We start from the raw sequence: 144179 nt of genomic DNA on the forward strand, positions 1-144179 counted from the left end.
GGTAATATGGATTGCAACCTATCCACCATGATCTTTGAAAATTATTTACAATCGGTGTTTAGTAATGTAATGGGGCGATAGGAATCCGTTAGCTGGAGGTCTCTACCAGGCTTAAGGAGTAAAGTGATATAGGCATCATTGAACCCAGGACAGATAGTACCCTGTCTGTGGATAGTTGTATACAACTCCACCAGAGCCACAGAAAGTTGTGGTTGTAATAATCATTAGAGAAACCATTGGGTCCAGGTGATTTGTCAGAATTTAAGCCTTTAATCACTCTGGTAACCTCTTCCAGTGTGATATCACCTTGTAGTGCCTCGCGTTGTGATAGGGATAATTTAGGTAAATTGACTTTATCTAGGATCTTATCTTGTAATGCTTTATTAATAGATTGGCGTCTTTGTTAATAGGGCATACGGAGTAGATCCCCTTATGGCTGTAATATATGTACGTGTACGCCAGGGTTAAGACATTGAAGATAATAGTTTCCCTGCCCTATTACCCCATTTGAAGTATTTATATCTAGAAAATTCAAGTTGACGCTTAGCCTGCAAGAGAAGGAAGCTGTCAAGTAACGGTTTTGCCTCCAAATAATCTGAAATGCGCCCTGTGGATTGTTCATGTACAGCTGTAAAGTTTCCCCTAAAGACTTGTGGAGAGACTGATAAGTGGCATCAGACTCCTTCCTGGAGATATAACCACTAATATGACCCCTCATTACTGCTTTAGAGGCATTCCAGAACAATGCTGGATCATCCCAATGTTCAAGATTGTCATCTTGATAATCCATCCAAGACCCTACCAAGAATTGTCTAAAGTCATTAGAGCTTCCCAAATAACTTGGGAATCGCCAGAGACGTTCAGATTGTGGGGGGTGCCACCTGTTCCAACATAATAGAAATATATTGTGTATATTGACCCTGTGAACCCATGCCAACAAATAGTCAATTCTCGACCATGTGTGATGAACTGAAAACAATGTAAAGGTCTTGTCCGTGGGATTAAATAATCGCCAGGGATCTGTTAAGTGGAGTGAATGTTTAAATGTCTGAATATGTTTCCATTAATTCAATCTATTTTCCCATACAGGGGGGGATTTATCCAATAAGGGATTGTCTACAGAATTGAAATTCCCTCCTACTATGAGAGTATAGTTATCCCTTTGTGCCAGAGTCTGATGCAATCTAAACAGGACATTTTTAATGTATATATTGGACACATTTACCAGAGTATATCTATGATTACAAATAACTACATCTAGTATCGGGAAACAGGCCTCAGGGTCAACAACTTTGTTTAGAACAGTAAACTGAACATTTTTTCCAAAAGCTATTTCTACTCCTCTAGCCTCTCTATGAAAGGATGCAGAGATACATTCTCCCAATCACGGGGCTCTTAAAGATGATCTATCCTCGTTATCCCAGTACATTTCCTGGAGGAAAATCAAGTCAGCTCTTAATTTTTTAAAGATGTGTGACCACTCTTTTACGTTTGACTACTGAGTTTAATCTACCCACATTCCAGGAGACCACCTTGAAGGAGGATGGACCTACATTGGTGCTAGTAAATGTTAAATTTGGTGCGGTCAACCTACCCCCTCAGTGTTGAAAGAGAAAAATCAGAGAATGACTGCATAACCTGCTGAACCTCCGTCCCAGTCAAAATCTCCACAAGAATCTCCAACACATTTTTGCACCTCTAGCTGCGAGAGAGAACAAATGCTTCTAAACAAAAGAACATAGTAAATAATCAAACAACATAAGTAAAACAAACATGTCAAATGCTTCTCCTTCTCTTTTCTAACTTTACGAAACCAATAAACATTTTTGTGAGATTCATTCTAATTGCATGAATCTCACCAGGTATTTATTTACAACTTTTTATGACTTAAAGGTCTATTTAGTGATCAGGTGACCATTCAGGCGATCGGACATTCAAAAAAATGAGCTTTAGCCTCGTTGGGATCTGTAAAAATCACAGTGTGGCCATTCTCTTCCACCCTCAGTTTAGAGATGGATACAGGAGAGCAAAACGGGTGTTGTGTGCTACTAAATGGCGGCATACGGGGGAAAATTCTTTTGCGCTTTTGAGCAACAGATGCTGAAAAATCTTGGAAGGTTAAGATTTTTTGGCCCTCTACCATCATTTGGGGTATTTTATGGAAGACTCCTAAAAAAAATTATTTTGCCCTGTAATCCAAAGATCTTGCAATGACAGGTCTTGGGCAGTTAGCCTTACCATGCCTCACCTGTCCCAATCTATGGGCACGTTCAATATGTATTGGAACCTCAGTGGTGGAGCGACCCAATGCAACAGGTAGCTTTGAACTCAGATATTCTGATAATTGGGCAGCACGGTGGCTTAGTGGTTAGCACTTCTGCCTCACAGCACTGGGGTCAAAAGTTAATTTCCCAACCATGGCCTTATCTGTGTGGAGTTTGTATGTTCTCCCTGTGTTTACGTGGGTTTCTTCTGGGTGCTCCGGTTTCCTCTCGCACTCCAAAAACATACAAGTAGGTTAATTGGTTGCTATCAAATTGATCCTAGTATGTGTGTGTGTGTGTTAGGGAATTTAGACTGTAAGCTCCAATGGGGCAGGGACTGGTGTGAGTGAGTTCTCTGTACAGCGCTGTGGAATAAGTGGCACTATATAAATAGCTGATGATGATGATGATGAATTGGGAGTTTTTGACTGATTCTGGGATTCCCACAAATTACAAGTTATTTCTTGGAGAGCCCGTGATTGAGATTCAATCAGTGTTTGATTAGTGTGGCTAGTGTCTTCGACATCACTCGTGTGTTGCTCTATGCAGGGCCGCCTAGAGGGGGGGGGCGGGTACTAATTACCCGGGCCCGGGTATGCCAGGGGGCCCGGCCCGGGCCCTCACTACCCATGATTTTTTTTGTTTTGTATTTCTTAATCTTTTTTTTTTCTTTTGCAGTTTTTTTTTGCGGCAGTGGGGGGGGTTGCGGGCGGGTTCGGGGCAGGGTAGTAAAAAAAAAAATAGATATACTCACCTGATCGCGACGCCGGTGTCCCTCCTCCTCCTCCTCCTTCCTCTCTGCTCTTTTTACACTGAATGTCAGGCGTGATGTCATCAAATCACGCCTGACATTCAGTGAGGAGCAGCGCAGAGGACCAAGAAACAAGACAGAATAGAAGAAAGAAGCTAATAGAAAGGTAAGTAAAAAAAGGGAATAAAGCAGAAAAGTACACTATGAGGAAAAAGGAGTAGGGAGAGAGGCACAGTACGGAAAAAGGGGCGGAGAGAAATGTAAATAGTATTAATTTATTGCTGCAGCTGTTTGTAGGGAAGGAAATAATTTTATTTATTAAATGTGAATACTAATATTTTAATGTTGGGGCTGGAGGAAGGCCTAATTATTAATCGTGGGTGGTATTGATATAACGCCGGGGCTGGCTGTAATTTTCTAAATGTACCCATTTTTTTTTTACAAATACGGCTCCCAACATTCCAGGATCCAGACAAGCCGCAACTAAATAAACCTGCAGTACAGGTGGTGAAAGTGAGAAGAACAGGTAGGAGAGAGCAGCAGAGTCTGTGAAATGTTGTAATTCTAGAGGGACAATCCCAATTTTTGGTGACTGTTCAATGGTGTACACAACAATGAAGGTTTTTTGTCTGTAGGAGGGTGGCCTGGCCATGCCCAATGATGCATAGCTACGCCCCCAATTGTATGAACACACTCATTAGCAATTTTGCATTCTCAACTACAAGGGGGCCCCATGAAGTTGTTGTACCGGGGCCCTGAATTCCTTTTGGCAGCCCTGGCTCTATGCCTGAGATCCTATTTGTGTCAGAGATGTACAGATCTGCCGTTACCGAAAATGTCCAGTAGGTGTCAGGCTTGAGCAATAAATGTTCGTCTGTAGGACGATTTTAAGCATCAATCCAGTGTCTATGCAAAAAACAAAATGCAAGTGAAAATTCAGCTGTGACATATTGCAGCAGTGAAACTATGACTTCTGTACAGTGGATGTCTCTTTGTAATCTAAGAAAAGCAGTATATAGCACAAGGCAAAGGATCCAGAGCAGCATGTAGTGAAGTCTCTTCTGCTGTAACGTCTCTTACAAAAACAATAAGGAGCAGAGTCGTCCAGATGAGGTCTGTCTATTGCTGCAGACCAAAGAGTCAATACTGCTCAAATCCTGTGCAGAATCTAGATGGGTGCAGAGAGAGAGCACCGTCAGAGTGGATTTCCGTTGCAAACTTCAGTCAGCGGTCCCTCAGATAAACTGAATTGCTTCAGCTATATAATATTGTGTGTGTCTGTGTGTGTATGTGTGGCCAGTATCTATTGCGTGTGTGTGTGTGTGTGTGTGTGTGTGTGGCCAGTAGCGTGCATACTTACCTACTCTCGGAAACTTGTTTCCGGGAGAGGGGGGGGCGGGGAGCGGCCAAACATGTCATTTTGGCCCCGCCCCGCAATAGAAATGATGTTTTGTGAGGGCGGGGCCAAAATGGCGCGATTCTCAGTGAATGGCGCCATTTATCAAGGGAATTCCGGGATGCGGGAGAAATGCCAGCTCTTGCAGGAGCCCGAGAGACTGACCTGAATTTCGGGAGTCTACCGGACCTTCCGGGAGAGTTGGCAAGTATGGTATTGTGTGTGAGAGGGGCCAGTATCTATTGTGTGTGTGTGTGTGTGTGTATGTGTGTATGAGCGGGCCAGTATATTAATATAATGTGTGAGGGAAGGGGGATCCTAATATAATATCGGAGGTTGGCTATTAATTTAATGGTGGAGTGCAGGTTGGGGGCTAATTATGGGTGCTATTTTATTTATGGGTGGGGGGGCAATTTAATAGTAAAGCCTATGAAGCTATGATGGGGTGGTTTGAGAGCAATTAATTGAATGTGGGCTGTTTGGGGAAAATTAGTTCTAGTTCTTAAATCTGATTATGAATGAGTTAATGCCTGGTATGGTTGTGGGAAATGGTTATATTATTAAACGTAAATACTATTTAATTTATTTCTGGGACTGTATTTTAGGGAGGGAAACAGGTTTATTTATTAAATGGGAATACTATTTAATGTTGAGGGAAATAGGTCTATTTATTAAATGTGTATGCTATTGATTTAATGTCAGGGCTAGTTGGAGGGAAGCAGAGCTATTTATCAAATGTGAATACTATTATTTTAATATCGGGCTGGAGGGAGGCTTTATTATAATATGTAAGTGTTATATTGATTTAACAGCGAGGCTGGTTGGAGTTTTCGAAATTTCATGTACCCATTTTTTTTTCCAAATAGGGCTCCCAACATTCCAGGATCCAGACAAGCAGCAACTGATCTAAAGACACCAGCAGCCACAGGTGGTGAAAGTGACAAAAACAGGTAGGAGAGAGCAGAACGGTCTGCCAACTGTCCTGAATTTGTTGGAGCAGTCCTGAATGTGGGTGACTGTCTCAATTAGTATTTGGGAGGTATGTCCCGCTTTATACTGTACTGCTCATGAAGGCAGAGCTGTGTGCAACTAACAGTAGTGCACACAGTTTTGCCTGTGTATTTATCTAAAATAATAACCATGTTACATCATAGGGGTACCCCCTGTCTAAAGTACCCCAGGCCCCCCAGACCTTTAATCCAGCTCTGGGCCAGGCTGTCAGATTGACACCTAGTGTTCTGCTTCTCCTCCCAGTACCACCCCTCATATTATCTGTTTTATGTTAAACCTAAATCAAATAACCCTATTAGCGTTTGGGCCCATGGCCACCTAGATGAACTTTTAGAACAGTTAGAGTAGAGATCTTCACCTTTAGCAGCAGCCTTTCCCGTAGAGCTTTATGTGCTCTAAGGTACTCAGATGCCCCCAGGTCTTAGGCTCAGAGTAGTAAAAGCTCATCAAAGATGGACGCAGTGCAGATGGAACCAGGGTTGATAGCCCAGGCTGGAACGGATGGTCAGAGGCAGGCCGAGGTCAGAGGTCTGTAGCGAAACAGCCCAGAAAACAAACCAACAGGTCGGTTTCACAGGCAAACAGCGAAGTGCAGACTACAAGCCAAAAGGTCAGGGTCACAGGCAAACAGTCGAGGTCCAAGATACAGGCAAAAGGTCACAATGGTATACAGGAATCCAACAGCAGGTCAGCCACAGTGCAGGACTGGAATGCTATAACTGGCAGGGAGGCAAGTCAATCAGGACCCTTGGCCATTAAGTACCCCCAGGGGCTGCTTAATAAATTAGTGCCTGATTAATTAGCCCAGGCTGTTCACTACCCTGCGCACGCGCCCGGCTGCTCAGCGTTGCCGGGACGCAACGCTGCTCAAAAAGGCTTCCCGACCATTGCCATGGAACCGTAAGTGATGTCCCGGCTGTTGCCATGACAACCGAAGGAGGAGACGAGCCGCGGATCACCGCAACTCGTGACAATTAGTATATAGTCCAAAGCAAAAACAAGCCCTTTTGCTGGCAAAAACATCAGGTTTTTAAAGCAAAAGGGCTTTTTGTATTTTGATAAATCAGCCCCTGTGTTCGGTAATCGGTACTGTAATAGAACATTATATAATCTATTGCTATAGTATGATTTATACCCCATTATAATCTGCGAGGTATGTAAAAAAACATAAGTGCTCTAGGTAGTAGTAACATATAAAATAAAATGCAATGTAAAGTGAGGTTTGTATTTTGTTGCATTATTTGATTTCATTATTTAAGATTTATCATTTATAGTTATAAAGTATCACTGGGTTAAGCAACACTAAAATAGCCTCTGTATATATTGATAAATATATATTGTACCGAAGACCACCCTTTACGGATGGGCCGCTGCTTATGGGCCAGTGCTATGTCCTTCCTAGCTCCACGGGCTAAAGTCTGCCAGGCTGCCCCTGTCTAGGAGCCATTCACGGTTTGTGGTCTTACACAAGGATAATGGCTAGATGTATCTTATATAGACAAATATAATTCAGTTTCCAAAATGCAACTTACAATCAATATAATTAGTGATCAACCCCATATTCATAAATAGCATGAAGGAGGGCAGCTCCTATGTCAAATAAAGCTGCCACGTAGAGAAGGTGAGGAAATCTGTTTCAGCTCAGCGGATACACTGGTCCTATGTTGTTTGGTATCTATAAATTCGTAAAATTATGTTGAATGTAATAATAATGAAATTGGTTCTGTGTGACACTCCACAGGAAAGTTAGAATGCATAGTAGAATTGGGTATTAAATCAAGGAAAATGCAAATTGTGATTGTAAACAGTGTCACAGACCACAACCCCTGGAGGAGGGGAAAGGTGTTAAAGTGTCTTTAAAAAAGCTGAGACCAGTTACAAGAAATTGTCAAGATTTTTGGGAGATCAATCATCGTTGATCAGCTGTCCATCAATTCCCTTGGCGCAGATTATGCCACTTGTCTGTAAGGCATACTCTGAATTTAAACTCTTTATTTTACATGTTTTGCTTATGTATGTCAATTGTTTATCAATTGTTTTTATAACCTGTAAGCATTGTGTTTTTTGTATATTAAATCTAAAATTTAATTATTGCTGTCCTTATTGCTCTAAATGAATTCACTGCCTATTTGGCTTGGCTGGGTTAACCCTTTAGATACCAGTGTGTGAAGTGTTAACTGTTTAGCTACCAGAGCACAGAGTGTGCAAAATTGGGTAATTAAGTCATAGTTTTGCTATGGGCCTTATACGTAGCTGGTGGCAGTTGCGGAGAGGTGTGTAAGTGGGTGTCTGTGTTGGGAAAGGGACCAGCCAGATCTGTAGCCTAAGGGAGAAGTGAATGTGAGGTTTAGGCTGGAACCCTGTGTGTTCCCTTACAGTAAGCTTCAAAGTCACGAATGCGCAGAATGTGGTTTGTGACTGGTAAATGTAGTTAGGAGAAGTTTCCTGACAAAATAGGGGTGATGTATTGTGTGACTGTTGGAATATATGATAAAATATTAAATCAGTGAGTGGCTAAAGGTGGCTATCCTTGACAGGGTATTAAAGTAATTCTATCATTTTCAAATAAGCATTGCCCAAGCGATTGTGTTGTGTTTCCAACGCACAAAGTAATTTATTTTAGCAGATGCAATAATTTAACAACTCAATACATGATTATTATTATTATTATTATTATTATTATTATTATCATTTATTTGTTAGGCGCCACAAGGTTTCCGCAGCGCCGCACATAGTACAAACAGTAGACTATACAGGGTATAACAGTACAGAACAATAAACAAAAGTACCAATACTTCAGAAACTCCAGGCAGGCAGATGCAATAGACACGGAGCAGAAGAACGGGTAAGGAGACAGGAGGGAAGAGGGCCCTGCTCAAGCGAGCTTACATCCTAAGGGAGGGTTAAACAGACCAGGCACAAGAGGAGCCAGTTGAGGGAATGGGAGAGAGGGGAGAATGAGTGGAGGAGATGGGGGATTATAATACAGTACAGCCAATACCAAAAGATAAATACATACCGCTGCGTTCGCATGCGCTAGCTGCGTTCCCACGGGTACCAGTGGACAGTATTTCACTCCAGAATACTGTGGTCAGAGAATAACTGAAGCCAGTAGGAGTAAAGCTATAATATATACACTCAGTGTTACAGAGAGAACAATGCAGATGACGTGGCTTGCTTCTATAGGTTCAGGCGGGTCCAGTGTAAACAGGTCATAGGCTAGTTCAAACAACCCCCACTAAGGCTGAGGGTCAACATTCCAGATGATTCTCCTGCCCAGAAACCAGTTTAAGCTAGTCTATTTACATATTATAGTCAGTATAACTTTAAGTATTTATTCCCTAACATCACTAACTAGAGTATGCAATGTGCGATCTCTTCGGGGAAAGAACCGGACAACTGCTGATGAATAGGGGATTAAAATGATATCAGACATGACACATTTCCTATAACCTGAACCTTAAATAACACTAAAGTGTTAATATATAAACTAATAATAAACTAAATACTATCTGCTCATAAATCACTGTGGATTGGAATCAATATAATTATGAAATATATAAATAACTAAATGTTGTAGTGCGAGTGTGTGTGGGCATATCTTACCGTGTGATCGCGCTATGCCACGTATAGCGTGGCATACTGAGTGCAATCGCACGATAAAACAATATTAACCAATATACTTTCATTCATCCAATTATACATAAATGCGCTATGATCATCTCCATTTGTCAGCACTTACAGGTTTATCTAGCTTGTGTGTGTGTTTTATTTTGGGGGGTTTGTTGTGGGAAGAGCTACAAACCGTTTCAAAACATTGCTAACAGAGTGATTTGGTTAAGACTACTGGTGGAGTGGATTCAATCTCCAGAGGGCAGTCATCAGGATTGGTGACAGATAAGCGTTTTTCATTTGGAATTTGGTACGCATATTACCACTAGGGTATCGGGTGAAAAGAAGTACTCACCATTATGTATTGATTGTATCGCACTATGATTGGTTCTTGGTTCCTACTGTGATATATAGTTTTGGACTTTAACACACTGTTGTTTGACACAGATTGACATCCACAAGTGTAACACCCTATATGTTCGGTACGTTTAAGCACAATCACTGGGTGCAAGGTGCAGGTTTAACAAAGGTAATACACTATTGCTGGTCTTTTCCATATGCTGTTATTCCTGATACATGTTTTGGGATTCTTGATGATGTCCTGAGTAAAGATATGAGGACTAAAATATGATACGCTCAACAAACAAGAAAATATCACACATAATATTTACCACCATATTTATAGGTTTTCTTTCCTATAATATTACACTATGAGGCGCCCTGTCTTCTCTTCTTTATACATTAATATTTATGGTTCAGGTCCTAAGAAATGTATGGTGTTTTGTCTTATATTAATCCACATTTTATCAGCAGAAATACTGTATCATTGAAGAAGCAATCGCACATATCGGTCGCTAGTTGTGATTAGGATAAGATTAATTATCAAAAGTACTCTGTTAATGGGTTGGCTTAAAACAGTATTTCATTTGGAAGACACCTATGCAGCTGTTAGGAGTGAGTTGTCTCCACATTTGGAAAGGCATCTTTTGAACTGACCTATGACCTGCATTATACTGAACTGACTTGACCCTTGAACCAATGAAGAAAGATCTTAGTGTTATCTTTACATACATTGTGACATCATTACTGGGTTTTTTTTCAATCCAACCTGCACATAAAAAGGCGCTGATCAAGCAACAGTCTCTTTACCAACACAAACTTCAGGATTGATGACTGTTCCGGGATGCAGTGTGCCTGCGTAACGTATCGGTTATACTTTATTGTGTTTTGTTATACTTTGCTATTAAAACTCTCTTCTGCATTGGAACCACATTAATCGCATCGGACAATCTTTATTCGTATGGCGGACATTACATTTTTTTCTTAATATTTGCCACATGAGTCATTGTAGATATTACATCATTATTCCTTCTTTATTTTAACTTAGGACTTTTGTGTCCCACATATATTATATTACACTTTCATGTTTTAAATTTAATATTCATATTTTAGTCTAATCCTCTATTTTCACTAAATCTCTGCATTTGTTTTTTGTTTGTTTTTTTAACAAACAACAGTATATACATGTGCTCAACATGATATAATAAATAACAAGTTTAGTATCTTGAGATGTTACATTGCATGCCATTGTAGAACAAATCAAGGGGAATCCTTTTTCAAGATATAATACTGAAAAGAGAGCTAAAAGAAAAGCGAGCTAGAGAAAAAGAATGTAGGAAATGATAAATAAGGGAACGTGTTCCTAAATATACTTGATTAAAAAAAAAAATCAAAAAGATTCAACCCAGGGAGGCATTGTTTTCATTAGGATCCAGTCATGTATTAAAACACTTTAACTGGAAGGGACGCCTTCAATTAAAATGACCCACGTCTCACATATATTGCAAAATATCAGATAAGAATTCTTTAGCAAACACGTGTTCCATTCAGTATATATGCCACCTTCTATTTAATACTGCTGATGAGTAGAATGTGTTAATGGCGGATAGCGTAAGTAACAGGGGAGAGGAAGCAAGAAGTATATCAACTCTCCCCAGATTCTGAAACTTGCTGCCTTGGTGTTCTCCTTATCTCCACCCTCAGCTTCACTTCCCATCTTGTGCTGTCTTGCTGTCCCCTCCTTTATAACCTTGCCAGAATATGCCCCTTTCTCACTGAGGACATTATCAAAACCCTTTTTCATTCTATCATTATCTCCTACCTGGGCAACTGCAATCTCATGCTATCTGGCCTCCCATCACTTATCTTTCCCCTCTTCAATCTGTCCTCAATGCCAGGGTGAGATTTATCTACATCACTATAGCCAACCTTCCACCACGTGATACTACACTCTCAGTTTTTTCTTGTCAGCTACAGTCCCATCTGCACACTGAGTATCACTAGCTCCTGTTGTTACAGCAATGCCCTCTCCCTCTAGAGCAGCGGTGGCCAACCCACATGCGGATCTTAGATCTTTGAAATATGGCTCCTGGCACAGGAGCATCACCAAAGCATAATGCTTTGGGCGCCAGCAGGAGAAGATCACAGAACATTTGGTCGTTCAACTGTCTGAGAACAGCCGAATCACTATGCACAACACAGGGAGATCAGAGTGTCACAGCCGATCACGAAAGGAGGAGGAGAGAATGTTGTGTGCTCTCCCTCCTCCCTCTCTATGGGATTTCATGGGTCAGTGTGAGAGGTAAGTAATGGTCCATGTGTGATCTGGGCAGCACGGTGGCTAAGTGGTTAGCACTTCTGCCTCACAGCACTGGGTTCATGAGTTCGATTCCGGACAATGGCCTTATCTGTGTGGAGTTTGTACTTTCAGGTGCTCCTGTTTCCTCCCACACTCCAAAAACATAGTAGTAGGTTAATTGGCTGCTATTAAATTGACCTTAATCTCTGTGTGTTAGGGAATTTAATCTGTAAACTCCAATGGGGCAGGGGTGGATGTGAGTGGGTTCTCTGTACAGCGTTGCAGAATTAGTGGTGCTATATAAATAGCTGATGATGATGATTCAGATGATTTGATGGCATGTTCGGAGGATTATTTGCATGTATGGAGAATGTGGATAGATCTGAAGGCATGTGGTGAGGCTGATTGGCATGTAAGGGGCATGTGGTGAGTCTGATTGGCATGTATGAGGAATCCAAAACAGAATTCACAGAGCAGCAACCTCTCCAACATCTGTCAGATGTGGAAGGAAATATTCTTTGCAACCTAGCTGGAATTAATACCGCTGGAATAGAAGTTTATAAGCATTCTCCTTGATTCTGACCAAATCAAGTGATCCAGTGAGGTTCTTCTCCAATTTCACCCCAGGTTGGTTCTTAAGCTGGGTACACACTGAAGAATTTTCCGACCGACGTGTTATCTCAAACGATTATACCTATGACTGAAGGTCCGATCAGTATGGCGATTCATGCATACACACTGACATGATTTACCTTCAGATCTGTGCTCTTCATCTGGTCCTTTATCTGGTCCTCTAGTCCGGAGAATGACAGCACAATATTCATTCATTCACTACTGTCACATTGTCACACTGTTTAAAACCCCCTTGTTACAGCTATCCACGTCCTAACAAATTTTGTTAGCATATGTGACTCTGAAACAAAATATTCTGTCTCAGAACGAACCAATGAATTATTCCTTCTACAGCACTCTCTACATTTATTCACTCTGACATTCAGTGCTAACATCGGCTGAAAAGAGCCCGACTCTGTAAACTCTATGGAGATCGTCAGCATGACTGCATACACACTGCATGATCGTTAGGTGATTGGTCGGAAAAAATTAAACGGTACGACCAAATGAAACAATGATCGGCACTTTGGGACGACTTTACATCATCGTGTCACTATACACACTCACACGATATCTAACCAAAAGGTCGGATGTCGGCTGATTTGTCCAATTATTGGACAAAATCCTGTATTGTGTACCCAGCTTAAGTAACTGTTCTAGGGGCCATAAGATGTAGATTTATAAGGGAAATTACACCTCGCCATGTGGCTTGTCTATAACACAAAGCCAAAGTCAAGAGTCTACTAGTTATAGTAGTGTAGTTTTCAAGCTCTAAATATTGATAAAAGTTGGTATTGTAAATATTTTTGAATATTGGGGAAAGGGAGAAGACTGCCAAAGTGTCACGAGCCATGGCAGGCTGCGGCTCATTTCCCCTTGCATCCCGGCTGTCAAGGTAACAGCTGGTACGTCACCTAGGCAACGGCTGGGAAGCTCTCAGTGTTAGCTCTGCATCCTGACAAAAGGGCAGCTGGGCGCAAGCATGCAATTAGCATAATTACTTTTATCCTCCTCAGGCAATAGGAGAAGTGCTGATCTAATTAATTAAGAAGCCCATGGTGGCTTATTATGCCTGTGTGTTTCTGACCTCTGATTGGTTACCTTCTGGATATAAGTCAGGGAGAGCTTAGCCTTCCTGCTGGTTATAGCGCTCTGTGTATAACACAAATTGCTGACTTGTTACCCTGTACCTCTGGATACTTGGCTATCTGTGACCTGATTTCCCTTTTGTGACCTTGGCTTGTTTTCTGGAACCTGCTTGTACTCCTGTGACCTCTTGACCTTTGCCTGTTTCCTGGATTTTTTTGTGTTTCCTATCTGCCCTGACCTTTGGCCTGTACCCTGCCCTCCCTGCTTGCCAGAGACCCATGACCTAGGCCTGTCCCCAGTTTCTGCCTCCAGTATTTTGTTTTTTCTACCATTATTCTGATAAGCTTCTACTACCTTAGAAGTCCTCGGGACATCCGAATACCTCAAAATGCTTTTTGTTCTATGGGAAAGGCGGCTGCTAAAGGTGAAGACCTCTTCTAGCCAGGATCTAAAAGCTTATCAAATAGCCACGGTCTTAACACAAAGAAGCTAAATAGTTTAAAAAGTGTACTCCATCAACCAAGGGCCAAAAAAGAGCAGTTGCTTCCCAACCTGGGAAAGAGGATTGCCCCCAAATGGGGTTTAACAGAGAGGAAGCAAACATGTAATTTATGAGCATAATCTGAAATAAACAGACAAAAATCAGTACAAATAATTTTTAATAGAAGGGAACGTTGATAGTTAATAAGCCACAGAAGCAAGGAAAGAGATGGCAAAGCAATATTCCCAGCCTCAATAGATAGCCAATAGAGGAGAAAAATGCCACTGGAAACATTAAGAAAGTTACAATGCTCAATAATATTTCGTAAAATTAAGTATACCAGGCCCTGCCCCATGATGCAGTCTATCTAACATATTCATCCTAATACTCTGATATTTTTGCCTAAATGAAAAGTTAAATGTAATGCTGAAGAAGCTTGAAAAGTCTGTGGAGGGACCCCTATAGGCAATGTCTTCATTCCAAGTGGCCAGTCATGATGGCTAATATTATGGACAAGAAAGTTGATGATATAGTTTCTGATAGTGTTTGGTAATGTACACACCTAAGTACTGAATTTTAATTCAAGGACCTTGTTTCAACAGGAGAGATGTTCAAGTCCAAAACTTAATTTTGTTCTGCATTGTTTTTATAACCTGAGATGGCATTGCATTGTCTTATTTCTCTAACTAGATTAGATAGAGAAGTGAGGCTAGTTAATATAAGGCTGGGTACACACTACAGGTTTTTCATTCAATTATCGAGCCAAACACCCGATAAACAACTGTTTGGCCCGATATCACATTAGTGTGTATACTAGCACGATGAACGGCAGTCATTCCAAAGTACCGATCTTTGTTTCATTTGATTGTTCAGCAGAACTATAAATCTTGTTACATCTGCCTTCTGATCCTACTGTGTGTATGCACTCACAACTGTCTGCCCAGAGGAACCTGCACACTGTCTGTGTTGTTAACTGTAGAGAGTGCTGTAGGAATAATTTGTCCGTTTGTTCTGAGACTAAGCTAGTGAAATTTATAAGGACATTGTAGAAAAGTCCAATATTATTTTCATGTGTTAATCAGTGTGACAGGAATGACCAACTACACTGCTCTTGGACCAGATAAAGAGCACAGATCTGAAGGTAAATTGTGTATTATCATCATCAGCTATTTATATAGAGCTACTAATTCTGCAGTATATAGTGTATACACATGAAGTCGTTTTGTAAAATCGTTAGTGATAACTAATTTGGTCGAAAATGTTTGTAGTGTGTACCCAGCCTAAGTAATATATCATCCACATAAAAAGCAATCTTTTGTTTAGAACAAACTAATACGATTCCTATGATGCTTGGGTTTTATTTGTTAGTAGCTTGATGACGACTAGATCAAAAATTAAAGGTGAAAGAGGACAACCCTGTTGAGAAAAGCTGGGTACACACTACAGTGTTTTCAGCCGATTATCAGGTCAATCGAACGATAAACGATTATTTGGGCCAATATTGCATTAGTGTGTGCGCTGCAACGATGAACGATTGTCATTCCAAAGCACATTGTTGTCACTCACCAGACTGTGAGTGCTTCTTCCCGTATGTTTAGGAACCGTGGCCGTCCACCATCCTGAGGGTCTGCGCATGCGCAGCCCTTTCAAAACCTTCAGTACCTGTTCCTTTAACTTAATTGGCTGATCAGGCAACACTCCCTATTTAAAGCACCTGCTGTTCATACCTCGTTGCCTGATCTTGGAGTCTCATTCCCCATGAGCCTCTGAAGGTGTTCCTGTGTTTCCTCGTGTATTCAGCGCTGCTGATTCCTGTGGTTTCCAGACCACTTCTACTCCTGTGGTTTCCAGACCACTTCAACTCTCCTGTGTTTCATCGTGACAGTATTAGCTGATTCCTATCCGCTGCCTCCGTGCACTACAGTCTTCAGACCACTTCAACTCCGCTGTGTTTCATCGTGACTGTTAGCTGATTCCTATCCGCTGCCTCCGTGCACTACAGTCTTCAGACCACTTCAACTCCGCTGTGTTTCATCGTGACTGTTAGCTGATTCCTATCCGCTGCCTCCGTGCACTACAGTCCTCAGACCACTTCAACCCTCCTGTGTTTCATCGTGACTGTTTGGCTGATTCCTATCTGCCGCCTCCGTGCGCTTCAGTCTTCAGCTCATCTCAACTCTCCCGTGTTTCCTCGAGACTGCTACAACTGATTCCTATCCGCTGCTCTCCGTGCTCAACAGTTCCAGCTCAGCTCTGCTCTCCCGTGTTTCATCGTGGCTGCACCTGCTGGTTGCTATCCGCTACCTCCGTGTACCTGCAGAGTCCTGCTGGCTGCTACTCCTCAGTTCTACTCGTGTCTACAGCAGCTGATCCGCTCTCCGTGCTTCTCAGTGTTCCTGCTGGTCTCTACTCGCCAGTCTGCATCGGATCTGCGCCTCAATGCTTTCATCTCGTCTAGACCATCGCTACTCTTCAGGGTCCTCCAGGAGTCCAGTTCTACATACTACTGCTTCCTGAGTATTTGTTCCCCTGCTGGTCTACCTACCTGTGCGCTGCACCTACTTGATTACCGCTTCACCCTCCAGGGACTTCGCATCCTGCCGGCCTCCAGCCGTTCAGGTATCTCTGCACTCCTGTCTGACAGCCTGCTCCTGAACCACGGTATGCATACTTCTCATTGACTGTGCTGGTGTATTGCATATCTTGCTGGACTGAGTTGTTCTCCTCTGGAGCTTACTATCCGCTGAGACTTTCGCCATCATTGACTGTGTTATCTTTTGCTCGGATAGTTTCTATGACTTTATATTACTGCAGTGCTGTTCAGTCATTACTATATTGTGCATGTCATTGTGGATCAAGTTCAAGGTGCCCGTGTATCCTCTGTATTGCAGTCTCTCCCCGTGCTCCTCCTCACATATATATTCAGTGGTACAACTTGCTAGAGGCAGACCACTGATCCCTGTTTCCTGTGTCACCTGTTCCAGTATCCTCTCACATAGCAGTGGTACAACTTGCTAACGCAGACCACTGACCCCCCGGATACCTCCACTTGGATTCCATTCCTTCACCCAGACAGCGGTACAACTTGCTAAACGCAGACCGCTGACTTTCATCACCTCCTCGTTTCTGTTGGACATTCCTCCTCACTAAAGCAGTGGTACAACTTGCTACCGCAGACCACTGACTACCCTCACGTGTCCTTTGTCCATTCAGTTCCTCGTGTATTACTACATATATATTACCAGTGCTGCTAGTCATAGACTTTCCTGAGCATCTCTATCATCTGCTGTCTCCTGTTCCGTGATCACCCCGCTACCAGAGTACCATATTACCACCTATACTGCTCTGGTAAGCTTATCACCTGGTGATCCCTGGGTAAAGACTCCTAGTGCCCGTGACAATTGTATAGTTTGATTTGATTTTGAAACCAAACTAAAAATGTCATTTAACAATGGAACGATCTCGTTCCAATCCTGCAGTGTGTATGCACTTACGACCGGCAGTTTCCATTGATCTCTATGGAGTGTGCAGTGTCATGATCTTTTCAGCTGATGGTTATGACAGATGAAGAGCACAGATCTGAAGGTAAATGTGTTTAGTGTGTAGTGTGTACACATGAATCAGCATGCTGATCAAGACTTTCTTTTTTCTAAATCATTGGTAAAATTGCTAAGGATATCGCATTGGGAGAAATTTTGTAGAGTGTATCCAGCCTAACATTGAAAATTTTTAAGGAATGAGATGAATAACCTTTACCTATAACAGGCGCAGAGGGATTAAGATTAAATCGAAATAGACCAAGTTCTCTGTGAAATCTATATGTGCTAAAGTTCTAAGCATCACAGAAAAGATGATCCAATCAAAAACTTTTTACATGTCAAGAACTATAACTAGTGACTGACATTTAGGGGTATATTTACTAAACTACGGGATTGAAAAAGTGGAGATGTTGCCTATAGCAACCAATCAGATTCTAGCTGTCATTTTAGTACATTTTACAAAATGATAGCTAGAATCTGATTGGTTGTTATAGGCAACATCTCCAGTCCTGTAGGCACAAAACAAAACCAACTTGATTTAGATTAATTAATGAAGGAAAAATTCAATTTAAACGAGTGCTGAAGATTTAACTAACAAATTTAATATCTACATTCAGTAAGTAAATTGGCTTATAGGTACCAGAATAATTGAGATCTCTAGCTCAGGATACTATATTTGCTCTAGTGGTTGCATAATCAAAGGGGATCCTTCTAACAGAGTGCTAAAGAGTTTTGTAATCTGAGGGGACAAATCTCAGGAAATTTTTATAATAAATGGCAGGAAGGCCATCAGGTTCTGGAGCTGATCATGAATTCACAAACTTAATAGCCTATGTTGTGATTTGGAGGTTCAGCATCAAGAAATCCTGCCGTGTCAGTTTGGGAGGCTATTAATATTCAAGAAAGAGTCGATTGTTTCTACTAGCTGTCACTACTAGCTAGGTAAGTTGTAAAGAAAAGAATAAGGGGCATATTTAAGAAATTAGGGTCCCTCTGTGCCCTCCGCATATTTATGAAAGGTGCACCGCAGCAGATATCGTGGAGCTGAAGCTGGCGTACATTATCATAATTGAAAAAATCCCATGCCGTCAGCTCTGTTCCAAAGAGCAGAGCTGGACAGCGCATGTGCGGAGGGATCACATGATCCCTCCCTGTCACTCACCACTCTGTCTCTGCAACGATAGCAGGGATCTTCGAACTGCACATGCGCAATTGAAGGATGAAGAGGAGCGAAGAACACCTGGAGGAGATCCTGAGACACCGCTTCCGAAGAGGGGGGTAAGTATGATTATTTTTTTTATCACAGAAACAGCAGTTTTTCGGAACTGCTGTTTCTGTGATCCGTTTTTAATAAATTTGAGAAATAGTTCAATCCTTATCCATGCGATAAGGATTGATAACTATTTTTCATTTTTGCCGATGATTGATAAATGTGCCCCTAAGACTCTTGAAATTCTGCTACTAATTGTCCTTTTAGGTTTGAGAATTTAGGAAAACAATTGTGGAGATGGACCCGCTCCGAGGACAGTGGCAGGTGGGGAGTTTGACTGGGGTGGTACACCTGTCAAACCATAATGCAGGTGTCCTAAGGTGAGCTCAGGGTGGACAGAAACCTCCCATGGAGCAGAAGGGCACATGGAGCAGTAGATGGACACATTTTCTATCGTTTAGATCTCCAGAGACTCTATGCAAGGCGCATGATGAATGGTCTCCGAAAAGTAGCTTTGTGGGCTTCTCACCAAGTATCCTCTGGAGAATTAAATGGAAAGTATACCTCAATAGCACATCCAATTTCTTGTGTTATGTATAAATTGCCAAATGTGTTAAGACAGAAGAGCCTGTCCCTCATTAGATGCATAGATATGAACAATAGTTACTGGAATTGACTGGCTGACTGGAGAGACCTGGTGACAATCAGGTACATAGTCTCTGGGTCCCCAAAGGAACACTAATAGGAAAATGGCAGTCTATTGTGAAGCCAAATTAGCAACACCATATGGGTTACAATCTACTCATGTGGAAAAGATTTGTGAAAACTTCTTACCTTTAAAGGAAGGATACATACCCATCAAATGCATTTCTTGTTAAAAAAAAAGAGACACAGTAGTCATAAAAATAAAGTCACTCTCCCACGTCTAACATCAGTACCAGCAGATAAAAGATAGTTTTCATAAAAGCATTTAGAGTGAATGCCAGTTCAAGAAGAAACAGACACACTTCGGAGCCAATAGACAAGTTAATAACATAACAGAATTAATAAACGTAACATTATAGTTCATGTCGACCACCAACTATATGCTTTTACCTATCAAGTAAATATGCTTTAACATATTTTATATATTTGCATAATGGGTGGGAAAAGAGAGGGATGGAGGACAAGGGTGTGTGGGAGACTGCCTCTGGAGGTCTACGACTGTATTGAAGTAGTTCTAGTCACTGACCTGCATGTGATTAGCTCCTGTAGCAATTAGAGAATAAAAGAAGGTAATATTGGCTGAGACCTTACACAAGTAGGTCTAAAAGTCTGAGCAAGGGATCATTTTTAGAGTTTGATCTGTTGTGAAGATACCATAAGTACCTGTAACGGAGTAGCTGGATCTTGATACTAATCTCGATTGACACTGGCTTACCAGAGGTGCGGAGTCTAACGAACTCCCCGGTGTTCAACAAGAACTGCCGCAAGGCGGAATGGGCTTAGCTGCCGGGAGCCCGCAGGTCATGGTCCTCTGGTCTGCCTCAAGATGTAGTATTAGCAGAAAGGGTGAGCAGGTAGGAAATGTAGTCAGACAGCCGGGACTGGTACACAATCGGGCAAACGCAGTACAGAATCAGCAGGCAGTTTCAGCTTGAGGGATTTCCAGGTTCGGTACACAGGCGGCAGAGGTACAAGACAGGAGACAGAACCACGTCAAACAAGCTGGGTCAGGAGCAACAATGTGGTTATGTGCCACTCTTAGAACACAGTTAAATATGGAACCACTGTTCCCTCTAATCCATGCACTCAGGAAATGAAAGAGTTAAAACTGTAAATGAGTGAGACTTCCATTACAGGACTAAATTAAGAATGTAATTTGCGCAATGGATTTTCCTTAAAACACAATCATACTATAATTACTAGTTTAGAGCAGTCAGTGTGGCACACCCAATCACATCATCTTTAATGAATCTTATATTAGCTAACTCGTGGATAAACATTTATTTAAGGAGGTGTACCATCTGTGTGTTAAGGGAATCCTAAACTACTATCTACCTATGTCGGGGGGAAGGGGGGCTGAATAACTTCCTCTAGTGACAACTGTGTTTATTTTTGTACTTATGTACCATTGTTTAAGGATGGATGTAAATATAAAGTATTATTTGAAAGTAATATGCCCATAAACACCATAAATATTGGTAGATCACCAGTAGCAAAACCCTAAAGAATTATTGACAAAATTGCATCCTTGTATCCCACTCTACGAACAGTCACTTTCTAGGAGACTGATTAACCAACTCTAAACATACATCAGGAGTAGGGTTTTGTTGAGTATCCCTTTACCAAAAGGCACTATCAAAAGTACCTTACTGTAGAACTAACTACCTTACTGTAGAACAGGCCGTCCTCTGATACAGCCAATCACATTTTGCCAAAGCCATGCCCCAACCCCATTAGACCAAAAAAATATACTATCCTACTAAAAGTGGGATTATTCAGTCGGTATGACTTCAGCTTTCCAGCTGCTCTTCAACACAGCACCTATCCGGCTTGAGTAGTCCAGAAATTAGCTCCCAAGATCCCCAGAGGCAGATGACACCATTGAGTGTAAATGCTATCTCTGAGAGTTTAAGATCAGTGCTCTCGCCTTTTCTGACAGGTTACTTACCACACCAGCAAGAGAGCAGCAGGACGAAGCTAAGCAAGTCTCTACATCTATAATTCCATTAAGAAAAGAGAAAGAAGGCTTGTTAATTCCTAAAATCAAATAGAACACGTTTAATTCCAAAAGAACATACATGACCATCATTGGAACTACCGTGACCTTCACAGGGCTTTTACAAATCACTTTTGTCCTTGGTGTAATTTCAGTTTGATAAGACTGTTTTATAGAAGGAAACTGGATTTCTATTATAAACTCATACTTTGCATTTTTTACTGTGAGCGGGTCCTCTGAAATGTCTTCCACCATGGGCCTAATTTAGAGTTTGAAGGGGGGGCAAACCCTGGCAGACATAAACTGCTTAAGTATGCTGGTGTTTAGACCTGTAGTGTGATAATAACCCCAAAGACACCATAAAAAATCCTTTATTTAAATAAAGACTCTTCCAACCCTTTATTCACCAATTTATTTGTCACCTAATTCATGCCAGATCCTCTTCTTTCTTCCAGCTTTGAATTCACAGGGATGAAAAAAACAAACCATATGGCCAACACTCAGCTGCTCCTTGCGTAGTAGTCCCAATGCAACTGTCAGGCCTGTCAGCAACTAACCAATACAGAGGTTTGTTAGTTGCGGCTAGATCCCACATGGAGGCTATCTGCAATAAACCTCACTGTATCATCGAGATTCATTAATGTATCAATGAGGCTCAAGTATTTTTTTATGTGGTACTACAGGTCCTAGTAATTGTAGTTGTAGTGCTTTTTATGTCATAGAACTCACCGAACTGAGTGCCAGCACCTTTTTTCAATGGATTTTTCAAGTTTTAAAAGTAACTTTTAAACATTTGATGTTTGGTACACGTGGATTTGAATCACCCTGTCGAGCGTAGCAGGTCGGCGGCAAAATCACTAAAACGGTGAATCCAGCTGCTTGTGTGTCGAGTCCGATGCATGCATACTTTGTCCGCGCTGGTTGTGATGGCACTGCTTGACTTGTCGCTGTTCAGCTTGTGATTGGTCATGTGGTCGTGCGCTGAGAGAGATTACTGCGGGCAGCGACCGTTATGTTTAATTACACAACTGACTTATGTGGGTGGTTGACTACGTGATGTGATTTCCGGCATCTTTTTTCTTACAAAAAAGCACTGGTTGTAGATGTGACCATCCCAGTCTGTCATTGTCTGATCATCTTGATCAGCAAATATCTTTGCTCCGGGGTTTGAGCACCTGCTACAGATACTGTCGTATCTGCGGCTGCTTCAACCTCACAATTATTATTATTATTATTATTATTATTATAAATTTTTATTTATAGGGCGCCACAAAGTATCCGTAGCGCCGTACAAGGACAAACAATGGCACAGTACAAGGTGAAACAGCACAGTACAAGTAACAGTAAGCACTATAACTCTGGGGGCTCAGGCACAGCATGAAAGAGAGGGAGGGAGGGGAAAAGTGAGTATAGGCAGGTAACTATGGCCCAAGAGGGTGGGCACGGATGACAGGTTGAGAGCAGAGCCGTAACGAGGCAGGTGCGGGCGGTGCCGTCGCCCAGGGCGCAAGCCCAAGGGGGCGCAGCAGCCGGCCGCTACCTGCCTCTATACATTCAGGTTTTTCCTTTCGCAGTGAAACGCATATGCGTTCCACTGACAGGAAATTCGGCATCTGGAACGCAAACTTGCGTTCCAAATGCCGAACTTCCTGTCCGTGGAAGGAAAAGGATAAAGATACACAATGTGCTGTAAGTTAGCGGGAGTGAGAGTGAGTGGGGACTGAGTGCACGGTGCCCTCCTGAGGTCACTGGTATTACTATGAGATGATCTGAAGAAGTTTGAGTCAGACACAGGGTGAGAATGGAGACGTTTTACCCATACTTCGGTGGCAAAGTGAGAAGTGAGTAAATCGGGAACTTACACCACAGACAGATGAATTATCAGTGTAACACAGAGGTCACATTCTCACCAGCCTGAAATGGGAGAGTATTCAGCCCATCAAGTGGTTTTCTATGTGCGAATTTGTAGCTAGAGACTCACAAGTGGCTGGAACAGGGGCTCCAGGTTTGTGAAAGGGACAATCCTGGTAACACTGCGTCCTGCATTCTTGCCCACTTTGTGCCACCTCCGATTTAGGAATAGAAACCATCACTTTTTCATTTTCCAGCTACCTCTTTACCCAATATTACTTTCTTTACAATGCTGCATCAGCTATTCTAGGACTTATAGTTCCACAACAGACAACGTACCACAAGTTAGATACCTATGCATTACATTCTCCATTACACTGCACCTCAACTGTCCCCTCTGTTTATTTCCCCCTAATTCTTCACCTCTCCTTATATAAGGCTATGCTCTCTCCCTCTCTCTCCTTGCAGCAAGTGGATTATATTCTATTAAATTACACAGAAAGCCTGGTTACTTGTCTAAACCTACAGTGCCATTACCTGATGTGTATTAATGGCAGGGTAATTCCTTCTGGTTTCAAGAGTTGATGGACACTTTACATAATATGCTGTCTTTCCCATACTGCTCTATCCTTTTACTTTTGCTTGTTTGCACACTGTTTTATCTGATTTTATTATATATGAGGTGCTGCATTACATTTATCCAGTGAGAGCGCCTGTGTCCTTCGCTGTTATCTTAATGATCCACCTGGGTTCAGGCCCATTTTCTTTATTACAAGGGTCCCTCATACAGCCAGCAATGTCTCTGATGTATAGACCTACAGTGCCGTAACTAGACACTTTAGTGCCCTGGCTGAGAACCGGTTGTTCATTTATTTGAATCCCACCACTGTGTATGTATATATATATATATATATATATATATATATATATATATATATATATATATATATATATATATATATACATACACACACACACATCATGCATTTGCAAATATGTGTAACGGAATTCTTTCAGTCAAGTGCTAGCCACACCCCCACATTAGGTTGCCCACACCCACTTGGCAAATGACACTCCCACTTAGATAGGGGGCGCCGGTGCCCTGTCTCGCCCAGGGCACTAAAATGTCTAGTTACGGCACTGGTTGAGAGTCACTGAGGGGAGCGGAGAGAAGCGAGAGGAGACAGAGGGCAGAGGGACTGAGAGGAGGTGAGCTAAGTAGCTGGAGAGCGCAGTTAAAAGTGATGGAAACAGAAGGTAGGAGAGCCCTGCTCAAAGGAGCGAACAATCTAAAGGGAGGGGAAGACAGACAGACACATGGATGAGACGGAGAGACGGGAGAAACGGAGACAGAGTCGAGGAAGGGGGAGAAGGGAAGAAGGGATGAGAAAGAGAGGTAGCCGACCGGTGGGAGTTTAGGCATCAGACTGGAAGGCTTTAAGGAAAAGGTGGGTTTTTAATGTTCGTTTGAAAGAGGACAGATTAGGGGAAGTTCTGATGGAGCGGGGGAGCTTGTTCCAATGGAGGGGAGCGGCGCGGGAGAAGTCTTGGATACGTGCGTGAGAGGAGGTAATCTACACAATTATGTGTAGAAGTCTTTATTGTACTCTGCCTCTGTTTGCACATCCTACCCTTCACTGTTCTTCTTCTCCAGGTTTAAGGAGTCACAAGTCAAGGGTAAGAAAAAACCTTAAAATCTGAAATGCAGGCTTACACATTTTTGGTGCACATGTGCAGTATTAAAATGTAAAATGTGTGTTTTATACTAAAAAAGTGGGCATGTGTCCAATTCAAAAAGAGCCTGATAATGTATAAAGTGACACTATATTTTCTCTTTCCTAAAACTATACTCGCAAAGAGAGAGTTTAAGTATATCAAGTAAATTGCTATGAATCCATTAAAATGGTAATCCACGTCAGTCTATTTTTATTTTTGAGCAAATTAGAGTGTATTTTATTCACAGTACCCACATTGGATCCATCCCTCTATTCTCCTTTTTGATGGATCATCTACACAGATGCTTTATGCAGCATTTTGCAATGACTTTAAGGTAAGGTTTTTATTTGTATAGATTTGTGCATTCCAAAGTGCTTCCCTCTATCACATCTGGACCACCCCTTAATTTTTCACGTAAAATATGGCTTGTTTGACATTTGTCTCATATAATTCATGACAATGAGGGAACATTGTCCTAGCCTTTATTCCAAGTGTCACAGTTTTTTTTATATGTATTTATATTCACTTATGCGTGCCTATTAATGTGTTTCTGCTCTAAATTTCAACAAGATGACGCATCAGGTATACAATTATCTATACTTATAATGTATAGTATTTGTATTGTGAATAATTGTCTTTAATAAGTAGTAAATTATATAGTCAAGGAAATACGAATAGAAAACAAGAACTGGATTCAGTTTACAGAATGTGATAAACTATAGTAAGCAGTTAATCAAAAAAATAGGAATATTTCCGACAACAAACCTTTAAAACCTGGTACTGTCTCTGTAAATTATTGACAGTTGTAAAAAGGCATCTTATTGAAAGTATTTGGCTAAGTTGCATTGATATCAAGGTAGTATTTGTGCAGTTCATTGTTATATTCTCTCCCATACAATGAAACCATTGTGTGCATCAGACAAGCAGGCTGAACAATAAGCTTTAATAAAGATAAGATACAAGATTCAATGACACAAAAATATATATACTAAGGGAATTACATTTAGAACAAGAGATGTTCTACTGTGTAGATAACCAGTACTGATTAACTGAGATATTGCTAGAGACATAAACTTCTAGAGACACATCTTCAGGACTTGGTACTGTACCTGGAAATTAGGGGTAGAGAATGTTCCCCAGCCAGTGTCACCTTGCACCAGCACCAAATGCCGGGTGTCATGTGATATTTCTAGAGTTGGAGGTTGAGACAGGAACAGTCTGTTACCCTTCCCCTAGTTACACAATCCAGTCCAGTCTGTTGCGTCACCACAAGGGTGGATCCTTTTTCTTGGCAGACAGCGTTAATAGATATTTAAGGGTACAGCCTTCCTTAGTGAGCCAAGTCACTAGTGGAAAGGACACTATGTCTAAATATATACCACTGTCCTAAATTCCCTAAAAGTAGGAACCAAGTTTATTTATAAGTGAGAGTTGTATCTGCATATTTTAAACACTGCAGTGTATAAAACATTACTGTTTCTCTGTGTGTATGTGATGGGTACACTTTACAACTGTAAATTGCAGGGATATTAAAAACCACTTAGCAGTGTTGTGAATATTGATCTTCTGTCATTTTACATTCTAAAGTAAATCTGCTTTCAAAGAAAACATAAACCATACTTGCCTACTCTCCCGGTATGCCCGGGAGACTCTCGAATTCTAGGTAGGTCTCCTGGACTCCAGAGAGAGCAGGTTATTCTTCCACATCTTGCCCACTTCCTAGTGGAAAAATGACGCTTTTCCGTCATTGTGTGTCAGGGGTGGGGCCAAAATGATACTATTTGTCACACCATGCCCTCTGTCCTCAAACCCCACCATCCCTAGAGGATCTCCTGGAGGCCAATTATGAAAACTTGGTAAGTATAACAAACTGCTAGTAAAGAGAGCTGTACAAGTTAAAATATATGTAAAAGTGCCTATCGCTCTAGTCACAGTGATTCCTTCGCAGAAACGATAAAAGGTTATGGATTTTAATTTTGCAATTGAGAGGTAAGACCACTAAATTGTTTTCTACAAATGTTTAGTAAGAGTAGCGATACCATATTGTGTAACATAAAAAGGTTAGCACAATGTGCCACACAAAGCTAAACATTTTTATGCAATGTCCCTTTGGATTTGCCACACCCGCAAGGTCAGCAGTCGCCCGACTCATTTTCTGTGAAGTATAATGATAATCACTCATCTAAAAATGTTTAACGAGTGATTTGGAGCAGCACTGTTATAACAAACACTGTTTAAATACAAATTATGTTGTATGGAGAACTGCACAGTACAATTATATTTTATTCTGTATATATGGAGCACTATGTAGTACAACTTCTCATTTTGTATATAGTGTGGAATATTTAGAGTCTGTTCTTGTTTTCTATGAAGCACCACTTTGCTTCTGTATGATGTATTTATTGGACTGTTATTATTATGCTTGTATAGATAACTACACATTATCATTTATTTTGTACTGCAGGGTGCTGGGTATAATTCTCAATACATTTTCTTATTCTGCTTAGCACCACTTCCCTTGTTCTGTATGTAAATGGTATTTGTCATTCTATATTTGGACAATCGCAGAGTACCACTTCTCTTGCTTGCTATATTGGTTGCAATTGCTACCTTTAAAAGGGAATATGGAAATAGGAACAGGGGGCCTGGTTCATTAAGGAATTTGTGCAAAAATTTGAGCAAGTTTTCTTACTTTCACTATACAAATAAGCTATCAAGTATTTGTGTGCTAAATGAAAAAATAGTCAGTATTTAACTTAAATGCAAAATAATAAACTAATTTGCATCCCAGCATTACAACATGATTTTGTCCAGAAAACAAGAAAATTTACTCAATTTCTTGTGTAAGTTCCTTAATGAATCAGGTCCAGGGAGACTCTAAGGACTGTAAGTGTAACATGAAGGTCATGTCCTGCTCCTTTAACAATACCAGGTCAGGGGGCGTGGTTATGTGACGTAATAATGCTATGACGCGCGGAGTGACGCTGCGTCTCTCTGTACTGCGGACGGAGCCGGCAGTGTAGTCACTTGGTCTCTGGCGGGTGCAGTGAACGGTTTCTCGGTATCATGAAGATCTACACATCGGAGCACGTGTTCGAGTGAGTAGAGGAGACACGACGGGGGGAGGGGGTCGCTCAGCCTATACATTGGGGGGTGAGGCCGGCCTCCGGTTATTAGGAAGCTCTAAGATCATTTTAGGCGATCAGCGGCCTTCCAGTCGTCTGACACTACATTACCCAGAATGCCAAGTGAGCCCTAGGCAACCCGATTGTCTACATGTGATGGGAAACTACAAGTACCTGGGGAGCTTGATGTTGCTTTAGACTGGCCTGTTATGCGATAAGTGCTGGTACTTGTAGTTCCATAACACATGGGGATTTCCTGGACCCCTGGAAACGCAGTGCAGCAGGGCCCTGATGCATTGTAATAATTGCAGGCAGCTCAATGATAGACATGCTGTATTATAAATATGTATGTGACTGCACTTTTATTTCATGCCTCAGGTTTGTAAATTATAACAATGGATCTTGCATGGAAGATAGTTAGATTTGCAGTATTATATATGCAATCATTTATAATAATTTGGGGAAAGTGTTATTTGCTTGTACTCTGTTTCCATATACAGTTTTTATAGCATGCCTGTCTGATCTCTTCTGTCCTATGTGACATGGGGACAGCAATAATAGTTTGCAGCCACCCCCTAACCAGGTTTGAAAGATTTGTCCCTGGAATTTGTCTATATGCATTAGTGTATTTTTCATTATTGACCAACTGCCATTCTTACCATCCATGCTATGTTTTTAGAATAGTTACTGTTAGATGTTGAGTTGTCTTGTATATTCTTTTAATGATTTAAAAAAAATGTATAGGGAAGTGGACAACGTATAATAGATCTGTGTTTAAATGAATTTCTTAGTATATTTAGTTATTAAATCTTGGGTGTATTAAAGATATTGTACAGGGGCTTTTGTATTTGTTGTATACCAAGTAGTGTAAGTTTTCTATAGATATCAAAAGTCCCCCAAGGAGTTACTTTACCATATTGATATACAAGGCTGCAGGTTATACATCTCCGTTAGACCCTGATATCCTTATAGTATACAAAGTAAGTTACATAGTTATGCTTTGGTTACCACTTATATTAGTTGTTGCTTACTGACCAGTTTAGTAATGATTACAATGTACCTACAGTCTGTCTATAACAATATAATTTACTGTAGTTTATCACAATATAAGCATTAGTCAAATTACAGGTCCTAGTGTTTGCTTTAGATACAAAATCAGTTCTGTATATGGAAAAAATCGTTAATTAAACATTATATCTATTAGAGGATATTTAAAGTGAAGTCATTTATTGATTTCTCCCATGATTGCAGTCCTATCATATCTTTGTCAGGCTTGTCAATCTCCTGTCCTAGTGTGCAATCTGTAGCAACCTCACACTTGTAATTGAGTGTAGACCACTGTTGAATTACAACTAACTTGTTTGTCACTGGTTATTTCAGCATCTGGATTCTGGACTTTGCCTTTCTGCTTGTAGTGAATTTAGCTTATACAAAATATACATGTTTGTTATTGTAATCTTGAAATATTGGAGACCTGCAGCAGGTAGTATGTTACACAATGGGGGAAAATGGGTAGGCCTCAAAAGGTGCTCTCTCCAGGGAAATGCTGTCCCTTGAAAAAAGTGAAGTTGCAAAAAATCTTCTCTGAAATAGTAATATTTTGTTCTGTTGCTCACTACGTAGGAAAGATTCCTGACTGCTCTTTCACTGGCATCTGTTTGAGAGAACACTGAGTGTATTTGGTGGTGTTGGGGGTGTAATGATGTAGTTAGTGCATTTTTTCACACGTCTACAGGGCTATGTAGAATCTCTAGGTTAGGATTTGTCACCTAAGTGTTGCATTATAGCACCCATCTAGGTAGTGGAAAGAGGAATATATTCAGACTGTTGTGTGCTGGCGAGGGGGTTTGGCTGTATGACTTCCTAGGGCCTCATGCTTTTTCCATTACAGAACTCCTCCTGTCTCTCCTTGTGACCTTTTCATAGAAGGACAGTATATTTCTATACATGTGTATTATCTCTTGCTGTAGACATGCAATCTTGCTACTCTGCGTGCACTTTTCCATGTCTCAGTGCTATGAAGGGATTTCCACATACCCCATGCAGTCCATATTATAAAAAATGTTTTCCTGAAGTATTTAATAGTTTTTAGTTCTTTGAGGATACATCCAATTTCTGGGATACTGTATAGGCTGCCCTTGTGGCCAAACAGGCTATATTGAGCGAAGGACTAAATAATGTAGAAATTGGGATCCAATCAGTGAAATCTAAGCAACTATGTTTTAAAGGATGAGGAATGATGTGCATCCATTTACAGCAATAGAAGCGACTCCCAACAGATAGGCACGAACAGTAATTTTGTAGATTACTTTGTAAACAGTCTCAAGGGATTTGTCCAGCCCTTGCTGTATTAAATATTCATAATTAGTGTGTGATGAGCAGGATATTTTAACAACTGCAAATATGTAAGACCTTAGTGTTACACGGACTTGGTGTCTCCACCCTGTACAGTAGAACAGACCTGCAAACCTAATAATTATCATAGACACTGACTACAATGTAGATTGAAAGTTCATAGAGGGTCAGATTTAATTTATTACGCCTTTACTATAAAAGTAAAGGTTTCATTTTATAGATAAAATTGACAAATGGTTTTCAGTAGGTGTAATCAAGTATAAGATCTTGGATCCATAGATTGTAAGCTTGCTAGCAGGGCCTTCTTATCTGTCTATAGTACCCAATATTTTTTTTTTACTGTGTTTGTTCCCAATTGTAAAGCGCTACGGAATTTGCTGGTGCTATATAAATAAATGTTGATGAGTTGCTTTGTTTGCTATGTTCCCTTTTAGATGTTGTAATACCTTGTGTATTTCATTTGTGCTTTATGTTGCAGTATCCTAAAAGGGCTGCACGCATGTGACTGAGATGACAGCTGTAACATATATATGTTTATTGTTATTAAACCGTTATTTTTATTTTTTCCCTCCTACATGATAGCCATCCATGGGAAACTGTCACAACAGCCGCCATGCAGAAGTACCCAAACCCTATGAATCCAAATGTGGTCGGAGTGGATGTACTGAACAGACATGTGAACTCAAGCGGGCAGTTGCACAGTGACCGTCTCCTGAGCACTGAGTGGGGGATGCCCAGTTTAGTAAAATCGGTAAGTTTCTGTTCCTTTGGGAACCGCTGCAGAGTTGAACCCTTCCACACACCATGTGACTGACCTTGACCTGTCACAGGTGATTGCATAGTCACACGTGTCAATTTACGGCATTGCAGTTTAAAGCAGTTTTACTATCTGAGTACTGAAAGGCCCCAGGAGAAATGTAAAAAGGGAGCTGAATGTGTGCTAGCCTGTTAGCAGCATATTACTGGCTAGTTACATATCTGTCTGATCTCTATACTTTTTTTTTTTGTTAGCTTATTGGGGCATCCAGAACAAAGACCTACATTCAGGAACATTCGGTGGTAGACCCTGTTGCAAAAACAATGGAACTCAAATCCAGTAATGTGAGTAAAAGTTTTGTCCTTGGTGTGTGTCTGTAAAATGTCCTTGATATGTAACTAGACTATACGTTCTCACAGTCTCTGGGAATACAAAGTCCACAATACAGTTTTATTGGCCTTTACCCCTGTATAGCACTGATTTACATTCTAACTGGGTTATAAGAAAATGGCATTTAAGTTGATTGATACGAAAAGTTACTAGTAATGATTGTGAAAACATAATGGCATTTTAGCAGTGACTATATTTTTTTATATATTAAACATACCAACCCTGCTGTTCTGGTTTGTTGTGACTGATACAAAATTTTAGGAATGTTCTTTATCTTCAGTAAGGGAACACAGGTTGTATTCCTACCCTCGAGGGCAGGGCACTGGGTAAAAAACAAATAACAATCCCTCTTCTCTACAGCCTTCTGCTCCTTCACATTTTCATTTTTCTTTGTTTTTATATTTTTCATTTTTTCCTCTCCGATGAGCTGCACATGGTTTTGTCATGTTTTTTTCTTTCCTCTGCTATCACCGGGGGCATGGCAGGGGTGGGGGGTATACCTGGTGTCTCCACTGTCTGTCCTCTCTCAAAGCATTATTCCCTTACTCCCCACCTCTTTGCCTGGCTGTCTAGAGTGAGGAGGGGATGTCGATGCTGCAACCACAGTAGCATCTCTGGTTCTCCCACCCACAACTTTCATACAGGCACCTGGTGATCAAGAAGCTTTTACAGATGTCCAGGTTTGCTGGAAGTGGGGTAGGCAAAGTGAGCAGAATGCCCCACATTTTAGTCTCGCATAGAAGGAGAGTGGCGGAGGCATGTGACTTTCCAAGATGGTGGTCGCAGTGAACCAAACAGTGAAGCGATGGCGAAAGTATTCAGATTGTCCCCTAAAGACACATGACATAAGTGGTGTATTCCTCCCTGTTTTGGATCTAAAAGGCATCACAGAATTTTACGGGAGTAGATGAAGATGGGGTCTCTCCCCTCGGGGATCAAATCAGAGAATAGAGGGGGATTCCTGGCTTCTCTGGGTATTGAAAGGATATTTGCAAATCCCCATTCAGGACCATCAACACTTTTTCTCTTGCCGTTTTTCAGGGGGTGCACTGCTAACTTCAAGTGCTCCCTTTTATTCTGTATTCATCTTGAAGAGTCCTAGCTATGGTCATGGCCTCCATGGTGTAGCACCAGCCTTCATGGATAGTTATTAGGCCATCCAAAATCTTGGGTTGACCAACTCTAATATGATTATCTGGTACTGCATAGTAGTAGGGGGCTATGGTCTCCATGTTGGAAGAGGTTCTGCTTGCACCCAACCACCCATGTGCTTGTGGAACAGGTCTTTTGACCACTGAAACTCCATCCACCTGTCACTAAGAGTGGGCACTTCCCTGATGTGAAGAGACCCATATAACCCAGCGGTGGATAGACCATGTTTAGCAGTTAGTTATCAGAGATGCCAGCTTTCAGGTATGAGGGGTGATGTACCTTCACCTTGGAATAGCATTTTTCTTTCCCTGTGTGGCTGGGTGTTAATCCTTAACAGCAAGTTGACCTGAAAAATCAGTAGTGCTCTTTCAGGCACCATGAAGGGTGAAACATTAATCCTACAATAGGCTGAGTGATTTGCTCTAGTCATTTTGGCAACCTAAATCTCGGGGGTGGAGAGTGGTCTCTTCATCCCCAAAGTCTTTTGGTACCTTGTGTATGTTTGGGGTTCACCTAAGATGGAGTTGCAGCTTATTCACAAACTTCCTCTCTAGGGCTCTATATCCTAAGATCCAGGGGTGCTATTTCACCATTTTCATTTCATCTACCTCTTTCTTTCTAACTTCTTCCCTCTCCTGAATTCTTCAGAAGGCCAGTTTGGAAAGGTTTAAGGCATAAAGTCATTGTCCCATATTAGCCTAAATGGTATTAGTATGCTCCCTATTTGGCTAGTACTTCTTTTCCAAACTCCCTAAAGAAGCTGGCTTTGTGGGTGTGGCTCTTACTATGATCCTTAACAGTAAGGGTTTCCCCAACTCTGATTCAGACAAGGCTCAGGACAAACTTTATTCGGCATCCACCACATGTTTGGAAAATTTTGTCTGCTCCTTTTTCTTCCAGTGCATTTGAAGCCTCAAGTGTTTTTTTCAGTTGACTATAGGTGCTATCTTATTATTCTCTAGATGCTTTGTGAGCCTTACAGTCATTCTGAAGGTCATCTGCGGTGCTCTGTTTAAAGCCCCTCCATTAGGTTCCCTTGTGCTTTCTCAGCTGGAAGATGTCTCCTTTCGATCAGTGCCTTAATTTCAAGCAAAGGTGGCTTCCGCTTCTTACTTCAATCTTGAATGGATGATGCTCTCCTTAAAGTATGTTACCCATACTTCAAACTCAGTTGATCTCACTGTATTTAGATTTCAACTAGGTGGTTGTTGGGGTATATGTGCTTTCCAGCCTTACTCTGCCCTTGATTCCACTTGACAGTTGCTGCACAAGGCTAAGGTTGACCAAGTCTGAGAGGAGGTGTTTTTGCCCAGTAGCCTGCTTCCCATGGGTATGCTAACATACTTTAAATTGTTTTTACATCTGACTGCACCAGTCATTTTTTACTTTGAGAATCTTTGAGAAAGTATTTATCTGTATCCATGAAATAACCGCTAAACATTCAAAAAGCAGACCTAACACATCTGTTTACAATTTGCAGGACAAACACTGACTTTTTGTTCCTTTTTTACAGATCACGTTCACCAATATGGTATCTGTAGATGAAAGGCTGGTCTACAAGCCACACCCTCTGGATGCCAACAAGTAAGTATGGAGGACTGTTCTGTTTTTAAATAAATTGTTTGGGGTGACTGCTTCTGGCTCAGAAGCTGTGTATGAGATACTTCATTCTAATGGCTATTTTAGGACACCTCCTGCAGAGCCAAAGTAACTGTACTTTTACAAGAAGTGTACAGATGAATTTTCCAATTTATGTGATGACTTTTTTTTACGTTTCTGAGGTTTAAATTGTTACTATTTCACAGAGCCAAAAAGCCAAAGTTCTAAATTATCTACTCAAACATGGAAGCTGTCATAGTATTAAATTCCACCTTGAAATATACCGATCACCTCCACAATAGAGGTAGCCGCTCTGTGGGCCGAACAAATATTCATGACCGTGTGCCCATCAATTTGATAGGGACTAGTGACATCGCAAATTTCCTTATGCCTTACTAGCAGGGCCGGATTAACCCGAGGTCTAACTGGTCTATAGCCCAGGGGCCTTGGGCATCCAGGGGGCCCTTCAAAGTCCGCAGCAGCATTATTGATCGGTCCGGGGGCGGGGGTGCCCCCAGCCCGATCAATGTTGCTGAGCACTGTCAGTCCAGTCCTCCGTCCCCGGCGCTCAGTACTCTGCTTACTGAGATCTCGCGAGTGAACTCTCGCGAGATCTCCTCAGTAAGGAGCTTACAGCGCGCCGGGGAAGGAGGACTGGACTGACAGGTAAGCGCTTTGGGGGGGCCCTCACGGGGGGCGGCGAGCGGCTCACAATGGGGGCCTCACGGGGAAATGGAGGCGCCCTTAGCCCAGGGGCCTCCATTCACTTAATCCGGCCCTGCTTACTAGTAGCCTATCCATTCAATAAGTACTAATGTCTAGTGTTTAGTCCGCTAAGTAGATGGCTACCTCCAATATTTTGCATGACTGGTATATTTTAAAAATGTTTCCTTTTCTAATGTCAAATCAAAATTGACTCTTGTGTTTCCAGAACTATTCTCACACAGGAAGCAATTATATCTGTAAAAGGTGTCAGCCTGAGCAGTTATTTAGAGGGAATGATGGCAAACACCATATCCAGCAATGCCAGCAAGGTAGGTTTGTGTCTCTGTATGTATCTGTATGTATATAGATGGATATATAGATCTATCTATCCCCCAGGGTACCTTCTAGTCTGTTTGTTGACTTATGTAATTGGAAGCGTTATTGTCTAAGCACAGGGGCACCTTAAACCAATGAATATGGCTAATGACCTAAATATCCTGTAACTAAACTGTATGTATATAAAGATCCCACTGTAACCGCTCTGGATAATGACCTGTCTTACTCCATGAACTATCGGTATACAGATCTAACACTGCAGAACATAATTCTGGCTAATGACATGCCTTCACTATCACTATCAGAAGTTTACAGCTACAGATGAAGCCTCAAATTCTGTTTTACCTGTCTTCCCCTAGATTGCCAAGTATATAGAGCACCAATAATTCAGCCATGATTTATTGATAGTGAATTGCCTTACTCCATAATTACACAATACAGGATTTGAAGTTCCACGCCAGAGCCAATGTCTAATACTTCACTTTAGAGTTACAGGAATGTTTGTCTCCTCTTTCTGCAGGGTCGGGATGCCATGGAATGGGTCATTGGTAAACTAAATGATGAACTAGAGGATCTGAAAGCAACGACGAGAGGAGGCATCAGAACGACCATGGCAGCTGCAGCCTTCGTAGAGAAATGATATTTACACACACACCATTCTCATTAGGTGCCTGTACTGGAAAGGCCACAGTGTCTCTCCGTTCACTTAATCTATTTATTCTTATTTAAGAATGTATCTATATTAAGTAGGTTTTTCAAATTGAAGCTTGAAGAGAAGCGGCAGCAATGTGGGAACAAGTATGATTTGGACCAGGTTGTAAGGTGACCGTTCAAAACTGTACAATGGCCTCTTCTGAACAGACCCATTTTGTAGTATTAATGAAGTTTTGAAAAGTTTCTGTGTTATCGTATCTTTATTGTCACTATTGGACCAACATCCATATTAAACCCTCATCTCTTGCTGTCTCATCCATATCACACACCTGCAGCCTTACCCATGGGTACAGTCTGCTCATTCTTATCTAACTTTAAAATGAAGGGTGTGGGACCATGGCACTCTGTAATGAGGTTACTAATTGGTTTGCTCTATTAATGTCCATTCAAGCTCCATGGAGCAATCATTGAAAGAATAAATCACTGTTACTAAAGTACACCCATCGTCTAACACTGCAGACAGTCATATTTTGGACCCATAACATTCAAAAAGACTATCAAGTGACAACACCCAGGCACTCTGCAGAGCTAGTGACATCACATTGTGTGCGTGTGATGTTTTGATTAAAGCGGTAGACTGCATGTAAATTTGAAATACTCTATGTAGTCCCGGACAGACTTTCTTTTATACAATATGGGGTTCTCACAATAGAACCTGTGAAAGCTGCTTACAGCTGTTTCTGGCTTGTATTTATTTTGTAGAGATGCGTATATGCAAATACCAATGTATGTGTCCTGTTTCCCATACTAAATGGCAATTTCTTAATGTACCAGAATTAAGTAATGTTATAAGAATGTCTCTGAACCCATGTGGAATAGTTATTTGGATAGCCAATGGAATGGGTGTATAGGGAAATCCTGAAATCTCAGTCTGTTGGCTATATTTGCAATTGTGAAAACTACTTGCAGTATGTTAAGTATGAAGCACAGTATCACAATTTTTGAGTTTTGGGGAGAAAAAAATATTTAGATGTATGGAAAAAGTGATAAATGGATTTGCAAGTAACAACGGACTGCAGGACTTATTATTTATGTCAGATCCGAGGTAACATCTCTGTACTATAAAGTAATTTAAAATGCACACCATACACTGTATATTAATATACTGTTTTACCCACACATTTCATTTATTTTAATTTGTAAAGACTAATAATTAGCACAGTCTTCTGAGGAAGGATTTACAAAATGGTGGTTCTCCGTCTGCCACTCACATAAAATACTTAGTTCTGGCAAACACATTAGAATAGGCTAACATTTAGGAAGGCCATATAGATGTACAGTATTTTAAGAAAAACAAAACCAGAAAATAACATGTAATGTGTTTGCTTGTTTGAGAAAAATGTAACAATGGCCTTGTGCAGATAAGGTTTACATGAAACGTTTTGTAAAACTAGCACTCCTAAGTTTATTTTTTATATTCACCTTACTGTTCTTGTAATGTATGGCATTTCGACAAGCAGATACCAGTAAAACTGGAAATGTAACCATTGTGTGTGTCTCTTTATTGGTGATGCGTTCTGTAGAGCAGATGAGTACCAGCTCTGGTGTTTGTTCTTGTGACTCAATGTGAAAGCGCCATAAAATGGCAAAAATGTAACACTTCTCCCATCTTCTACAGTAAATATCAAAACATCATATATCTACAAAATTGTATCCAAGTGATCCTGTAGCATGGCCTGAATTTCAAGTGCACTTGCCATAAACACAATGTGGATGCAGCCGTTTTGTGGGCTGAACCATTATTCAGCATATCGGTTCACTAGGAAATAGTGACATATTGTTACATTATTTACCTCACTGAAAGCTCTTGTACTCCATCTTTAATTTCATGGTCAGAAAGGGAAAGAGCAGCCATTCAGTTTGATTGAATGGTCTTACTATGTCTTATATCTCCTATGATGAAAGTATATTTAGTGCAACGATCCTCAATGTTATCAGGATATAGAGATGGATAGCTAGATATAGAAATAGATGTATATTTTTTTATATTTATATATTCCAATGCTGTGGGTATAGTGTCTCTTTAGAATTTTGCTAGATAAACTAGTAGTAAATGCATCATCGTCAACATTTATTTATATAGCGCCAGGAAATTCCATAGCACTTTACAATTGGATCTTACATGATATTCTGTAACCATGATGAAACTTGTTGCTAGTTCCTTGTGGGTCAAACAGTCTGGATAATAAAACCTCAAAGAACAATGAAGCACAAAGTACCTCATGACTATAATGTCGCCAGTTCCTAATGATTTGCTAGACTGCATGCTTACAGCTATTGGACTGGACCTAATGTAAACTGTGTACTGGATGTGAAGCACCAAACTTTCATCTTGCACCCATGGGAAAGGTGCATGTCTAATATCCACTGTCGGAAGACAGCACTGCAAGCTATAAGTGCACCTAGGCGTGCAGAGGAAGGTGGACAAATCTGAGGAAGTCTACTGTGCAAAAGTGTAAATGTCACATCAAAGTCCATTCTACCATTTTATAACAACCCATTTTAGATTCTCAAGTAGTACTCAGCGTAGTCTCCTTTATGGAATAAACTGATCATGGCAGGGGAGCATTATGGTACCTTTATTACATATAACAATTTGTGTTAGAAGTTTTGTTTTATATTGGGTAAAGTTAACTTAGGAATGTGCCACAGCACCTAAACATGCTCCTTTGTTATTTCAAATATCTTGCTCCATCATTTGTAAGAAACACGCTCACTCCACCCAACTCCTCCCAGCTGCTGGTGAAAACATTAGCTCTCTACAAATGCTACTATTTTGCTCTGTAAACCAATGTGCTTTGGTGAAAATTAAAGCACACTTTTGCAAATTGAGGTGCACTGCACACAGGATTTTGCACTTCGTAAACAAGACAACCTGTGACGATGGGCACAATTTAATCACTTTGCTACACTTTATGGAACATGATTGAGGAGATAATCTGAAGTGAATTCAAATGGCTGCTGCCCATTAAATAATCCTGGTAAAACAGTTTAATTATAGCATATCTACACAAGTCTATTACAACATATATTATCAAACTGTACATATACATTTTTAATACATATTTATCCGTGAGAAAATGTAGTAATCACAAATAAATTGTGTACCTGGCACACTATCTTAATGTACAAGATCTTGCTAAATTGTAAAGACAGTGTTGAACATAGCTGAAGATACTTTGAGGCCACAGAGCAGGTTGTTGTATGTATTTAGTTTCCAAAAAAGTATTCTTATGTTTTACAAGATTTTATCTGCACTATTACTATTGTACCTGCCTTTGAATGTAAGAAGCAGTTTTTAATGCCATATTTTTTTTTTTCTTTCTACAATTTCACACTCAAAAGGCAGCCTGTTGAGATACTTTGTATCATAGAATGTTCTATTATCTTAGTATATGTATTAGATGGCATTATGTCAGCTACCAGTCAGGAAAAGTTGAGAATGGAACTAATTTGGTTATCTAGCGTTTTTAGTTCCACTTCAGAAATTGTAGATCAATGGGCTTAGGAGGCTTAAAGCTTGTGGTCATTGGTTTTTATTCCGAGAAGGGCCCTATCTTTGTGTAGTTTGTATGTTCTCCCATGTTTGTGTGGGTTTCCTTCCACAATCCAAAACACATACTGGTCTTCGCACAATTGTTCTGAATGTTGAAATGAGATCAGTGTTTCATGGACTTCTAAACCACACCAACAGCTAATTTAAATAATACCTGAAGTGTTTGACACACACAGGGGTACAGTCATATAGCGTATTTATCCCAGTAATTGTATGTGTTAAACATACTTTGCTACATCCAGAGGACATAGATGAAGTGATGCTGGTATATGCATAAATGGGTAGACAATGTGAATGATATCCCCAATTCCTTTATTATGTTCCTGCCCACCTTTCAGCCAGGTAAGTGCCCTTGCAGAAAAATCTGCAATTGGCTCAAATTGGGTTTGCTTTCTTTTTATTATTTCTGCTATTTTATTTGCAGGTACATGTGCACCATTTTTATAAAAGTCCACCAATTTAGGGTTACCAGACCAACCAATTCAATGTGGACATATATAAATCAAACATGCTGAATGGCTGCACTGTAATTAGTCTAGATCAGTGGTTCTTAACAAGGGGGTCATATTTGCTTACTTTTCTTACCTCCCTCCAGGACATTCCAGAGGGGAGGGTGAGACAATGTGGTTTGCTTCATCACAGCCCAGCCTCCCATGGTATTTCAGCATTTTATAGGAGGATCCTGAATTTCAGGAGGACAACATGAAATTCAGGAGCCTCCTGGAAATTCCGGGAGAGTAGGCAAGTATGGTTAAACAAGATCCAGGGGATTCGGCTGGAAGACCAGGAGGACTCCACACAATTTGAGAGTCTCCAGGATATTTCGCGAGAGTAGGTAAGTATTGGTTAGGAATCACTGATAACTCTAGGTCGGTGATGAGCATCTTGATACACTTTGGTGGCGGCATGGGCAGCCCTCTAACCTTCAGAAGAGCAGCACATTACCCCTAATCTCAGTAATAGTTTAAAACAATACATTTATTCAAAGAAAGAGATACCTATATGTAATTAACATATCGGCAATCATTTTAAACAAGTGTTATAAGTTATAACAAATGTGACAATAAAGCAAGAAGGCGCTGAGGGCAATCACTTCTACAGATGCTAGTCTATTCCATATCAGAGACTGCTGTGCCTCGGCTGTCACTGCCACCTAGTGGATAAGTCCCGAATCTCACGTGACTGAAAAGCTCAGGGTAAATTAATGTTGGAGGGCGCTTTCCTATCAATAAAGTTGTTAAGACAAGAGCGCGAAAACCGGATATTGCGTCGGAAAGCAGATGATCCTTATGACGTTCCGCCTTGTGATTGGCTGGATGCTGATCGGCTTTCCTCTTCCGGCCGGTTTCTCCTCCTGACCTTCTGTCAGTTTCATCTCGGTCACTGAACGGATCCGGTGCGGCTGAACCATGGTTGCGTACTGGAGACAAGCCGGGCTCAGGTGAGACACCTCGGGTTATCCTCGCTGCCCAGATTGGGCGAGACCATCGGGGTGTGACGGGTGGGAAAGGGAGGCTTTATAGCGGCCTATCACAGGTTAGATGAGCACAGAGGGACAGCTCTTACTACCCCGGGGCTGACATGGGCAGGCTTCTCTCACCGTACTCAGCAGGGGCATGAGGACAGTATATTGCACCTATACATAATGCGTCTGTTAGTGTATAGGAGTTGTCTTATAGCTCTGCCATATTATAAATCCTATAGCTGATGGTTTTCATATGGTATAGTTTATTCCATAAGGATATGAGAAGTCTCACTGCATACAGTTTATGCAGTTATTATGTACTGGAGGTAATACATGTATTGGCTTCCCTTGTGTCTTATAATATATTGGTCTATAATCTGTTTTTCAGTTACATCCGTTACTCTCAGATCTGTGCCCAGGCAGTGAGAGCAGCGCTGAAACCACAGTTTAAAGTGGAGGCAGAAAAGGTTGCAGCTGCCAATGTGAAGGTCGTTAAAGCAAAAAAAGAGTGAGTAATACAAGAGGGCTGCAGTGTTCAAAAGCCCAGAAGTGTTTGGCTACCTAGGTCTATCTGTGTTGTCATTGCAGTGCTCTTAATGCGTTGTTGCCAACATTTTAAAACCATTTCTAAGGGCAAATTTTACTGAACTTGTGTGTCTAAACACAATACACCATGCACAAGGTCATAATGCTTACTTAGCGTACTTATTATATATATATATATATATATATATATATATATATATATATATATATGTATTTAAATACACCTTCAATATTTCTTTCTTGAATAATCTCCTTAATATTGGCTGGACAAACCTGTTTCCATGGTGACAGTGAAATGCACCTGTTGACTGGGTATGTCTTTTTTTTTTTCTGTACTCTGCCCTTCCTACAGATTTCCCACCGCTACGCTTGAAGCAAGCTCCCACATCTCCCTGCAGCCCCCCAGAAACCTTTAGAAAAGGTTTTATAACACTGTGCTATTACAGTGACAAAGCTGCATTTCTACTCTTATTGGAAAACCAAGTTACACCATAACAAGTGTTACCTTGTAGAAGCAGTTGTAATGGCACAGCAATGCCATGTCTGATGTGTTTTGGGTCTGCTATTAAGTGTCCTGCACAATGGATGAATTTTGCATAACCACATTGTCTAATGTGCAAATAACTACAAATCTTCAAGTACACTTGTGTAGAGGTCCCGATAAGATCACTTTCATATGTGGCCCTTTAAATGAGATTTCCCACTGAAATCTTTTGTGGCCCCGGGATCCCCTTAATTTATCTTTGATTTGGCTACTAGAGACTTACACTCCTGCAGAAGGATTCAGAATTTGTCCACACAGCTTTGATGCTAGCTTGACAATGCTATGTCAACAACCTTTGAATAACTATAGAGCACTAGCCACCAGTAGAGCTCTGCTGTATGCTGCCATATAAAGGTAAGGGTGCTGTTTTCATGGGAGGAAATCTATCTTTATTGCACAAGGATACTTATGTGTGGATTGAGTTCTTCCAATACTTGTGTGACCTGCTGCAGCATAACTCCGTTTTCCTCAGCAAAATCTGATCTGCGTTGCTTGTATTAATGATTTTCTTTTCTGTGTATTTACTTGGATAACCTCAGACTAGTCGGCTTATGTGTAACTACAAGTTCCAGTATGCATGTTTGCTAACAAAAATCATAACAAACTCAGCTTGGCAGTAATCACTCTGGGTGTAGTTCTGCTACAGCGGGCCAATTTACACTGTACATAGAACGCACATATAAAGTGGTGAATTTGGATGTGATCTGGCCGTTCAGCCACAATGACTGAGCAGCTTGGTCACTTCTGGTAGAACTTGGCCCTTCTAGTGTTGTCAGAAGATGACTGCATACATGGGCCTGTAGCTGTCATTTACTAAATTTCAGCTTAGCTATTCGACATGAACTACATAGCCCAGCATATTTGTTTTAGCACATAGCTGCAGAATCCCAGGCCAGCCAGCAGGTCAGTGTTTTGATCATTGGCTAGACTATAAGAGACTGGTTTACAGACTGGCAACCATTGATGCACAAGAAATCTTGTCTGCTGCTGTCTCTGGAGGTTTTGAACCATTCTATAGCACCACATGCACCCTGGGGAGGTGTAGTTTCCGAAAGTATGACATCTGACGCAAAATCTTGAATTATGCAATGTATTTAAGTCTGCAATTTGTTTTCCTTTACCATTGCATATAGAAGGTAATGATTAATGTTAATTCCTGCTTATTAACTATGTTACTACTCTTTCTTTCAGAGCCTGAACACTAGAAAATCGTATTTGGAAAGTGAGCCCACGTTAACTCATTGTTTCAGCAATATGTCTAAATCTGTCCTTGTTTTCTTTGTACATTAAACTATATGGCCATATACAAGTTTGTTTTATTTATACATTATTTTTTATTTAACTATATCCCCCTTGTACATGGAAGACATAGGGCCCTGTGCACTATATGTTGTGACCTAAAAAGAAAGCAGTCCCCCACTGCTCCCTCTGCCTGGGAGAAAGCATCAAATGATTTCCTCCTTAATTGGCAAATGTTGGCTCATGCTCCTTCCAAAAAGTTATTGGTTGCCTGTAGCATGTTAATAAAAAGGCATCCTTTATTATTGGAAGCAGATGGGTAAAGATATCTGTTACACATTACATCCTTGCTGGTCCGGGGTCAAGAGTGGTTTATCTGGGTATCTCGGAAGCTAATGACTCAATGTAGATGATTGGAAATGAAGATTTCCTCCTCACATGGAGGGTGGTATGCTATGATGGAGCAATTACAGCAATATGATAAAAATGGACACTAGAAAGCCACCACGTATCTGGAACAGTGTTCTTTTTTTGTACTGATGTCTTAGTGCTAGTATGCCTCTGCAAGGCACAGAACCAACATCAGTGCCAACAGGAGCCCACTTTAATATAGAGGATGACTATAGCAGCAATCAATGTATGTGTCTATAATCAACTACAACATTAAAACCACTGACAAGTGAAGTGAATAACATTATTATTATCTTGGTACAACCGCACCTCTCAAGGGGTGAGATATATTTGGCAGCAAATTCTTGAAGTTGATGTGTTGGGAACAGGAAAAATGGGCAAGTGTAAGAATCTGAGCAACTGACAAGGGTGACTTGTGATGGTTAGATGACTTGGGAGGAGCATCTCCAGACTGGCAGCTTTTGTTGGGTGTTCTCGCTACCGTAGCACAAATTGCTGAAAAAGTTAATGCTTTTGCTATGGTTGAAAGGTGTCAGAACACACAGTGCATGGCAGTTGGCTACATTGCCACAGATCAGTTAGAATGCCCATGCTGACCTATGTCCCTTGCCAAAAGTGCCTTCAATGGGTACGTGAGTATCAGTACTGGCCATTGAGCAATGGAAGAAGGTGGTCTGGTGATTCATGTTTTATTTTATATTATGTGATGTCTGGGTGCGTATGTTCACCTGGGGCAGATATGGCACCGGGATGCTCTCTGGGAAGAAGGCCGACAGAGGCAGTGTGATGCTCTGGGTAATATTCTGCTGGGAAACTTTGGGTCCTGGAATTCATGTGGGTGTTGCTTTGACACGTACCACCTACCTAAACATTGTTGCAGACCAAGTACATCTCTTCATGATAACTGTATTCCCTCACGGTAGGGGGCTCTTTCTTTGAGGAGCATGACAGAGTTCAAGGTGTTGACTTTGCCTCCAAAATCTCCAGGTCTCGATCTGATCAATCATTGGTGGGATGTGCTGGAAAAACAGGTTTGAGCTATGGAGGACTCACCTCGCGACTTATAGGACTTAAAGGATCTGCTGTTAACATTTTGGTGTCAGATACCATAGGACACCTTAAGGCAGGTGGTTTTAACGTGACTGGGGTGTATGTGTGTGTGTGTGTGTATATATGTATATATATATATCACACATCACACACACACTACTGTGCAGTTTTAGGCAGGTGTGGAAAACATGCTGTAAGCTAAAAATGCAAAAATAGAAGTGTTAAATCAAAATTGACTTGTGTTTCCAGAACTATTCTCACACAAGAAACAATTATATCTGTAAAAGGTGTCAGCCTGAGCAGTTATTTAGAGGGAATGATTGCAAACACCATATTCAGCAAGGTGTGTATATGTATTGCAAGACTGCAAAAGTTCTTGGCAGGTGTGTAAAAAAAAAAAAAATGCTACAAAAATAGAAGTGTTAATAGTTTTTTTTAATCAATTAGCAAAATGCAGTAAATTAAATCATCAATATGAAGTGTGACCACCCTTTTCCTTCGAAATAGCATCAATCCTTCTAGGTACACTTGCACACAGTTTTTGAACGAACTCGGCAGAGAGGTTGTTCCAAACATCTTGGAGAACTTACCACAGATTTTCTCTGGATGTAGGCTTGCTCTAATCCTTCTGTCTTTTCATGTAATCCCAGACAGAATCGATGGATGTTGATATCAGGGCTCTGTGGGGGCCATATCATCAATTCCAGGGCCCCTTGTTCTTCTTTACACTGAAGATAGTTCTTAATGAACTGGCTGTATCTTTGGGATCCTTGTCCTGCTGCAGAATACATTTGGAGCCAATCAGATTCCTCCCTGATGGTATTGCATGATGGATAAGTACCTGCCTGTATTTCTCAGCATTGAGGACACCATTATTCCTGACCAAATCCACAACTCCATTTGCTGAAATGCAGTCCCAAACTTGAAAAGAACCTCTACCATGCGTCACTCTTGCCTGCAGACACTCCTTATTGTACCGCTCTCCAGCCCTTCAGCAAACAAACTGCCGTCTAAAATAAAATATTAACACTGCTTGCATTTTTGCATTCATACTTTACAGCACTTTTTCCACAGCTACCTAAAACTATTGCACAGTATTGTGTGTGTGTGTGTGTGTGTGTGTGTGTGTATAATGTGGCAGCATGCACAAGGAATAATGTTGCCATGAAGCTTTGTACTTAGTCTGCAACAATGTTTAGAGAGGTGGTATGTGTCAAGGTAACATCCACATGATTACCAGGATCCAAGGTTTCCCATCAGCATCACACTGCCTCCACCAGCTTGTCTTCTTCCCATAGTGCATCCTGGTGCTATCTCTTCCCCAGGTACACGCATCTGGCTGTCCAGGCCACCTTCTTCAATTGCTTCAGTTCTGGATTCCCGTGCCCATTGTAGACGCTTTTGGTGGTGGACAAAGGTCAGCATGGGGTTCCCCCTAGCCTATCACACTGGCCAGAGCTGCAAGGTAGCTGGCAGAACGTTGGTACTGGAATGCTGGGTCCCAAGCTCAGAACAGCCGGATAACGGATTAGATTAGTTTAATCTGTAGGTCACAGGAATTGCCACAGGTAAATAGGCGTCAAAGCAGAATCTTGAAGCAGGGATGTTTTATTAGCTCAAGCAGTCCTAATAAGGACAGTTACACACGCCAGTTTATGGTACTAGCGATCTTTTCAAAAGTTACAGATGGTTTGATGATACTAGTACATGGTCAAACAGTGCACTTTGTATACAGATTTCTACAGATACCCTGGCAGGAGTTAATACAGCCTCCTGCCCCTCTAACCAATCCAGGTGTTTAATGCAGCTTGTCCATAAATCAGCCTGGAGAGGTTGAACACCTTTTTACATTGCTGCTAGAGCCACCACTATGATTGAGGTTTTCATTTGAATGTTTACCATCAGGATATAACATTTGTCTAATTTTGCTTTGAACGCAATTTAACTTGCAAAATTCACATTCATCTGTGATCACTTGCATAGGGAGTGTATCAGCAAGTATAATTACCTCCTCCTGTCTTTCAGGCTCTACAGACATTTTGGTTACTCAGTGATGAAAAGGTTTAATTAACATGAGATTACCTGGCTCCAGACTGTTGCAAAACCCAAACATGACATGCTGTCTCAGAAGCCAATACATTTCCACACATACCAATATAAAAAGATAAGTACATTTGTAATGATATACAGAGGTGCACTGCACTCTTAATTAAAATAAATATGTACAATAAGCTATTTCTAAAATGATCCAGCCACAAAATAAGTTATAAGTGATTCAGCCACAACGTCTATGTCCAAGCAGAAAGGACTAGATATATCTGGTTGATGGAGAATGGGTGCAGATGTAAAGGCGTGTTTGAGTGTGCAAAAGGCTTCAATGGCCGCAGCTGACCATGTCTTAGGGTTAGCAGTCTTCCGAGTTAAAGCAGTAATAGGTGCTACTACTGAGGAATAACCTTTAATGAATTGACGATAGTAGTTGGCGAACCCTAAAAAGCGGTCTATGGCCTTAAAACCTGTTGGTTGTGGCCATTTCTGGATAGCCTCTACCTTCTCAGGATCCATCTGCAGACCAGACCTGGAAACAATATACCCTAAGAAGGGTAGTTATTGTTTATGAAATACACACTTTTATCATTTACAGTAGAGATGCTGAGCGCAAAGTCGGGTTAATTGTTATGCCCCGTGTCTCCTGTGAGTTTTCATATCAGAGGAGTAGATTAAGATATCATTGAAATATACTACAACAAACTGGTATAAAACAGCTCAAAAGATTTTGCTTACAAAGTCTTGAAGACCGCAGGAGCATTGCATAATCCGAATGGCATTACAAGATATTCGCAATGCCTGTTCCTAGTATTGAATGCAGTCTTACACTCATCTCCCTTTTTAATGCAAATAAGATTGTAAGCACTCCGAAGATCTAACTTAGAAAAGGTGGAAGAACCGTTGATGCGATCCATTAACTCTAGAAAAGGGGTAGGAGATATCTATTTCTGACCGTGATGGCATTCAGGCCTCTGTAATCAATGCTGGGATGTAAAACGCCATCCTTTTTCTTTATGAAAAACCCCCCAGTTCCTGCAGGAGATGTGGATTTGTGAAAGAAACCTCTTCACACTTGGATGTAATCGGACATGACTTTAGTGTCACAAACTGTGAAGAAGTTACTAGCTGATATTAACGCAGCTGAGCAAGGATGCGTGGAGTCTAACGCACCCCCCTGGTGTTCACCAGGAACCCCCGCAAGGTGAGTTTGGGCTTCGCTGCAAGAGGGTGCGTAGGTCACGGTTCTTCGAGACAGTCACCAGCGTAGTAACAGAGTGTAGTCAATCAATCCGGGTCAGAACAAATTCGGGCAGCGAGGTACAAAAGGGAGATCCGCGGAATAGTCAGAGGCAGGCCAGGAATCAGGAAACCAGGACTAGCAGCAAGGTACAAAGCGTAATCCAAAAGGAAGGTCAGAGGAATAGTCGGGTCAAAACTGGAACAGGATCAGAATACTAACGAAGTGCTGGAGCTGGGTGAAACCAATACTCTGGCACCCTAATGGTCCCAGAGACTCCTATTTATCCCCCTAGATGAGCCCTGATAGGTGGGCGAGTAGCCGGCAGTCGAAGACGCTGACCACCGACCGTAAGCTGCATGGCTAGGCAATGGGACACAAGACTAACTGCGCATGTGCGCGGAGCAGCCGGAAAGAGTGCAAAGTGTCCCGTTGCCAATTGGGATATCACACCGCCTCTCGCATCTAATGTCTGTGCGAGACGGTGCCTGACATTTAGTTTCTGGTAAGGGCAGGGGGTACACATGGACCCGAGTAAGAGTCTGCCCAGGTAAGAGATGAATTGCACAGTCCCACTCCCAGTTGGGAGGTAATTCCTCTACTTTGTGTTTGCAGAAAACATCAGAGAAAGATATTTACTAAGGAGGTATACAAGGTTCCATGGATGTAGAAGACATTGGCACACGAGATGGAGGTTGAACCCTCTGTAAATACTGTGAATGACAGCAAAATCTCCAGGCTAATACTTGTGCAGAATGCCAATCTATAATGGGAGAATGCAATTGCAGCCAGGGAAGTCTCAGGACTGTGGGATTGATGGCCATAGGAATGATGTAGCAAGAGACACTCACTTTATACAGAGCTCCCACTTGTAGGGTTAGTGGGGCAGTGTGCTGATGAATTGTGCCTTGTGCAATATTACTGCCATCACTAGATGTCAAGAAGAGTGAAGTATCCAAAGAGAGACTGATAAGAGCCAGCTTAGTGACTAGGGAAGCCGAGATGAAATTGCTAGCTGTGCCTGAGTCCAGAAAGGCAGACAATGTGACTGACTCCCAAGAATAATACAAGGTCACTGGCATGGAAAAACTGACACAGACGGAGAGTTTACAAATGTACCTAACATGCTCTCTCTTGTACCAGTTAGGCTTTGGAGTTCCGAACATTTAGGACAGGATCCATGTAGGTGTCCAAGCTCTGCACAATATAGACAAAAGTTATTTTTGAACCTTCCTTCTCGTTCTTCTGGGGTAAGGTGAGAACGCACGAACTGCATAGGTTCTATAGTAGATGAAATATAAAAAAATAGGGAAGCGCTGATCCAACTGAAAAAATTGTTTTAAATATAAACAGTACGAAAGCCTTAATGGGCTTGCAAATGTACATAAACAAATCAGAGCTGACTAGAAACCCTTTTGCTAAGATAGTATTATCATCAATATCACTGATAGAGAGTAAATCACCGTAAAAGATCACTGTAGAGTAATTAGCAAATCAACTGGTATTCCAGTATTGATATAGCAGAAATATAGCACCTAATATTGTCAGTATATGAACATTGTAACCTTTTAACACACAGTGGTCCGGACCACATAAATAAAACAAAAAAAGCAGGTGTAAATAATAACCATGGTGATTCTACTAACAGAAATAAAGACACCCAAACTCTATTGGGGCTCCGTGATATAGTAGATTGCGATCTCACTGACAAATTTCCTCGCTTTTTGATATTATATGACACACATAAATGAATCCTATGATGAAACTGCCAGTTAGGAGACAAGTAATCATGCAGATGTAGTCAGCATGAATGCATATAATGAAGTGATTCCCAGCATGAAATAGAGGCATCCAGTAATCAAAGAACCGATACAGTCCAGAAAAATGGTCTAGCCAGTTTTAGCCTGCAGAGATCTGCAGCAAATATAAAGACTACTGGCTGGATTATTAGTGTATACAGTTCAACAGATAATTCCTATTGATTCAATATTTAAAGCATATTGCCAACCGTTCAGAGTAATGGAATATACACAGCCGTGCGTATTCAGTCCGAAAATATTCGTTAGAATGTTACTCAGTTGGCCAGTTAGAACATACAGAAAAAGTGGAAACACTTGAAAAAGTGAATAACTTAGCTTGTTGTAGGCACCGCCAATTCGTCCTTAATATGTGCTGGAATCAGAGGAAGGTATTTAAATGAGTCTATGTCACAAGGAAATTGCTCCGGACCATCGATCACACAGTACCCCGGGGTAAGGCAGGGCGGAGCTAGTCAGCTGATTTGAAAGCAACCAAACCTGACGCGTTTCTCCGTTCAGTACAGCTTCATCATAGGAATGGTAATCTCTTCAAAGGCATGAATATTTATAGCCAAAGCAAATGTCACATGACCGTAATTAGTATATCAAATCATGATCCAGATTGTTTCCTCCTAAGTGTAGCCATTTGAATCAAAGCTAAGGCATTACTATAAGGTATATCAGAGACCAGAAGTCCCATTCATTACATACATATTCAGAACTCTTTATTTAGACATATAATGATCTCGAATTAGACCAATAACAGCCATAGCAGTTCAAATATAGTAGATATATAAATAATTAGCTAAACGGTAAATATATAAAAAAAAGGTCTATGTACTTTTGGTTAGATTGAGAAATCTACCTTAGGGAGCAGCGGTCCTCTGTTTTCCAATATTAATTTATTTAGATCCTCTAGCGCTTGATATTATTTGCATTTTTTATTTACTATAATAGATGAAACTGTCTGAAAGTGGGGTGCCAACTTGACCGCAGAACAGCGATAGGATTCCTTCTCTTGAATGCTCTCTCTACAGTGGATGTCCACTCTATAGCAGAGCGTAATGAGATCATCCAGGGAAGACGGGAGCTCTCAGGAAGCCAGTTCTTCTTTAGCGCAGTCTGACAGCCCTTGCCAGAATGTTGTCACTGGAACTTCTTTATTCCACTGCAGTTCAGACGCTAATGTCTGGAACAGAAACACATACTGGCCCACTGTGTCAGAACCTTGATGCCGACAAAGAATTCCCGAGGGAGGCAGCCGAAGAGACACAACCAAGTTCATCAAAGAGTCTTTTAAAAGATTCCAAACAGGAGGTGTGTTTATACAGAAGCAGATCATTGAGCTCTCAGAGTGGGGAGGCCCAGAAAAGTGCTTGACCAGAGAGTAAGGATATAGTAAAGGCTACTTTCATTTTTTCGGAAGGGAAGTTCCCTGGAAGGAGTTCAAATTGTATAGCACACTGGTTCAGAAAGCCTCTGCAGTCCTTGGGATCCCCAGCATATTTAGGTGGTTCAGGAATATGAAGTTGGGATGGTGCCGCCATAACTGTAGGTGACTGTAAAGCAGTTGCTGGAAGCGCCTGAGTGCTCAGGATAGTCTGAAGTATATCCAGGTGGCAGGAGAAACCCTGTAGAAATTGCATCAGCTGATCCTGGTTAGCTGCTTGCTTTTCCACCCTGCTAACAAGGTGATGCAGAAGGTCCTGCGGAGATAAATTACCAGCAGAATCCATGGCCAGAGTATACTGTCACGATTCTAGTGGATATAGTGGATTCACTTTCGCCAACCTGAATTAGCGCTGGCAGTAACAGAGGCCCACAGTCTCCCGCAAGGAGGTTTGGGTTTTGCTGCTGGTGGGTCCGCTGGTCGCGGCCTCTGCACTGCCTCCAGGTGTGACAAGTTTGTATCAAAAGGGTCTGGTCAATGTAGCTGGGACTGGTACAGAAATGGGCTGCAGGGTGTCAAATCTGTGAATAGAAGGAGTGTCAGAACAAGTCGGGTTAACAACATTCAGAAATAAACAGTACCAAATGAAAGGCAGAGGAGAGGTCAGGAACAGTCTGGGTCACACTAGACAGGAATCAGTCACACTATGAATAGGAACGCTGGAGTAAAGGTTGGAGCCTAATACTCTGGTACAGACCTGTGCACAGAGCAGGTTTAAATAGCTGAGTTGATTAGCAGGGCAGGTCACAGGTCAGAACACATGACCACAGGTTCAGAGCTACGGAGGATTGTGGCACAGGGTTCTGCGTCTGGAGCAGAGGGAAGAGTAAGGTAGCGTGCCAGTCAGCGGGTCTGAAAAATAACAGCCAGACTCCAATGCGTGACATCTCATGGGCAAGATGGCACAAGCAAGGTCTCCAGTGGGAATTACTAAAAAAAGTCTGCTCACAGAACCCTGAATTGTTCAGGTAGTGACAAAGGCCAAAGTTAAAGATAAAATGAGTGTCACTTTTGGATCCAGAATGGATGTTACAACAAACGTCAATATTACAGTCACTTTCAGGGACAAGTAGCACAAGGCACTTGGTCAGAAAACATTTCATGTTGCAGTATGGAAGGCAATTCAGCACTTTCATCTTCATCTAAAAGTGAAGTATCTCAGAATATTTTCAGACAACATGATAGTGATAAATTGTTAGAAAAGTATCAGAATCCAGAACTTGATAGTGGACATAGCAAAGATCATGTCCTGGGCAAAGATAAACCTGAAGTCACTCTCAGCTTTGCATTTAGCAGTAAAACAGAATCTGTTAGCAGATTACCACAGATTACCAAAGCTGAGAACAGATTCATCCAGGAAAGAAAGATTTAGGCTTCCTCAAATGGACATCATGACCACAAGCAGAAATGCAAACGGTCCCAGGCTCTTCTCTTGTCACAGGACTCCAGAGTCAGAAGAAATAGATGCTCTGATGGTTTCATGGACATTTCATCTGGAGTATGTCGTGCCTCTGTATCCCCTCATTACTTGCATGCTAAAAAAGATCTGAAATGAAAAGGCAGAACTGATAGCAATTTTCCCATTTTTACCTCACTATCTGTGGTTCCCTGCAGCCTGTCAGATGGTCTAGGAACAGCCTTGGTCTCTGCCACTTCAATCAGATCTACTGCACTAAGGACCAGTTCTTCATCCAAATCCAGAGGTGCTAGCTTTGATGATATGGGGATTGAGTGGAAGCTTCTCAGGAAAAAGGGAATACTAGAAAAAGTAATCAACAAACTTACATACAAAGAAGAATTATTCAGCTATTTTGTACAGGATTTTGAAGAAATGTATTTCATTGCATTCAACAGATCCTTTATTTTCTCCAAGATGGCTTTATCCACACACAAGGTACGAATGTCTGCTTTGATTGTGTTCTGTTATCCTCAGATTTGATTAATCACTTCTTCTAGACAGTAAAGATGATTCTTCCATTAGATACTTTGAGGGTCCATAGGACTCTAATTTACCTCTAAACTTCTGCAAGAAGTTTCATTGAGATGGGTGACACAGAAAGTAATCTTACTGGTAGTATTTGTGTCTGCTCGCAGTGTTGGACAAAGAGCCTTTTTTCAGTTTCTATATAGATAAAATGGTGCTTGCAGCCAATCCAGAATTCCTACCTAAGGTTGTGTCTATGTTCCACATTAATGCCATCTTCCTGTCCACAAAGGATAAAAATGAAAGAAAATTGCATTCACTGGAATTGGTGTTCGCAATTTCCATATATCTGTCCAGATAAGAAGGATTCAGAAACCAAGAACAACTCTTTGTGGCTTCGACTGGGCCTCGGAAAGGATATGTTCCTTCTAAATAAGCCGTTTCCAGATGGATCAGGGAGGTTATTATACAGGTATAAAAGATTAATGGTTGTAAGGTGCCAGAGACCCTGAGTGCCCACTCAACATGAGGCAACATCTTGAAAAAGCAAAGCTCATGCTTCTGCAGTGGAGCTTTACAAAGCATATGGATGGTCATCTATTTATACTTTCACTAGTCGTTATTATCTGGATAGTCTACCTGCCTCTGATTCTCAGTTTGGAACACATGTTCTCAGTTTAGCCACTAAATGAATTGTTGATTTGCAGCATATGTGATTGGATTTGTTTTATTGGCCCTCCATAATGTATTGATTTGGTACAGGCCAGTGTTATGTCCACCATGGAGGATTGAAGAGAAAAAGTGCAAATTATGCTTACCGTTAATTCCTTTTTCTCAAAATATCCCATAGCAGCCCAATTTCCCACCCATGCTTGTAATGAGAAGCTACCTTATATTTCCTCCGGGGTGTGTTTTATATCCTATTTCTAGCTAAACCGGGAAGGGGACTTACCCAGTGTTATTGTTGCCATGAAGTATTTAGAGGAAAATGAATTAATGTTAAGCACAATCTGCACTATAGTTGGACAAAGGCCATATCAATATTTCAATAAATAGGGAGTGAATTAGTCCTGACCTTTTCTCTGGAATATTTAAACCCTTAACATTAGTAGAAATTATCTTTGACTTATCAATTTTAGAGCCCTTATTGAGCAATAGCTGTTGTGTGGTCTCTAATCTCAAAAGTCTGTGGCAGATTATGCGCAGTCAGAGGAGACCTGGAATGGGTGAATACGTTGGAGAACAAGGCGAAGGGTGGTGGGTGGAACAAGGTAACTGAAAAAAAACATGGGAGTAAAATATAAACCATAAGTATCCCCACCAGAGACATGCTGGATATAAAGGTCATCATATACAAATTTAAATGAGTGGATAAAATAAACAAGAGTAATCGATAAACCCATCGAAATAAAATAGCTTATAAAAGTAAACATAAGGATATGAATAAAGCTTCTCAAGTCTTTGAAATCTATGTACTGCACCATCTAAGAAAGACCTATATGTATATCCAAATAGTATAATAGCGTAAATTTTTATGTATTTTGGCCCCAAAGGTAAAGTTAAAATCATACATATTAAATGGGTGAACTCCTTATAATGTCTAGTTATAACCATCTAGACTTCATTTTACTCAAGATGAGAGATCTGAATATATTACTAGAATACTGTAGAGTGTCAATAAAAACAATGGGCTGGGGACATAAATGAATCTGTATAATTTATAAACTTAGGGAATCCAATGAAAGCAAATGACCACTAGGGGGTGTAAAGGTTATGCAATACACTAAGGCAGCGGTTCCCAAAGTGCGCACCATGGCTCCCAGGGGTGCTGCAGTGCTGTCACAGGGGTGTCGTGGCCAGGGGGGAAAAATAACTTACCAATCCAGCGGCGCCCAGGACCCAGTGTCCTCCTCCCTCCTCGATTCTCACTGAATGTCAGGGGTGATGTCATCACGTCCAACATATTCAGTGAGGAGCGGCAGGAGAGAGGAGTATGCTGGGTCCCGGGCGCCACTGGATTGGTAATAAGGCAGAAGAAATAGAAAAAGAAGGCCAAGTATGGTAAGTAAAGAAACGGAGAGGAAATGGTGATAGGAAACAGCAATGGAGGGGCAAAAGAATGAAGGAGAGCGCAGAGTGTGGGCATTAAGGGGCGCAGAGTGATGATTTTTGTACATGTTGTTGTTTTATTTTGTTTTATCTTATTTCTCTTATTGTTAGCTGTAAATTATTCTTTGACAGAAATATAATTGAAAAAATACAAATATTGTTTTCCCTTGGATTTATGTGTATTATTTTTGCAAACAACTTACAAAGTATTTCTGTCCTTACCTAAATACTTATTATGTTATTTTGACCCAACTACTTATAAAATGGGACTGCTCGGTAATTATTTTGGAGAGGTGCCTTGAAAAAATTCTTTAGACTCTAAGGGGGTTATTCAATTGTCGGCGGAAATGCCGAAAATCCCCCGGTCCGCGCACTATTACCGTTATTACGATAATAGTGCGCGGAAAAACCGTTACTACGGTAATTTTCTTGCTGGATTTCAGCTCGCAGCTGCCTGAGCCGCAAGCTGAAATCCAGCTAACTACTACCGTAATAACGGTAGTAGTTTTTACGCGCTGCAGAAACTGAACAATTGAATATGGCCCTAAGGGTGCCGCAAACTGAAAAAGTTTGGGAACTACTGCACCAAGGCCTTACAATTAGCTACCCCCCAAGAAAAGAGAAAAGGTAAAGTAGTAGGTAACAATATATAAAATAGAACAATAGAAATCAGCATATACGAAAACCCTCAAGTAGCAGTTGAGTCCTGAAGAGCCGGCATTGTTGGTATGGCTTTAAGGTATCTTAGGATTTCACTGTATTCTACATTCATGGTTGCATTTTAAAAGATCTCAAGGTTAGAGCAAAGAGATAAATCTGCAGGGCATCGTGGCATTATAGGTAGGTTGTTTGAAGCTGGTTATGGGCTAGAGCAGGTATGGAATTGGAGCAAGTTAGATTCAGCTGAAGGATCCTTTAATTTCCTTGTATACTTCTTATTAGTTCCCTTTTTATCTTTCCCCATGGATGGTTACGTATGTAGTGCATTGTTGTATATCTGGTTAGCAGCATGTGACAAGATGTCGGTAATCTATTAAGGTGCTTAGGAGTTAATGAGGCTTTTTTTTTTTTTTTTTTTTTTGAGGCATTCTGTCACCAAGCCTGTGGTGTACCAGCAGTAGGAAGAATATTAAGTAATATTAATGACCCCAGAGGTTCTCATGAAGATTACCACAGACCGGGGACACAGAATCCAAAAGATAGGATGATGTGCTGTCTAATTTGGGTTAGTAATTATGAGAATTGGTCTATGGGAACAGAATGTAGGCCTGACTTGCAGGCACTACCAATGTGATGGCTTCAAACTATGGTTCAGCTCACTGATGAACCACAATGATCTCTTGGAAACTGCTTGGGTATAAGTCCCTGGAGGATCACAGCAGTGCTGTGAGCCAGAATCATGGTGGCGAGTGGAATATTGCAGGGGTGATAACAGGTCAAATCTGGGGTCACACAGGCTGTGTATTTTCCCGATTCCAGCTGGTCATGCCACAATGCCAGTATCGGCTTTATACCACAGAAAGTGAATCCCAATGAAGAATAGGAGTTCAAGCACTATCATTTTAAGTATGCAAAGCTGAAGGGTATGGGCAGCAGATGTTTAATTTCACCTGAAGAGTAGGGCCTTTCAGGCATGGGCAGCACGGTTGGCGAAGTGATTAGCACTTCTGCCTCACAGCACTGGGGTCATGAGTTCAATTCCCGACCATGGCCTTATCTGTGTGGAGTTTGTATGTTCTACCTGTGTTTGCGTGCGTTTCCTCCGGGTGCTCCGGTTTCCTCCCACACTCCAAAAACATACTAGTAGGTTAATTGGCTGCTATCAAATTGACCCTAGTCTCTCTGTCTGAGTGTGTGTGTTTAGACTGTAAGCCCCAATGGGGCAGGGACTGAGTTCTCTGTACAGCGCTGCGGAATTAGTGGCGCTATATAAATAACTGGTGATGATAATGGTGATGGAATATCCATGCTGAGGTGTATAAGCAGTATTACCCGTGGCTCCAAATTTGAGGGTTAAATTTGCTGGGAAGAGCTTTCCCACACCTTGTCTGATTTTGACATGTGAGAAATCAATTCACAGACACTTGAAATAGCCTCAATGGGGATAAATTAAAGCAAGTTTACCGAGGGGCTCAGGAAAGACACGTCTCTCTCGATCTGATGCTTGACCTTGCCCCTGCAGCAACAATGTTAAAGAAAAAAAACTTGTTTTGGGTGAAGAACTTTTACAATAGTGATATGGGTGAACATTGTGGAGTCAATTGCATGAATATATGAAACATGGTTCAGACATTGATCTTGTGTTTTGTTTTCAGTGGTTGGAGGTATTGTCAGTTTTTGGACAGATAGTGTTAGGAACAAGCACCACTCTATGGAGCTTGTTTATAAATTGCAAATGTGCAGTCCCCATAGTAACTAGCCAGCATTCAACGTGATCAATCTAGTGTATTACATAATGAAAGCAAATACCGTATTAGTTGCTAATTATGTGCAATTCGTTTGTAAATAACCACTTACGAATGTGTAAAATCGGCTAATATTGTCCTTTATATTGTGGCCTTTTACCCACATGCTCCAACTATACACAGTAGGGGTCTTCAGGTACACTCATTAGGCCATATGTTGAGAATTGTCTTTAGTTGTATACAAATGAGTTACTTGATTTGACTACATTATTATTATTAATATTATTTATTTATACGGCGCCACAAGGTTTTCGCAGCGCCGAACACAGTACAAACAATGGACAGTACAGGGAATAACAGTACAGAACAATAAACAAGTAGTACCAAAACTTCAGAGGCTCCAGGCAAAGCAAATATAATAGAGTAGGAGCAGAAGAGAAGGTAGAGAGACAGGAGGGAGACATAAGAGCTTACATCCTAAAGGGAGGGGAAACAGACGGCCGACACAAAGGGAGTCAGAGGAGGGGATCAAGCGCACATCTCTACAGAGGAGGAGCCAGGAGATGGGAGCGAGCATGGAGAGAGGGTTAGGTGGAAGGCTGGTAGGCTTTAAGGAAGAGATGGGTTTTGAGTGCCCGTTTGAAGGAGCACAAGTTAGGGGACAAACGGATGGAGCGTGGAAGGTCATTCCAGTGCAGGGGGGCAGCTCGGGAGAAATCTTGAATTCTAGAGTGGGATGAGGTGATCAGAGTGGACGAGAGGCGACGGTCATTGGCCAAACGCAGGGACCGGGGGGGAGTGTGGATGGAGAGGAGATTAGAGATATAGGAGGCAGTAGAGTGGGAAAGGGCCTTGTAGGTGAGGGTAAGAAGTTTGAAAAGGATTGGGTAGGGGAAGGGGAGCCAGTGAAGGGCAAGGAAGAGAGGTGAGGCAGCAGAGGAGCGGAGAGAAAGGAAGATGAGCCTTGCAGCTGCATTGAGTATAGAATGAAGGGGGGCGAGGCGAGAGCGGGGGAGGCCGGTGAGGAGAAGGTTGCACTAGTCCAGCTGGGAGATGATAAGCGCGTGGATAATGGTTTTGGTTGCTTCTTTAGAAAGGAAGGGCCGGATGCGGGCGATATTGCGAAGTTGGAAGCGACAGGATTGGGCAAGAGATTGAATGTGGGGGGCAAAAGAGAGGGAGGAGTCGAGGGTGACGCCCAGAAAGCGGAGTCGGGGAACAGAGGAGATGGTGGAGTTGTTAACAGTTATGGAGAGATCCAGATGGGATGGGATGAGAATTAAGATGGAGGGAAAACAATGAGTTCAGTTTTAGCAATGTTAATTTTGAGAAAACATGAGGACATCCAAGAGGGGATGGCAGAGAGGCAGTCAGATACACGAGAGAGGAGGGGTGGGGGGAAGATCAGGAGAAGAGATGTAAAGTTTAATATCATCGGTGTATAGGTGATGCTGAAAGCCGAATGAGGTGATGAGAGCACCGAAGGAGGAAGTGTAAAGTGAGAAGAGTAGAGGGCCAAGAACAGAGCCCTGAGGGACTCCAACTGGGAGGGCAGAGGGGGAAGGAGGATGAACCGGAAATGGATACAGAAAAAGAACGGTTGGCGAGGTATGAGGTGAACCAAGTAAGGACAGAACCAGAGAGGCCGAGAGAGTGAAGGGTCTGCAAGAGGAGGTGGTGGTCTACGGTGTCAAAGGCTGCAGATAGGTTAAGGAGGATGAGCAGGGAGAAGATCATTAGTTACAGTGGTCAGGGCGATTTCAGTAGCGTCGAGGGGGTGGAAGCCAGATTGGAGGGGGTCAAGGAGGGAATAGTCAGAGAGGTGACGGGTGAGGCGATTGCAAACAATTCGCTCGAGAAGTTTGGAGGCGTAGGGGAGAAGAGAATTGGGGCGGTAATTAGCGAGTGAGGTGGGCTCAAGATTAGGTTTTTTGAGAATAGGAGAAATAAGGGCATGTTTGAAGGAGGAGGGGACAGTGCCCGTGGAGAGAGACAGGTTGAAGAGGTGAGTTAAGTAGTCACAGACAGTGGGGGAGAGGGAGCAAAGGAGGTGAGAGGGGATGGGATCCAGGTGGCATGTGGAAGGGGGAGAGGAAAGAATGAGGGAGTGTACTTATTTGCCCGAAGTAGGGTGGAAGGAGCACCAGGGTGGGAAGCGGGGGGGGGGGGGGGGGGGGTGGAGGAGCGGAGAGGGGGACAAGAGAGGAAAGGGAGGAGGAGATATTAAGGCGGGTGGCCTCAAATTTGGAGGAGAAAAAGGAGGCAAAATCAGTAGCAGACAGGGAGAGTGGTATAGGACGAGGGGGAGGGGTGAGGAGAGAGGTGAATGTGGCAAATGAGGCGGCGGGGATTAGAGGACTGGGAAGAAATGAGGGACTTAAAGAAAGATTGTTTAGCAAGGGAGAGGGCAGAGCAGTAGGAAGAGAGGATAAACTTGAAGTGAAGGAAGTCAGCCAGGGACTACATCAATAATAATAACAGCTGTGCCCTCAGAGAAATCCTTAAAGTGTGACCAGCTAGGTGGACATAAGCACCAGATTTCAGACACCTTGTTCTACACAGCAGATTTATCAATTGCATACAGCTGTGAAAAGGTTTTTTTTGTTCTTATGGCCTAACATTTGCCTCTGAAATAGCGAATGCTTCTTGTGTATGATGGCTGTAGAGTATACAGTATTTGTCATTAATAAAATACCAGATAAAAAGTACGGGACAAGAACTTACTGTATATCACTGGGGAAACGACTCCTTTACATGGCTTTTGTTTTAATGTCACTCATTATCATACAACCCAAACTGCTGTCTCACTGTGTGTTTCCTGTGTTACACAATGGCAATTATTAATATAACAGATAATACATATCCTTCAGCTATGTCCTGCCCATCATAACCTATATGTGCTCTTATACAAGCAAAGAAAATGTCTGCAAATACACTGCTCCCATGTTATTTAGAATAATGCAAAAAAAGTTTATTTTCCTGCGATCATTACATTTTCAATATCTATAAATAAGAATCATCATACTTTCTTGCTTGAAATAAAAAAGGCCAATTTATCCAGATCTGGAACCAACGGTATCACTACAATAGCTCAACCCCCAAAACCCCTCCACTAGCGAACTCTCAGACCTTCTGTGGTGGTAACCACATGTTCATCTCAATACCTAACTGCCAAAATAAAACAGTTCTCCTTATTGATATGTTTATTCACTCAGGTGCTTGTTGAATGCCACTGTGATCTCACTTTCGCTGCTATATTAACTATGTTTATTACCCTGTACATATACAGTCTTATGCTACAAGGTAACTATTACTGTAAATAATTTACTTTTGTAACTAACAATTTTCCTTTTGAACAATTATAGACGCTGCATGTTTTGCGGTACAGCACTGCTGCTGAGGAGAGGTTACAGTACTACAATAGCAAACTTATTGCTGAATGCCTGGTATGATACATTGCCATGTAACACAGCTTTTTAGGTTAAATTCAGATCTATTACATTGACTAAGACAAGTAGGTCCTCAGTGTCCATTAGCAGTAATGCCCCTGCCTTACCAGAGTGATAATGGGGAATCTAGGAAGGTGAGCAAGGCTGCCAAGAGGAATTCAGGGCCCCGCTACAACAACTTCATGGGGCCCCCCTTATGGTTGAGAATGTTAAAAATTTTTGTGGCAGCGCAAAATTTCTAATGCTTGTGTTCATAGAATTGGGGGCGTGGCTATGCATCATTGGGCATGGCCAGGCCACCCCTCCTACAGAAAAAACCTGCATTGTTGTGTACACCATTGAACGGTCACCAAAAATTGGCATTGGTCCACTAGAATCACAACATTTCACAGACTCTCCTGGTCTCTCCTACCTGTTCTTCTCACTTTCACCACCTGTGGTTGCAGGTTTCTTTAGTTGCTGCTTGTCTGGATCCTGGAATGTTGGGGGCCCTATTTGGGTAAAAAATGGCTACATTTAGAAAATTACAGCCAGCCCCGGTGTTAAATCAATACCACCCATGATTAATACTTAGGTCTTCCTCCTGCCCCAACATTAAAAAAATAATATTCACATTTAATAAATAAACCTATTTCCCACCCTACAAACAGCCCTAGCAATAAATTAAGTGTATTTACATTTCAGAAATACACCTATTTCTCACAACCATCACTGCCATTAAATAATTCATAGGCACATTTAATAAAGAGACCTCATTCTCCCCAAACTCACCCCCACATTCAGTAGCCCCCAAACCACCCCATCTTAAATTAATAGTCCACACTATTAAATTGCTCCACTATCACTCCACAAACAAAATTGCACCCATTAATTAGCCACCATCTACCTCACACTACATTGCCACAAGCCCCCTGTGCCATCACACACACACACACACACACACTGCCACAAGTCCCCTGTGCCATCACACACACATTACTGTGCCCCTTCATCAACACGTTGTGCCCCCTTATGATCACACTATGCCCTCCATGCTGCTTTTTCCCCTTCACCTGGCCCCCCGTCATCACACTGTGCCATGCTGCCCCCCCCTCTCCATCACTGTGCCATGCTGTCCGCCCCTCTCCATCACTGTGCCATCCTGCCCCCCCTTCATCACATGGTGCCTTTCTGCCGCCCCACCCTTTTTTTCCTCATAATGTGCCGTTCTCTCCCCCTTTTTCTTCATACTGTGCCGCTCCCCTTCCCTCCCCTTTTTCATCAAACTGTCCCTCTCACCCCCCTTTTCATCATACTGTACCTCTCTCCCCCCTTTTCCTCATACTGTGCCTCTCTCCCCCCTTTTCCTCATACTGTACCTCTCTCCCCCCTTTTTCCTCATACTGTGCCTCTCTCTCCCCCCCTTTTCCTCATACTGTGCCTCTATCCCCCCTTTTCCTCATACTGTGCCTCTCTCCCCCCTTTTCCTCATACTGTACCTCTCTCCCCCCCTTTTCCTCATACTGTGCCTCTATCCCCCCTTTTTCCTCATACTGTGCCTCTCTCACACCCCCTTTTCCTCACACTGTGCTTTTCGCTTTCCTCCCTTTTACTTACCTTTGTATTAGCTTCTTTCTTCTCTTCTCTTTTCTTGTATTCGCTCTTCTTTCTTGGTCCCCTCTGCCCTGCTCCGACTTGATGACGTCACGCCCGACATTCAGTGTAAACTGAATGAGAAATGAGGAGGGACGCCAGCACCGTGATCACGTGAGTATATGTATTTTTTTTATTTTTTTTTACTACCCTGCTTATTCACAAACATTCTATTATCTGTATGTTCTCCCTGTGTTTGCGTGGGTTTCCTCCGGGTGCTCCGGTTTCTTCCCACACTCCAAAAACATACTAGTAGGTTAATTGGCTGCTATCAAAATTGACCCTAGTCTCTCTCTGTCTGTCTGTGTCTGTGTGTATGTGTGTGTATGTTAGGGAATTTAGACTGTAAGCTCCAATGGGGCGGGGACTGATGTGAATGAGTTCTCTGTACAGCGCTGCAGAATCGGTGGCGCTATATAAATAAATGGTAATGATGATGATGATGATAAAATAAATGAAATAAAAACAAACATTGAATGCTTGAATTGTGAATGGGATATTAGTAATGTATAATTGTACATAAAACAAATGACACATTAGGCGTGTCTAGCTACACAGCTCCCCTTTTTGCCCAGGTTGGGCACTGCGTCTCCGACGATCAGCATAGTATATAATCAAGGGCAGGGAGCTGCATAATATGCAATTAGCATACTAACCTTGCCTACTAACTGCCCCTCTCCAGGGTATTTTATTTCTGTACCTTTTTATATTGAAGCTCAAAAATTATATTTTGACTTTTGTGAAAACAAAGTTGTATGTAAACCTGTTTCTTCAAAACTAAAGGGCATCTAATTGTAATAATTCACTGTAGTATTTGCATGGAGCAATTAGTCTTTTTCAAAATGGCCTGTTCCAGCTCTATCTGAACTTCCTGAGAAGCGCACCGGAGTTACACAGAGATCACATAAGGCAAATATGCCCTTCTGGCTCTTCTTTAAAGCACACACATCACCTATAGACAGAGGCAGGCAGTTGTGACAGGGATGGTTCCAAGTGAATTCAGAGGCTGCTGTCTCATAAATATTGGTTCAACCCATGAAACTGCTGCTTCCACTGGACCTTGTTTATGAAGTACACGTGACATACGTTGCTGAATGCCTTATGTTTGCACTGTTGCACCAGGATATTCCTCTCAGCACACTATAAGGCATATCTTCCAACACTGGTCCCCTCTGGAATCAGGGAATGGAGTGGTGCCATTCCATGTAGGGGTGTGTCACATCCTCCAGGAGAAGTGCCCCTTCAGAAGCACTAATCCTCCCCCCTCCTCGCCTAATAACAACCTTCAATTGCAGAGCACGCCCTGTTGGCCATGGCAAGCGATGACATACTTCCCCAACTTCCTGGAAACTAGAAAAGGGGCAACTACCAGGATGGCAGGACAGTCCTTTCAAATCGGGATTTTCCATCATAAATCAGAAGAATTGTCAGGTATGCTTTAAAGTGCTTGCCCACTTTCCATTTCAGGAGACACGCCTGCAAAGTAGAAGTTGGCCTGGGTGCGGAAAGTGCAATATTCTGAAGAGCACTGTAAGTGAGTGTAAATGTCACATCAAAGTCCAACGTTCTTCTGCTGTATGACTATGTATTTCAGTAAAATATAGCCTCATGTATGTCTCCAATTAATAATAATGATGGTGAGTGCACATCAGTACTATCATAATTACACATGGAAACTGTTTTTATTGCACTTTTTATTACAATGCTCAAAGCCCACCTAGACATGGGAATCACCCCCAAAGTGCAGCACTGAGCAGAAAAATGGGTCCTATTAAAATACGAGCAAAGTCCATTTGAGAAGTGGAAATGCCCTAAAAATGTGCCCTCTACACACTTTTATTTTATTACAATAATCTTCCTCCACAAAATTTGTTTCTGCAAAACAAGGTGCCTATGCCACACTTAGGTGTTGGGCAGAGTGAATGCATTCTTACTATCTCCTGCCTGTGCAAACTGCTGTTGTTCTGTAAACACGGTCATCTTGCTCTGTAAACCCAGACACCTCTGCGGAGATGGAACATGGTAGGTCTGTAGCTGCTTTTTGAACTGCAGGGTGGCAGCTTGTTGCTTCCTAAGAAACCTACATTATGTGTAGGCAAACTGTACTTTTTAATCAGATCAATATCAATAAGGCTGTCTTCACACTGGAGCATTTTCGTCCAACAATTGGGTAAATCAGCTGACATACGACCGTTCGGTCGGAAGTCGCGTTAGTGTGCATAGTGACATGATGGTCAAAAGTAGTTCCAAAGTGTCGATTGTCGGCTCATTTGGTTGGTTGAACTGTTTAATATTTACCGATCAATCCACCCAACGATCATGTAGTGTGTATAAGTTTCCAATCGATCCACGAGCAACTGCTGATAGTTCCTCAACCTGCGACTCCTTTGGGGGTGTGTGTATGTTAATTCCTGATGCTTGTACCAGTTTGCACATCACTCATTTGGTAATTAGGTGCTTCTAGCGGTAAAGCAATATCAAGTTTCTAATGCATTAATGCGTACAGCATATGTCTGCCATTTTAATTAGAAACCTTTGTCAGTGTAGTGTTATAAAAAAGGTTTTATTTATATGTGTATTGCTTGTGTCTGCCTCCTTAATTATAGCTATGTGTCACTTTATTGTACACTCAATACACATTAATAACAATGCAAAATATGTGTATTAAATTTGTCTGCCTGCATAATTATATAACTTTAGAATATGGGTTCTTTCATTCTCAGGAAATTCCTGAAGTCATCGGGTTGTTGTCCCGTACCTCCTGTAGCAGGGGCATATGAGAGTGAATTTCTCCTCTTGAACCACTCTTTGGTCCAACAAGATCTATTCTTTCCCTTCCGGTCTGTACTTGCAGTCTTCTTGCTACAGCGAGCAGAAAAAGAGCAGTTGCTTGTTGTTCTTCAACCGTATCCATATTAGTAAAGAAAATTTGTTTATGTGCGGTTGCGAACGAACGTACACTGTAAACGTAACGAATGTATGAAGAAAACGTGTCACCTTACTTTTTTATGAGGTTTGGGGTGGTTACTATTGAACATGCTCTGCCCTTTATTTCAATTTATTGGGGCTATCGTTACATGGACCTCATAAGTCCTTTCAGTGTGCACAAAATTCTAATCTTTGCTCACGACAATATGGCTGTGAAAAGTTGCTGCAGGGACGTTTGGTCTTTCGTTAATCCTCTAAAACATCACTAGTGTGTGCGTATTAATTGTCCGAGCGATTGGAATTCGGTCCAAGGTAAAGTCGTTGTAGATAAAATGTCGGTCGGACAATTCTTCAGTGTGTACCTAGACTTAAAATTACACTGTGAAAACTATCAGTACAGATCAAGAAATATGAAAGGATTGGAACAAGAAATATCATGAAGAGTCTTTACCAAATTCAACAGATCTACTCCTGGATTTGCAAAGACAGCTAATTGCAAATGAAATCCACAGGATAATATTTATACAGATGCCACTGTAACTCACAAGTGACCTGCCTCCTGTTTCCAGTGAAATCTTCTGCTGGATGGCCCAAGTCACTGAATAAATACGACAACAGGAAATCTGGGTTCCTGGCTGCCATTGGAGCCTTTCTAAGCAACTTGAGCTTGAAGCAGCACTGGTGAGTTTAGTTGGCCATTCGACTGTTTTCATCCTGCTGCCTGGCTGATATGATCATTTATTCAATACAATTCCCACAGAGGGACAAGAAGAAACGTGAATTTGACATGCACAGGACAATAAAATATTAATAAACACTTTATTAGTAAAATTTTAATAAGATTCCACAATTTCAGTTCCATAAACACATTGTTATTCAATTAAATAATATAGAGATAAGGTGAAAGAAGAGAAAAATTGGTGCTGCAAATTGCGTAATTTTGGCACTGCCCTATTTACTAAATACCACAATTGTGCCACACTACGGGTGGTGGAGGGGGTCAAAATTACGTGATTCCTGGGTGGGATCCAGAAGAAAGACTTGCTGTCCTGGGAGAACTACCCCGACAGAACAGGGGGGAGTTGGCAAATATGTACAATGTACCTCATGCCTCAGCGGTGTCACGAGTTCCTAGTGAATTGATTGGCTAACTATAGGTTGAGCCCACAAAATGGCTGTCTGCATTTGGCAAGAAAAGGACCAAGCACCAGGAAATCTCAGTGTAACTTAACCTAATTCAGCACACAATGGGGAACACTGGTGCACTTAGAAAAATAGATGTAACTTATAGCAGTCAGATGTTTTGCTCATTTTTTAAACCAGTGTCAGGTGACGTGATACGTTTCAGGGGCCTATAAACTTTTAAAGGGCTGCACACTACCCTTTATCTCAGTAATAAGTCAAAACAATACATTTAATCAAAGAAAGAAACACCTATGTGAAGTAACATGCCAGCAGGCATTTTAAACAAGGTCTACAAGCTAAAATAAACAAATCTTACAATAAAACAGGAAGGAGCTGGGAGCCACAGATGAAGGCTCAGAGGGCTGCATGTGGCGCTAGTGCTGCCTGTTGCCCATCACTGTTCTAAACTGTACTAGAGAAATCACAGTTATAATTTTATTGCTATGGTTTACAGCACTTTCTCCCTTTCATAAATGTCCACGGTCAAGAGGTTCAATTGTTGTTCAGACCAAACATCACAATGGGGGAAGAACTGTGATCTAAGTGACCTTGACTTTGTATGATTGCTGTTGCCAGACTGGTTGGTTTGAGTATTTCAGAACTGCTGAACTTCTGTGCTTTTCATGCACAACAATCTCTTGAATTACAGAGAATGGTGCGCAACACAAAAACATTCCAGTGAGCGTCAGTTCTGCGAGCGAAAATGCCTTATTTTAATATTTAGATCCCTTCTGCTTAATTATAATGAAGAAATGAAGGATTACACAATTGGTTTAGTGTGTGGCAGAATCTTTTGTAAAATTCATCTTTTGTAAAATCATTATAAAAATTATAATAATATAAATCATTTGCATATTAGACAATTCAAATAAACTGAGATATTACCATGTGGACTATGTTTTATAAGGGGAAAATATATAAGGATTCCTCAGTTATTGCAGCAGTAATGTCACAGAAAAGTCACTTGTGTTATGGCTGCAAGAACACCCAACACTGGAGGCTCTCCTCTACACATACACCTTTTCTACAGTCTCAGTGACATGTACTTCTTCAGTTTCTTCCACTACATCTTCAAAATAGTCCTCCATTTCTGCCGTGGCATCTTGGTACTGCTGGTATTCAGCAATCAGATCATGAATATTGCATTCTGCCTCAGTAAACTCCATCTCATCCATGCCCTCCCCTGTGTACCAGTGCAGGAAAGCTTTCCTGCGGTACATTGCTGAGAACTGCTCTGCAATGCGTCCGAAGATCTCCTGGATGGCTGTGTTGTTGCCTATAAATGTAGATGCAAACTTCAGGCCACGGGGTGGGATGTCACAAACTGCTACCTTGACATTGTTGGGAATCCATTCCACAAAGTAGGCACTGTTTTTGGACTGCACAGCCAACATCTGCTCTTCCACTTCTCTGGTGGACATCCGTCCACGGAATATGCCAGCCACTGTTAAGTAGCGGCCATGGTAAGGGTCACAAGCAGTCATCATGGTTTTGGACTCAAACATCTGCTGGGTGAGCTCAGGCACAGTGAGTGCATTATATTGCTGGCTCCTGCGAGATGTCAGAGGAGCAAATCCTGTCATGAAGAAGTGGAGACGAGGAAAGGGTACCATGTTGACTGATAGCTTCCTCAGGTCTGCATTTAGCTGTCCAGGGAAGCGTAAAGATGTGGTCACACCACTCATAGTCATGGACACCAAATGGTTGAGGTCACCGTATGTTGGGTTGGACAACTTCAGGGTGCGGAAGCAGATGTCATACAAAGCCTCATTGTCAATGCAGAATGTGTCATCTGAATTTTCTAACAGCTGGTGGATGGACAACATGGCATTGTAAGGTTCCACTACTGTGTCTGAGACCTTGGGGGAGGGCATAATGCTGAACGTGTTCATTATCCTGTCTGGATACTCCTCACGGATCTTGTTTAAAAGGAGTGTACCCATTCCAGAGCCTGTTCCTCCACCAAGAGAGTGCACCAGCTGAAAACCTTGAAGACAGTCGCAGCTTTCGCTCTCTGCTCTTACTACATCCATCACTGATTCAATCAGTTCTGCTCCTTCTGTATAGTGGCCTTTTGCCCAATTGTTGCCTGCTCCAGAATTGCCTATCACATTAGAACATATAAGATTAAGCTTTAAAATATTATAATATTAAAACATAAACAAAAACAGACCACTTTGCATGACTGCATTGAAAGTTGTAAGACACTAAACTTTTTCTGAATCTGCATCAGGTTATCTTTCTGTACATGCTATTGGTAAATGTAGAAGGTTTTGTAATTCTCCTCTTTATCTGTTCACGGTTATGTCCACATTGTCTGGTCCTGGCCATAACCTCTCTGCTGTTATGCCACTCCTCAGATCAGTGGTCGAAATGGGCCGCTATGTGCTGGTATGACATAGAGCCACTTCTCCCCAGTCATTAAATTGAGCCTGTAAAGAGAAATAGCAGTCCCAGCTGATTTAAGTAGCAGTCCATGGCAAATATGCCAGCAGCATGCCTGTGGGTTGGTTCTGCCAGGAGTGAGAAGAAAGACTGCAGATTCTCACTGCTGAGAACTGTTAACTACACGGATATGAGGAGCCAAGGGATAGTATGTTACTTCTGTGATACAATGTATCTATCTAATGGCAGTTTAGAGCAGACCAGAAATGCGATTGCTGTGAATGGGAGACAAAATACATTATTTCAGTGTATCAAGATGTCTCTGACACCAAAGTGAGATTTTAATGTAACACGACATGCTTGCAATGAAATTGTAGGAGAGTTTTGAATGGCAACAAGCAAGCAGAGCGTTAGAACTTGTGCAAAGATAGCAGTCTCTGTTCACACACTAAATGGTTCCTGTTATTTACATTATTCATGGTCACATAATCACAAATATGTGAACATGTGCACTGTTTTTAAATATTGTGCCATAGTCACGTGGTACAAATAGTATTTTTACCAAATGAACTAATAAAAATGTAAATTGTAATGCAGTGTTATATTGGACTCACAAGTGACTTAAAACAGAATACTGTTCTCCCCTTTCCTTGCACCTTATGTATTCTCTCAATAGACGTATACTATTTGTATCTCTTATAGTGATTTTATGGTAGGTCCACAGGATCCCTAAAAAACAATTCATAAACCATTCCTATAATTCTTACCAATATTGTGACAGATTTATCATCATAGTGAAAGCTAATGTCCTGTCTGATTCCATGTATATAATTTAATGTAGAGTCTGAGGTGCCATCTCTAGCATAAATATTATGTTTACAGAGTATTCATTCATGCCGTTCATTATTAAAATATTCAATCATATGTGGATATGCTAGATATGCGGTACAGACCAGTGCATCACATAAGTGTAACTGACATTTAGTTATTATATCTTGGCAACAGTAACAATTTGTGGTTGTTGAGTATTTCTAGTTTTCGCTATTTTGCAATCATTATTGCCTTAAGGGTTAATTTTCTCTGTTCAGATCATTATTAGTACATGACCACATTCTTAGTGGTAGGTAGATGACCAAGGCTTCTGAAAAGGTTCTGTGAGACAGCTACAATCTCCATCTGGTCTATTGTGGGTAAGAGGAAACAATACGAGCAGTGATAGAGAGGAGCAGGGGATAAACGGGGAGCAAGAGAAGCAGGTGGTAAGGTACAAGAGTGCTGGTGGAGAGGGAGAGATGGGGCTATCTGCACTGAAAGAGTATTATCACATGTGAATAAGATTGATAGGAAGGTTTGGGGAGGCAATAAGAGGATATGAAACAAGGACAAAACCAATGTCTTTGAGACAATGCAAGCTGGCTTAGCAATAGCTGTATAGAAGCTAGTTTAAGTCCTGCAATAGGAAAATTAATATGCATGTTTGTGTGTATAGTATATAAATATATGTATCAATGTTTCCATTAGACACATACAATTGAAAAATAGAAAGTGGGGTTAATATGCATTATACAAAAAATATTACCATGGATGAAACTGTCTGGGCGGAACAGAGGTCCAATTGTGCTGGAGCGCAAACTGTCCATGGTACCAGGTTCCAGATCCACAAGCACAGCTCTAGGAACATACTTATGGGCTATGGAAGTGAAAGAAAGCACAATATGTATACATATATACACATTCATTTCACGAGGAAGTAAAACATGAACAATATCAAACCTGTTTCTTCACTGAATGTAACGTAGCAGAAACTTACAATGAGCCTCATTGAAGTAGACGTTGATCCTCTCCAGCTGTAGTTCGGATTCTCCTTTGTAGCTTCCTCCATTATCAATCCCATGTTCATCAGTGATAACCTCCCAGAACTACAGTAAAATATAACAGCTATTGGTAAGGGATAAGAGATTCTACCGGTGTAAACCTTTACCACATATCTCAGTCACTGAAAAGTTATAGAAACATTTCTATGTCATATAATAAGTATTTAAGTAATGCAGGATAGGCTCCTATGAGTCCCAATTTTCAGATTGTTTAACAGTTTAAATCCTATACATTGGACAGCCTTGTCTCCTGGAATTCAGCAATCAGAGCACTTAAATGAACAGAGAAATGAGAACAGAAACATATTGTTTGGTCATATTCATTACCCTAAAAGAAGCTGGGGGTGACCTTAGGGACGTAGGAATGATCAGATGCTTGCTCTGCTTTTCTGCTTAAAATATGGAAACATCATTCAAATCGGTGGTAGTCAGCATATCGATGCTGACTACCCCGACACTACTTACCCCGACGTGGAGAGACCGAACAGCTCCTTCCCCGACCAGTGTGCAGAACGACTTCTGTGTATTGCGACTGGAAGTGATGGAGATCCCTTGAAGAAGGCGGCGCCAGCTGAAGACGTTACAGATAACCGTGATGCGGTCACTGGTGCTGTGTAATCATTACCCCCTTCACAGCACTGATGACCGCATTGCGGTTATCGGTGATGTCATCAGGGAACCGCCATTACTTCCAGTCACAATACACAGAAGTCGTCCTGCACGTTGCTCGGGAAGGAGCCCTTCAGTCTTTCCACGTCGGGGTAAGTAGTGTCGGAGTAATGAGTATCATTATTCTGTACCCAACCCATACAAATATCTGCTACACTTACGAACCTTTATAGTTAATGAAGAAATATTCAAAATAACTGGGTCCCTTAATAGGTAATATAATTTGACAGCTATAAGAGGCTTATTCAACTAAAATTGTAGCAGCTTATGTGACTGCTATGGACCAATATAACACAGGGTACACAGCACAGGGAGGAAAACTTGTGCTTCTGTTGGAAAACATATTGATTCGACAGGCAAAACAAAGATTTCAGCAGCTGCTAAGGACTGAACAAATGTATATACAATTTAGGCAGCCGTTTTAGATTGATAATTATGTAATTTGTACATTGGTGTAACTAGTTTTGCATGGATCAGTTCTTGGTGGGTGCTGTGCCTTTAGGAGTGGCTAGGGGTCGTTCACAACTTTACTATGGAGCGCAGTAATGTCTCTTTACACAGCTGATGAGGATGATGAAATCCCACCGACTCTGTGTTATTTACAGTTCTTGTTTCAGTTCCCTTCCCCACATACAGTTCAGGAAGAGAATGCGGTTTTCTGACAGCTTTCAGAATATAGTTAAAAAATAACACACTTGTTTAAGACTCATATCTTCATTTCCATTCACTAGACCATCCCAAATACCCCTTATCAGTCTTCCCCACAGCAGCTAGTAGCCACAGACACACCCTCATCTCCTAGAGCTATGGAAGGCCCCTGAGCGTTAATGGCAAAGTACTGTTAGACTTGTGTAGGATGGTCACATGACCAAATCAAAAGAAAATTAAGTATTGCAACAGGGCATTAGTCTACTGCCTGGCCGACCTATGTGAAATAATGTGACAAGTCTCAGTTTTTTTTTAGATAATGTAGGGCTTCCACTGTGTACCAGTAATGCAGTCCTGGCTTTTACTAATGGCTGTCTTTAAAGGATAATTCTACACAAAACTGAATTTTTAGTTTTGGGTAGAGTTCATAAAGTTAGACAATGATGCTGAGAATTATATACCTGGAATTTATTATTGCTCTCGAGGTCTGTGACGGTCCAGCGACACTCTCCTCGCTTATACTTTTGCTTGCCAGTTTCAAACAGGCAGCGTTGTTGTCAAAGCCACTCCTCCATTTATTTACCATTCATACAAATGGAAAATTCATGCACAAGGGGAGTTGACAACATGCTATCTGTTTGAAGAAACCTGGAGCGAGAACAGCATTCTTGAAATTTTATAGGCATCTTGGGATATTCGCAGGATCCAGAGGAACACCCGACCCTATCATCATCATCATCATCATCATCATCACCCGACCCTAGGTAACTTACATTTAGTTTAACTTAATGGACTGCACACACAAAAAAAAATAATCTACAATTCAGACTCCTGATGCATCTTCTTCATTAATAGTATTAGTGTTCACATGTTCCTGTAGCTCTTCCTGTGCATCCTGATCACAATAAGAAGCATTAGTGTGGGTTTCCTCCGGGTGCTCCAGTTTCCTCCCACACTCCAAAAACAAACACATACTAGTAGGGGGGGGGGGGGGGGTGTGCGTGTGCGCGTGTGTGTGTGTGTGTGTGTGTGTGTGTATAGACTGTAAGCTCCAATGGGGCAGGGACTGATGTGAATGATTTCTCTGTACAGCGCTGCGGAACTAGTGGCGCTATATAAATAAATGGTGATGATGATGATTAGTTGAGAATTACAGAGTGAATAAATGTAATGTCATGTGACGATCTAAGTTCTCCTTTTCTAAATCGCATGTGCCCGGGCAATGTGCCTGTGTAACCACTTCTTCTATTGTTTGAGGATTAGATGATTTAGTAATTGGACAACATGTTTTACTAAAACAGTCCAATCCACTACATCTTTTTAAGTACTGTTGTGCTGTAAGACCCCCAAAAATGGGTTGTATTATTAATTTGTGCAAGTTGTCATCACAAGGCTGTTGTAAACCTCTATTTTTGTATAAGTCACTGGTTTTCCTAAGAGTTATATTTATAAACAATGTAATCATTAATTGCAAACAACAGCAAAAACATTAAAATAAAATAGAATAACAATCTGAACCATAGGTTGAGAGTTTTACTCCTGGACATTCTGAGTTCTAGATGATAAAGACTTAGAACCACTGCTTTAGGGGTGCTAGGGGGAATAAACAGAGTTTCAGCAAGAATGTACTTCTAGGAATGGAGTTCCCTTGGGAAGAATTAAGGTTTACTTGACATGGTTGTTGTACAAAATATACCAATATGTCTATTAATTGCAATGATTTGCTGATCATTGAGAAATTAGTGAACTTGTAAATACAGAAAAAGAAAATGTGTACTCACTTAGATTTAACATGGTTTCTGTCCAGCTGTGTGTTCTATCTGCTACATACTTTTCTTCTATTACAAGTTTGTTTCATCCTCACAGACGTGCTCATGCATTCAAGCATTGCACAGAACCACTACACAGAAACCTAACACTTCCTAAGACTTGTGCAGTAAAAAAAAATATACACAATGCATTTTAAAAGACGAGGTGTACATTAGATCATTATGTACTAGTGGGCACTGTCTCTGGGAGTCCCAAGTTTCCAAGATATTGATATTTTTTTAATCCCTGAAAGTGTCCCCATTATGTCAAAGACTGATCAGCGTTGGTCAGTGATATACCTGTAAGACTAAAACAGCAGCTCCAAGCAACATGTTTTATGGGGGTGTGAAAATTAGCAAAAATGTAAATTAAATTAAAAAGAAAAAAAAAAAAAAGACACTTCTCTAGCGGACTTAAATATGATTATTGGGATAATATTTGTTTGTACTACTTAAATACATCTATCTATATTATAGTATGTATATGGCAGAAGCAGGCAACCTGTGGCTCACCTGCTGCTGTTGAACTGCAAATCAAATTGTGTCCTGACACTGAGGTTATGCTGCAACTTGTAGTTCCACCTAAACTGGAGAACCACAGTTTTCCAGAGTCTAGTATTTCAGGATTTAGGATGAGGCACATCCCTGACAAAACACAGAAAATAATCCACCATACACTTATTTCTTACTATGTATGATATATAATTTATTATTAATTGAAGGATGGCATTCAATTGCAACAGAGATGTAATTTAGTCATGCTGAAGGCTATATCATCCTGTGTCTGCATTGGGGCACCTGACCCTGGAAGTTAATGAGGGGTGTATTTAGAAAAGGGGTACAATTATTTTGAATACCACCTACCTTTGCTCCAATTTGGTTACCACATTGGCCTATCTGCAGATGGACAATTTCACGCATGCTGAGCTCAGCGTTGGACAGTTGTCACCTTACCGTGGATCAAAATAACAGTGACGCAGCTAAATTATCCCAGAGCTTTTATACTGGAGCTGACGTCACCAGTAGACTCTTTATCTCTCTACAACTGGGGCTGTTGTGTGACGGAAAAGAAAGAGGAGTTAAAATACAGCAATTTAGACTGTATATGGAAAATATATGGGAGAGGTCAGGAATGGCTGTTTATCTTATTTCAGGGGCCAGTATGCACCAATTAAGATGTTGATGCACTCTAGTTTATTAAGTATTAGTACTTTCTAAATTACAAGATAAACCTTGGAGATTTGTCTGAATGGTTTTGAAACAAGAGAATAAAACAACATCACTGTACAAATGTGGATTTACAACTGTTGCTGAACTATAACTCCCAGAATGCTGTCAACCACTGATTCTCATAATTAAACATTGTTCAAAAATATCAAAGTTTTAGATGTAGGCAAAATACCTAGTACAGTGAATATGAGACTTTCACAGACTGGTGAGTGTAATAGTTTTCTTACTCCGTTGCTGGACTTATCTTTCTGGGAAATGCTTAAATATTCACCCTCTCGCCACCAGATGGACTTGCAATGTAGAAAAGAGATTAGTCACAAACAGTACCTAATGGTTAAGCCACATCCCATAGCATTGTGCAGTAGCTGTCACTTCTGAGAATATAATTTACATGTTGCTCTATAGATTAATAATTTAGCCACCAAGTATTGAGGACATGACATAAGCATGTTGTGAGATTGTGAGATAGAATTCCACTTACCCCCCCCCCCCCCCCTTCATGGGATTCATGATAGTAGTTTTTTGACATTCGCCTTTTCAGTGAGGCGGTCACTAAGCACTTTACAGGCGCAGCAGAGACCCCTGTTCTTCCTTGAGTAAGTAGTCTAAACAGGAGCCCTAAGTCTGCCAGCAGGTGGAATTCTATCCCTTTCCAGCATCATGCTCTGAACATCCAGTGGGTAAAACTTTTTAAAGTACAGAGCCTACAAAAAAGATACTAAATTACATACTACCTCCATGGCATAGCTTCCGAAATTAGCATAAACTTTTACAATAATGCGCTACGTAATGTCCAGAGTAGGAACCAAGGATAGCAAATAAGGAAAGAGTGATTGGAATACAAAGCCAAGACAGAAGGGCAGCATTTCATTCTAACCCAATTTTTTTCTGATTTTTTACTGAATATCACACAAGGCTTCAGGCCTTCAAGTCTAATCCCCGAGTTCTTCACTGGGGTCTGTAATTTGGCCGAACAATTTGAGGGGTCTCATTTCTGGAATCTGAGCTGAATACTTTTTGGTCCCCAGATGTTTTAAACCCATGCATTTAGCAATGTGTATATTATTGTAAATGTAAAATAAATAAGGATTTCTAAGGACGTATGCCAACAGCAGGACTGTGTAGAACAAAGATAGGTAAACAATGTTAATTAGCATCTGGTCTGTGATCCAGGATGAGGGGGGAAGATTACTGTATTCTCTCTCACTGGGGGAGGGGTGCTCCTGAATGTCTGTTTCAGTGTGTGCTAGGAGTCTCCTCTAGAAATGTGAAGCTATACTGTGTTGAAGCTGTTATTTGGGAAATCAGATTAATGTACAGTATATTGTGTTTGAATCCTAAACTTAGATAATGCATTGTTCCCTGTGGCTAGAACTACCCCCTACTGCTACAACATTACAATGTAATGTATTTGTAATGTAAGCAAGGGGTTATGACTCCTGTTTGACTGAATGAAGAATCAGCATGCTACTGAAGGACTACAAGTGGCAGCAAGTCTAGGGTGAAACTGGTATGGTGTTGTCTCTATACCATTATGTGGTTTATGTGCCATTTGCTGTAGTGCGATTGTGTTTTAACCAATTCTGGCTTTGCCTTAATAAAATGAATGCATGCTTTTATCAGATATATGCCTGGAAAGTAGGGAGGTAGGAGCAAGGAAGCCCAGTAAACGCTAATTAGGTGTGGGCATCTTTACTGTGTAATCCTTGGTATAGCCTCTGCTGTTTGGCCACAGAAGATAGCCTGTGGGTGCCCAGTATATTGACAACCATCCATAGGCATTGCCGATACCTATTTTTGCTATTTTGGATTAAAATCAACCAGAATATCCTATTATAATTATATCCCAATGGTCTTGATGTTATACAGGACAAATACACATTTATCACATCTGGATCCCAAAACAGAATTGTACCGAATTCTGCCAGCAAGACTCCAAAAATCCCAATTGCAACACACAAACAATAGAAAAAAAACCTGATAAAGATCAGTTTATATCACTCTTAAATAAAGAATAAATAACAGAGGTTTCAGCATACAGTGTTTGAGGAAAGGATTACTCCTTGTATAAAGACATGCATAGAGCAGAGTTGTGCTGGGATCAATGCTAAGCAGCATCCTGTGTTCTCAAAGCACATTCTTTGTTAAAGAGGAATTGTAACAATGTGTGATGTGCTACTAAGAGCTCAGACTTCCTCCCCATCCGCGCTACCATGTGGTGCTATCACTTTAAGGGGAAAAAAAAAATGTGCTAGTGAGTCAGCATTAGGGGAAGTGTCTGCCGACTGTTTTTATACTGTTCCCTTCCTGCTCATCACATGAGATTCTCTCTGTACTCCACCATGTTCAGACAGTTCCTGCTGCTCGCCCTCCTCGCCTGGGTCAATGGGGGGCTCTACTTTCAGGAGGGTCAGCACTGCTACAAACCAGCAGTCGGGGGAAACTTTGGAGTGAAGTAGGTACCTCTGCCTATCCTACTATTACTATGTTGTGATAGGTACATCATAAATATGATTATACAGGGCTTTTTATATGTATCATAATTTATTTGATCATTATTTTGTACTGATAATGTTGCGTTAAATATTTCGTAAATATATTTAGAGCAGGCTTTTACAGCTACAAGGAATGACAAGACTATGCTGCACAGCCAGAGGCTGCCCACTCTTAGTTTAGAGAATAGGACTTTACAGCAAAGTCAAACTGTCTGAGAGTATAATAAGGGGGGATCTAAAAAGACATCATGTTGTGTTGACAAGATGAAAAACTTTACAAAACTCATTGAAAATCAGAATATGTATTTATTTATAGTGACCCCATACCTTTAACTTCAGAAAATCACCTCTGGTTTAATATATTTATGTATCTATAGCTGTATGTGAACAGTACATTTTGTTACAATGTATGTGGGTAACATACTGTACAAGGAATTAAGACTTTGCAAGCTCTACCCACATAGCTTTCAATGGAAAATTAAAAATGCAGCAGTAATAAATGTACATCTAATTTGTAATAATGGAAACTGATTAGAGCAGATTTAGCAAAGAAAGGGGTTTTGGTTAAAAATGTATGAAGGAAAAAGCTTGTAAACCACCTTAAAATCACATCTAAATAATATACAAAAATGCATGTAAAAGTGCTGTCTGTGCACATAACAAAAGCTTCTCATAGTACAAACAAGCAGAAAAGCCTTGACTAAGGTTTGCTTGTACACATTACTTATTAGAAGCTGCACCTTGAACACTTGCACTGTTCACAGAGAAACTTAATGATTAATGGTGTTTTGATCAGCTCTCTAGCTTGCCCCCCCCCCAAGACGTTGTAATGGTTTCCTAGCTAAGTTAGTGAAATTATAATTAAAGATAACATCCAATGCAAGAATGTGTGGTTTTATTCAAGTAATGATTTTATGAACAAAGCACCAATTTATCATCTGCAGTCTACATATATTCTATGGACTGTCTTTGTGCACAGATCTGTTGAATGATGCAAAGTTATCTCATAATGACATTTTATTTAGCACATATACATTTACTACTTTTAATTTCTGAACATTTCTAATATTATTAGAATAGTCAAACACTTCTCTGATCACTGTGTCCTCACTTAAAACCAGGCTTTTGGAATCTGTGGCTCTCCAACTGTTACAGACCGACAGTGCATGGAACTGAAGTTCCACCACAGCTGGAGCATACAGATTGCCATACCTTATATTTGCCAACTCTCTGTCTTGCGCCATGGCCCCGCCAACCAATGCGGCGAATCGAGTCATCATGCAGTGGGGGAAGTGGCCATGATGCAAATTGAGGCAAATCACTTTCATCAAATCCCTTTCCGCCCACTTCTGCGATTGGAGGGGCCTCAACAGCAGTTTGGCCTGTTTGTATCAGACCAACGGTATTAGTGTAGTGGAAACCAATATGAGGCCATCAGACGGCCCAGGCGAATATAGCATCAGACTTAAGTAAAAGTATTATATTTAATGTTAACATAGTAAACTCCACCAAATACTAGATTTTCATCTTATTGGTAAGAGATCCTCTTTGAGGATACTGTGGGGAACATTTATGAAAACGGACACAAAAAAACCCAAAGGTGTTGTAACCCATAGCATCTAGATTCTTAATGTTTCTAAAGCCATTTAGCAAATTAAACTAAACATCTGATTTGTTGCTGTGAGTTACAGTACCTTTTTCCAATGTTTTTTAAAAGCTGTGTCAGTATGTATAAAACAAAACTGAAACAATTCTAAAAGTTGTCCAGCCACAAATCACAAGACTGCATTGTGCAATTAACCCAGGAATTCCCCTGTTCAAAACTCTAATATGGACTCCCTGGCACCATTAAGTGGTATTTAGAAGCACTTTGAGCACTAGAAATTCTCTTTGCAAACATATGCAGCTAATTTCTGAAAAAGTTAGTGCTGCTTAAGAACTACTATAACCACTTATAAAGAGTCCTGCTTGCAGGAAAATGTTTCATCTTCATAGAATTTTGTTTATGCTGATTCGTCTATCAGAAAATAACTGTTTCTGGTTGTACCAGTTACACACTCCGCATTAGCTCACTGGGAGCTGCATGGATAATCTTGCACAAAATGGGCGTAACTGTGCTGAATATGCTGAGAGCAAAGAAAATTCTGTAGTAACAGCAGGGCTCAGGTCTACGCACTGGAGATGATTGTATCTCGTCCAACCATGACAAGTTTACTGAAATTAGCACAAGGAGTAAGACTCAATGGTAAGTATTACATATAATAAGCAGAAACATAGAAATTTGATAACAGTGGTTTAAAATGAAAAATAAGGACATTTGCAGGGACATATCCTTAAATCTTGGAACTATCTGGAAATTATAGACAGTTGGCAGCTATGCCAACTTGAGTTGAGGACTATAGAAAACCTGCGTTAACCATTAGACTGAAGCAGTGTAAGTACTTTGTGCAAATGGTTCATGTGTCATTTGGGCAAAAGTAAATTGAAACTTTATAGTTTCAAATTTTCAACTGACTGCTTGGAAAACATGTTTACGTGTACTGTATAATTATATAAATAGTCATGGCTGATAGACTAGGGCATTAGATCTAAAATACAACGTCATCTAATATGGAAAGGCATTTTGTGGTGTTTACAAATGTATATGTAAAAGTTCCACATTTTGAAATGAGTGAAGATTTGGAAACAAAAGGTTATTTACAAAAGGGTAAAGGAAAGAATCTTTACTACTTCCAGAAATGCACCCAAACTGTCCTCATTGCAGTAAAGCAGGGACTCCTCTCTGAAATTAGAACAGCCCTTGGACATCAGTCTGTGCTTTGTTTTGTGGGTCCCACTGGATATGTACATGGTGGAGAGAGTGAAAATGCCACTTTAGAGTCCATTCTACCATCACTTGGGTCCATCCCCTTCATTAACTTTAGTTATCCGACTAACAGTAGAGGATGACGGCTGATCGTGGGCACCTCCTGAGTATTTGCAAAGTCAAGTCCTTGTTTGGAGAAAAAATGCCCCACACACTAAACAGGTAATGTCCCCCTAAATAAGCCTTATCCACTTCTGGGATATTGGTCTACAACTGGGTGTATACATTCTACCTTCTATCTGCTTAGCTGCTCCTCTCAGAAGAAGAAAAGTTCTGCACCCCTGCAGCTGTGGTCATCTTGGCCCATAAATCCATGCGCAGATGGCCTGGCTGCTGGAGGCGACCGTTTTGAGCATTCATAAATTACATTTATTGTATTTATAATATAATCTTGTTATGTACTTGACTGTTATTGTCATCTGCAATTAGCAATTTTGAGCACTAAAGGTTTCCTGCAATCTCCTTCAATAAGATAACAGACAGGAAATCAGCTGTGCTTACGAAAAATGCCTGCTACATCATTACCAAACTCTGTTTCTTCAGTTAAAATAAACTACTGAGAATATATATATATATATATATATATATATATATATATATATATATATATATATATATATATATATATATTTATATATATATATATATTCATAATATAATATATTATATACACACAGATCAGCCACAACAGTAAAACCAGTGTCATAGGCACCCGAGGCTTATTGATGTGCGTAATGTTGTGGCATGTGAGTGTGATTAGTACCACTATGTAAAGCTAGACCTATTTTACATGCAATGTTGTAATGATACATTTTAATATTCTTCTACAGGAACTATCCACGGCCACATGAATACATCCCTGTAGGAACTCTGCCACAGTCCTGGGACTGGCGTAACGTGAATGGCACCAACTTTGTCAGTTCTACACGGAATCAGCACATCCCGCAGTACTGTGGCTCATGCTGGGCACATGGAAGTACCAGCGCTATGGCAGGTGAGTCCACTATAATCTGACATACAGCTCCTGGTGGCTACAGATCCAACAATAGGGCAATGTCATCATTCTAGGTAATCTGTCTTATGTTCTGGTAATATTGAGATCTATTTATCTTTAATACAAGTGCAGCTGTCACATACATCCAGTGGGAGCAACCATGATGTGAGGTGCACCAATATTCACGACAATGTAGCCCATCAGTCAGGTCACAGGTTCAATGATTGCCATGAATATGGTTTTCACTTAAAAATGGCTGTATCCACTGTGTGTGGCAAAATAGAACACTTTACAGAAAATAAAGACGCACAATACCTGTACCCGATTGATATATGTGCCTTACTTCAGCATATACATATTACCAAATAAGCATATTTAAGCTTCCATATCAGTCCGTGCGCTGTAAATAAGAAATCTCACATTCCGTCCAAAGTAGTGAAGTCTGCTTTGCTTTTATTTGCAAACACTATAGGCGAGATCAGTGTTGGAAGTGAGCTGGGCCCGGTGGTATGTCATACCACTGCTTCTCATACGGCTTTTATTGTAACACTCTAAAATTCCATTCACTTACATTTCCCATACTACCACTTTCTCAACAGAATGGAAATCAATAATCCTCAATTTTGTGTTCCTTTTCTTTTTGTACACAAAAGCTAATGCAGCCCACCGACACAAGTAAGTGACCCTGATAAAATCGTTTGAAATTGTCATTTCAAAGAGATATAATTAAGTACCACTCAGCCTCATCTCACCAGTATTCTATGCAGGGCCTAACATTCTACTGACCTATACAAACAGAGCATTTTGGTTACCCCAGACACAATTTAAAAAACATTTTGGTGATCTCTATTAAAGCAGCAACCCAATAAAAAAAAAGTATGAGTTTTTTTATTTTTAACATAAATCACTGTAGCAAGAAATAAGAGGCTTGGCAACAAACATTTTTCAGTGGTTTGTTTCTTCTGGCTGCAAAGTCACATTGCACATGATGTAGTGAGCAGAGAGGCTGAGTCTGCTCATGAACTATTAAATCGTCCCTCTCTGCCATCACATGACCACAGAGGCTTCCTACACAGTACGCAACACTGAGTGAGAAGTATGGGGAAAAACAAGAATGGGCGCTATGGTGTACTGCTGCCGTTACTGCTACACTGTAAACAGGAACTGGAAGTACACAGAGAGTAAAGACTGACTCAGAAGTCATATGACTTTCTCCACATGAAGGAGCTTGATTTACTGCTACATAAATGTCTTCCAGCTGAGAGTCTGTGAGTGTGACTGGCAGCCACACGTTTCTCCCCTCCAGAGAGATATAAATAATACATAGGAATAATGATTTGTAGGGGAACAGTCAAGATAAAGTCCTATCTATTTTCCAATTACTGTACAATGTCTTGTATGATAAATTAGAATGTACTGGAACCCTTATGGGTATTAATGTTTCTCTCCCCTCACAGATCGCATTAATATCAAGAGGAAAGGAGCATGGCCATCTGCATACCTGTCTGTTCAGAATGTGATTGACTGTGGGGAGGCGGGGTCCTGTGAGGGTGGGGACCACTCAGGAGTCTGGCAATACGCACACCAGCATGGAATCCCTGATGAGACCTGCAACAATTACCAGGCCAAGGACCAGGGTAAGAAAGCATTTAACAGAACCAGATAGGGGGTCAAACTGAGAAGTGTACTTGTTGCCTAGTAATGGCAGTCATGTTGTGGGCTGTATTGAAGAATGCAGTCTGACAAATCACTAGGAACCAGCGACATCACAGAGATGATATAAGGCCCCGGTTGCTAGTAAACGAATAGACTGTAGTCTCAGGAATAGTGATTTAGGGCATAAAAGGATGCTTACATGAAATGCTATATAAAAACAAAACAACTCTGACCAAATGCTGTACATATTCCAACAGGGGATACATGAAGCAGAAGTTGAAAGATAAAAATAGAACATACAAATAATAATAATAATAATAATAATAATAATAATAATAATAATAAAATATATTATTCAACACAAAGCTGCTCTCATTATTAAAAGAGAGTTTAGCAGCAATGCATAATATTCATGGGCTATGAAACAAAACAACACTTTCTCATATAAATAGAAGGCTGAAAACACATGAGAAAGCTAGAAAGAGAAAAACATATTTAGTAAAAGTTGCAGGAGGACATATACAAAATAAAGTCATCTGAAGGTAGAAATATTATTACTCATTTTTGTTTTTTGACTTTAGAATGCAACAAATTCAACCAGTGTGGTACCTGCGTCACATTCCATAAATGTTCATTTATCTCCAACTACACCCTCTGGAAAGTCAGCGATTTTGGACCGGTTAGTGGAAGGGAAAAAATGATGGCCGAGATCTACAAGAATGGACCAATCAGGTGACCATTGCTTAAATACAAATTAAAATCATGTGTACGGACCCTTCAAATAAACCACAGGGTTAATAGCTAAAACACATTATGTGAAAGTACTGTTACGTACATATTACATAAGAAAGTAAACTTTGTGTTAGCACAGATATACATCGTTAAAGTGCACCCACCACCTAAAAACACTGGATGGCAGCCATTTTGTGTGCTCAACCAAGATTCACTCAGTGTTTGTCTCAGTGATGCCACTAGTATAGAATATATGCTGCGCTCTCCATGTTACTTTTGCTCCCCTTCACTTACCTTTCTATTGCTTTCTTTCTTCTCATGGTTCCTCTCTGCAAATGTCGGGCGTGATGTCACGCCCAATAATCAGTGCGAAATAAGGAGGGCTCCGGACGCCGTTATCAGATATTGTTTTTCCTTGGTCCTGGTGGGGCCGCAACAAAATGTGTTTAACCCAGACGTGTCAAACTCGCGGCCCAGAGCATATAAAATAGATTGTTCCTCTAGTATAAGGCAACTGGGAAAGGTTCTCAAAATATTTTGTTGCATTCTTTTTTTTAGGTACCAGTAAAGTCCTAATAAAATGCAAAATTGAGGTTGCTGGTATCTGAAACACTCCAGAGATTTAAAAGTCTGTAAATCAGAGAAGACTGGGAGTGTGAAACTTGCTGCATCAATAATTGTTTGCTCTATCCACACCCCACGGGAACTAGATATTGCGGAAAAATGGAATTAGAGGAAAAATATCCTCAGGGATTTTATAGTTTTTTTGTCAAAGTGCAAGAAAAAAATGCAAAATATGGTATTGGATCTCGACTTGCAGAGTCTGTCTGCAGGCTTCAACCACAATACATATTAAGTTAGGTGGGGATGAAACAATACTTTCTCTAAGCTTATCTAGTTCGTAGATGATTTATGCATATGTAGTGAGTCAATTGGAATCACATCCTCTCTAGCCAAGATACAGGGGGGTATTCAATTGTCGGCGTAAACGCTGCAAATCTCGCGGACCGCGCACTATTACCGTTATTACGGTAATAGTGCGCTGAAAAACCGTTACTACGGTAATTTTGTCGCTGGATTTCAGCTCGCGGCTCAGGGAGCTGCGAGCTGAAATACAGCTATTACCGTAATAACGGTAATAGTTTTAACGCGCCGCGGAAACCCGACAATTGAATACGCCCCATAGTGTCATTAGACCACTTCCTGAGTCTTTTTTTCCATTTAGAATTGTACAGTGTCAGGTGAAATTTAACTCATGTGTAAAACTATGACAGTGTCACCGAAATTTGAAGTTAGTCTCCAAAAGTTTCTAAACCAGTTTAAAAATAGAAATATTGAGAGCCATGAATTTTGAATCAGTCTTAAAATCAGCGACCAAGAGAAAGTACTCTGAATAGGGATTAGGTGGAGAAGTCATTAAACGTGTTACAAACATCTCCACCTAAAGAATTTATCATTTTTAAAAACGTATCAATGATGGTCAAAGTTACAGTGAATTGTGAATTATATACTACCTTTTATGATTGATGAATACTTTTAGTGAGGTAATCGGGAGATTAAAAAAACAAAACAAAAAGGTTATTTAAAAGGCCTGTAAACAGCACATCCCAATAATAATGATGAAAGAACCCCTTTTTAACGATGGGCATACGTTTTAATTTTCGAAGTAAATAAAAATATATTTTAACAAACTGTACACAAATACATTGGTAAAATATAAAAGGTAATGTGTTGCGAGTTCTTCATATATGTTAGAACACATGTAATAGCTGAATGATTTGTTGTATAATCCACTCTATATGCTATAAGGAGACAGAACATACCATAGACATTTATAATCCAGAAGAACAGCATGATGATGTCCTTGTTGTGTTTTACAGCTGTGGGATAATGGCTACGGAAAAACTGGACGCTTATACTGGAGGGCTGTATTCAGAGTACCAGCCAAGTCCAATGGTGAATCACATTGTCTCGGTGGCTGGGTGGGGCCTGGATGAAAACGGAGTGGAGTACTGGGTAGTTCGTAACTCCTGGGGAGAGCCTTGGGTGAGAAACTTTCCTTATTCACAGACACTTGGGGGTAAATGTATCAAGGTGAGAGTTTTCTGGCGGGTTTGAAAAGTGGAGATGTTGCCTATAGCAACCAATCATATTCTAGCTATCATTTTGTAGAACGTACTAAATAAATGATAGCTAGAATCTGATTGGTTTTTCAAACCCGCCGGAAAACTCTCAGCTTGATACATTTACCCCTTGGTGTTCAATCTTTGATATACTGCCATGAAGTCAAGTTACAGGCTGGTTAATGCTGACACTATACAAGGTTGCTGTATGACCTGTTCTGTATTTATTTTAGACCCTAAACAAGTGTTTACTATTAGATTCTGCAAAAAATTCACACACTAAAATTTACACACACTATTCAGGACATAATGTGTTAACATATTTTGCTCCCTAAACATGAAAAGAGAAATAAAAAGGCAAAACAAAAATTATAGGTTCCCTTTACCCAAAAATTTGAATAATCACAGCGTCTGAAACTCCCCATGGATGAAGAAAATAATCAACTCCAAATGCCAATTACGTAGCAGGCTCTGTTGTCAGTGGACCGCAGGTAGAGTTTAGCATTTTTTTTTTTTTCATTAGATACTTGTTTCTGTACTGTGCACCCTCACCAAAGGGATGTCTTTGTGACTGTAGGTAGATTTCTTTGCATTCTGTAGACTTGCATCCCCTTACATATGCAGAACAGGTGGATCAGCATAAGTTGAGTACAGCAAGAGGGTGTGCACATAATTAGATATGGACGTCTCTTCAGATGCGAGGTGTATTAGTTGCAGATACTGAAGGGCTGATACAAATGGTACAGGCACTATCTAGCTGCTTCTGACTGGCTGCTTGCGCGCTGATCCCTCCGGCTGATGGTACTTAATTCATTAGCGTTGCTGCTATATTAGAGCAAGTACAGGGCCTCCTTTCACATGACTTATTCGCTGTTTCTATTTCAATTACCGCAGGAAAGACTGCTATTTTTATTTTATTTTTTTTAAAAAAGGGTACACAACAAATATGGTGTGCTTGTATTCCATTACATTTTATATGGAAAATGCAACTTACATTTAATAGGAGTGAAGACATTCTCTGTTGTGCTATATGACACTTAATTACATTGTTATATTGTAGGGTAGCGTGATTTTTGCATTTACTACCAACACTGTTACACCTAATACCATAGACGTGTGGTGTAAGTATACACAATAATAAGCTTGACATACACCTAGCACTAATACTGTTTTTGAGTTTGATGCATCTTGAGATATGTTAGGCTCAACATATACATGTAGCTTTGTTGTTGTTTTTTCCGTGAACATTCAGTGCACAAATGTGTTCAACTCTAGATGAGGCCCCAATGAGTACATGATACTGGCCACTGTGGAGACATTATCTTACGCACAATATAATCAAATTTATGGAGGCTTTTTACTTTACAAATATGATAGAATGGGGTTCCCCAGTGGGTAGTGCACTGGCAGGATTCTAAAGAGGGTGCAGTGCTGGTTCCCCTCATTGGGAACAGCCAGCCCCCTTCTCTGACACTTATTCCTCCAGGGTTCAGGTGCCTGGGCTCTTAGTGCTGCCTTCTCCCATTTCCAGAAATGGGGAGCAGGGAGGCAGCCCAACGGTGCTGGAACCCACTGGATCCCCTCTGGACTGACAGCAAGTAGGGAACCTCTGGCACCACAGTGCGCCAGTTCCAGTGATAATAAAAATTTCCTGCATTTGTCCAGTGAGTAAACATTTAGACAGATATTTTTCTATTTTATAACATGTGCACGCCAAAATTTAAACCATTTTCACATAGACGACACTGTACCAGACATTTCATTTATAGATTTAACGCACAAGGTGCCATAGTATTTAAATGAAGATATGTCCCACAGGATGTACGGGGGGGGGGTCCTGGCCCCAGCTATCCTGCGATAGATACTTTGAATTCTCCATGTCTGTCTTACACACGTTTCTCATCTCTCTGCAGGGGGAGAAGGGCTGGCTCCGCATTGTGACGAGCACATACAAAGGAGGGAAAGGAGCGGACTATAACCTCGCCATTGAGCAGGACTGTGCTTATGGGGATGTAATACTGCCTTGATGCAAGTTTTCACAAAATACACAATCTTTCCATGAGGATAATAAAGAACCTGCGGAGCTGCAACCACCACTATGCCAAGGAACGAATCATATGTAAATATCTTTAACGGTCACAAGCTGCTATAAGTTACATATTCAACTTTCAAAGCCTTATGGGAGAAATAGAAATGTAAATTACAAAATCCAATCAGTCAGATCAGTGCCATGTATAATGTTTGGTCGAGTAGCCAAAGCCTGGAGTATGCTGCCTATGACATACATATGTCCCGTTGTATCTTTCGTGAACAATTACCACAAGCCTCAATGACTAACAGAGATGGGACAGGCACGCACAGGCACAGCAGATTCTTAAATAGATTTATGTAGCAGTATCTTTCACATGAAGATCTTTCTGTGGACCTGGCATTCTTATGGAGCACTGAATTTAATACCCTGTATAATAGGCAACAAGCTGGTCATGAGCTCAGAAGGGTTCATTACTAAGATGAGGCCAGTTCTGGGATTCAGTTGCCACATGTGGGAAGACATAAGTTTATTCTTTCATAGCCAAGAAAACAGTGTACTCTCTAGCAGAGCAGAAGTAAAGCACAAAGCACTAGCATTATTGAGATTATGCCTCTTTCTAATAAAATCCTGATATGTGTATGTATTGATTTTTAAATTGTCACAGTGTGGTGTGAATAAAAATAACATAAATAGCTGGGAAGCTTGTCCTGACATGGTCTACTGTCCAGCACATGCAACATAAAGACGGTGTAATACAAAAACCATACCACGCCATACCTGTCAAGTACAGTCAACAAGGAGCTACACATGTCCAGCACACACAACGCACAGAGCCTTACCTGCTAAATACATGACAAACAGATCCACTTCTGTCCAGTGCACACAACATACAGTTATATATGTGACGTGCAACAAGTACAGAGCCTCTTGGATCCAGCAGACAGAACATTCAGAGTTGTATGTACAAAAAAAAAAGAAAGAAAAAAAAAAAAAAAAAGCACAAAGCCACTTGTGTCCAACATACACAACCCGATGATTGTGTCCAACATAAGCAGCCTAAGGAAAGACACACATACAAACGCAACAACTTCCAACTCACTCAAGACACACAGGCTCATCTACTGAGCATACTCTATCCAGATAGTAAATTTGTGAAATACATGAAACATACAGGGTCAGCCAAGTAGAAGCTATATAGAACCATGTCTACCTAGAACATTCAAAACACAAATAAAATATCTTGTCGTAAAGAGATACAATCAGCTATTTTTAAAATAACATTTTGTATTTGTTTGCAAAAGACAAATATTTAAAATAAATCAGACTAAAAAGTACAAATCAAAAAGCAAGATGTTTATATACACAATTTCTAACAGGGTAAAATATCCCACAGACGAGAAGATGCCTCTCACTTGGGGTCCAGGATATCGCTCCTTTCACCAGCCGCTCAGTTTATCATAATGAATTTGGATTTGCAGTGAGCTTAAACAGAAAAGTTAAATTAATATTAAAACTAGTATCCATACCACAAATAATCAAATGCTAATTTCAGAAATAAAAAAAAAAAGTGTTGCTTCAAATAAGAATTAAGTCTATTAATAGTGCCATGACAATTTAAATAAAAAGCTTTAAGACACCCCCTAGTGTTGAAAATGATATTCCACATTATTGGGAAAACACAACTGACAGACATTTCCAGTTTCTTACTATTCTTAAATTCTTTGTTCTCCTAATAAAAAATATATCTAAAAAATTTGAGACATCCAGGATTTAACCAACAGATGCCAACACCCTAATATAATGTTATTACAGGTCCTAATTTGTGGTCTTTACCAACACTTGTGAGATTCACTAGGAACCAGGGACATCACTGAGAATGCAGCCTATACATCCACTAGGAACAGGCACCATCACTGATACTCATAGTGCTTTGATCACACTTCCCAACGAGTTGATAGGCAGCATTCTCAAGAGTACTTCAATATGGCTGCTTCCACTGTACATAGACGACTTTGCATTTTAAAGTTATCCCAGGTAACAAAACAGAAATCAAACTGGCGTTGGTGTTTGGTGGTTTCCTACCTATAAACTCTGTCACAGGATCATGTTCTCCTTCAGTTTTAATGGTGCCAGCTATGCTTTCGTTCTCTAGGATGGGGAGGAAGAGTTGCACAAAGTCTGAGGTGTAGGGTGGAGCAATGACATCCAAGACCTGGTTAGAGAATTGAGGTTGCAAAAATGGTGATCAAAATGTAAGAGACAGGGAATGGATTGTGAAATACATGATTAGAACCCACCTCTGTAACAAAGTATCGTATGAGCGAGATGTCTGTGTCTAGTTTCTCCAAGCACTTGCGGATATAAGTGACAACGGGCAGAACATAACCTCGACTCAACAGATGAACCATTCTGTCCAGTAAAGTCTTCTTCAGCTCCAGCTAAATTAGAAGGAAGCACAGGAGGACTTTTCAGGGAGACGAAAGAATTAAGAAATTACCCATTTACCAATGGGATCTGAGAAAACACAACAGAGGTTTCTATCTAGAGAAAACTGGGCAAGTTCTTGGGTGAACCCCCCTCCAAAAAGAGTTTTGCTCTGTAGTTATCCACAGGTAAAAAAAAAAAAAAAAATTCAATTGATGTATACAGATTCATTTTAACACATACAGAAGCACAGACTGACACATAAGGGAACATTTACTTTGGCACAAACCCTTTAATAAGACCACTATAAAACACACGCAAAAGACAGGGATTACAACTGTATACACAGTGTTCAACTGCCCACCTCGCTATTCTCTAGTTGAGAGTACTCATCAACTCATTCATTAACTGTACTGAGTCCAAGCTTGCAACCCGAGTCTTACAGATATTACCATGAATACATGCCAGTGTTGGAGGTAACACAGGAGAGCAAGAAAGAGAAGGAGATAAGGGTATTGGTGTGATGGTATAGGAATAGTGCTATGCTGTCAGGGGAGATACACAACACTGCAAAACTTTACTGCTTCTAGTTTTACTATAGTCAGTTGTGCAAAACATCCTTATCTATTGCGTGTTCTGACATGAGCACATTACATAATCAGACTATTATTATTAGTTGCTCTGCTTGTGCTGTCTGCAATCCCTCTACCTGCTCCCACTGCTCATTGATGTTACATCCAGTCCCATTTCCTTATCACACGGAGCGTTGGTGTCCTTATTCCACTAGTGTAATCACTGCAATGCAAACAGTCCCCTCTTTGTACATCTCCACCTAATTCAGTACCAAGTCTCGTACTTACTCCATGAGAAAGTGACAAGTGTTTAAGTCTATACCTAACATGCGCATACTGTGCAGTTTGGAAAAATGTGTATAGATACTGATCCACAAGTGTTACTGTCTGGGACTTTTTCTTGTTTCATTTTAATTTTTAAACCAAAATTAGTTCTAAGTTATATAATTTATATGAAAAAAAAACAGAAAGTATAAGAGAATACATCATTTCCTACGGTCTAACAAAACTATAATAAAAGAAAACAGACATATATAAAAACATTTCACTGGGAGCTTGTGCTGTGAAATGATCAGAGAACTGTTTGGTGACCTATCCTATATACAAGTGACATTTACATGTGCAATTTCATGCCAAATACCACCACTCAGTGTGAGTATCAGTAACTACCCAAAACTAAAACTAGTAACCTAACCAATTTGTCACTAATATAATCATTTAAATTAATTTTAGTAATGACAGCCTATAAATTGTTTCCCTTCAGTCTGGAAGTGGCAAAGGAACTACTTGGTCAGAGCACACTGCAGTCCCCCTCCTATTCCATGTGCTGCGTGACCTCACTGTGAGCAGGTCATGAGATGCACAAGTAGGATGCTCCCCTTTGTATTATGATATAAAGCAGAACAAAAGGCAGACCTGTGGCATAGAGCTGGGGGCTGTAGGTGAAGGCCTGCAGGGCCACCGGTTGCCGAGTTTAATAATAAAGTAACTAAGATAATATTTTTCCAAGCCTGAGCTAATTACTAAGTCATTATAATGGGAACCTGCTATAAAAAAGCACAAGTGAATAGTTAAAAACATTCTTGATATGTTTAACATGGCATAACCCAGAGCAGATATTAGGTTTTGGTATAGTTAGAAAAACTGAACTATAAAATATGACCGCTTAGATAAACATATCTAATAGGTTAGATAAAGAAACATGTTGGATACGGCACCTGTCCAATGTACACCTACCTGCTCCATAACATCCAGCTGTGAGTGTTCAGTTTCAAAGAGTTTAATAAGCAGCTGCAGGACCTGCGGGTGTAGAAGCTGGTGACAAGTACTGATCTGCAACAACAGGGTAGAAATTAGTGATGAATTCAGAAAAAAAACAATCGAAAATAATTTTCCATGGACACACATACTGGCTACTTGCTATACAATTTAAGAGAGTTGTCCAAGCCGTATATATATCGCTTCAACGAAGCACTTAAGACGGACCAAACCCACCAGCACCTAGTCTGTATAAGAGCTGTCTCAGGTGCAGAGGGAACGCCTGGAAATGGTAGGAGCCCTCTTTCTATTGGCTATGCATGACAACACCTTTAAATAAAAGGATTATTGAATTAAAGTTCAGCAAAATAAAAAATGTCGCTGTACAGGACAACAGCATGAGGAAACCTCATTCAAGAGAAGGTGGATAGGACTAAATGTCAGTATAACCCACATCTATAACAACCAGAAAAAGAATGCAGGTATTAGCAAAGGAAATTCTGTGATGTCATCATAGGGAGTCACATGGACATGACAGAGATGAGCACAGGAAGCCAATCTATTAGATTCAGTGTAAAATGAATGTTACCTATTAGTAATGGGAACAGAAAAACCTATAACGACCATTATGTGATCTCGCCTGGTGAAATAAAAACTCACTTTTACTTTAAAATTAGATTAATCTATTGTACAACTTCTACCAAATGGTAATATGCAGTATTCTGGGGACTGGTGTATTAAACTTTGTTTAATAAAGAAGCTTTTTGCATGCATGCCTAGTGGAATTCTTGGACAAACTATTATGATATTTAACATAGTCCTGTATATTTTGGCTTTAAAATGAAATATTTCTGGAACATACAAGTGTTCCTTGGTCACAAACACTTTGCATCGCAAGGTTACCTCATCCAGCAAGGCCAAGTGTACAGGTGTGTGATCTGTCTGTAGCTGGAAATAACGGGGCTCTGATACTGTCCAATCTACCCACTTTAAAACACCCATCGCCACAACTGGGAACCTAGTGGAGAAACATAAAAGAGATTATCAAACATCTTCTCACCACTCTCCTCCCGTCAAATGGCAGCAACATTACCACTCACCTGATACATTGATACAATGTGCTGAGTTCTGCAACAAGTTCTGATGCTCCCTTGTTTTCATTACAGCACAGGTTATGGACGGTCTCCACTGCTTTGGATGTAGATTTCAGTTCATCCTTGTTAATATTCACTCTCTTATTCTGCAATAATACACAACAATCAGATGACTGGAGCAAAGAAACAACTGAAAGGTGACCCCGAGATTGACTTCTCTTTTTTATTATGTTTATACAGCATGTATAGCACAGTGCGATGACAAAAATTTTAATTAACTTTCCTGGTCACTAATGGAGGTTTTCACTTAATGTAATCTAATGCGACAACCAAGGGTTAATCAGAATCTTGTGTTGTAAAATGTTATTTTATCCTTTAACACTTCTTACAATTTCATAATGTCGCATCTCCTCTAAGGAGGACATTGACATATAGTCTCCGCCCAGAACGGCTTCCATTAAACTGTACATTTACAAACCAGTAAAAATAAAAAACAACTGAGCACTAAAGTAAATAAATAAAAATGTGAACTGCCTCTCCTCATTCCAACAGTATCACACCACCTGTAGCTGTACAAAATGCTAGTCACCAATGACTACTTTAATACTGGTGGCTGAAAATGCATCTGCCTTGCAGTATCCATACACACTTTCTGCACTACCAGCTACAATTCTGATTCCTCTCTTGTATGTATCAATTGTTGCCAATACTTCAAGCTTGTTTGGGTAAGGCCACCTTTACCTTCTGTTTCATGTCATGTGGACGACAGTTGGAGTAAGCTGTACCCTGGCTCAGATCCTAGCCCAAGCTCCCACTTTTCCTTATTCTCACAAATATAACGTTTGGATATTTCTAGATACTGTTTGTAAATGTCACATCGGCGCTGACGATCAACTTCTTAAGGGAAAACAAGCCTGTTATGGGATCAACAGAACTACCATCTCGGTACAGCTGTGGGACCCACAGAGCTCAACTGTGATTGCTGTTTCAACATATGTTCAGCTACTCACTGAGCTCAGTTGTGATCGCTGTTACCATCTCTGTTTGGCTGCTGGATCCTCCACACCCAACTGTCAGCATCTTCCTGGACCTCATTGTGCCAGAGTGGCAGAAACTGCCTAGTCCATTAACCCTAGCCAGGGGGCGGTAAAGTATCTTTCACCTCTTTCATTGCCCCACACAATTTGGATCAATTGTTCCTTCCCACTCTCTCATTACCTACCTAATACACATTCATTCACATCTCTCTATCATGCACCTACTCAATTTAGTGTCTCCTATTTACTGTCATCATACTTCTCTCCAAACCCCTTTTCTTTCTCCATCATCCTATTCCTCCCTTGCCGAATATAATTTCGGCTTCACTATTTCCCTCCTCACGTCTGTATACAAGAAATGTTTTGTCTCCTGCACCCACCACACTGCCCAGCCTACATAAACAGAAATAAACCTTACACCCACAAATCCTCCTCGCATGTCCTCTTTCTCACCCTGTTCCTTCTCATGGCTGTTGGTGATCTCTCGCCTAACCCCGGGCCCCGTACAATCCCCATAATCTGCTCATGCTCCAACCCAAACCTTTCCATCCATCCCGAACGTCCAATCATGCCAACCTTATCCACATATCTCCACTATCCTCTCTTCCCTTCTCCTGTGCACTATAGAACACCAAATAGGTTTGTAACTCGCTTACATCCATCCATGATCTATTCATTTCTAAATCCCTCAACCTCCTTGCCATTACAGAAACTTGGCTCGCCTCCTCTCACAGTATATCCCCTGCAGCTCTCTCCTATGGGGGGCTCTCCCTCAGCCACACTCCCAGAGCTGGAAACAGACAAGGTGGTGGAGTAGGCATTTTACTCTCTCCAAGCTACACCTTGAAAGTCATACCCACTTAACCCTCCCTCTCATTTTCTTCCTTTGGAGTCCACACTATCAGTCTACTTTATCCTCTCCACCTTCGTGCTGCTGTCATTTATCGCACCCCAGGGCAAGTTTCCCAATTCCTTGACAACTTTGCTGCCTGGCTCACTTATTTCCCATCCTTTGACCTGCCTACACTTATACGAGGCAACATTCCCATTGATAATCCCACTGTCTCCTCTGCCAATAAAAGTCTTTCACTTACTTCCTCCTTTGGTCTCTCCCAATGGACCTCATCTCCCACCCACTGTGATGGGCACTCCCTTGACTTCTCCAGCTACTGCTCCATCTCTAGTTTCTCCAATTTAGCCTCACCACTATCCAACCACATCCTCCTTTCCTTCAGCATCACCTTACTTCATGCCCTTCCCTCTGCATCCAAATACACACGAACACAACGAAACCCAAGTACTCTTAACCCAATCCACTTCTCATTTTCACCAAAACAACTAATTTCTCCAATGACTGCATTGTCCTATCCTAATTAGACTGCCATTTACTTCAGCACTAGAAATTGCAGCTCCAGCTACTACATATAGTCTCTGACGATCCAAACCCCAGCGATGGCACAACAAACAGACCTGCTAACTGCAAAAGTGCTCCTGCACTGCAGAGCGCCACTGGAGGAAACCTCGTTCCTATCCCGATGTCCTCCTTTCATCTTACAGCACTGCCCTTTCAATTGCCAAACAATCATTCTCCAAATCTCTAATATCCATCCAAGTCTTCTAACTCACGTTGCCTCTTTGCCACCTTCAACTCACTTCTCTGCCCATGATTTTGCCACCTATTTCAAAGACAAAATTTACATCATTCGACAAGATATTTCCTCATGACAAATTCCACTCGCTCTACCCACCTTTACCTACACTCTCCAATTTACCCTTAATTCATTCACTCCAGTAACTGAAGACGAAGTCTCTGCACTCATTTTATCATCTCACCCTACCACCTGTCCACTCGTCCTTATTCCCTCCCAACTTCTACGCTCCCTCTCCTCCACTACATGCCCACCTCTAAGTCACCTCTTCAACCGGTCTCTCTCCACTGGCACATTTCCATCCCCCTTTAAACATGCGCTCATCTCATCTATTCTAAAGAAACCATCTCTCGATCCAGCCTCTCTCGCCAACTACCACTCCATTTCACTCCTCCTCTTTGCCTCCAAATTACTTGAGCGATTAGTGTACAAACGCCTGTCTCACTTTCTCTCCTCTCATTCCATTGTCGACTCTCTGCAATCAGGCTTCCGCTCCCAACATTCCACTGAAACTGCTCCCACAAATGTGATCAAGGATCTACTTAGTGCAAAGTCTAATGGTAATTTCTCCATACTCATTCTCCTAGACCTTTCTGCTGCTTTTGATGCTCTCTTCTCCTACGCACCCTTCACTCCATTGGCTTTCGTGACAGTGCTTTCCTGGTTCACTTTCTACCCATCAAAGCGCTCCTTTAGTGTTTCTACCTCTGGCACATCCTCCCCTCCACTCCCACTCTCTGTTTGGGTCCCAGAAGGCTCTGTTCTTGGCCCTTTACTTATTTCATTGCATACCTCTTCTCTTGGGGCACTAATTCGCTCAGTTGGCCTCCAATGCCACCACTACGCTGATGACACCCATATCTATATCTCGTGCAACCAACTGTCTTTCTGCTATCTCCACATGGATGTCCCAACGCTACCTAAAGCTGAACATGTACAAAACAGAGCTTATTATCTTCCCTCCTGCCAGAGTCACCACCTGCCCTCAAATCTCCCTCACTGTCAATAGCAGCACAATTTCCTCAGTCTCTCCCAAGCCCGCTGCCTCACTTTACTCCACCCTCTGCTTTATTCCTCAAATCCAGACTCTCTCCCAGTCCTGTCGACTCCACATTAAAAACATTGCCAGAATACGCCCTTTTCTTACTCAAAATGCTACCAAAACTCTTATCCATTCTCTCATCATCTCCCGTCTTGACACCGCACTCTTAGATCTACCTCTGACCTCGCCTTGTCTCGGCTGGTAACCACCTCTCGTTCCCACCTACAAGACTTCTCCCATGCTGCTCCCCACATATGGAATTCCCTATCACGCTTAATCAGACTTGCCCACAGCATTCAAATCTTTAAAAGCTCTTTAAAAACACATATCTTTTTTTTTTTTTTTTAGAAGTGACCTTATCCTCGATAACACTATTCACACTAATGCACCCTCACAACTATCCCAATCTCCACTCTAAGCCACACCAGCTCCTCTTGTTTCAGCTGTGCCCTCTTTCATTTAGAATGTAAGTTCTCTAATGAGCAGGGTCCTCCATACTCTTTGATTTCATGTCTGCATTTATTTTGTCTACCTTGTATGTCCCTGTTATATGTATGTACTAGTTTCCCTACTGTACGGCGCTGCCGAGCACTGTGGTGCCTCACAAATCTACGACAATAATAATAATAATTGCACATCATTTCTTTACATTACAATCCCCTCAACATACAGTGCTACGTAACATGTTGCCTTTCTATAAATTGAGGATATTAATAATAATCTATTCCGGACAGAATAGATCATGCAAATACATCACCATAAGAGAGTGGACTAGTGCACCAAGTGAAACATAAATAATATATATATATATATATATATATATATATATATATATATATATATATATATATATGAGATGAGCGGGCTCGGATATCTGAAATCCGAGCCCACCCGGATCCGAGACAGATCCGGGTATTCCCGCCAATTGCAAAAATGAAACCGAGGCTCCGAGTCATAATCCCGCTGTCGGATCTTGCGATACTCGGATCCTATAAATTCCCCGCTAGCCGCCGCCATCTTCACTCGGGAATTGATCAGGGTAGAGGGAGGTTGTGTTAGGTGGTCCTCTGTCCTGCAATATCTCGTGCTGTGCTGTGGAAATAACAATGCCCTTAGAAGGACACAGCACAGCACAGCACAAAAAAATGTAAAAAAAGTTATAAAAAAAAATAAAAATTATAAAAAAAAAAGAAATTAAAAAAAAAATATCCAAAAACAATCCTGCAGTATAAGTCCATTGGTACTGCAATATTACAAAGTTCACTGATTCTGCAGAATAGACTGGGAATTAGTGGAAATGATTGTTATTGAATGTTATTGAGGTTAAGAATAGCGTAGGAGTGAAAATAAACCAAAAAAATTGATTTTAACACTTATGTTTTTTTCAAACTAAATCCGAACCAAAACCTCAAGCAAATCTGAATCCAAAACACGACACCAAAAGTGGCCGGTGCACATCCCTAAACCAGCGCCGTACACAGTACAAACAGTAGTACAAAACAGGGTGACAAAGTACAGCACAATAAACACAAAGTACCAATGCTTCAGGAACTCCAGGGAGACACATGGAGTAAAGGCAGAGCAGAAGAACCGGTATGGAGACAGGAGGGGAGGGGGGGCCCTGCTCATAAGAGCTTACATCCTAAGGGAGAGTTAAGCAAAAACAGGCACGAAAGGGAGCCAGTGAAGCCAGGGGAGAGAGGGAGAACGAGAAGAGTGGATGAGGGGTTAGGTGGATGGTTGGTAGGCTTTAAGGAACAGGTGGGTTTTAAATGCCCGTTTGAAGGAGCCCAGGTTGGGAGAGAGACGGATGGAACGAGGGAGGTCGTTCCAGTGCAGGGGGACAGCTTGGGAGAAGTCCTGGATTCTAGAGTGGGAAGAGGTGATCAGAATGGAAAAGAGGTGACGGTCATTGGCTGTGCACAGGGAGCGGGCCGGAGTGTGAATGGAGAGGAGGTTAGAGATATAAGGGGCAGTAGACTGGGAGAGAGCTTTGTAATTGGTGGTGAGGAGTTTGAAAAGGATCCTGTAGGGGAAAGGGAGCCAGTGTAGGACATGGTAGAGAGGGGAGGTTGAGGAGGAGCGGCGTGAGATCCTCCACTCCCTCCCCGTCCTCTCCATTGTGAGGTCAAGTTGTAAGTTAAATGTCTAGAAGTTGTTTTTTCTGGACCAACACAGCTAGAATTAGAGAAGATTGAACTTGTGTAAACCTCACTATGTACATTATGTGTGATGTAATAATTTCCCATAACAGGCAACTTTAGAGCAGCAGGCACAAAACAACGTAACATGGGCCGGTCCCTATACTACATTAAACAGAGTTGCATAACTATTTTTTAAAGGGTACAGGAGGCATTTAATAAACTAAAGTTTAAAGTAAGATCTTTTCAAGATTTCAAAACAGCAAATATTTTTGATATAGCTACAATTGTCTAATAAAGAATTTATATCAGAGATAAAGACATAAGAATAATATCACATGTGATGCTTTACCATTTCAAGTTCATACCCAATAACCTTTTTCTACTGTTGTGTTAGAAAGCTTTTGATATGAAAACAATTCCTTGCTTCGGAAATTCCTAAAATTTTGGATCACAGAAAGTCCATGTAAATGCACTCCTTCACTCCATTGTGTACGTCACCTTCATGGTTAGTCCATATATGTCCAATCACATAAGATTACCAATGTGTCTTCTCAGTAACCATCTGAATCTCTGGGGAGTCTTCAATAGGAGACTTTTTAAATTTCTGGTTCCTGAATCTGTCCCTATGGATCGTCTTTTTCATCCTTATCAGTAGTATTAGGGAGACCAAGGCAGAGGGAATGAAGATCAGAGCAGACAGCAAGATGACTGTGTTTAAATTTAAAGGAGAGCCTTTCCAAAGTGACTGTTAATTTCATCTGAGGCACTTTTCCATGGACATCTGGTGGGTTCCTCACTACACAAGACCGTGTGCCATTATCTGTGAGTCTCAGGTCCTCCAACAAAATGGAGGCATCTCCACGATCAATAGCCCCCTCCCACTTTACACGATCCTTGGTCTATGGGGAGAACCCCGGGGACACCCATTACCAGCACTAAGACCCGAGTCCATAGTCCTCTCCTCCAGGACAGATCCATACTCCGGATTACCCCCCTCTCTGTCTACAGCAGTCTAACAGGTGAAACTAGTGAGTTACCGGAAGTGATGCACTGTGCTGTCAGCCGATACAACAGGCATGAGTGTCTGTACAGGTGATTCATAGGAATGGATGTATATAATATATATATATATATATATATATATATATATATATATATATATATATATATATATATATATATATATATATATATATATATATATATATTATACACACACACACACACACACATATATTATACACACACTCAAAAAGAACAGTGCCCCTGTGGCCAAATTGTCATGAGATACAAAATAATCCTTTTCTGTATGGACAAACCAACCTTTACTTGATTATACCACCAGTCCCTGTGTTTCTTTCCCCATGGGTCAATGTGTTACCTGATAACTAGGAAACATAGTCACATAGCAATCCATCCAGCCTTCTTCAGAGGAGTAGAATAGACACTGTGATGAGCGCAATTATAGAATACTGGACAGACTGAATCCTTCCACACTACAAGCTCACAGTGCTAAACATTGCTTCATGTAACAGGAGGGATGAGTCCCCCACCTCATCCAACATTAAACATGGAGGGATTAATGTGGTGCACAGGACATAAACATAGTGTGTGTCCAAACCAGTCCCTTTAAACAAATAATTGAGTCCCTTTAGTAGAAAGTAACAATAAAGCCAACTACTGAATTGTAATCCTCAATGATTTGCTGATCCATGAGAGTCATCCATGCATGGCAGGGGTGAATTTATCTATATAGTATGAATAGGTCATGTCATGTTTGATATCGAACCAGCATGCTTGTAAATGTTCAGTGAATTTACTGACATGGAAAGTCAAGCTCCTACAAGATCTCAGAAACGACTAGCATTAAAGAACCATGACTTATTCCCCAAGCCAGTTTTTTTTCATAAAGTTGGCTTTTAAATCCCCTTTGCTTACTACAGCAAAGTACATTATTCCACCAATGTGACTAACAAGCCAATAGCAGGACATACTGCACCTTTTTCCAAGTCTCCACCACACTGGATGCATAGGCCAAGATGTGGATGTACTTGTGTTTATGGTCTTGGTTTATCTTGGCTCCTGGTTTAAAGAGTGACTGCATGAAAAGGTCCAAAAAAGCAGGAACACGGATCTAGGTAGAGAGCAAAGATTAAGCAATGTTGTCAAGTATACGTAGCAGTAAACAGGTATGTAGCCAGGTAATGTAAAAAATACATTAGTTATAGAATAGATTTAGCAGTGAGTTCTAAAACAGATTAAAAGGGACAATCAAAATATAAAAATATGCCCCCTAATCTATGCTTAAACATAGATTTAGGAAGTATACCATCACTACTTTTTTGTATTTCTAACATTTTTAACATTAATTATATTTATCGTCTGGAATTATTATGGATCCAGAATTTATGACTTTGTTCAAAGCACAGAAATAACTGTATTCTTCAGGCAGTTTGCTAGTGGAGGGAGGATATGTATATAAAAAAAGCCAAATACACCTTCCTCCATATATGGTAGGACTGCTGACTCATATCTAGATTTTGGGATGACGTCTTGATTACCTATATTGCCTAAGGATTATTTATAAGTGTTACTTTGTTAACCTGTTAGAGAGGTTGCCACATCATCTGATAAGCTTATCAATCACATATACAACGCAATTAAACTCCAGGCAGCCAGCGTTTGGAAGACAGAGCCTTGCAGCCTTCTAGAACTGCTGTTATTAACAGAACCTGGCACACTGCCTCCATGGAATGTCATGAGCCCCCTCTGTGACACTGTTTCTGCCTTTCATAAAGTGTGGGGCCCCTGGTGTGTGTACAATGGCGGTAGTCTGGCATCCCCTAACTCCCTTGTTGTTTTCTGCTTACTCCCCAATTTTGGGCTCTTTCTCACTCTGTCGTACTGCCCTTCACTTTTGCCCCCGATGTTGCTGTGTCTGCTCTCCCCCTTTTACTCCTTCATTTACCCAACACCCCCCCCTCATACTTAAAACTATTTTGGTGACCCCCTAACTGGGGGCACACCTTCCTAGTACTAGTTCCTACCCTCCACCCACCCCTGGTCCTCTCCCTCCTAACCCAAAAAAACGGGCAGCCTCTCTCCCTCTCATATGTTCCCGACACTACACGGTTTCACTATTTTAGTTCTCTGTACTGCACCATTATAGGACAACGCTAGGACACAGGCAAGTCGTACACACCACGGGCCTCCAATACGCTCACTTTCCTTTTTGCTGTAATTGCCTTGTCCCTGCCACTTCCTTGTTCTTTTGTTAAACACATTTAACGTATTTCATGACCTGTATTGTCATTGCTTTTACAAATAAAAAGTAAGACAAACAAACAAAATCAAAACACATTTAAAATGCGTTTTTTTTTTCTTCAAATTTTACCTTCCTCCCAGCCCTCTAAGTACTTCAATGATGTCCCTCCTGAAACACCAGACATCTGTTGAATGTTGTGGGGTTTTGGTTCTACTAGTGGGGACCGCTACTGAACAGATTCTGGATCCGATGAAGGGCTAGAAATTGCTGACTTCTGGAGCCAGCTGTCATTCCTCCCTGAAGCTACCCAGCACAGGAACCTCACCAATAGCAAGTACTGGAAACCTGCAGCGCAGAGCAAACTGTACGGATTCTAAATGATTTACTGTGCAGGAAGTGTGTGTGACGGGAAGTTTTAGAAACTAAAGATGAAAAAACCTCTAACAAAAAGCATCCTCTATAAGACCTTAAAACTAAAGTCACTTCTTGTGCATATATCTTCAATGAAATTGGACCCTATTACGATAATGGTACATCAAATACAATGTTACATCTCTTTTTTTTTTTTTAAACCATAATAAAATGGTTATAATCTACATGGATAAAAAGACAAGAAGGTGAAAGATGGGGTAGTGAACTTCCCTTGCTAGTAGTGACGTACTTAAGGTTTAAAAAGAGAATTCAATCAAGAGATGCATTTACATTCTAAAAACAACCTCAATATATAATGTTGCTGGCAGATTCCTGGCACAAACAAGATGTGCAAGAACATTATTGACATGTGTTAAAGCAAGATTATTATTAATATTGACATAACTGAGTGCTGGTGAGGAAGAGTACATTCTAACAAACATTCAAAAGTGGCACAAAAGGTCATACAAGATATCCAGCAGTCCACACCACAGATATATCTCACCAGCTCCACGGGAGGAGAGTCCATACTTGTAAACATCTTATACAGCACAGTAATGTCTGCTGGGTTCAATGCTCCTTTGGACAACATTGCACCAAGTGCCTGACACGCCCGAGGGTAGGATGCAGCAGTACCCAATGCAAGAGTTATTTGACTGGCATCATGGCCCCTAAAAAACACAATATAATGATTTAATATATGTAATATTTCCTTCTTGTGCTATTTGGAATGATTTATGTATTGGCCTCAAATGATCAGGTAGTTTAGATGTACTGTCAGGGACCTGCACACTGATGATGCCCATATGATGTGTGAGCTGGCATAGCCACTGGAGCTGAACAAATCAGTCACCGATTCGGCAAAGTTCATATTAGGTAAAATTCCCCTGATCAGTTTGGGGTTTTTGCTGCACAGCCAAATGGCAAAGCCTTGCATGAGTGCTTTACTTCCTGGATTAACAATGCTCCAATACATTGAGCATGGATAATAATCTGGTTATTTATCTTGCCCAATTAAACTGGATCCAATAGGATCAGCTTTTGATTAGGTATGGAGACCACACATACATGTTTAATAAACACATATCTCATTTACACACAGTACATATGGGTATAAAAGGTTCCAGTAGTTACATGGCCTATCTAAAGCATATACTGAATGATTTTGTTATTGCATTTCCATAATTAAAGAACACTGGATGAAAATCTCTGATCTTATATTTCCCATTGGATGTCCCTCTCTGTAATCATCTGCTCATGTCCCAGAATGAACCAGCACCTTCACTGGAATCACACCTAAAGCCCTGGTGCTGCAAGGCTGAAATGCTAACCACAGTTTATTTCCATTCTCCATTGACATACGATATACATACAACCAGGAGTATAAAAATCTTTTTCCACAACCAACTGTGTAGAAAGGATGGTCTTGTCCATAGCAAATAAAAACCAGATGTTTGCTTTTATGTTTTAAACTGTAATAGAAAAATGATAGTCTATTTGGATGCTAAGAACAAAAGCATGTTTCCTACACAGATACATGCAGAACAGTAGACATATATGCCCCTACATTATATAACAATAGCTCTATCAGGTAAGGATGAGTTGGACTGAGCATATTAGCTTTACACCAAGTCTATTAAGGCTTTGAGAAGTTAATGAACTAACTGATCATCCTTACTTTTCATGAGCGTATCTTTGCACTTCCTGTGCAATCCTGCGCATGGCGGATCCTCCCTGCTCCTCCTGCGCCAATATAGACATAATCGCTTGAGCAAACAAGTATGTGTGTTCCCCATGGCAGACCATTTTCTGCAAAGAGAGAAAACAGCGTAACCTGTGGTTTATCTGCTGATGTGGAACAACAAGGCCAAAATATGGCCAGGCTTTTGGCTGCAGCACATGCCGAGACTTGTAGCTTCACAACTGGTGAGAAATAGGTAGTTCAATTCGGATTTAGAAAGTACAGCAAAGATAGGGTGAGACAATAAAAAGGAGTTGGAGTTTGAACATAGAGAAATGAAAAACCAAAGAGCTCCCACACATACAGCAAACTCTGGCAGGTTTTTTTCAAGGTTCTCCTCTCCTCCATCCAGTATGGTGGCCAGGGAGGTACGGAGCACCCTGGAGAACACTTCTAGCTGCTGACAAGCTGTGGAGACACTGGTGATTTCTCCTTGATATCCGGCATCGGAAATCAGCTAGAAGATAAAAAACAATCAGTGATTAAACCTCTTTAAGCATTCTTGTATTGCACTCTTATTTTGTCACTACAACTGATTGAAGTCCTCTCATCCTCTAAGCTTGCAGATAGCTCACCTTTACAGTGAAGTTCAACATCAGGCAGTCTGGATGAGCCTCCGCAAGCTTATAAAAAAGATCTCTCCATGTGGTGTGCGCAATCATCTGCTCCAGCCAGGCCGGAGTCTGTAAACCAAAATAAGTGTATACTCCATTGTGAGCTGCTCAAGAAATTGCACCTTCCCAAAACAAGTGTTCAATAGATTGCTGGAGTGGGACTATTGGCACTCAAAGCAAGACATGACCATATTAATTATTAGTGTGGAAGGTCGAACAGACAATTGAAAAATAGAATTTTGGTATTAAAAGTATCAAATTTAAATATAGCCCCCCTCCCCCACCTTCCCAAATCTACGCAGTAGGAATTTCTACCCGCCAGAGGGGATCCATGACAAAATCTGACCTCGACAAAGTATGGAGTGCAATGGAGTGTGCAATTGAGACAGCGCTCCCATTAACTCTTGCCAAACCTTTATATCAACAACATAATGGAATACTATAAAGAACTATAGCCACACCAAAGAGGTGATTTTGGTGTTGTTCAATCAGGACTTACCCATGGCACAGAAAATGGGATGGCCTTTAATGTTATCCCGAATGTCAGCGTTTATTCTCTAGAGCGCATTTAGGAGAGATTGGAAGTAAAAATGGTCATTACCTCTCCTTCCTCTGTAAAGATGGAATCTGCTTTTCGTGGGTCAAAGTGTTTAATCAGCAAGCTTTTCAGGTGGTTTTCCACAGTCTCCTGTACTTGAACAGGTTCCACGCCTGAAATAAATTAAACTTCTGATGCAGACATAGAGGAATTTTTGGAACATGCATTACTGGAAGTGTAAAAGCTACAAATAACGATACCAGTGATCATGCGACAACAGAGGCGTTATGACATAACTATTAGTCACATGCACAGAACACCAACGTGGCAATGAATAGCAAAATTGATAACTCATTAGGACCAAAACAAATTTACATAAAAATAAAGCTTAAACATATGAAAAAGGAAATCCATATAAAAATAAATGAAATTCATATGCAAACACAATTTTTTTTTATAAAACAGCATAAAAATATCAGAACCAAATACATAAGAAACATGAAAATGTCTCATTTAAACTCCTACTGTGACGTATAGTCATTAATTATTGATTAACTTGGCCATCCAGTTTTCTGATTTCTGTATTGTTTTGCCCATGTTGGGAAGACTGGATGCTTCAAAACTAACCATAAAGCATTATACATTGAACATTGAATGTAACTTTGCAGAAAAACTCTCAATTGTCATCCTTTGCCTCCCTTGAAATTAGATTTTTGTCTTTCTCCAGTGGCTAGAAAAAGTTAAATGTTTTACAATCAGAGGCTCCCTGGACACTTGGACAAGGGGTCCCAGGGGGTTACTTGAGAAATATTTTCATGTTTCCATTAATGTTTTTTGTGCTGTTATTTATGATTTCATTTTTTTAACGTGTCAGATTGTTTGCATATAAACTTGTACTTTTTCATGCTCAAATGTTAAAGAACCAAAACCACATAAAATGAATCAAATGTGCCTTTCATTGACACATATATGTCAATGTTACGATCATGTAATTAGGTGGTGTGTCATAATGCACTTGTTACACAAAACACCACAATATACGCGCAATGATCAGAGTATACTCTATGCAAATCGCTTAAAATTGGATGCTCCATTCTGCTCTTATACTATCCCTCCCCTCAATCCTCATGTTAGTTCATTTCATGTTGGCTCAGCCCCAACATAGGGTCATAAGCATTTGATAAGCTGTAATGTAACCTCAAGTACCTGAATGGATAAGCCATTCTGCCAACAAATTCACAGTCTGTGCCACAGCAGTGTAGCTCTCTGACAGAAGCTGAATAACATTCTCTGGAGATCCTCCTGCCTGGAAATACCTGCAGCCATTAAATACAGAGGTTATCATATTTACAAAGAGCAGTTCAACACAGAAAGACAAATGGTTGAAATGAAGTATTAAAGGTTCATTAAAATATACGTCAATATAGTACGATATTGACTTTGCATATTTGCTGACTATTATACTCCGCACTATTCCACAGGTGGTGCTTAGGAGCTTACAGTTTTGATAAGATTATGCTTTCAAACAGTGTTTGTCTAATTATTTGCATTTCCGTGTGTGTGTGTGTGCGTTTGTGTAAGATATTTAGTTGCAACACAATCTGGTATATAAAAATTAGTTGCTAAAATGTACTTGAGTAGTTCTAACCTCTTTAAGGTGTTAAATATAGCAGGTTCCATAATATAGTCGCGACTAGACAATTTCTGCAGACACTCCTGTTGTACTTCGGCATCATCCTCTGCTTCCCCATACTCTTCATCCTGTTATAACACAAGCCACACAAAAACAACCAAGAAAACAGGCCCATCAGTATTTTGTTTCCCTTTGTCCTGTATTTTAATAGTATTTTGTTTGCTTTGTTTTGAATTTTAAGAATTAAAAACATATGAAAAGGATGTACTTAATTAAATGTAATGATATAGCGTACACAAAGCCTTATTTCCACCCAGTAAAACTTTTAACCAATTAAATTTTAAAAGGAGAAAAGAGCACTAGATCTTTCTTTTAAGGATGCACACAGACACAATTAACAAATGGACAAAAGCCATTGATGACATGAGCAGACAGGGGGTTGTGTGGGGTCCTACCTGGGGAAAATAAAAATGAACTTATAATTTAGAGAACGATATAATTTAACCCTTTCAAACATTACTAGTATTAACACTCAAATATCTCAGCCATAGACTCAATATGCCATAGGCTTATCTGGGGCAATAAGAAACCTCAAAATAGTTCTTATCTGACTCCAACAAACCAAATCTAATGCTGGGATAAATACAGCTGTACAATCAGGCAGTGCATTTGAGATACCTTAGGGACTTTGAAGCAAAGTTTTCTCCATGAAATAAACCTACTAGCATTCCTCCATTTACATGACCAAGACTTACCTAGACACATGCTTGATAATCCCTTCTAAAATCCACAAGCTGGCTATGACATATGTTGAGACATTGCTATAAACAACCCGTATGTCTATATACATCTCCCCTATTGGGAAACCCAGGTTTTCCGGATGGCGTGGTAGACAATTCTTTTGGTCAATTCCTAAATAGACTACAAATAAAAAAAACCTCTGATGTTTGCTGAAGCATGTTGCAAATATGAAGCAATCGAACCCTTTAATCTGGTTTTTGTACCACTCCATCACTACACTAGTAGTGTAGCAAAGATGCTTTCACAGCACGATTGGCCCAACCAACAAGGTGACCTCAATCCACTATACCTTCCTGGAATAATTTGATTATGCAAAATGGAAATCAGGAATGATAAAGTGACTACAACATTCAATTGATACCCTACTGCATGCCACAGCAGAATCTATCAGAATCCTTCCAACGGTGACATATGTGGAAATGTTCCTAGATGTTTCCCGTAGGACTTGCTTGTCTGTTTATCGATGTTACATAAAAAGGACTGGCATTCATGCTTGAAATGTGGCTTTCCTAGGCTGGATCTTACCAACTGCCTGTGGGAATGTTCACCAATCAAACAATTCTGGACTCTAATAACTATTTGGTAAACAACCTCCCCTTGACCCTGGGGAATGGGCAATTCCAGGAATCTTTACATTAAAAGGCAGCAGTTTAAGCAGTGGCAAGAAAAAGTGTGCTCCAGACATGGGTCTAGAATACCCACCTTCTATTTCCATGTTTCAGGAAAAGCTTTTCCACATATCTTGCATGGATTGCATAGAAACTTAATTGAAGAAAGAAAACATACGCAAAGGTTTTTCTTTAAACCTGAAAGCTGTATTGAGATTATTTTGGTACCAGTTAAGTCACAGATCTGGAAGTCATACTATCTGGTATAAAAACCATTTATGTCCTCAAGAACCTTCAATTCATCTTTGAATCATGTAGGGAGATTTTTGGGATGGCTCACGTGTATCCCATCAACGATAATACAGCTTGTTAATGTGATATACCTACTACTATTGAGATGTCTTTCATGCACTGATTCTCCAAGATAATGTTTGTATTATGTATTACACCCTACATTTATAAAGCACACTTTAATAAATAAGTCGTTTAAAAAAAAAAAAGAGTAAAAAAAAAAAGGCCCATGTGTCACCCAATAAAATGCATAAAACCTTGTCAAGTCGGCTAAATACAAGTAGGTTTTATGTAAGGGACCACTCTATCTTGATTTCTGCTGTTGGATTGTTGGTCCAAACTGAAAAACTAAAGCTGGGTACACACTACACAGTTTTCATCCAATAATCGGCTCAATCAGCCGACATACGACCGCTCGTTCAAAAGTCGGGTCAGTGTGTGCAGTGACACGATGGTCGAAAGTCTGCCCAAATGGACGATTGTCGCCTCATTTGGTTGGTCGTACCGTTTAATATTTTTGTTCCAATCTCGTTTTCGTTGTGTAGTGTGTATAAACTTCCGACCGATCCACAACAATGAGTACGAAATTAGTCATTGCTCACGACAACATGGCTGTAAAAAGTCGCTAAAGGGACGTCCGCTCTTACCTTTATCGTCCTAAACAAGGCTAGTGTGTATGCAGTCCATGGACCGAGCAATCGGAACATCGATCGGCATAAAAAGTTGGTGGAAAATTCTGTAGTGTGTACCCAGCTTAAAGCTACTTATTCAAATTGGTGAAAACTGCTCCTGTGCCCATTGTTTAGATGCCCAAAACAACGCTGAGCGAGGCTAAATACAAGTGGGTTGTATGTATCTCTGCAATACTCTGCTATGAAATCAGTGATCCAACTTAATGTACTCATTAACAAATAAAGAATTCTGAATAAACTGGCGTATGAATTAATGAAGCAAATAACCTCAGTCTCGTCATTTCCGAGGATGTTCTAAATACTTTATTAAGTCCCGCTATGCAGACAGCTCCAGTCCAGGAGAAACTTGTAATATCTCTAACTGGCCATGACATCTCTGTCCCAGCTGCACTAGACCTGTCTCCCCATTAGCTGCAGCCACATCGTGTGAGAGCCGGCACCGCTCGCCTATACGGACCCCAACCATCGCACTCACCCCTCCTCTTTCCTCCCAGTCTCCAACAATGCCCCCACCGCCGGATCCCCCTATGAAGAACTCGGGATCCATCCTCCCGACATTCGGGGTCCCCCGCCTTCCTCTGTAGACTGTCCGCAGCTTCCTGGCGCAACTAGATGACGTTATCACTCAGCGGAAACAGAAATACTAGCGCATGATAAATGTGTCTGCTAGTGAGACCAGACCCGGCCATTTTTTTGAAGACCACAAGTCTGTAAGGTTCATACGGTGTAGACCCGTTATAGCAGACAACTGGAAATTTCAAGCAATAGAGGGTCTCAGTCAGCCGCGGAGCCCCAGGATAATCATTCTTTGCCAGTGCTAGATTTATTTATTTTGGATGCCCAATGCAGTACATCAGTTAGGAAACCAAATCCCTCTTGTAATGTTAGCTATAGGAGTATAAAGTCTGATTTCAAGTGAAATAAATATTGTGAGTGAAGAGTCTCCATCGGCAGAATGTATGTGCCAGCTGCTCCCTGATGCTGGGCTGTAATGACCACTACTCTGTGTAATCAGTCAGGATGAAAGGAGTCAGACTCTGTAAGCTGCCTTCATGTAAACTCCTCCATATGATAATGGGTGGGCAGGCAGGACATGAAGAAAGGGTGTTGGATAAATAAAAATGTAAAAAAAAAAAAAAAAAGTACTGCATCCAAAGTTAAAAATAGTTTCATTAAAAAAACCACTTTATTCTGAGCAGTACTGATTATATTATACGTAGTAGTCATGTCGTGAGGACTTCCCTTCAATGTGTGACAGATGTGGCCCTTCTGTTGTCGTGCTCTCAATGGTACATAGCCTATTAGCCTTGATCTCTCATATACTAGTTTACAGCACAATGCACACACTGAGCCTTTACGGCTATGCGTTGTTTTGCAAGTTGTAATACTCCAATGATTGGAGGCATGCTGGGAATTGTAGTACAAAATAGTAGTTTTCAAGCATAACCAATATTTAGGAGGAGGTTATAAAGCTTTTAAAAGAAATGTTGACTACTGATCAAGAGTACATTTGGAATTTAAACTTTTCTACTAAACTTTCTGGATTAATAGACTTAAAATTAATAGAGAAGGGGTATAATTAGATGCATAAGCACCTGTATATAATATCTGTATAAACTGTATGTTCTTATATTACCACTGGAGTTCATCAGGAAATGTTGGGTATTGTAAGAAATAATACAACTCCCCTACTGTAATTTATTACAAATATTCAGAGTCACTCAGATTTTTCTGACATGTATGCTAATTAATATCCATCAATCTGATTGTCTTTTTCTGCAATTATGCAAATAGCATGCAACGGCGTGGAGGAACTCAATTAACCATAACACGTGCAAACACTTATACGCACATTTACACAAACACATACACTTGTAATTAGTTCACCTTACTAATAGTTCCAAAACATAGTTATTTATAATGGTAGAGTTTATAGTTAAATATTATAATGTTACATACACTTTAGTGAGATCTAAGGTCCAGGATACAGGAAACATATCATGTCTAGTATTATTCTACTCCCCTATTTATCCTCAGACGTCCGGTTCAATCACCTAAGAGATTGCACCTTGCGTATGCAAGATATGGATTATTGGGAATAAATGACCAGAATGGTATTGTGTGTAATGCAAATAGACCAGTTTGAACCAGATTAGTATGCAGCTGTTGGAGAGCTGACCCCCAACCTTGGAGGGCATCGTTTGAACTGGCCAATGACCTGCATTTCACTGGACTGTCCTGAAACCTGAACCTATGGAGACACGCCAAATCATCTCTATTGTTTTTACTGTATCACTAACTGTATATAAGCAGGAGCTCTGGGGCCAGCAGACACTCTTCTCCACCACAGACTTCAGGACTGAATGACTGTATGCTGGATCCAGGGCGCCTGCATATGTAATCAGCTGTACTTATTTTATTGCATTGTTACTCTGCTGCTTTTTGCTATTAATTCACATTGTGAGTTGGAACCACACTATTTGAATCTTCATTGGATAGCGACTAGACTTACATAATATATATATTATATATTTTACAGTAGTGAATTCATTATCTCATAAACAGCTGGTACAATGATTATTTTTCTAAATTATCTTATGCCATGTGCAAACTGACAGATCACCGATTAGCATCCATGATTTAAACCATGACAGTAATGCAAGTCCAAATGTAATCCAGTAGAAATAGCCCAAGTTATAGTAATAATAATAATTATATATTTATGTATATTAAAAAAAGCATTTCTTAATGAATACGATCTATACAGAACAAAAAAACAAAAATGAACTACAGATTTTTCCATTGTGACTCTGGGTGACACAGGTATAAATATATCATAGTCTTATTAAACTGCTAGGATCATAATACATTTACACTCTACGCAGTAATGAAAACCATTCCAAGAACACGGGGAAAAAGCCGCTGGGCCACAGCCACCACGAGCGCTAAGATCCTGACTCTGGAGCAGGAGCCAACCCGCCCACCCCAGGTACCCTGTACACATAACTGCTCTTTTTAGAGCTTGGCAGCAAAAACGCTAAACTACCACAGATACACACTATAGCAACCACCACTTAGTTATATATTGTTTGCCTTAACTCCCCACATATCCTCCCCTCATCCACCTCCATACTATACTTAGAACACACATATCTCCCTTTAAAAAGGGAATACATCCAAATTTATAAAAAGCTTGCACTACCCCCTCACCCTCCAATAACACAACATACTACTCCAGAGAAGCAAGCCAATAATTAGCAGATTACTGCAAAAGCTCTCACCCTAGAGGCTTAAACCGGGCACCGTAATCCCACTGCCCGGCCCCCCCCGAGAGTCTTATACTCTACATACCCATATAGTCGCCCCAGTATACACGACGAAAGAGCTATAAACAAACTGCAACAGGAGCTATAAACATCTCCCACTCTAAAAGAGCCACAAAACGGCCGATATCGTGTATACTGTCTCGCCTCTCTCCCTTCCCCCCCCCCCCCCCCTCTCTCTCTCCCTCCCTATCTTATCTCCCCACAGGTCGCGCCACGGAAAAAACAGAGAAACAACCAACAAGAACCGGAACTGGAACATCCGGAACATCCGTCAAGGCAGCACCAACCCTCACTAAAACGAAACAAAGCGCAGACGTCCCAGGTAAGCCCTCCCAAAAGGGTCCCTACCACCCACTCCAAAGTATCAGACACTGTTCTGCTTTGTATAAAACAGACTTCACATCAGCTAATTCAGCCCTGGGGGTATATTTCCTAAACGGCAGGTTTCAAAAAGTGGAGATGTTGCCTAATAGCAACCAATCAGATTCTAGCTTTCACTTATTTAGTGCATTCTACAAAATGACAGCTATAATCTGATTGGTTGCTATAGGCAACATCTCCACTTTTTCAAACCCGCAGTTTAGTAAATATACACCCTGGTGTTATAATGGAAAAATAAGTGACTGTCCGCTATACTATTTTACTCATTCCTCTAAAATTCATATGAAACAAGGACAAAGCATTTTAATTATCATGGAGTTTCTTTGTCCTCACCCAGTACATCCTAAAACTGCCTATAATCATAATGCCAGAAGTACTATTTCCGACTTCCATTGTAAATACATGTATTATTTTATAGGATTGTGTGCACTGCCATCAGGGCTGCCAAGAAGAATTCAGGGCCCGGGTACAACAAATTCATGGGGCCCCCCTCATAGTGAAGTAAGCCCCAAAATTTTTTTGCGCCGCCTTACGGCGGCGCAAAAAGGATTACGTATATGGTCATATATTCAGGGGCGTGGCTAGCCAAACGGCAGTGCAAACATTTTGGGAGGTGCGGTCATGCATTTGGGGGCGTGGCAAACGTGCCATTGGGGCGTGGCTAACATAAAAACCACTAGGCTCTCAATTCGCTGGAGCGTCACATATGTTTAAGCACTCCTGACTTTCAGGACATCTACCACCACAGGGTAGTATACAAACAATGCAGTGTGTACACAAACAGTTCAGTCTTGGCCTACACCTTACATTGGACACAACATTCACCAAAAATTGGTATTGTCCCTACTAGAATCACAACATTTCACACACTGTGCTGCTCTCTCCTACCTGTTCTTCTCACTTTCTCCACCTGTGGCTGCTGCTTTCTTTAGTTGTGGCTTGTCCGGATCCAGAAATGTTGAAGGACCTATTTTGAAAAAAAAATGGCTACATTTAGAAAATTACAGCCAGCCCCAGCGTTAAATCAATAGCACCCACGATTAATAATTAGGCCTTCCTCCAGCTCCAATATTACAATAATGTGCCCCTTCATCATCGCCATGCCTTATGATCACACTGTGCCCTCCATGCTGTTTTTGCCCCCTTCATCTGGCTCCCCTTCATCAGACTATACTATGCTGCTCCCCCCCTTTTTCAATCCCACTGTGCCATGCCTCCCCCCCCCCTTTGTAACCCCACTGTGTCATGCTGCCCACCATTTTTTAACCCCACTGTGCCATGCTGACCCCTGTTTATTAACCCCACTGTGCCATACTGCCCCGTTTTTTAACCCATCTGTGCCCCTCTCATTTTTTCACCCCCTCTGTCATGCTGCTTTCCCATTTTTTAACCCCTCTGTGCTCCCCCCTCAATTTTTAACCCCTCTGACATGCTGCTTTCCCATTTTTTAACCCATCTGTGCCCCTCTCATTTTTTAACCCCTCTGACATGCTGCTTCCCCGTTTTTAACCCCTCTGACATGCTGCTTTCCCGTTTTTTAACCCCTCTGTGCTCCCCCTAATTTTTTAACCCCTCTGACATGCTGCTTCCCCGTTTTTAACTCCTCTGACATGCTGCTTCCCCGTTTTTTAACCCCTCTGTGCCCCCCCTTATTTTTTAACCCCTCTGTCATGCTGCCCCCCCGTTTTTTAACCCCTTTGTGCTCCCCCTCATTTTTTAACCCCTCTGTCATGCTGCCCCCCCCCGCCCCCGTTTTTTAACCCCTCTGTGCCCCCCTCGTTTTCCTCCCTTCACTTACCTTTTCTCCTCTCTTGGTCTTCTCTGCTGCTCTGTGCTCCATTGCTCCAGACTGACTGAATGCTGGGCATGACATGATGACATCACACCCAGCATTCAGACAGTCTGAATAGAGCACAGAGCAGCAGAGAGGAGGGATGCCGGCTCCGCGATCAGGTGAGTATGTTTTGTTTTTTTTTTAAACTAGCCTGCTCCCCCCACCAACGACCAGGTTATTTAAACAAAACAAAAAATCCACACTAAAAAGTAGCATCATAAAACAAATATAACAATGTATTTTAATTAAGCGGTTTATTTCATTCAAAATCAGTTATATTTAAGTGTAGGGTGGTGGCACACTGGCAATTTCCCATCTTTAGATGAGCGCTTATCACCATTTATATCATTTTTTTAATCTCACCTTTACAAGGAGCACTTAATGACAGGGTCTGCTAAAATATAATAATAGGCTTTTCTTATTATGTGTTTTGCATATTTGGACACTTGTTTTATAGCATTGTGGACATACTCCCCATTCTTCCATATAAATGAATTCCTTTGATTTCAATATGGAGTGGAATGCACATGCGTGACATCACGCATGCGTTGTCACAAGTTGTATTCCGCACTTCATTTCATATAGATGTGTGCTTGACCCCATTTGTCCCATACCAGTCACACTGGTATGGCAGGAACATCACATCACGCCTCTGTGCTGTTACATGCTCAGGCTGGCTACATATTGATTACCAACATGTCTGATGATTTCCAACCAGTGTGGCAGAAGACATTTTCGTACAAAAAAAACATAAAAAAGCAAAAAACAAAACAAAACTAGCCTACTAGTGGAGTTGGTTGAGCCGAACTAGATTACAAAAAAGATTTATAGTAAATTACTAAGATTACACGAATAGCATTATTCGACAATTGAGGAATCAAGATGAACAATTAACATATTTTGCTAATACAACTATATTACGTATTTAATAAAAAAAACACACAAATTATCCATACACAAAATTGAAACGCCAACTCCTTTTTTTTTTTTAAAACTATAATGCACACATGAACTCTATATAGGATCTAATTATAAGTTACTACAAACTTTGCAAGATTACATTATATATATTGGTTGGAGTGGGGGTTTATATGGTGGTATGCCATACTAATACAAGCGCAAGGATCTGAGCAACTTTGACAAGGGCCAAATTGTGATGGCTAGATGACCAGGTCAGAGCATCTCCAAAACGGCAGATCTTGTGGGGTGTTCCCAGTATGCAGTGGTTAGTACCTACCAAAAGTGCTCCAAGGAAGGAAACCCGGTATACCGGCAACAGGGTCATGGGTGTCTAAAGTTTATTGATACACGTGGGGACCGAAGGCTAGTCTGTTTGTTCCAATCCAACAGAAGAGCTTCTGTAGCCCAAATTACTGAAAAAGTTAATGCTGGCTATGATAGAAAGGTTATAGAGTTAGGACCACCCGATTAGCAGAATCGCTGTGGCATAACGGGTCTTTTATCATGCATTTGCAAATGTGCGTAACTAGGAATTCTGCATTTTTATGTACAAGTAGCAGCTGTTACTGGATAAGAGCCGTGTGCAGGGGGATTTTTTTCTGTATTTACTCCTTTCAAGATAACCCACACTTTCAAGCACCTGCTCTTAACCAATTAAATTAATTGAGCAACTTTGCTTTCCGTTTTGAATGATAGAAAGGTGTCAGAACACAGTGCATGACAGCATACTGCGCATGGGACAGTGACCCCTCTACACCACCAATGGGCACTTGAGAGTCAGCAATGGAAGAGGGTGGCCTGGTCTGACGAATCATTTTCTTTTACATCATATCGACGGCCAGATCCATATGCGTCATGTACCTTGGAGAAAAGATGGCACCAGGATACACTATGGGAAGAAGGCAAGCCGACAGAGGCAGTGTGATGCTCTGGACAATGTTTTGCTGGGAAACCTTGGATCCTTGTATTCATGTGGATGTTACTGTGACACGTACCACCTACCTAAACATTGTTGTAGACCCCTTCATGGCAAAAGTATTCCCGGATGGCAGTGACCTTTCAGCAAAATAATGCGCCATGCCACACTGAAAACATTGGAATGGTTTGAGGAACATGACAAATAGTTCAAGATGTTAACCTAGCATCCAAATGCCACAAATCTCAATGCGATCAAGCATCTGTGGGATTTGCTAGAAAGACAAGCGAGAGCCATGGAGGCCCCACCTCGCTCCTTTCAGAACTTAAAGGACCTGCTGCTAATATCTTGATGCCAGATACCACAGGACACCTTCAGAGGTCTTGTGGAGGTCATGTGGCGACGGGTCAGAGCTTTTTTTTTTTTTTCTTGCATCAAAAGGGGACCTACACCCCATTAGGTAGGTGGCTTTAATGTTCGTGTTGATCAGTATATTTGTTTATATATATCTATCTCTCTCACAATCGCCAGTGACTGTTTCCACATTACAAGACAGGATCCGATAACAGTGGCTTATGGATCAGAGCTGCCTTACATTGTGGCGCTTAACCTCCTCAATGGACATTAAGCTGTGGACCGGCACTGTAACAGTGATTCTAATATGGAAGGAGATACGATGTGTGAGAGAAGAGAGTGAAAATTGCACTCATTAAGTTTACCAATGTGTTGTTTTTATCCTTTTGAAGAAGTGGGCACTTCTTCATGTTTTGTACACATTAAACATACAGCAGTTTTCTTCTTGATTATACAAGTTCTCTTCCAATACAACTACACATCAGGGGGGGGGGGGTGTGTGCGTGTGCGTGTGTGTGTGTGATCTGTCTATCCTTATAACTGTCACATATAAATGTAAACATTTCCAAACATTGCAGTACTAATATTGAGCTAAAAAGTAACATCTCACTGCTTATTGACTCAATATGAGTTTTCTTAATTTGGCGACACCGAGTTATCACACAACAACCTTAATACAATTAAGAAGTGGGGGCTGCTGTCTGATTACAGCAACTGCAAATTCTGTATTGGAAACCAAGTAAACTTTGTTCCCTGTCAATGGGAAAAGACAGGACACGTTTATAATGATGTCACCTTTGGAGAACTACCACTTCAAAAACACACCTCCCGTCCTGCAACCTAAAAAGGGAAAAATACGGCTTTTTTTTTTTATTAGCACTTATTAGACGATGTGTTCAAAATACAGTAACACTGTGGAATGGAGCAGAATTATTTTAGTCAGAAACAGTTAACTGTTAATTAGAATAGGCAATGATTTCCTTGTTGAATGCCACTTCTTGTATGGCACTGACCCAGACATATTGTTGTCCTATAGTTTGTGCATTAGTTTAAATCCACATTCATTCAGCATAGGAGTCTAGCAGTGACTCTACAAAACATGATTTGTTAGTGGTGCATGGGGCAGCTGAGGAGAACATGTGCTGTACCGCCTTCATAGAGAAAGATCCATCCGAATAGACAGGCTGGGATATCCACATGTCAACCATCACCAGAAATAGTATTCTGTTACATTTCCAAAGAACAGCTGGGTCAGACTTGTTTTAGAAGACCAGTTGTGGACTAGAGACCCTCAGTATTCTGTAGGTATTAAGCTTGTTGTGCGCCAAAACCCTTATAGGTCAACACCAGTGTTTACTTTCTAGGCACCCTCTCCAATCAGCTAATCAATTTATGAGTTATAATATTGGAGACAAGCTAGGCTTAATTTCTCAAATTATAGCAGTTTGAAGCATTCTTTTCTTTAAAAAAAAAAACAAAAAAAAAAAAAAACAACTTATCAATTTAGTTGTGCTGCAAGTTAATATGGACAGATTATGAATATTGCAGGGATATTAAGGTATTTAGACTGTGCACCAAAATGGCCAGTTCACCCTCTTGGCACAGTGTTGGAGTCACAAGTTCAATTTCCCATCAGGGACCTATCTGTGTAGTTTGTGTGTTATCCCTTTTTGCATGGGTTTATTGCCACCCTACAAAAACAAACTTGTAGATTGGCTGTTGACTAAAATGGACCCTAGATTGTGGTTTTAGAACTGTAAGCTCCTATGGGGCAGGCCCTGCTGTAAATAATATTCCCTGTACAGCACTGAACAGAGTGATAGTATATAATGAATAATGCTAATATAAATAATTAATTTGCATGTTAAATCATTACATAGGATGTAATGGGCCCAGTCCTCTGTACCTCAACACCTTAAAAAAAACCAAAAACATGTCCTTCCCTATATATCAGGCAACATATTAGGCATTAGTTACTTTGACTTTTGGGTGATGCTCTTCTTGTGAGGACAAATTAAATGTCAAGATCTCTTTATAATGTGTCGCATCCCTTGATCTTATAGTAGAGAATACACCTACTAGATGCCAACCTTGCTGTAATGCCAATGTTTTAAGTTGGGAGCCTGAAGAGGGAACTTCAATTATACACCTGTGCTGATGTCCAATAAACAAACATTCTGTTAGTGAGAAATAAGGAGAGAGCCACAGCTTTATAGAAACATGTGGAGTCTTCAGAAATGAGGTTTTTCCAAACCCAAAAAAAGGTAAGAAAATAATGTGTTAGGGAAAAGAAAATATAAATAAACGCATTTGTTGAATGAAGCTATTTGAGACTAATAAAATAAAAAGTTGCCTGTAGGAGAAATGCATACTACTAGATCCTGCTTCTAAACAGAGTACCTTATGCACTGAGGGGTTACCAATACAGCAGTGGTTTCCAAACCATGCACAGGCACACCCCCCAACAACCTACATCACAATAGATTAAAGGCAGATGTATAAATTAGGAATGTTGCTCATAACTGGAGCTGTGGACACACAGGAGCTGATGCACAGTGAGTACACCAGTTTCTGTTATGCATCTGGCACTTTTTTTTTTCCCCCTGGGCATGCATGATATACATGTACCTATACCCATGCAGATTTACAGGAGTCACACCTGCTTGCATCTGTAGAGGCACTATGGGGAAGGAGGGGGAATTTTAAATGTAGGTAAGGACATGTTCACTTAATTACAAACAGATGCATATATGCCTGTCTAAGCCATATTATTTGCAGGTATTCAAGAGCAGGTGCAATAATATGTCCACGATTTGGGGCGCATATTGTGGTCAACTCTGTATCAGCCCCATAGTACAAAGTGAAGAGACATCTATCATAAGTTTACTTCCAAAATAAGACTGCATATAATGGGCAGAAGGGGAGGGGGGGGGCACTTTCAAGTGAACCCACCAGCTACACAGTGAAGGCAGCCATTTTGTGCGCTAAAGCAATAGTCATGAAAAAGTAGTCTAACAGTTCACTACAGACTAAAGCCATCTACAAGGCACCAGCTCTTAGTAAACTGATCAGTTCAAAGACTATTCATCCAGCACACAAAAAATAAAGTTGCCATTGTGATGTGTGTGTGTGTGTGTGTGTGTGTGTGGTGTGTGTGTGTGTGTGTGGGCATCCCGTGCCCATTAAACTGGTGTCTGTGGTAAAGAAACTACTTCAAATAATTCTGGTTGTCTGGTAATATTGTATAAAGTCTTTTAAAAGGATAAAGAGGACTAGCACTTATTTGTAGCAAAATTTGGTTTATGTAGAAACAAGCCAGGTTCTTGCATTTGGAGAGAGGTTTAAATGAGTTCAAGCTAAAAGTTAAAAGCACGATGAAGCCACAGTGGGTCACATCATGAAGACCCACTTTTAAAGTGGTTAAATTTGCAACATTTGTACATTTTGTATTTTTTTTTCTTTTTTTTTACTAAACAGCTTTTTCCTTTTTGTAAACCAGGAAGAAAAAAAAATAACTAGTACTACAGATCGATTTGCCCCATGTTGAGGGAACACACAGGAAGGAAAAGGGGTTAGGAGGCAAAGGTGACATTGCTGTACAGAGTAATTGGACATACTTACATCTTAGCTCATTGTACAGGGCACAGCCAAAATCAAGGCACAAAGATCTTCTACAAGTTATTTTTTTTTTTCAATAAAGTTGTACAAAATAATACATTTTACATTCTGTACAAAGAATAATCCAGCAGTAAAATAAAAACAAAAAACCATGAAAAAAAAGTGAGGGGTGTTGTACAGAAGGAAAGGGAGTGATCATGTTTGTGAGGACAGAGGTCTAACATTCTGCTCAGGATTGAAGAATTAAAGATCACACAAGATCGTTTAAGGACAAAGAGGGAAGGGGGAAAAAAATGCATGACTAACAGAGCACAAATGTCCAGGATTTTTTTGGGAAATAAATACATTGATATGTTGAAATTCATATCCAAGTATTTATTTTTTTTTCTCTAAAAATAAAAAAAAAAGGAAAATAATGGCACCCTTGTCAAAGGCATAAAATCTCTTGCCGATGCCCTCCCAGCGATGCCAGGGAGCCTCCCAGCTCCGTAATATGAAGCCACAATATTACAGTCAAGAGTCAAGTGTCCTTTTTCAGTCGGAGGTCAGCAATGCAGTGTAGGGATACAAAGTTGATATAATGGGTGAGGGTCAAAGGATAAAATTAGGGCATTATTATTAAGGGGAGGAAATAATCAGTACAGTCTCCATCCCATTGCACAGTCCCTCTTCCAGATGCATGTGTATACATTACATGAAGTCAAAATCCTCCACACACACTGCATTTAACGTTGGCATTTTGAGGAGGAGGGTAGTTCAGTCAAGGGTACATTTGGTGCCAGCCCGTGCTGTTTCAGGGCAGAGGGGGTGAAGGGCAGCAAGCTAACAGTTCCACAATTGTCTAGCAGCAAGGAAACAAGCAAAACAGGTGCAAGCTGGAGAGGGAGAATGCACACAGTTTTCCATCCCTTGATGGGTGTATTGTTTCACCACCCCCTTTTACAGATTTATTTTTGTGTAGAATCTTTGTAGTTTCATTTCTTTTTCAATTGAATTACGAGTCCAGGGAGGAGAAAAAAAAAAATATATAATTGAGAATCTCTCCATCACAACAGTTCGTACTGACGGAGGTGCATCCTTTGGATAATGTCCCGACAATCATTAAAAACCCTGCGAATATTTTCCGTATCCACTGCACACGTGAAGTGAGGGTAACAGTAGTGCCGCCCGTCCCCGCTTGCTGTACTGATTCTCTGCAGGAGAGAGAAAGACAGGTCATTACACATAACTAGCATGCCCTCATGGTTGTCATGAAGAGGTTAAAACAAGATATTGAATCAGTGTGGGAAGGTATATTGAAACTCCACAGAAGCAGTCTGCCATGTGATCTTAGCAAGCTGACTTCAAACTATACTTCACTGGGATTTGAGAGGGCCCCTGTAGTGTTTAAGTGTTGCCTACAAAGTGGGGGCAGCAATTTTACATGCTGAGTTTATGCTGTACTTTGACATGTTTCTGGAGACTTGCATGTTAGATTGAAGGGGAGCGGTGCAAAATCTGTCCTATGAAAAAATATTGCAATATTTGTTTCTTAAGTAGCGATTTAGGATCAAAAGTTCCCTACAATATTTAAATGTTTAATAGTGTTACAAAGTTTGGTGCAAAAACATCTTGTAGTGATGTAAGCCAGCACACATTCCAAGTTTAGGAGCGTAATATAACACACACATTTGTGAATATTTAGAGATGGCATATCATATTGAATTACCAGACATTGTAGAGACCAAGCGGCTCTTAAAAAAAAATGACCTTCAATCCTAAAAAAAATACATGTTGCCTTACATTATAGCTATAGTTAACATTCATAGGTTTATATATACATATTTAAGGAACTTGAGAACATAGGTGAACATCAAGCGGGACACCAAACTTCCTGTCTGTATACCAATTAAGGAAGACCCATCATCTACATACAAGAGAGCCATCTGTTTTTGTGGACTGAACCAAAATACCTAGCCTAGGAACCAGTGACATTGGTCAGGAATTTCCTAATAAGGCCTAATGTGCCTTCGTGAAGTAGTGGTTTCTAATTAATACACAGACTACATGCTTCTGTAAAATAGCTGCCCCCACTTTGAAGGGAACACTTAAATGTCACAGGCCTCTCTAAACACAGTGAGCAATAGCCTGCAATCAGGACTAGAAAAATGTCAGACTTGGGTTGATTTAAAATGGGCAAACCTTATATGTCTTGGTATATGCTCATTTTTGTTAGCACCTTAGAATAACGTCATCCTTCTGTTTATAAATGCCTATAAAATAAACTAAATTGTTAGTTGGTATCCTCTATACGCGAGAGCAGTAGGTGTAATTTACCCAAGGTTTGAATACAGTAATACAACATACCTGAGCAAATTCTTAATGTGAGAAAAATCTTTGGCTAAAAAAGACGAACAAATATTGGGGGTGGATTTTAAAACAGCCATCATTCTAAAGAACTCGTACTTTCGCAAGAGTGTGATACACTGATGCAAATTATGGCACACAATCTGATGTGGCAGAGGTAAGAAAAGATTATTTCCAATGTTTAGTCTTAGAAAAGTAAGTTTTTTCTTTAAAAAAAAAAAATAAAAAAAAAAACATACATACTTTGGGGAGACTACTTCTGATATACTTGGGAATGCACATAACCCGTATATACTTTTGACGGACGTCTAAAAATTATTATATACACACACACTGTATACAAAACACATGGAATACTTACAAGAAACTCATCTCTAATAAAATACTTGGCCCTTGTGACTCTGGGGTCCTCCCCAGCTTCTGGAATTGCTGGGGGGAAGAAAAAGGAGAAATGGAGACATTTTAGAGTTATTTACACAAGTGCAGTGCAAAAATACACATTTTATGTTCATAGGCTAAAATGGCAGCCTTTGTTGGGGTTGCGACATTTTGCACACTGACAGAAGCTGGATAGATTGGGGAGTGCCTTGTGTGCAAGAGTTTCTCTATTTTGTACTGCAGTGGGACATTTGTTTTTTTTTTATAAATAAATGTTAGTCAAATGAGGTGGAGAAGGCACAGTTAGGACGACTACTAAATCAGGCTAAAACAAGCAGTTATTTAGGACTGAACCCCCACCCCCCTCCAAACAAAATGACAACCAAGAAGTTTCAGGCGGTCGCCTAAAAATGAAAATAGGTTTGACTTTGTGACGCGTGTACGGTTTCACCATATGTATCTCTTGAAGTCTCTGCAAATGTAGGTGTAATCTCTTATGGAAGTGCGTTCAAAGACTGAAGTAGTTACTATAAGATGCATATGCACAAAAAGAAGCACAGCAGATCCACATTTTTAAAGTTCCTAAATGACCATTAATGTGTATTAATGTTGCCAACGTATTTATTCAATACACATGTCTAGGAGAAAATTTTCCAACTTATCTGCTGCCACTCAAAATAAAACCTGTAGAAAATGCTAAAAACACCTACCATCATCTGGGGTGGTATAACGAGCAAACTCTGGAAAGTAGTCCTCTATTTTAGATTTTCCAGCCAAAACTTTCTCGGCAAGTAGATCTTGTTTATTCAAGAAGAGAATGACTGAAATGGTCCGTAGCCACCTGTTTATTGAAATTGGATGGTAAATATTAAGATCTCATCTATCTTAAGGGCAATCATCATCTACACACAATGGATCTTTTTGTGGTGTAAACTAGTATTGATAAGAGAATTATAGATCCACTCAGTAAGAACCACTAACTTGAGGAGCACTGTATAAAGGTTGCAACACTGGCAAAAAATCATGCCTCAAATTCACTGAAAGATAAGAAACTTATGAGTTTAGTTTTCCAATTTTATTTTATGTCTAAAAATGTGATGTACCTATTGTTCCAGATGCTCTTGAAGAGGTTTAGTGCTTCCTGGAGTCTGTTAGTCTGATTGTCCTCCCGAATCACCATATTATAGCTGCTGCTAGCAACCACAAATATAATCGCAGTCACATCTGAAACACAAAAAGGCAACTTCAAAGCATGAAGAAAAACAAAAAACCTACACACAAACACCAAAACCATTTACAAGCACCAGACTACAATAGCTTTAATAACCCTTCAGAGGATCAAGGAACCCCATTTATAAAGAACACCCATCTACTTGTGCTTATTTTATAGTCTAAAACAGGGTCAACAACCCACCTCTTATTCGGAAGAAGCAAACAAGTGAGGTGTTATAGGAATCCACAGTTTAATACTTCTGTATATTTGATTAGATTCCCCACAAGAAAGCCCTTTAACATCTGTAGCAAAAAATGATTGAATGACGCAACAGCAAGGTATTACTTTCCTTATATATCTGTACATACCATTACCCCTTCAAACTCTGATGCACACCTTGCAACATCTCTATGTATCCACACCAGTGCTGAGACTGCCAGCCAGCCCAAAACTAAAACAGTAAGACTCCATTGCCAACTTCAGACATCAGGATTTTAAATAAAATCCCAACACACCAACTACTGCTTGGAAAAAAGAACCACAATGCCTCACACAAGTCAGTAAAAACTCGGGAGATCTGAAATGAGCTTCTTTAAAAAAAAGTTTTAGAGAACTGGTAGGAACATTTGTCACAGCCTCATATATAAATCCATCTGCTTGGTAAAATGGCACTATGCAATATTCCCGCCTTTTGTATGGATGAAGGGACAAGGATAGAAGTACAGCATTTCCCATTCTGCCTTGGTAAAGTGCTTGTATCCATTGTAGACATCAATGATATTCCTTTGACTGAAATAATTTGGTGGTCTTTAGTAATGCGATTTTGAAGCCTTCTACAAGTATAAACTTGATTAAGATGAAAACATTTTTTTTAAAACAAACTCAATCCTTAGGGACAACTTTCAAAGAAATCTTCAATGTGAAATAAAGTCTGTAGCTATTTTTTATCCTGTAAAGCAAAATTGAATATTTTAATTCTCTCATCAGGCTTGGGAAAAGGACATGTCTGTTAAGAGGAAGCTGATCAGAGCACACCTTGTCTTATCTATGACAAACAAAGATGGCCAAGAAGGACTCTGCATCAACTAGGCTAACGTACCCTTTAAACCAGTGGTTCCCAAATTGTGTTCCATGGCTCCCTGGGGTGCCTTGGCCAGGGACGTTTGTAAGCAAGGCAGGGGACTTCTTGATAAATATTTTGGCTTAGGGGTGCCTTGAAAAAATTATGGAGACACTAAGCGTCCCTCGAACTGAGAAAGTTTGGTATCCACTGCTTTAAACATATCAGATATACTAATCAACATAGTGATCAGGTTTCAAAGCAGCAACTCTGATAAAGATGGCTGCACAATCCCATTCTGTTCGAACTTTATAGAATAGGTTTCAAGAATGTAAGGAGAGTCTCCTGTATTCAGCTATTAGAGCTGGAGATACTTCTACTTTGAGTTTTGGGATTATGTACCCAAAATTCTTATCAGGAAGGCACAAACATTTGTGATGAAACTCATTTGAAGTATTAAACATCCTATACCCAATTGTTGATGTGAGAACCTGTAACCAGGGCATTCTTAATGGAAAAGTCTTAGAAATTTGCTGCAAAAAAAACAAAAAACCCAAACTACCACCACCCTGAGACAGTATTGTATTCAGTTATCAAGTTTTTATGCCTTACCATTAAAGCACTGGATCCATTTCCTTCGCTCATCACGTTGACCGCCAACATCAAACATACTATAAGAAAGAAGAAATAAAATGAACTTGCAGGAACTACCAAGCACAACTGCAACCATCTTAGAATACCTTTACACATTAGAAGATGAAGTGACCACTTAGAAGTAACCAACAACCACATGTGGCTCTACAGGTAATCACTGTCAGCAGTTTCAGTTTAGTCAATGCAAAAAAAAACAAAACACATTTACTGTACTCACTGAAAGTTCACTTTGTCGACCTGAAACTTGGTTTCAAATATTCCTGATGTCAGAACTCTGCATCGTAGCAAGTCCTAGAAAAACAAGTATTACTTAGTTTTTAAAGCATTTTGGAAATCAAATCTGTAGTTATAACACAAATTATAACCTTCAAGTCACAGAGTGACTTATTTAGTAAGCTTAGTAAAGCTGGCATAGGGTGCCATGCAACATTCTAGTCAGACATAAGGCTATCACTTAAACCAAAGGCCAAGTCTGCTTCCTGACCACCATACAACCATTGCGCCAACATCAAACACTAGATTTACTGCAGAGTATGGCACAGAAAACACTTCTACATTGCTTCAAGTTACAGACTACTTATATAATATATTCCAGGAGGGGGATGCACCTTTTGTCTTTCCAGGAATATCCCTTTATGTTCATGCATTGTATTCAAAGAAAACATCAAATCAAGAGACCTTTTAACTGTGGATCCAGAAAAAGAGCAAAGTAGTTGGAGCAAGGGAGAGAGACACTAAAAAATATGTGACACAACAAGAGAGTATGACGAGTGACAAGCAAGAATGACCCATTAAATTATATAAGATATGCAGGAAGAGTTTAATCTGAAAACAAAGACAGAACTGCTAAACACAACGTTGAAGACGACTTTGGATGAAGGAAAGGTTCATAGCAGATTATTTAAGGGCACAGGGTTCATAATATGAAGTTCATAAATTCAAATGACACATTAGGGCTCAACCAGCTGAATGATTTATCTGTGTGTTCCAAACTGTACACAAGATAAAACACAAAGGGGAAATATGGCAGTACAGGTGACGTGAGACCTATGCTGTGAATGAGGACAACAATTAAGATACAGAGTAGGGAGGCAACGAAGAACATTATGTTGACATTTTTGTGATGCTTCATGGATAGCTTTATGCATTATTGCTGTCCATAAGGAGAGCATTTAGGTGTGGAGGCTTAAGAGATATCCATGCTTCTCTACGTTACCCATTTTCTTTACTGTATTTTTATTAAAAGCAACAAGAGAAGCCACTCACCTAAACGACACAGTCTGCTCTATGTACAGACAACTAAAAATAACTGTGCTCCCAACATACAAAGGACACTGCTGGGGTTATTTTATACAAATACTCACCTGATCAGTGGGTGTGTAATCATTCTGTTGCACGATATCGATTTTGTCTAGAAAACTGGAACAGAAAAGTTTATAAAAGATTGTAAAATTTCCATTCAGAGTTTAATAATGCTACTACAAAAACAAAGTACACTTCTTACATGTAGCTGCCTGAGGCTTAATTATAACATATTACCAAATTTCTACTCCTGCTACCTGGCGTTCCGACAGCCAAATATCCACACTTCAATCCATCCTAAATTCTGCTGCAAGACTGAACTTCCTCCATCACCGCTCCACATCTGCTGCACCACTTTGCAAATCCCTACACTGGCTCCCTGTACCCTCCAGAATCCAATTCAAATTACTCATCCTTACCTACAAAAACCTGACCACCACCACCCCTTCATACATATCAAATCTCATATCAAAATACTTCCCTCCCCACCATTTACATCTACCTCTGACCTGCGCCTTGTCTCATCTGTGGTAACCACCTCTTACTTGCGCCTACAAGACTGCTCATGTGCTGCTCCCCACTTCCCTACCACACCCAATCAGGCTTTCCCACAGCCTTCAAATCTTTAGATGCTCTCTAAAAACACTTTTTTTTTAAAAAAAGCTTACCTTATCCCTGATACTATTCACACAAATACTACCTCACAACTATCCCAATCTCCACTCTAAGCCACACTCGCTCCTCTTGTTTCAGCTGTGCCCTCTTTCACTTAGAATGTAAGCTCTCAAAGAGTATGGAGGACCCTACTCATTAGTTTTCATGTCTGCATTTATTTTGTCCTCCTTGTATATCCTTGTTTTATGTATGTCCTGTTTATCCTATTGTACAGCACTGCATAACACTGTGGAACGAATATAAAAAAAAATGGGAGTCACGTCCCCCGTATGCCAGTATTGCACTGTAAAGACTAATGAGCACATTATTAGGCCGGCCAGTGCCTGGCGGTGCATGTTTTTATAAGAGTATATGGCTGAAATTTCATTACCTCATCCAGTATGTCAGATCTTAATGCCAAAATACAATGACTGTGGAACCCGAGGCTGGTGTGAACAACTATGGTGAGAAGTGCATGGGGAGAATCCATAACATTACATATGGTTCACAGCACCCACTAGTACACCATTACTATGTCCAGTACGTGCCCCACTGTCATGGGTGAACTGTTCCTTCATGCTTTTAACATTTACAGTTCTCGTACTGCATATGCAACCAGATGCATAGTGCCCAACAGTTCCACAATCACTGCCCCATAATATCATTGCTCCTGTTAAAGTTTACTACATGTAGATGGCAAAGTTAAGAACACCTATGTAGACTTGCCGTAAGGATTAGCCATTTAAAACGGAACATTAAATAAATATATTGGCCGGCTACACTGCAATAAATTCACACATGCATACAAGCTTAATCTCAATGCAGCTGCTGTATTGTGTTAGTTTTTAACATAGCCCCCATATTTGTAAAAAAAATAAAAAAAACCTCAAACCTTCAGCAGAAAAAGTTGTAATAAACAATGAACCAGTACATCATGGCAACTTTATGCCATGTCGCCACTAGATACTGGAAGTTGCATTAAGCGAACAATTGCTAGGCACCAACAGAAAACTAGGAGAAGGAAGCAGACCTTATACTGAAGGTATGGACTGAGAGTAGTGTTCTGTCATCAGAATGGTGAGCATTTTAACCTTTACAAATTATTATTATTATCTTTGACTTATAAGGGCCACAAAGGGTCCGCAGCGCCGTACATTACATATACAGAAAACAGAACCAAGACACAACATGATACACAAATATATACACAGGTGACAGGGTAAAGCAAATCAGATTATATCTGACAGATAGTGAAAGGGATAGTAGAAATCAGCAAGAAGGCCGAAGATTAATAAAACAGGGAAAACAGGGCTAGCGAAGCAGGCCAAGAGGTACAGAGGGTGAAGGAACAGTAGAATGAGCACACAAGGAAAGAGGGCCCTGCTCATGAGAGCGAACAACCTAAAGGGAAGGGAGAGACACATAAAGGGTGGTACTAACTAGGGAAGAGAGCCAGGACAAGAAAGTTAGGACTGATAGACTTAAATAAAGAAATGAGTCTTAAGGGCACGCTTGAAGCCTTTGAGAGTAGATGCTAACCTGATGGAACGTGGAAGATTGTTCCACAGCAGGGGAGCAGCCCGGGCAAAGTCCTGAAGACGAGAGTGAGAGGAGGTGATCAGTGAAGTAGTGAGGCAGCGCGGAGGGGGCAGGTAGGATTGTAGGTAGAGATGAGATTGGAGATGTAGGGAGGGGAAGATTGACTAAGAGCTTTAAAGGTGAGGGTGAGGAGTTTAAATTTAATTCTGTAGGGTATGGGGAGCCAATGTAGTGACTGTTGGAGGGAGACCGCAGAGATAGAGCGGCGGGAGAGAAAAATGAGGCGGGCAGCAGCATTGAGGATAGACTTAAGAGGGTCAAGGCGAGAATCAGGTAGGCCAAAGAGAAGGTTACAGTAGTCAAGGCGAAAGATAAGCGAGTGAACAAGGGTTTTCGTGGCTTCCGTGGTGAGAAAGGGACGTATCTTAGATATATTCCGAAGGTGGAAGTAACAGGATTTTGAGAGGGACAGAATGTGAGGCTTAAATGAGAGGGAGGAATCAAGGATGACCCCAAGGCATCGGACTTGGGGGACAGAAACGAGGGTAGTGTTATTAACAGAAATAGAGAGGGGGGGGGAGGTGGGAGAGTCCTGGCAGGGGGGAAGACTATTAGCTCGGTCTTGGAAATATTGAGTTTAAGGAAGCGTTGGGACATCCAAGATGAGATGGCCGAGAGACAGGAGGAGACACGAGACAGAAGGGAAGGGGAGAGGTCAGGGGATGAAAGATAGATTTGGGTATCATCAGCATAGAGGTGGTACTGGAGGCCAAAGGAGTGGATGAGGACACCAAGGGAGGAGGTGTAGAGGGAGAAAAGCAGGGGGCCAAGAACGGAGCCTTGAGGAACGACAACGGGTAGGGAAAGAGGGGGTAATGTAGAATCATGAGTAGAGACTGAGATTTGAGAGTTTGCAAAAGGAGTGCGTGGTCAACGGCATCGAAGGCAGCAGGGAGGTCAAGAAGGATAAGAAGGGAGTATTGTCTATTGGATTTAGCGAGGAGAAGGTCATTAGTGACCTCAGTGAGGACAGTTTCAGTGTAGTGGAGGGGGCGAAAACCAGATTGGAGCCTGTCAAGTAGTGAGTGAGAGGAAAGAAAGGAGGCGAGACGGTTGTAGACAACCCGTTCAAGGAGTTTGGAGGCAAAAGGAAGAAGCGAAATAGGGCGGTAATTAGAGAGAGAGGCGGGATCAAGGGTTTTTTGAGTATGGGGGAGACAAAAGCATGGTTAAAAGAGGAAGGGAAGATTCCAGAGGAGAGGGAGAGGAGGTGTGCAAGGTGGGAGCAGGCTTCGGGAGAGAGGGAGCGGAGGAGGTGGGAGGGGATTGGGTCCTGTGTGCAAGTGGAGGGGGGAAAGGAAGAGAGAAGGGTATGGACTTTTTCTCTTCCTTCACTCCGGTATCTGCAGATGGAGGGTGAGCTAGCTGGAGGGGAGGGGAGAAAGGAGATAGCAGCAGCAGAGGAGGGTGAGAAGGGGGACAGAATGGGCATGGAGGGGGGAAGAGGGTGGGGTAAGAAGGAACTGCTGGGAAATGTCATGACGTATAGACTCAATTTTGGAGGTGAAGTGGGTAGCAAAGTCGACAGCAGAGAGCGTGGTGGGGAGTGGGAGAGGGGAGAGGAGGGAGTTTTAGGTGTCAAAAAGCCGACTGGGGTTGGAGGATTGGGAAGAAATGAGAGCTTTGATGAAGGATTGTTTAGAGAGAGGGAAAGGGCCGAACTATAAGAGGCAAGCATAAATTCGAAGTGGAGGAAGTCAGCATGAGTGCGTGACTTTCTCCAAAGCTGTTCTGCACTGCAGGAGCATTTTTGAAGATAGCGGGTAAGTTTAGTGTGCCACGGTTGTGGTGTGGACCGACGAAGCTTGACGGTGACAGTCGGGGCGACAGAGTCAAGTGCAGCGGTAAGAGTGCGATTGTAGAAGTAGACAGCCTTATCGGGGCAAGAAAGAGTGGTGATTGGGGAGAGGAGCAAGCCCAGGGAGGAGGAGAAACTGGTGGGATCAACTGTGTCAAGATTACGCCTGGTGAGAGTAACCTTGGGGGCCGGGGACCATGTAAAATGGAAACAACCTACTTCAACCATATCTGCCAACAAGCTAAACCAACTCAGAGACAGACAGGAAAACAGTTAATTAAAAAAACAAAACAAAAACTAATTCCTTCACAATGTTACTCAAGAAAGATGCCTTTGTTTGACTAATTCTAAGAAATATCCTGGGTTCTCCTACTTAAAACCATAAGGAAATGTTAACCCACAAGTGCTGCAAAGCTCACATTGCTGTATGAAAAATATACCCACTAAAACTATCAGTGACCACTGTTCCATCAGAGATTATAGTTGAAAAGTAATTTCATCATATAGTATGGCAGCACCCACTACCAATGTAAAAGGTGCTTAGATTTATATTGGTTTTAGATTGTGTTATTGAATGTTTAGTTTAATATTTTGAACTTTGGAGAATATAAGGTTCCTTTTAATAAAAATAAAATGTATTTTGAGTGCCAGTTAGACTTTTGGACACAAAGCCTGTATGTAATGGAACCACCAAGATGCAGAGGGACATGATCAAAGCTTTAAACACTTTGTCTCCCAAAAATATATTTGTCAAATAACCACCATTTTGTCACTTGCATTTGGAGGTTCAGCATTTGCTGCTCTGCATGTAATGTGTGCCTTAATACAGACGTTTTGCTCAGCACTGCTGCCTTCCAGCACCTGGGCTGTAGGTTCAATTCCATTTCAGGGTGCAGTTTGCATGGAGTGTCAGGGTATGGTTTCCTCCCATGGTTCCGATCTAGGTTAATTGAGTTCTGACCAATACTGGCTCTAGTGTGTTTTGTAAGCTCCACCTAGACAGGGATTGCTCTGTTTCTATAACATACATTCCTGTACAGTGCTACAGAGTGCATAAACCGTAAAATAACCCATTATTTATCAAAGCCAACTCTTATAAATTATCTTTTTTTTTTTTTTTTTTAATCAAACATCTAAACTCGTACTACATCCTTTTTGGCACCACCATAAGTCTAAATGTGGTTCTTGTCAGACAAGTTGCTCTACACAAGATTTGAGTATAATCTTGCTGTAACGCAGACATCAGGCTGCATTCTATATAGATACTAATAAAAGGAAATACTAACATTTCACAAAGCGATCGTTTATGAATTAAACTGAACAGCTGTAGAACACATTTCTTCCATAGAGAGGCAGAGGGGCTGGAGAATGAGTTCCCACCACACAGAAAGTTAGCTCTGGAACACCTAGTCGGGAGCATTGACAAATGTACATCAAAGTTATCAGCTGCACAGACACAATGGACTGTGACAGAATGGAGCAGAATAGCGATGACCATTCTTATTTTTTAATCTGAAGTTGAACTAGAGTATAATCTAACTTTCCCAGTGTTACATTACAAACGGTCCAGAAATAGCAGCCTGCACTCTGGCCTCCAGCTCTGTTGTCATGACAATGGGGCCATATTACTATAAATAGCAAGTCAGCACGAAACCTTGTGAGAGATCTCTGGAGCGGGGCCAGGCGGCAGAACAAAGACACCATTTAACTGTTCCCCCCTCACCAAAACCCACAATACACTCTTTATACTTGTGTAAATGCTTGCAGCCTCCTCCAAATCATTAGTGGGATATGACCACTCATACAGACGCCTCCAGAAAAGTTGCATACAGTCAGTTGAAGTACATTTCTTACAGGCTAGTTTTAAAAGGAGGCATTAGACTACTAATTTCTGAATAGTTAAAATAAATCCTACTGGCAAGTCTAAACATGCAGTGTTACAGGCAGGACTTGCACTTGAATCTCTTTGTAAAGCTCCAGTGTATTGGGGCTAGCTTCATTAAATTCTAAAAAGATATTCAAAAGTTAGTTACCTGCATATAACGGCAACTCGAACCAACTTTCAAGAGAAACCAGCAATTTCATTTAGCCCTTGCACCTCGGGTGATGTCGCACTGTTTTTAGATCATGTGGAATGTGATAGCTTCTAAAATGGCTGTCTGCATTACAAACAAGTCTAACCCGTCCTCAAAAGGTCAGAGTGCTAGGTATTATCTTGGCCATTTGCAAGATGAATACAAACGTTCAAATTTGTTGAAACAGATTTCCCAGGTACGAAGAATTAAGATAGTAATGATAGCGATGAGGGGGGGAAAAAATAAAAATAAAAAATAGAGCGGCAAAATACACTCATTGAAGTACTCCATGGCAGCCCTAACAAATCTTAGTCAATCGAGTAGTGACGGTACATAGTTTACCCCCCCTCGACCCAGAAGGTATAAAGTGCGACTCCTTCCTTGTGTATTTTAGTAACTTCCCAAGCTGTTTATGAAAAACAAACTGATAACATGGAAGGGCATGTTGGGATGCCATGGAATACTTTAAGGAAATGAAATTATCGCACAGTATAATTTGCTTATTTCCTTCTCAGACTCCATGGTAACAAATGGCATGGACCCAAGTAATAACACGGGGTGGGTCCAAAATCAAAGCACTGATCAATCCATGCATAAAAAAATATTGTTTATCAACTGCGAAGCTACAACATGCAGGAGGGGTAGAGATATATATCTATATCTATGTATATTTATTACACACACACACACACACACACATTAGCAACAACATGAAATCACTGACCTGTGAAGTGAAAAACCTTGATTATCTCATTACAGTGGCACCTGTCAAAAGGTGGGAAATATTAGGCAGCAAGTTAGTTACTTCTTGAAGTTCATGTGTTGGAATCAGGCAAAATAGCCAAGCGCAAGGATCTGAGCGACTTTGACAAGGGCCAAACTGTGATGGCTGGACAACTGGGTCAATGCATCTCCAAAACGTCAGATCTTGTGGGGTGTTCCCGGTGTGCAGTGGTTAGTAACTACCAAAACTGGACCAAAGAAGGACAACAGATGAACCGGCGACAAGGTCATGGCCGCCCAAGACTTATTGATGCGCATGGGAAGTGAAGGCTAGCCCATCTGATCCAGTCGCATAGAAGAACTACTGTTCATGCTGACCCCTGCCCACAACAGAAAACACCTACAATTTTAAATAAAAACCAGAACTTTACTATGGAACAATGGAAGAAGGCAGCCTGGTCTGATGAATCACACTCTCTTTTACATCACGTGGATGGCTGAATGCGTGTGTGCGTCATTTACCTGGGGAAGAGATGGCACCAGAATGGACTATGGGAAGAAGGCAAGCTGGTGAAAGCAGTGTGATGCTCTGGACAATGTTCTGCTGGGAAACTTTGGGTCCTGGCATTCACGTGGATGTTACTTTGACACGTACCACCTACCTGAACATTATTGCAGATCAGGTACACCCCTTTATAGTAACGGTATTTCCTGACGACGGTGGCTGCTTTCAGAAGGATAATGCGCCCGTCAGTGTAGAGATTGATTTCTGAACAATCAGATCAAGCATCTGTGGATGTGCTGGAAAAACAGATCTGTAAAAGCCCCACCTTGCAGGATTTAAAGGATCTGCCGTCAACGTCAACAGGATACTTTCAGAGGTCTTGTGGAGACCAAGCCTCGACGAGTCAGAGCTGTTTTGGTGGCACGAGGAGAGACATGCAATATTAGGTAGGTGGCATTAATGCTGTGTCCGATTGGTGTATACATACACACACAATGGCCACTGTATTAGGTATACTTTTCTAGTACTTGGTAGGACCACCTTTAGCAACCAACAGTCTGAATTCTTCATGGCATGCATTCAACAAGGTGCTTGAAACATTCTTTAGAAATTCTGGTCTATGTTGACATGATATTGGCAGCAACTGCGTGAAGCTTTGTCAGCTGCAGTCATACTGCAAATCTCCAATTCCACCACATGCCAAGAATGCTCTACTGGATTTAGATCTGGTAATGGTGGAGGCCATTGGAGAATACTGAACTTGTTCTCAAGTTCGTGGAATCAGCTTCTGAGAACATGTGCATGTAACATAGCACATTAATCTGTTGGAGTTAGCCATTAGAAGATTGGTAAACTGACCATAAAGGGATGCACATGGTGGTCAGCAACAATACTCAGGTAGGCTGTAGTATTTAAACAATGCTCAATGGGTATTAAAGGGGGCCAATGTGTGCCAAGGTAACATTCCCCACACCATTACACCAAAGCAGTCTTTACCATTGACACAAGGCAGGATGAATCCATGGAGTCCTGTTTACACCAAATTCTTACCCTACCATTTGCATGCTGCTGCAAAATAATAATAAAAAAAAAAAAAAAAAAAGAAGAAGAGAGATCCTGTCTCCTTTTGGTGTACCTGAGACCAGGGCTGCCATCAGAAACTGTGGGGCCCAGTACTAATTAATGCCCCTCTCCATCTTCACCGTACATTTCCCCCTTCCTTAACCACTATAAACTATCGACTCCCCACATCACAATAAATGAATTTACTTGTTGACCCGATGCATCGGCTCCCGGTTACTGATAGACAGGGAGCACATGGCGCGCAGTGATGACGTTGCTACGCAATCCCACCTCATCAGTGGCTGAGAGCAGACACACTGCAGTGGGGAACAGGCAGTCTGACAGGGTGGCCTTGACAGGCCAGGGAAACCAGACAGACGGAGGGGCCCACTCACAGCTGTACCGCCCGTACACCCCTCATGGCGGAATGCCTGTGCCCACTGTAGCCTCATTTTCCTGTTCTTGGCTAAAAGGAGTAGAACCCAGTGTGGTAGTAACCCATCCACATCAATGTTTGACATGCTGTGCATTCTCACATGCTACTTCTGCATACTACTGTTGTAACACATTGTTATTTGCGTAACTGTCGCCTTCCTGTCAGCTTGAACCAGTGTGGCCATTCTTCTCGGACATCTTGCGTTAAAAAGTCCCACAGAGTTTCTCCCTGGATGTTTTTTTTGCTTTGCGCACTATTCTCTGTAAACTCTAGAAGTTGTTGTACGTGAAAATCCCAGGAGATCAGCAGTTTGAGATACTCCCATCGTCCACAATCAAAGTCACGTAGATCACATTTCTTCTGCATTCTGATGCTTGGTTTGAACCTCTCCATGTCTGCATGCTTTTATGAATTAAGCTGCTGTCTCACGATTGATTGGCCGATTAGAGATTTGCATTAATAAGCTGGCCACTATATTTAATATACACACACACACATACATATACATATATATATATATATATTTATTCCCCTCTACAAACTCTACATTTGCCCCGGCTAGAATCTAACTCGTCTTGACGGCCAGTCAGACTACATATGTATTGGTCAACTGCTCGACATGTAGACAAACAAACCTGAAGACGGATCAGGACAGGTTCAAAACCCAACACACATACCCTCTCCAGGCCTTGCTGGACCCCAACTTACTCTTAAGGAGAAAGACAGAGAGGAGTGCAGACAGAAGGAGACAGTCATCAGCAGCACAAGAAGAATTAACTACTGTATTTTTGAATTTGTGTAGTTTCCTACAATTGTGTCTAATATATAAATATTTTATTCATTTTAATATTTCTATGTGTAGTAGACGATAGCATAGTAGGACACAACACACTCGACAGTCCATGGCACAAACCTAACTAGTTACACCTCAGGGTCTTACAATTGGGTATTGATAGACTCGCTAAAGCTCCTCTACCCCACCTCCTTAGAAGAAAAGTCTAGATTCACCCCTGTTTCTAAAGAAGTCAGCAATAGAAGGATACAGAATAGGACTGTCAGCCTGATTGGTCATGCTGAGGAAACATCAGTATGACATCACATTATTGCCTTCTCTCACATATATTAATTACAAATACGGTTATATATTTGAAGTGAAAGAAGGGTTAATAATGTTATACTTTTAGATTATAGTAAAATAGTTTGGATATTATCCCTTTATTACACGGTCACAAATGTGAGTCTGTACAGTTCAATAGAATGACAAGATGGCAACGCACTACAATTTGAATCTAGTATTTTAAGTGTAATGTCACAGGCAATGAAAATGCCAGATTACCTATAACTTAATGTCCCAAACATAATGGAGACTCAGATTTGTAAAGATTAAGTGCAATAATTAAAAAACAGCATTTTTATTTGATTGGTGCTGTATCTTACACACTCAATTAGCATTAACTGGATCTCATCAGAACACAATATAATAGAAGACTGATGAAAGGGGCTAAAAGTTCTCCCATTTAATCTTCTTGTTCTTAAGTTTTGGTTTTATTCTCCCCATTCTATAGTGTAGCAAATTTTTTTTATTTTTTTTTTTAAATGTATTAAATAGGAGAACGCAGGCAGAACTTTCAAACAATTGCGAGGTTTGGATAAAAAAAATAAAAATAAAATCAATATTAAAATATGGAAAAAAGTTTTCTGCGTCTTAAGCAGTGACTGCATTCTGCACTGAACACAAATGCTGGCAGCCTTCCATAACTGGGGAGAGCTTATAGACTCACAGAACAAGCTGGTATTAATGACATGAAAGTCATTTTGATTCAATTTCCCTTCAGCAGGAAAAAGCAGAACCTCCTGCAGCCAGCACAGGATCCACCCTTACATGTGCCCTCCTACATGAACCAGGCCCAGCCTCCACCGCTCCCCCCCCCACCTCTGCTGCAGCCAGGCTAAAAATAGCTCTGCTGCTCCCAGTTTACACAAGTGGTTTGGAAGGAGGGGCCCTCTTTCAGAAGATCGAAAGCTTGTATTAATTAGCCAGTCTCATAATCTTGGAACACACTACAGTGGCTAAATAGCACTCATGTCCCATAAACTTTGGTTCACCCCCCTCCCATCCCTTTAGACTCTGGTCTATATGCCGTGCTAAGGCAGCAGGGACGCAGCAAATGCAGGGTAATCCGTGTTGCTGCATGTACCTAGAGAACAGTCACTATCACATCCCACAGCTCAACAGCACACACAGGATCCACCGAGCAGACAAGTGTGAAGTAAACTACGCTTTACAAAATAAAATTAGCCATTAACAAACTTTAGGAGTGCAACTTTTACCCACTCCCATCACATTATATTGTATGAACCAAGCTGGGTTTTTACACACAGTGTTATATCTACAAATATAAACCGGTTGGACACACGCGCACACACTGCCGAAAAGCATGCAGAATCACGTTTTACATAAATATACTCAAAAATACAGACACAAATACAGTTAAAAGTACAGTTTTGGTCGCTGTGACACAAACACTGGTGTGGGTCTAGTTTTATGCTAGCCACCCATGTAATTTAAACACATTTTCGAATACGCCAGTGATACCAAAAGAATTCGGTGGCTTCCAAATCTGATCAACTGATCAAACATTTAACATAGCCTCATTTAGAAATGTGGACTTTTTGCATAGAGAAGAGTCTTTGCAAACAATTCCACAAGCTTTTATGACCTGAAAATAAAAGACACCCATAAACCCACTTAACTGCTCACTTATACCTCACCACAGTGCCAAGTTGCATTTTTTCCCCTATCTATATCTTGCAAAGTAAGTGTTGAAACTTGATGTCCTTAAATCATTGTGTTACAAACCCTATTAATAATTGAGAACAGCTTAATCACTGCATTTTTCAGGGGATAATATACGAAGCAATGCAAGGTAACAAATCGTGCAATGATAATTTTAAAGCAGAGACTTCTATATCTGCACTACCCCAGATCTATGTGATTAATAAGAGATGAGCAAAAATAAACTATCCAGGAAGTCTTTCAGATACACACACACACACACACACACAAAAGTCTGTCTGATTATAAAGTTCTCAGCCTGCAGGGATAGCAAGCCTCCCTAGCTGGGGCCCTACTAAGAGGAGGAAGCGAAGGGTAGATGACAGCAGCCAATAGCATTGCCTGGCAATGATCAGCTGTCATGACATCATATAGGGCAGTCAGTAAAAGATCCACCCAAATACCATCTGCAGACACTAGAACACAGCATTATACAAGCTTGCACATCTTATCCACATATCAGATACTTGCCTGTTCTGCACCCAGAACTAAAACTGTACAATCCTCTAGGGAGTACAACCACTTAAAAGCTACAGTGCAGTACACACAAACGTTGTCATTATACCCACTCACAGTCACTGCCGTGCAGATTCTGTAAATACACCATGAAACTTTGTAGTTATTTAAGGACTAACCCAATTCATTAATTTTGCTGTAAATGTTAAATCTCTAGCATTACACCCCTGTAGTTTGACACATTAGAGGAGCAAGGAAGCATTGGTGCCTAAGTATTTGCTACCTGCACAACCTGTCGCCGCAATGGCTTCCATGAAAGATAGCCATAAAGTCTCTAAGTGAAAATATAAACTTGCTATAACAAAAATATTTTTAGAAAGGTCATTAAGTTAAAAATTAATGAATATCCGAAAATCCAGAAAGATTAGGACATGGGCTTTAATGACATTGTGGCTGTGACAAGTGGGACTCCTGGAATGTGTTCGCTATGTGCGGAGGCAGATAGCCAATGCAAAAAGATCAGTATCCTAAAACAATACACTGTATTATATTCATTTGTTCAGCTACCTCCTACCACAGCCCCCTACTTCATTTCTGCTGCCGCATTCTGAAAGAGTCCTTGTATGAAATCCAAGAAAGGCATATAGCAACAACAACAAAATGATATCAAGAGGTGACCCTTTAAAGAGACTTCACATTCTCACAGGTAAAAATACAGTAATGATGTACAACTCCCTCCAAGATTACATTTATTGGTAAAAAAGAAAGTGCCATTACTATGAAGGCAGCACATGCAAATAATATCAGATTTTCTATCCTCACCTCATACCAAGCTATATCCACAAACAAGCAATTAGATTTTTGAACTGGGCATGTCCTGTGTTTATTGCACCAACTTCAATGCATTCTCTTTCTAAACCTAACATCACCTAATCAATGGAAAAAGGGCAGCTTTGTTACAATACTCTTCAAGCACCATTCCTGTCAACACCCATCAAAAAGCCTGCACTACAGTAGGGGATGGAGTAACCCCATCATACACAGCTGTCGGAGGTCAAAGATGATACTTACTACTGTGCACAGTCAATGAGTTGATATTCATTCGATCTCTCGTAGCAGGCCTTTACACCCTCATCTTGCCAGAGTGCTTTTGTATGCTCGTAGAACTCCTACAAGACATTTAGCAGACAGTCATTTCATGCATTCCCACATCAAGGGTAAATTAAAACATCTGATCAGTGACTAATACCAGGATTTATTCATACCAGCTTTAATATCCATAGATAAAGCAGCTCAAGCAAGTATATAGACAGGCCACTTAGATTGCCCTTACCTAGCCGATTAACCTACAGTCATTTAAGACTTAAAAGCTCTGATTGATTAGGGATTTCCCCAACAACATTGCTTGAAAACCACTTTCATAATAATAATAATAATAATAATAATAATAATAATAATAATAATAATAATAATAATAATAAAAAAAGCTGTAGATCATGCAACACAAGAAACAAGTCTATTTAAAGTCATCCTCCGCACCATGAGCAGTTTGAGTCAGTGTAGTCCTTTTTTATGGCAAACTTCATGCTGCATGCACTGCTGCCCTGCATGGACTGCATATAAAGCTCTAACCTGTTGTCCAACCCATTTCTTTTACTGCATTCTGTTTGAAACTTAAGAGAAACTTGTCTGGATTTAGTACTTCATATGAAAAGCAAGTTCGTCAAGGCCCGAGTAATAAACAGTACTAGCTGCGTTAATCAAGTTATAAAGCAAGACCAGACTGTTGTTGTGCAAGTCCCTTGTAGACACAATGTATCTGCACACAGATTCATTAAGTCTGCAACAAAGTTACTAACTTGACATTTATATATGCAACACTGACAACAGGGCAAATAAGCTAAAAAACACTTTCCCAACAGCAACCTTTTAAATTTGGTAAAACCCTGCTTAATTGGAAGGTTACATGTAAGAATGCGGCGAATGCTATTGTGTAATGCGTAACAGAGACGATTACTATACAGTTATGACTCCCAGGTACAGATCTCCTAAACAAGATATGGGTGTAGAAGGGGCTCATAATGCCCGCAGGTGTCCAGGTGGATGTTACTGAATCTGACCCTCAAGTAATCATTACAATATATTAGCAAGCTTTAATGTGCACAGATTACAACTTTATAAACCATTAGAACCGTGTAAGGTGAATATCAGCAATTGAACTAAACAATTTACATTAGTAATACGTTCCTGCACAGATTATGATCAAAGCCAATAAAATAAGAAGCCTGGAGCAGATTGTACTGTTTTAATACCATGGTACGCTTCAGGACAATAGGCGGTGGGGGGGAATGTTTACGTGCTGGATAGTTCAGTTCAGATTATTAAGAAAAAAACAACCTGTGTAATGGGAGGGGACAGAGGTTTCACTAGAATGCTCTCTCAAAAATGGTTCTCAGTTTGGCACCTTGCAGCACTGGTTAGACTGGTATTGTTGTGAGAAGCGTAGGTGGATAGGTTTCTTATGACATTTCTATGTGAAGCGCTCCTTAGGAATTTTTTTTTATGTGTGTGCGCGCTGATACAATATCTTTTACAAACATGGGCATATTGTAAATGAAGGGGTGTTACAGGTAGGTTTAGGGAGTTTACAGATTCAAGAAAAGGGTTTTAGTGTGCCTCAAACATCTGCATCACCCTTACTATGGTATTACTCAACTGAAACTCTTACTATGGAGACAAAACTGAAAGCTAAGCGGACCACTAAAAACATAAAATAATTTTGGTCTTGCTCCCCCAAAAATAGCAAACCATAAAAAAGGCAACACACACACACACACACGTCATTTCATTAGGTACACCTATCAACTTAGTAGGGCCCCTCCCCCCTTTGACCCCAGAACAGCTTGAATTCGTCATTGCATAGACTCGGCAAGGTGCAGGAAACATTCCTTAAGACACTCTAATCCACGCTGACAATACCATCAAACAGATGCTGCAGATTTCTCAGCTGCACATTCATGCTGTGAATCTCCTGTTTTACCACACCCTAAAAGGTGGTTTATTTTATCGAGATCTAGTGAATGCAAAGGCCATTGGAGTACATTAAACTTAATCATGTTTGTGAAACCATTGAAACCAGCTTGACATGACGTGTGCTTTGTGACATGGTGCTTTCTCCTGACGGAAGGAACCATTAGAAGATGGGTAGAATGTGTCCATAACCAGATGCACATGGTCAGCAGTAATACTCAGGTAGGCTGTGGCATTTAAACAATGACCAATTACTATTAGGGGTCTAATGTGTGCCAAGAAAACATTCCCCACACCATTACACCACCACCAGATACACAGATGACACAAGGCAGGATTCATGGATTAATGTTGTT

General features: G+C 40.8%; 6 protein-coding genes and 1 long non-coding RNA gene across 11 annotated transcripts in view; 4 read left to right on the plus strand and 3 right to left on the minus strand.

Annotated features, from left to right (window-relative positions):
• Positions 1 to 27841: 27841 nt before the first annotated feature.
• Positions 27842 to 37488, plus strand: PRELID3B (PRELI domain containing 3B). The gene is made up of 6 exons (XM_075176796.1): positions 27842 to 27969; positions 30934 to 31102; positions 31363 to 31452; positions 34164 to 34234; positions 35181 to 35283; positions 35811 to 37488. The coding sequence occupies exons 1-6, from the start codon at positions 27938 to 27940 to the stop codon at positions 35928 to 35930; spliced, it is 585 nt and encodes a 194-aa protein (XP_075032897.1). The 5' UTR covers positions 27842 to 27937; the 3' UTR covers positions 35931 to 37488.
• A 3365-nt stretch (positions 37489 to 40853) lies between these two features.
• Positions 40854 to 41537, plus strand: ATP5F1E (ATP synthase F1 subunit epsilon). The gene is made up of 2 exons (XM_075176823.1): positions 40854 to 41001; positions 41414 to 41537. The coding sequence occupies exons 1-2, from the start codon at positions 40970 to 40972 to the stop codon at positions 41535 to 41537; spliced, it is 156 nt and encodes a 51-aa protein (XP_075032924.1). The 5' UTR covers positions 40854 to 40969.
• Positions 41538 to 44967: 3430 nt separating this feature from the next.
• Positions 44968 to 45847, plus strand: LOC142160430 (uncharacterized). The gene is made up of 2 exons (XR_012693220.1): positions 44968 to 45158; positions 45466 to 45847. It is a non-coding gene; the product is annotated as an uncharacterized LOC142160430 (long non-coding RNA).
• Positions 45848 to 66602: 20755 nt separating this feature from the next.
• On the minus strand, positions 66603 to 75358 carry TUBB1 (tubulin beta 1 class VI). 2 transcript variants are annotated; one of them, XM_075176797.1, is made up of 4 exons: positions 75231 to 75358; positions 71178 to 71286; positions 70947 to 71057; positions 66603 to 69086 (listed from the first exon to the last, which is right to left on the minus strand). In XM_075176797.1, exons 1-4 carry the CDS (start codon positions 75285 to 75287, stop codon positions 67990 to 67992), a joined length of 1374 nt encoding a protein of 457 aa, XP_075032898.1. In that variant the 5' UTR covers positions 75288 to 75358; the 3' UTR covers positions 66603 to 67989. The 2 variants fall into 2 exon arrangements, with proteins under 2 accessions (XP_075032898.1, XP_075032899.1); XM_075176798.1 differs by lacking the exon at positions 75231 to 75358 and adding an exon at positions 73020 to 73109.
• Positions 75359 to 77893: 2535 nt separating this feature from the next.
• CTSZ (cathepsin Z) lies at positions 77894 to 89186 on the plus strand. The gene is made up of 6 exons (XM_075176800.1): positions 77894 to 78051; positions 81788 to 81951; positions 83409 to 83588; positions 84189 to 84339; positions 86220 to 86385; positions 88376 to 89186. Exons 1-6 carry the CDS (start codon positions 77915 to 77917, stop codon positions 88487 to 88489), a joined length of 912 nt encoding a protein of 303 aa, XP_075032901.1. The 5' UTR covers positions 77894 to 77914; the 3' UTR covers positions 88490 to 89186.
• A 572-nt stretch (positions 89187 to 89758) lies between these two features.
• On the minus strand, positions 89759 to 110903 carry NELFCD (negative elongation factor complex member C/D). The gene is made up of 15 exons (XM_075176799.1): positions 110783 to 110903; positions 107931 to 108043; positions 107489 to 107598; positions 106346 to 106455; positions 105706 to 105813; positions 105435 to 105587; positions 105068 to 105198; positions 103895 to 104060; positions 101713 to 101847; positions 93848 to 93987; positions 93651 to 93765; positions 92727 to 92822; positions 90792 to 90932; positions 90577 to 90706; positions 89759 to 89976 (listed from the first exon to the last, which is right to left on the minus strand). Exons 1-15 carry the CDS (start codon positions 110852 to 110854, stop codon positions 89942 to 89944), a joined length of 1755 nt encoding a protein of 584 aa, XP_075032900.1. The 5' UTR covers positions 110855 to 110903; the 3' UTR covers positions 89759 to 89941.
• A 10703-nt stretch (positions 110904 to 121606) lies between these two features.
• The window catches only part of GNAS (GNAS complex locus), a 185991-nt gene continuing 163418 nt past the window's right edge, over positions 121607 to 144179 (minus strand). For all 4 annotated transcript variants that reach the window (XM_075176801.1, XM_075176802.1, XM_075176803.1 and 1 more), the window contains 8 exons: positions 141865 to 141962; positions 128712 to 128766; positions 127565 to 127638; positions 127306 to 127364; positions 125524 to 125644; positions 125131 to 125261; positions 124404 to 124471; positions 121607 to 122889 (listed from right to left, as the gene is read on the minus strand). In XM_075176801.1, coding sequence (XP_075032902.1) covers positions 122743 to 122889; positions 124404 to 124471; positions 125131 to 125261; positions 125524 to 125644; positions 127306 to 127364; positions 127565 to 127638; positions 128712 to 128766; positions 141865 to 141962 — 753 coding nt within the window. In that variant the 3' untranslated portion in view covers positions 121607 to 122742. The remainder of the gene's footprint in view (positions 122890 to 124403; positions 124472 to 125130; positions 125262 to 125523; positions 125645 to 127305; positions 127365 to 127564; positions 127639 to 128711; positions 128767 to 141864; positions 141963 to 144179) is intronic.

Source organism: Mixophyes fleayi, chromosome 6, assembly GCF_038048845.1.
Source record: "Mixophyes fleayi isolate aMixFle1 chromosome 6, aMixFle1.hap1, whole genome shotgun sequence".
Lineage (NCBI taxonomy): Eukaryota > Metazoa > Chordata > Amphibia > Anura > Limnodynastidae > Mixophyes > Mixophyes fleayi.

What these genes read in the sequence shown, in the direction of transcription:
- ATP5F1E (XM_075176823.1), top strand. Translation starts at nt 40,970, where the DNA reads ATGGTTGCGTACTGGAGACAAGCCGGGCTCAG. An exon ending in TGGAGACAAGCCGGGCTCAG is followed by an intron (nt 41,002 to 41,413) that starts GTGAGACACCTC and finishes TCTGTTTTTCAG; the next exon opens with TTACATCCGTTACTCTCAGA.
- PRELID3B (XM_075176796.1), top strand. Translation starts at nt 27,938, where the DNA reads ATGAAGATCTACACATCGGAGCACGTGTTCGA. An exon ending in ACATCGGAGCACGTGTTCGA is followed by an intron (nt 27,970 to 30,933) that starts GTGAGTAGAGGA and finishes CCTACATGATAG; the next exon opens with CCATCCATGGGAAACTGTCA. An exon ending in CACCCTCTGGATGCCAACAA is followed by an intron (nt 34,235 to 35,180) that starts GTAAGTATGGAG and finishes TTGTGTTTCCAG; the next exon opens with AACTATTCTCACACAGGAAG.
- TUBB1 (XM_075176797.1), bottom strand. Translation starts at nt 75,287, where the DNA reads ATGCGTGAAATTGTCCATCTGCAGATAGGCCAATGTGGTAACCAAATT. An exon ending in CTACTTCAATGAGGCTCATT is followed by an intron (nt 71,058 to 71,177) that starts GTAAGTTTCTGC and finishes TCACTTCCATAG; the next exon opens with CCCATAAGTATGTTCCTAGA. An exon ending in CCCAGACAGTTTCATCCATG is followed by an intron (nt 69,087 to 70,946) that starts GTAATATTTTTT and finishes CTAATGTGATAG; the next exon opens with GCAATTCTGGAGCAGGCAAC.
- NELFCD (XM_075176799.1), bottom strand. Translation starts at nt 110,854, where the DNA reads ATGGATCCCGAGTTCTTCATAGGGGGATCCGGCGGTGGGGGCATTGTT. An exon ending in TGTTGAACTTCACTGTAAAG is followed by an intron (nt 105,588 to 105,705) that starts GTGAGCTATCTG and finishes TTTATCTTCTAG; the next exon opens with CTGATTTCCGATGCCGGATA. An exon ending in TGGTGGAGACTTGGAAAAAG is followed by an intron (nt 93,988 to 101,712) that starts GTGCAGTATGTC and finishes GTATTATTGCAG; the next exon opens with AATAAGAGAGTGAATATTAA.
- CTSZ (XM_075176800.1), top strand. Translation starts at nt 77,915, where the DNA reads ATGAGATTCTCTCTGTACTCCACCATGTTCAGACAGTTCCTGCTGCTC. An exon ending in GGGGGAAACTTTGGAGTGAA is followed by an intron (nt 78,052 to 81,787) that starts GTAGGTACCTCT and finishes ATTCTTCTACAG; the next exon opens with GAACTATCCACGGCCACATG. An exon ending in AAGTACCAGCGCTATGGCAG is followed by an intron (nt 81,952 to 83,408) that starts GTGAGTCCACTA and finishes CTCCCCTCACAG; the next exon opens with ATCGCATTAATATCAAGAGG.